The 144,179-nt window shown below is 34.6% G+C and overlaps 3 protein-coding genes, 2 long non-coding RNA genes and 2 other non-coding genes across 12 annotated transcripts in view; 4 read left to right on the top strand and 3 right to left on the bottom strand.

Moving 5' to 3' along the window:
• Window positions 1-33,442: 33,442 nt before the first annotated feature.
• usp46 (ubiquitin specific peptidase 46) lies at window positions 33,443-69,729 on the bottom strand. Of its 4 annotated transcripts, XM_073932103.1 has the most exons (12): window positions 69,390-69,729; window positions 58,697-58,777; window positions 52,364-52,577; window positions 48,978-49,219; window positions 46,588-46,664; window positions 46,390-46,473; window positions 43,725-43,922; window positions 43,371-43,449; window positions 41,330-41,903; window positions 35,944-36,029; window positions 35,128-35,701; window positions 33,710-34,259 (listed from the first exon to the last, which is right to left on the bottom strand). In XM_073932103.1, exons 1-9 carry the CDS (start codon window positions 69,423-69,425, stop codon window positions 41,802-41,804), a joined length of 1,113 nt encoding a protein of 370 aa, XP_073788204.1. In that variant the 5' UTR covers window positions 69,426-69,729; the 3' UTR covers window positions 33,710-34,259; window positions 35,128-35,701; window positions 35,944-36,029; window positions 41,330-41,801. The 4 variants fall into 4 exon arrangements, with proteins under 4 accessions (XP_073788201.1, XP_073788204.1, XP_073788203.1 ...); XM_073932100.1 differs by having other exon boundaries at window positions 33,443-35,701; XM_073932102.1 differs by lacking the exons at window positions 33,710-34,259; window positions 35,128-35,701 and having other exon boundaries at window positions 35,832-36,029.
• A 482-nt stretch (window positions 69,730-70,211) lies between these two features.
• On the top strand, window positions 70,212-72,186 carry LOC100536039 (uncharacterized). The gene is made up of 5 exons (NR_170091.1): window positions 70,212-70,319; window positions 70,671-70,736; window positions 71,227-71,287; window positions 71,530-71,566; window positions 71,959-72,186. It is a non-coding gene; the product is annotated as an uncharacterized lncRNA (long non-coding RNA).
• On the top strand, window positions 71,339-71,460 carry LOC137488760 (small nucleolar RNA SNORA26). The gene has a single exon (XR_011007942.1). It is a non-coding gene; the product is annotated as a small nucleolar RNA SNORA26 (small nucleolar RNA).
• On the top strand, window positions 71,748-71,869 carry LOC137488761 (small nucleolar RNA SNORA26). The gene has a single exon (XR_011007943.1). It is a non-coding gene; the product is annotated as a small nucleolar RNA SNORA26 (small nucleolar RNA).
• Window positions 72,187-122,479: 50,293 nt separating the features above from the next.
• Window positions 122,480-127,323, bottom strand: LOC108180337 (uncharacterized). Its single transcript, NR_170103.1, has 2 exons — window positions 127,131-127,323; window positions 122,480-122,972 (listed from the first exon to the last, which is right to left on the bottom strand). It is a non-coding gene; the product is annotated as an uncharacterized lncRNA (long non-coding RNA).
• A 154-nt stretch (window positions 127,324-127,477) lies between these two features.
• Window positions 127,478-130,716, top strand: rasl11b (RAS-like, family 11, member B). The gene is given in 4 exon segments (NM_200140.1): window positions 127,478-127,777; window positions 127,878-127,934; window positions 128,035-128,111; window positions 129,438-130,716. Coding segments are annotated over 4 exon segments (735 nt in total). The 5' UTR covers window positions 127,478-127,665; the 3' UTR covers window positions 129,927-130,716.
• Window positions 130,717-131,946: 1,230 nt separating this feature from the next.
• The window catches only part of scfd2 (sec1 family domain containing 2), a 271,851-nt gene continuing 259,618 nt past the window's right edge, over window positions 131,947-144,179 (bottom strand). For all 3 annotated transcript variants that reach the window (XR_012395694.1, XR_012395693.1, XM_073933239.1), the window contains exons 8-9: window positions 136,450-136,569; window positions 131,947-132,514 (exon numbers count right to left, since the gene is read on the bottom strand). Coding sequence is in view for 1 of the 3 variants with exons in the window: in XM_073933239.1 (XP_073789340.1) it covers window positions 132,422-132,514; window positions 136,450-136,569 (213 nt within the window). In the remaining 2 variants the exon portion in view is untranslated. The remainder of the gene's footprint in view (window positions 132,515-136,449; window positions 136,570-144,179) is intronic.

Here is a 144,179-nt window from a genome sequence, read left to right as displayed (position 1 = left end):
ATGCTTATTTGGTCCGCTTTTGGTGCGTACTTGAGTACGATTGCTGCATTCTCACCTGCCCAAACGAACCACACCAAAAGGGGAAACGAACTCCAGTGCGATTCAATCAAACTAAATAAGGCAGGTGTGAAAGCACCCTAAGACTAGGAGTAGATATAGTCCATGATTGGCCCTTATATGTAAGCCAGACTTGGTCCCGTCATGTACCGTAATTCACTGAGGCATGTGGGCCAGGCAAAAGCTGATTGTGTGGGCCAGATCTGGGCCAAAGAAATTTTGCTATGGTGGATCTTATCTATGTGTGTTCCTGCCATTTCCCTGGGGCCCACAGATATTTGGATGCATATTTGGGATTTACATGATGAAAACAGCAGCTCAAAGTATTACTCCAACATAGAGTTGGAGCGAGGTACTTTGACAGGAGTTGGATGGAAAAGCCTAGTGTGTTCAGGTCTAGATGGTCTTTTTGGTATCTAGCAGTATGTTTTTCCAGTTGTGCTGTGGTTTGAGAGGCAGGAGACTGAAACACAGAGACCTCCTGCTTGTTCGGAGGTGAGCTCTGCAGGGGCCTGTAACTCACTCTCCCTTCCCCAAACTGTGCTCAAGGAGGAGGGTAAAGCATAGCAGTGTGTTTAGAGATGTCCTCCTACTACCCTGCACTTATCAGTTCAAGCAGACATCCATCTACAGATCTCTTTTTATCCATGCTGTCCACCAAAGCCCTTCCTTAGAAATGAAAGCACTGGCCTTTAATCAAATGCGCAAAAACTAGCGGTTCTGTGATTCCAATACATTTTTAAATTAATCAGGCAATAGATTTTATATTGGCGAATGTTCAAAACACATCTGAAAAAAAGCCCATAGAGATGACAGTGAATCTGAAAATACTTGCTTAAATGACATTCATACATTAACTAAAGTAAAGTAAAGTAAAGAACATTAACTTGTACTATAAAACTATATTAGCTGGCTAGCAAGTTAAGTTGGTTTGCAACAATCCCGGTTTTTAGTTACCTTGAAGATAGCTCATCTTTACAGTAATCACTCTTTGTCACCGTTGTATCTTACGCAACATGGCCAACCTGCTCCATAAGAGATAGATCTAGCAGCAGACTTGCAGACTTACACACGTTTTAGCACACACAACCCAGGACACATGATTTATGCAGGGGCAAACCATATATGAGTAATGACGGTTCAGGAGCATTATCGCCACCTACTGTATTCGATAAATATGGCAATCAAAACCGTCTGTAATTAGTTTAAAGTTTCCCATTTCATTCATCAAGGCAATGCAGTGGCGCAGTAGGTAGTGCTGTCATTGGTTCAAGCCTTGGCTCAGTTAGCGTTTCTGTGTGGAGTTTGCATGTTCTCCCTGCGTTCGCGTGGGTTTCCTCTGGGTGCTCCGGTTTCCCCCACAGTCTAAAGACATGCGGTACAGGTGAATTGCCTAGGCTAAATTGTCCCGTGTGTATGAGTGTGTGTGAATGAGTGTAAGTGGAAGTTTCCTAGAGAAGGGTTGCGGCTGGAAGGGTATCCGCTGCGTAAAAACGTGCTGTTTAAGTTGCTGATAAGTTGGCGGTTCATTCCGCTGTGGCGACCTATGATAAATAAAAGGACTTAGCCAACGAGATATTGAATGGTGATCGGAAACAGCGTTCCCCATTTGCCCGTCTCAATCACCATATTTGTGAAATAGTATACACTATTGTCTTTTGTGACCACTATTTATTACAATATATATATATATATATATATATATATATATATATATATATATATATATATATAAGGGGTGTCTTGATTTTGATTTTTTATCGAAATAGATAGAAATTTATGCTCAATTTCGATTATCGAATCAAAAAATAGACTCGTCGATGCTGCCACGCCCCCATGTCACAACAGCTTGGCTTGCCAAGCGGGAAAAAAACAGGCTTGTTGAAGTGCTTGTTAAACTGCAAAAGCAGGAGACCCGTCGACAGAACTTAAACCCTCTCCTCTTTCAATGAAGTCGCCGGTGTGTAAGCATTTTGGATTTCCAGTGAGTTATGATGACAACGTTCGTGTTGTCGACAAAAAAGACACAGTTTTGTAAGCTCTGCTATGTACGTATTACGTATGGTTCGTCCGATAGACAAGACCGGCATCGCGATCCTCCGCCCGCCCCCGTTGCAAATCCGCTCGCGAAAAGTACACACTCAGGCCCTGTTTACACTGTCTTTGTTTTTAAATGGCATTTTAGAGCGACAAAGATTTGACATCCACAGGGGCGTGTAGCATTTCTGAGCAGCCCTCCTTCCTCACTACCTCTGAAAATGCACATGGGTAAAACAAAGACCATGCAGGTCAGGTAGTTTAAACGGTAGGCTACAAATAATTAGTTGGTCATTAATTAATGAATTATTCATAATCGAAAATCGAATCGAATTGTGCCTTAAGAATCAAAAATGTAATCGAATCAAGGATTTGGAGGATCGTGATACCCTTAATATATATATATATATATATATATATATATATATTGTGACGAGGTCAGAGAAGACATTATTAACATTAACGTCCGTCTTTTCAAAATGCAGCTGCTAGAGTGCTTTCTAGAACAAAGAAATAGGATCCATGGTTTCTGCTACATTCATTCATCCATGGCGGGGCTCCACACCAAAAAGCATCCTGCCACGTCTACATTGCAGCTACTTATTCAAAACATTCACTCGTTGTTGTTGTTTTTAATAGTGGATTATAATTGCACCAAAATGTAGTAAAAGGTAAGTGAATTATAACAGCGTAAACTTTTCTGTAACCGTAGTAGTGCTGTGCGTTATTTGTTTAACCCTTTTAGATTTGTGTAAAAGGTCTGCCGCCACAGCTGAATAAAATCCTAGAGGAAACACTGTGATCATATTACTTCAGTTCTTTCATCTTTAAATTGGCTGCCTATTAAATTTTGTATAAAATTGTACATTTTATTAACTACCTACAAAGCCCTGAACGACTTAGCTCCCCAGTATTTGAGGCAGCTTCTGGTGTATTATAGCCCATTAAGTCCTACACTTAATTAATTCTGGACAATAGATTATTCCCAGAATAACAAAACCAACTGTAGGCAGTAGATCTTTCTCATATCTGGCACCCAAACTCTGCAACAGCCTTCTTTGCAAAGTTTGGGAAGCAGGCACACACTGTCAGTTTAAACACAAATGCTGTTGAAATCCAAATCCAAAGGATCAAAAGACATTATAATTTAAAAGGCATCTGCGTTTATGTTAGTCTTTTTTTATTTTTTATTCCTGAGGTCTCCATTATCTTGGACCAGGACAGATTCTGAGCTAATACTGGGGGGGGGGGGGGGGGGGGGGGGGTCATGGAGAAGTGGAGAGCATGAGACTGATTGCTGTAAGACCCCAGTGACAGATGAGTCCTCGCATTGATCCTGAAGGGCCAGCTTGTACATCAGCCATAAACATTTGACCATAGGAAAATTGTCATGCCCAACTGAGCCAGGTTTCTCTCGAGGTTTTTTTTTTCCTTTACTTTTGTCAATTGGTGAAGTTTGTTCTTCACTGCTGTTGTCATTGGCTTGCATGATTTGGGACTTGTGAAACTGCGCTTCGATGGATTTGCTCTTCCATGTTTGAACTTTCAGCAGTGAAAATTAAACCACACTGAACTGAACTAAACTGAAATTCAACTCTGAAAACAGCACTGACACTGTTTCAATTTACTATAATATTTTACGTGAAGCTGCTTTGATACAATATACATTGTAAAAGCGCAATACAAATAAAGATGAATTGAATGAATTAACCATACATGGTTCGCCCCTGCCTAGATTGTGTGTGCTGGATTGTGTGTGCTGAAATGTGTGTTGGTCTGCGCGTCTGCAGCTGGATATTATTGGGTCCAGAACAGGTGACGTTTTGATTTAGTGATCACAAACTGAGATTCCAACCAAATCAACTGTGAACAAATTGACACATCTCTAATGGAATAAAGACACTACCTCAGGTTCTCTTGTGCAAATTAAAGCTATTTCAACTTAAGACCTGTTCCACCATTCACAGCATCTAAGCTTTAAAAAGGGACTAGTGTCAGCTCTTAAAAAGACAAGGTGCACTGTAAAAAATTAAGAACTTAAGTTATTCATTTTTACAACTTGAAGTGGATCGAACATAAAACAATTAAGTTATCCACCAAAAAACTCCACTTGTAAAGGCCACTTGTAAAACATTTTCTGCTTTTAGTGTGACCTCTTTACCTTTAGCTCTTTTTATACATCTCACATGCAAACTGTCTCTTAAATGAGGTTAGACAACATACTTTAGTTTTATGCACTGAACTTCTCTGACCAAATTGAAAATATAATATGGTATGATTAATACCCATGATGTGTAGATCTTCTCATCTTCTCACCCCCCAAAACATATTGCACATTGTCAAACTCTCCCCAATTTCTACTTTATCTCACACACTCTCAATCTTTGTGTGAAGGGGCATTAAATATGTCCTGGTTGTGCTTTGTGAGCTGTGTCGTGTGAGTTGTGTTCTGGCCATGAGCTTTTTTTCTCAGTCTGAAAACTGGACTGAACTACACAGTTAACACAGTCATATATCACTGTACACACAGACAGGGTTACAGGTGAACAAACTACACAACATAAATCACAAGCGGAATAAAATCATGAAGGGAAAGGGGGATTAGTTTAAATAATACATGAGAAAAAGAACAGAAAAAAACTGATAACCTGTTAAACAATTGTACATGCTTTTGTTGAGTATATCCATTCACTAATGTTCCTTCCTAAAACAGTAACTTTATGTGGTACTTAGTTACTTTTTAAGGAAAGTTACGTGTAATGATTTTCAGTTTGGGTCGGGCTTGCATGTTAGTAGTACTATATTATACATATTTTTAAATAATGTGAAGCCCTTTAACACCAAAAGTGAAATGAGAAGTAAATCTCAGGCTGAAGAAAATGTAAATGTCTTGTCTGTTTGAGGGTGCAGCTTTAATAAACATGCATGAAAAAAGTTAAACCCTTTAGCAATGATTATCCTGTTTTTGCAGTATTTATCAATTATAAGGGTACTTAACAGTACTGAACTTAAAGAATCATGCATACAGATTGTACACAGCACATGCGCACTTATTCTCACCACAGGGACAGAAGAGCTGTCAGTGAATAAATGGCAAAATAAAGTAACAGGTGTTACTTTTTTGAATAAAATAAATAAAAAATTAATTATATAGGCGACGCTGTGGCGCAGTAGGTAGTGCTGTCGCCTCACATCAATCAGGTCGCTGGTTTGAGCCTCAGCTGGAGCAGTTGGCATTTCTGTGTGGAGTTTGCATGTTCTCCCTGTGTTCGTGTGGGTGTCCTCCAGGTGCTCCGGTTTCCCACACAAATCCAAAGACATGCGGTACAGGTGAATTGGGTAAGCTAAATTGTCTATAGTGTATGTGTGTGAATGAGTGTGTATGGGTGTTTGCCAGTGATTGATTGCAGCTGGAAGGACATCGGCTGTGTAAAAAATATGCTGGATAAGTTGGGGTTTCTATCTGATGTGGTGACCCCTGATGAATAAAGGGACTAAACGGAAAATAAAATAAATGAATGAATATCTTTTTCTTAAATGGGTGTGTTCCACCCCTAATCCACCAACATACAATGACAGACAATTAAGTCTCCTGTTTCAAACTCATAAACAATCACAGATCATGTACAATGGACTTTGGCCCATGTAATAGTATAGCTTGAGATATTTATGTGAGTGTTACCTATATCTTGGCGTACTTTTCCTGACTGAGGTAATGTGTATCTAAATCATAAATACATATTCCCACAAAAACACTAAACAAAGTCCCTGAAGCTCCTTTGGCCTGTTAAATCCATCTGACGCAATTCTACCGAGTGACCACCGAACTACACTTTATGACTAGCAGGAGATTTGACTATCACGAGGTTATATCAAACATCAGCCAAGACATCTTAGCTTACATTATTAATGCAGGACAAGTTGTCCCAGTGAACAATTAGCCATGACATTACAACTATCCGGTCCAATAATGTCATGGGCTAAACCATCCACCGAGACATTAGCACATTATCTTATTTCCTCTAAAAATAAAGGTCAATGTCTTGTATAAAAAAAATTTTCAGTGAGACTGCGGTCCTCATTGTCAAATTTCCCCAGTCACATTTTGTAGTCATTTCACATCTGCTTGTGTTCACCGGCCTCATTTACTCACCTTTTTTTTGGGAAATGTCTGTCCATTTGCTCATAAGTGGAAAGCTTTGAGGCTGCAAGACGGTGTCTGTTAACTTGAAAAGGGTCTGTAAGAAAAAACAACAGAGATCTGCCACTGCGCTGTGACGTTTATAAGGCTTTTCTTCTTTTCATTTGTCACACCTCAAAGGCCCCATTTTCTCACTCAAAAGAAGTGGGTACGGTGGGATGCGATTAGCTTGGCTTCAACTGTGGGGAAAACTGCAAAAAGGAAAATAGGTAAAATGTTACTTTAGCATAGCTGGGGAAAACTTAAATAAACATTTTAAAAATTGGGATAAATTTTATGCCATGTAGTAAAGCAGGAGAAGGGGGCCATGTTTCTCAGAAGCCTGTTGTTTAACACATCGTTAAAGGGGTCAGAATAGTGAAATAGTAATGTTTCGTAACAGGCTAACCAAAATATGTCCTGTGCACCTTAAGAGGCCTCAGACAGAACAAGCTTCAATGAGAAAGCTACATGTGTAGTGCTTTAGATCAGAGGGTTTCAGCTCCCTTGGGCCCTGTCAGAAAGTCTAGGAGGCCCAGAGAACATTCATTCATTTTTTTCGGCTTAGTCCCTTTATTAATCTGGGGTCGCCACAGTGGAATGAAGCGCCAACTTATCCAGCATGTGTGTTACGCAGCGGATGCCATTCGGCTGCAACCCATCACTGGGAAACAGCCATACACTCTCTTTTACACACAATTTATGTCTTTGCACTGTGGGGGAAAATGGAGCACCCGGAGGAAACCCAGACGAACATAGGGAGAACATGCAAACTCCACACAGAGGCGCCAACTCAATCAATCAATCAATCAATCAATCAATCAATCAATCAATCAATCAATCAATCAATCAATCAATCAATCAATCAACTTTAATTTATATAGTACTTTACAACCACGGTTGACCAAAGTGCTTTACACCAGCAAAAGCAGATTATACAACACAACATAGAAAGAGACGATGCAAAACTACTACGCCATCGCGTCACCCAGCTTTACGTTTGCCACATGTAAAATAAAATAAAAGAAACAGACATATGGTGATTGTGGGTAGCTCTAAAAGGCCGCTGTCAGTTTTTTGGGACATATGAGTGGTGTACGTTGAGGTAGGTAACCCAACACAGAGCCACTGACCAAACACAAGTTGTTGCACATGATCGCAGTTAGCACTGGGCCCTCACCGCGGCCCTTATAAGAAACACATGGAGAGTTATGATGATGGGAAAAACAGTGGTGTGTTAGTGAGCCGTGCGGCACTGGGATCGTCCAGGTGTGAGTCTCTATACTTTACGGCGCTCAAGAGACTTTTTTACTGAACAGGCTGATTTGATCCTTGCACGGAAAGCTCTGTTAGTCCTCTCCAAATCCCTACCAATTACATTTCTGAAAAATACAGATCATGTGCTGAGGATGGTGACAAAATGAGAAGAGAAGGAGTTTTATGGGAACTGAATTTGGGTCCAAATGAAGGCTACAGATTTCACATTTGCATTCATAAGGCTTTAGTTGGAGCCTGTGACAGAGTTATAGCAACATGACTTTATAGGCCAGCTGCAGTAGCACTTCTTCAAAACTCAACATTTAAATACATTCAGCAATACACTTCGATATTTACAGGAAAATAAAAGCTGAGTTCAGAATAGAGCTGAACACTTATAATTTGGGTGACGCAGTGGCGCAGTAGGTAGTGCTGTCGCCTCACAGCAAGAAGGTCGCTGGCTCGCTGGTTCGAACCTCAGCTCAGTTGACGTTTCTGTGGCATGTTGGCATGTTCTCCCTACTGTATAAGTTAGCGGTTCATTCCGCTGTGGCGACCCCGGATTAATAAAGGGACTAAGCCGACAAGAAAATGAATGAATGACTTATAATTTGTACATTCTTCTCTAGCTATGAATCCTTCCAAAGACGTGAATTAAGCTTATTTAAAAAATAAAACTCCTGTTCCATCTGAGTCAAAGACATAACCATCACTTCCTGATAAATGGTGCCAAATATTAAATAGAAAAACAGAATTTAATGCAGAAGGAGAAGCCACTGTGGGACTTTTTTCCTTGTTTATTAATTTACTTGCACATCAAAAGACAGAGATGAAATACAACGAACGCGTGGTGGCTTTTGGAATCTCAAGACTAGTAATTATACAGAATAGAGGTTGGTAATAATACCGAATGGAAGAAATAATAGAGGTAATAATATTGAAGCACATTGATACCAGAATTTTGCAAAGTAACTTAAGAGTAACCAAACCATAATCACATGATTTTTAATGTGCATTTTAGAATAAGTTTTCATCACAGTTTGTGCATTTTTTCTTATGGAACAAAATAGTATATCCTACTCAGTTGTGTGTAGTTTTATGTGTTTTTAAAAAATTTATGCACATCTTGGCATTTCCATTAAGCAGTTTTTATTCTTTAATAATTTTATGTGAATACAGGTGAATAGAAACATAGCTACTGCACTGTAAAAAAAAATCCTGGTTGCCTTGGAGCTGAATCAAATTAACCTTGAGTCCATTGAACTTATAGACCATTTAAATGTGGTGATGTCATTGGCCCATGAACATTTCCTACTAGTTATCAAATTATTTCATAATTATAACGAGTCAATTCAATCATTACTTAACGTAAAACAGCTATCATAACATTATTTATCAACATTTATATTTTGGATTCCCGGAAGCTATGGAAATTAAAAATGTAAAACAGGAAATGCGTTGTGACTATTGTTTTTTTTTTACATCCCTCGAAATGTTCTCTATTATGTTGAACTTATACAGTTAAGTTAGAACATGATTAATTTAGTCAAAAAAAGTTACTATGAACTAAAAACATATGCTGTCATAACTAATTGATAATATGATTTTTACAGTGTGAGTAGTGCTAACAGTAGCAGTTTAAAAAAATCTTCATAAAATCATAACTGATCGTTCTTTTTTCTTGATTAGATCCAAGCACATCATGTTTTTTTTTTTCCAGATCATGTTCCCTCACAATATTTTTACAAAATAACTTTCTTAATATTTCTCATTATGGGTTTATTGACACAATAAAAAGAGTCAACCAACAGCAAACCACACTGATGTAATATCCTGTCATTTATAAAGGTTTGCAATGCTTTTTTTGCTGCCACATTTTTTTCGATTGTTTTCCAGTGTCTTGCTTTTTTGAGCACATGGTAAGATTGTAGCTAATCACTCTCTTTTTTTGTTTCCAAAAATATATTTGATAACCTTCAATGTTTGCATATTACAAAATGGATATTTAAACCTCTGGCTCCCTTTTCAAGACATATTTTTTATGTTTGAAATGATTTATTGTCTGAGCAAATTATATTTATGTTTCATTATGTTTGAATAATGAGGTGATTGTATCTTACAGATTTATTTTTCTCTGTACTATATACATCAATTTCAATTCAATACATCTTTATTTCTGTAGCGCTTTTATAATGTAGATTATGTCAAAGCAACTTAAAATAGAAGTTTTAGTAAATTGAAACAGTGTCAGTCCAGTTTTCAGAGTTGAAGTTTAGTTTAGTTCAGTTCAGTGGTTTAATTTTCACTGCTGAAAGGTCAAACACTGAAGAGCAAATCAAATAATGCACAGCTCCACAAGTCCCAAACCAAGTAAGCCAGTGGTGAGGAGCAAACGTCACCAATTGACGAAAGTGAACCTTGAAAGAAACCAGGTTCAGTTGGGCACGACCATTTCTCCTCTGGCCAAATGTCCAAATGCAGAGCTGCTGTCTAGGCGCCAGAGGCTGGAGAACTTACACAGCACATTGTTATAAGCAATTATTCAGTAGTTTAGCAAACTTTTTAAATTACAGATAGCTGAACAAAGTTTTTTAGCTAAAATATAAACAAAATGTAGTATTTTCTCAGTAAAGTACAGTGTTAACAACTAATATTTTTTTAGATACAAGTTAAAAACATGCTGCAGGAAAACACATGCATATAGAAAAACACTACCAAACTTAGAAAACAAATGCTTTTTCTGTATTTGCATGTGTTGTAAGGATTTTTTGTGTGCATGTGTTTTTAAATTGATTAAGATGTTTTCTCAGATTGTTAGTGTTTTTCTATTAGAATCTGTTTTCCTAACTGCAGTGCGTTTGAGTTCTCTTGGCCACCATGAAACAAAGAATAAAATCTAAAACTAAAATAACACTTAAGGCCAGAATGAATCATTCACCACTCAATAAATATTAAATAACTCTTGAGGATTTTATTAGAATTAAACACATTTTAACAACTTAACATTAACCAGTACACTGCAGAAAAAAACAGGATTTGCTAAAGTCATACAAAAAAAGACTGCTATTATAAAACAGCACAAATCAGTGACAGTTAATGAGTCTTTCGCAGTGTTTCTGTTTATTTCATGTTTTTCTGTTTTGCTTTGGTGATCCACATAAAAGGGTCAAAGGATTTTAATGGTAATGCTCTTTCAGCTAACCACACACACAACATGTATTACAGATGACAATTCTAAGCACTTAAAAGCTTTATGGCCTCACAATAAACAGCCCTATTAAATTTAGTGTGCTGAGGCTCCGTGTTGTGGTTGCTCATGCTAATTTTAGGGACAGTGGTTTGTATCAGTTTTTTTCCCAGCATTATATTCAGATCTTGTGAGAATGAATCAAATTGTTTTGGTTTTGCTTATTATAAAAGAGAGATTACGAGCTTTCATTTACACTGACCACAGCAAAGGACCAGAAGTAAGAGAAGAAAGAGAAAGAGAGAGAATATAAGTCACAGAGAGACAGCGACCATGTTTACATGCACATCATTTCCTCATTAGGGTCCATGATATAATGGTTAAACATTTATTGCATAAACATGAAGACGTTCAACGGGTACTGAAATGCTGGTAAAAAAAACTCAGTCTTGTTATTATTTATGAAATTTTTAAAATCATTTTGGATATTTAAACTGAATGTCAATCATAATTTACATGTTAATAAGTGAAAATATTGATTTATCTTTGATATAGTGATAAGGCTAATGCGTTTAATCTTAATAAGACATATGACCTACATAACCTTAGTATGATTAATAAGATTTTATATGAATTGTATTGTTTTTGGAAATGTAAAACTGTCAAGATCTCTATGTTTGACACCATTATAATAGCAACAATGTTTGTTCTTTTCACACATTGATATTTACAGACATATTATTAACAAAGTTGAGTCCAGTAAAGCTCAGTTATAAAAAAGAGATGAAAGCTAAAAAAAGGCAAGGTAAAACTATGGCTGCAGTGTTTTTTTTCTCCTTTTTGCCAACAAAATTGGTTGGTTTTTAAGGAAGGGTTTAGGTCAGTGGTTCACTAATCTAGGGAGTAGGGTCTGTCTGAAGACTACAAGACAGTGGCGTAACATGAAGGGGCGTATCTTGTAGTACATTAGTGGTGTAACTTGAAGTTATGGGGACCCACGTGTCAAAATTGTTGTCGGTAAGATGGAGCTGTACATAACTTATTAATGTCTACATCTACTCAACACCTAAACCCAACCATAACAGTTATTAACGTCTATACCTACCACTACCCTAAACCCAAACATCATCATTATTAACTTCTACACCTTCCCCAAACCTAAACCCAACCATCACAGTATTAATGTAAAGCTGCATGTTGTTGAGACTTTGAGGCCTACCTAATTGATTGACAGTAACGTAATGATCATATATACAAAGCAGGACTTGCAAAGTAAATGGAATTAAAAGATCTATTCCAACTCTCCGTGATCAGCTGCACCTCAAGAATAAGTTTACCAGTTCAAAAGGCTTTTAACTATTTGTAATAAACAGGCCTGGGTTAAGAATTCAGAGGCCCCTGGGCACATTGTCTTGTAGGCCCCCTACCTGGCCACACCCCTATTGTTGAATAAAATAAAAAAAAAGATTAAAATATATATTTTTTTAAATAAAATGAATCTATAATGTATTGGCCGCATTTTTAAAACATATGATATACAGTACATCAGTATATATAGTCTACAAAAGATTTAACTTATTTAAAAATCGTTTAAAGCATACTTAAAATTTTTTTTAATTATATATATATATATATATATATATATATATATATATATATATATATATATATATATATATATATATATATATATATATATATATATTAATACAACCAGTGAAAATTAATGGATTTTAATATACTTGTTCAAGTTCACTGAAGCAGTACTAAAATATGTATATTTAAGGGTATTTTTAATGTATAAATTCTACAAACTTATAATGCATATGATTTGAATATAACTCCAATCCAGTTCTATGAATCTAAGTCTTCTATAATACACACACTTATTAATGATTCCTACTTGTCTTCCTCATAATGAAGGGTAGGCAAAATTAGATATGTAATGGGTAAAAAAAAAGAAGAAGAATGTGTTCATCAGACGCTGGATTCGAACCGATTTCATGATTGATCGCATCAAAACTGCCCTGCGCTGTGTGAGCTACATCACTCACACTGCTGTTAGTTGCACTCTTTAATGTTGTAGTCTCTGTCAGTCAAATAGTGCTGGGCAGGAACCACTCAACTAGCTTATTCCAACGAGGTGTGCTTTTGCACTTAGCCTAAATAGTCAATCAAAAATCAGGAATTCCCCCCCCCCCCCCCCCCCTTCAAGTGCGGCCTGTGCCCACAATGCCCATTGGTTTATCCGGCCCCTTTAAAAAAGAAAAGACGCCGTAAGAAAAGTAAGAAAGAAAATATTTACAGAGCTGGAGGTTGCTTTAAACATACATCAAGCGTCCCGGCTTGTGGTTCCTACAGGAGCCCTTTAGGTAACATTTAAGATTTGCAAAAATGCAGACAGTGCCCTCTAGTAGATTTGTCATCTGAAACATGAAATGAAACGTAACCTATACCAGGAGCAACGTATTTTACCATTCACAAAAATATCTGCACGCATTTTTTTAACTTCAGTTCAGCCATTTTCAGTTACTGGTTTATGGCCCTCATCTGTGTCTTTGGTCAGTTGGCGATTGCGCCCTGGTTCCATACAAGAGATTCATGGCTCATTCTTCAAAACTCTTTCAGCTGCACTTATTCAATCAGACACAAACTCGTTCAGACAGTGAAAGCGAATCAAACTAAAGGCATTTCCTTACAGCAGGACTGGGAGCCCATCTGTGAGGTTATTTACATCCCTCAATGGAGAATGAGCAGGGCGTGCGGGGAAAATTAGAGGGACGTTGGAGAAATTTTTCCACTCTTTTGGTTTGTTGCCCACTATCATTCGAGTTTGTATATTGCACTGCAGCCCCAAATATCAACACTTGAGGGCAGTGCAACTCCATGAGAGTCTTCTTGCACGCACACGCAGAGCTTTATGGAAGCCTGCCCTGCATCTAATATCTCACCAGCAAAAGTGATTGACTTCTCTCCTGTGTTGTTTCTCTCTCTGTGGTCACTATTTCTCCTGACACTTCCTTTGGAGAACTCAGATATGAAGTATATTTGCTGGCTGGTAAACAGCTTCCCAGAAGGCAACCGGATCCACATCAGGTTTTACTATTCCCTGCAATCCATCTATTTAACTATTGATAAATAGGAAACGGAGGTATTAAACCACATCTAGCACATTTCCTATGTCATTTCCTGTCAAATACAATTACAGCTCCTGACTAAGCAGATCAAACTGAGTCACCAAAGACCTCAGAAACAGCAAGTGGAGGTTTTGTGGATTCACAGAGGGCATGCTTATTGTCAGCAGAATGTGCATAAAGTCTGTTTTTCAATGATGATTAGCAATGTTGACGGTTTGAATGATCTACAATGAGTGCAGCCATGGAAACAGTATGGATGGGGAAGAAAATTAGGTCAAAACGAATTTTCTTTGTCTAGATCTAACATCGTCTACGTTTGAAATTGATTTTCTAGGAAAAGATGGCATGTCTAAAATTGCTGACCTGACTATTTACTATGCAATGTAACAATTGTATACGCTGTACACCTTTAAGAAAGAGCACAGTGTAGTATTCTTTCAAAAAGATACGTTGCGACCCCAGATTAATAAAGGGACTAGCCAAAAAGAAAATTAATGTGTTATACAGTACATTTCATTGTTAGAGCACATAGTTGTTTCTGATGTGAACAATCAATTTTTGCAAGTTAATCCACACACATACATTAAAGTTTGTCTTGGTTATCTTTAACCCATACATACAGTACGAGACCATTAAGAGCATTTTAACAGTGTTTGATTAGGAAAACATCTTCTGTGCACAAAGATCTGATAAACATCATTAAACAAAAAAAAATGTAAAACCTATGTATATCATTATTACCTCAAAAAATAAATTTTTACTTTAACAAAAATTGCTGCTTGTTCAAACTATTTAAAATGAGCTGAAACGACACAATTCTCGAGTTTTTAGGGGGACAACTTAATTGTTTTATATTCAATCAACTTAAATTTGTACAATTTTTTTGTTAATTTAACTTTATTCCTTCATGTTGTCCCAATACAACTCAATTGTGTGGAACCCAGGAATTATACAATGTACAATTATCATTGTATGTTTAATTAGTCACAAGCTTATGGTAATCAAAAATATTCAAAAGTACTTATTTTGTGATGTGCAGTGTTGGAACCTCTAATCAACTCCATCTGTGTTCAAGGTAAAAAAAAAAAAAAAATTTAATAGATACAAATGAATAATTCGACTCACAGAATTTTGGTACCCTCAATTTAATAAAAAAGTTACAGGAGGTGTGCAACCCATTTCATTTCCCGACTTCAACTTATATAGGCAGCTGATATTAACATGTGGAGTTTAGTGAAATTCATCACTTGTCAATCATTCTCCAGTCCTCCATTGGCCGCACTCATACATACATCCTCCTTTTCTACTAATTCTCTGTACAACATTAAAAGCATGGGACTTTCTCAACTGCACATATTCTGTGTTCACTTTCAACACATTTCTTCTGACAGGAAGTTTAGCTGCAGAGCGCAGATTAAATTTAGACAATCGGGCCTTTGCATTTCTATCAGCTTCATCTACTTCTGCAAAAAATGCTTCATTTGTATGCAAGGCCTATTACACTCAACAGAAGAAGTTCATTTAATATATTACCATTAAGCAATACAAATACAATAGTTTAATGAAAAGAAACAGCAGGTAAATGTTTTTTTTTAAATATTCTTTTTTTCAGGTTTTGAAATACTGTACATTACAAAATGCATTCAGTATATATTTTTTCAAACCAAAAAAGCTATATTAGGGTATGATAATAATGTTTAAATTTTTACTGAATATTGTCTTTAAAACCTACCAGATACACAACGGAACAGTATTGAAGGTTTTCATGGCAAAAATCTTTTTGAAATTTAATCAAATCTCGGTTTGACTGTCAACTAGGGCTGCACGATATTGGAAAAATCTAGCATTGCGATGTGTTTTTATATTGCAATATATATTGCTATATGAATACAATTTCACCAAGTGACCTAATATCTCTATTTGGAAAGAATTTACAATGTTAGACTGGTTAGGATGATTCTGCAGTGGGAGTGCTTCATCATAAAATCTAGTAAACGATCTACAAATACAATTAAGAAAAAGATACAATTGAAATAAAGTGTTTTCTGAGTCTAACAGTATTTAAGTATAGTAATTGAATGATAAAAATAATTGAATGAAATGAATCCTATGAAAAAAATGAAATTCACAAATGGTACAATTTCTCATGCCTGAATGCTTTTAAATCATTATGCAATCACAGACATCAAAAGCACAAGCAAACGATAAATTCTAATACAAACTCAGCTACTGCAAATGATCACATTGCAATATTGATGCTGAAATGATACTTTGTGCAGCCTACTGTCAACCAATATAATTGCTGTATTTGAATCTAAATTTACTCATATGTGACATGGTAGCACATTAGGTTATATGTATTCAACAGTTGTAATGTTTATTCCTAAAGGATAATGCAATTATAATACTGTCATGCAAACCTCAGACAGCTGTCTTTCCATAAAAAATTCAATCTAAAATTGTCAAACTGTGCATGTATTTAAAAAAAACATAAAAACTGTCATCTTTACATCGTCAAACACTATCTAATATAACATATAATGGCCTACTATACAACATATGTCATCAGATTGTTATGATGTAAGGTACTGTGCTTGTGATATAAGCTAAGAAAAGTAAAATATTCTATTTCTTACACACAACATCTGCAGTTATACATAAAGAACATGCTTATAAATCCCCACTCTCCCCTGTGAAACAAGGACTGTTCTTTATTTGGCCCCTTCAAAACAATCTGATTGCTCAGTTATATCCCCTGTTAAACTTATTCCAGAAGTCCAATTATTACTGGCTGCCAAACCTGACGTGCTCTATAGCAAAACTCATTAACAAGTCTGTTTGAGGTCTGTTACAGCATATTTTAGGGTGAATTGCAGATATAAAATCAGTTTTCATTCTGGCCACATAAAGGAACATGATCCTAAATCAGAATCAGTACATATGTTTGGCCTCTGGCCTGAGCGCAGAACCAGATCACCGCCGTAAATATAGTCCATGGCGCTATATATCTACTAGAAGGTTAAATATATAACCTAAGATGAACACTTTGGAAACCGTGTGTTTGTAATGGAAGGCCGCTGTGACACCTTAATGAATATTTTGAGACGGTAAGTACAGTATTGAACGTCCTTGCAGCCTTAGCACGGGATTGTTTTTGGCACACATAGTTGAATAAAGCCACCGCCGCTTTGCTTTAAAGCTAGCCTTCAAACTAACAGCCCACAAGAGCTGTAGGACTGAGAATAGAAGCATTTGGAGGCTGTCAGATGAGGCAAAGATCTCTTGTAGGTTGGTTACGGTGTCCAGCACTCCCAGAGGAACAGGATGACTAATGTTTCTGTTGGCATGCCTTCCGCTGATGGTCTCCAGACTGGGAGATCACGGTCAGTGGTCATGGTCAATGCTCACTGCATTTGTCTATATCAATGAAGCCTTTGACAGGGAACCCGCTGCCATATTGGAGAACTGTTTTGGAGATCAGTATGGTTGCAGCTTTGTGAGTTTGTGGACTTAAGAAGATCATGATTGAGAGTGTTTGTTTGGTGCTTTATGAAGGCTGTTGCTATGTATATCAGGTTCTGACTATATGGCTAAGCCTGATTTTAGCATGTTTTTTTTTTTATTATTACATGTGCTCCTTTTATGCCTTTATGTGATAGGAATAAAGTGACAAAGGAAATTCAAGTCTCTTTGAATCTGTTTGAAATCTGTTTGATGTGGGTGTTATTGTGGTTCTTGCAAGAATGCAAGAATTATTTTTATTCTTCTTCTAAGACCCCATTTCTAAACGCATTTCCTCCTAAAACTTTCATGCTAGAACTAAAAAAACTCCCATCAAGCTATCTGGCTGATTTTTTATTTTATGCTACATCATTTCTAACAGATCAGACCTACAGATTTCCTGAAAATAATTTTGAAACATTGACAAATCTCATAGGATCACAATGAAGAGGTCAAAATGTTGAACCAGTAAATTCACAACCTTCGGACCTTTATCTGCTATCCTTCATTAGCAAAGAAGCTAAAGTATAACATGCTAGCAATATGCACATTTTTGTTAGAAACCTGTTACCAACATATAAATCTAAAATAGCTAGATTCTAGTTTGTTTTGTAGAAACATGGTAGAAACAAATCATGTTAGCAATTTGCTAACTCATGCATGAAACATGTAAACAACGTGCTTAATTGCGCTAAGATGCTAATGAATGGTAGATACATGCTAATTCATGTATGAAACATAAGCAACATGCCTATTTATGCTAAGATGCTAATTAATAGTAGATACATGCTAATTTATGTTGACATGCTACCAAGATGTTAAATAATTTTTGCAAGATGCTAACAACATGCTAATTAAGAATAGAATCATATTAATCCATGCTAGCAATGTTTGTGAAATTTATCAACAGGAGCAGAGAATCTGTGCAAACCCTTGAAAGAGGGAATGGAAAGAGAGATGATGAAATGTACAAAACACAGTCCTTCATAAGACATTATGTGTTTTTGCTGTGTTTTTATCTTTGCCTTCTCCATCACACATGTAAGTGATGATATTAGGGGTTGTGAAATTCAGCAATGAAAAATCACATAATCTAGTCTGAATTTGCCATAGAAACACTTTATTTGAAATATTTTTATTTTTATTATTTGTTAGGGTGTGCTTGTTTGTTCCTATGCAACTAGACAATTTTGTACTGGCTGAGTAATTCATTAAACCCTTCTGGTTAATAGACTGTAACAAAAAAAATAATAATAAAAACAATTGACAAATTGCATACACAGACTTAGACATGTTGCTGTTGTTTTCATAGCTGCAGAATCCATGTGTTTGCATGTCACCAAGATGAATGGGCTATTCAGAGCGTTCAAGTGTTCAGTACTGAGCTTGTACCTCTGCATGTGTGTTTCCATGTCTGCAAGATTAAATGTGTCTGTGATTGTTTTGAAGGTTTTGAAGGTTGTTGTGCAGCGCTGGGGAAATCAAATGCAGATTGAGAATTTCTTAAAATAGAGAAAATTAGGGAATGTTCTGTATGCCCTGCAAGTTTAAACAACAATTAAGTCTCATACTTTTACAAGTTTAATGCTAATGCACAAAATAATGTCATCTAAGTGCAATGTAATGCGTTGCACAAGACGAGACACTTAATGTTTAGCGATGACTTAATGCAACACTTAAAAATGGTCCTTGAACCATTTTCTGCATAATTAAAACAGCCAATAAAAACTGAATGGTTACTGAAAGGCTGTTTTTGTGTGCTTTATGAATGTCTTACAAAAGCTCACAGTCACAGTGAACTCTAAGGTCTTGAGGTTTTATGTAGCAAGTTTCATTCTCTTATACACAGTACATTCACTTGCACTTGTTTACATTCACATTTTCTATAGAGCACTGAAATTAGCTTACATTCTTAATGTAACAGTAAATTACTAGACTGAACAAAAACAGCAAGCCATCATTATGAAAGTTTACTTTGAAGGACATAATCTTTTTTATGTAATTAGCTTGTCATATAACCCATGAACTGCAAAAAAAAAAATAAAATAGAATAAATAAATAATAATAATAATAATATTTAAAAAAGGAACTAAGCCGAAAAGAAAATGAATGAACGAAAGAATGACAATAATACTCTGTAAGGGTCACATGCATATCCAAATATACATCCAATCAGCAAAGGTGTACCTAATAAAGTGACCAGTGAGTGAATGTGATGAATAGATGGATTATTGCATTCCAGACATCTGAACTCACTGTGTAAAAGGGGTCTTAAAGTTCATTGGACTGGATCTGATCCCAGATCAGACTGTGAGCCGGCAGGCCAGCAGCCTGTGCCTGAACACAAACACACTGATGGGCTAGAGTTCAGAACAGCACAAAACACCTGCAATCACGCAAAACCCAGTTTCTATGTCAACCCAACAGTCCAATTCTGGAGGTTATTATGAAGCCTTTCAAATGAATCCACGTGCAGTTTGCCTCTATTTTTACTACATCTCAAGTATCAGATAATGTAATTTCCTTGAAAGTGTTTACATTGGAGTCTTTGTTCATGTTAACACAGTTAACAGTGCCAGCAATGATTGCATTTCTTCCTTAATAACTCCAGGGTGTTTTATGGGTCTGTATTTCATAAACCTACTTTGTAAATCACATCAAGTCCCATTTTCTGTGACCATCATAAAATAGCGGATGATTCTACCAAAATACTGTTCACATCCCTGTCCTGGGACTATTTTTTTTACGCCACTAAAACTCTTTGATCTAAATCTGCTTTTCTGAAAATATCCATGCCAATGTCACTGTACTGTATGTTTAATTTCAAATGTAAAGGCAGCAAACGTTTTCCTAAAGCTGCCCTTGTGGGTTTCTGTTCCAGCTCAAAGGGATATTTAGATGCCCCAAAAAAGAAATCCTGTCATTATTTACTGACCATCATAATTTCCCGAACCCATTTTCCTCCCTGTGGAGCATGGGAAAACTCTTGAGGGTATGAGTAAATGATGACAAAATAAAGAAACTGGATTATTGTCATCCTGTTCTGTTCAGTCATGTTATGCACACTTTGACACCGTACAGATGGAGATGACAATGTGACTCTTCTCGGACCAAATGTGTTGTGTCATCAGCAGCAATACTAACCTAAAATCATCAGAGGGCGATGAAAAAAACAAAAACAAAATTAGTGTGTTGCATGTCACACTTTTTGATTACTGACGTTTGTGTTAATAATTAGTGCTGTATTCTTAAAACAAGTTTGTATAAAAAATGGTTAAAGTATTATCCTATATATACATATTGCCAGTGAGTATAGATAAGGTTACACAAGATGAACTTGGTTTTATTATTATTATTTTTAAAATCAATCTTGAAATGTTGATTTTGATCCTTGAATTTTGATAGTCTGTGATCATTGTTTTCAGTGAGGTGAAACCACAACATCCATGCTAATACTTACCGATATTGCTGTTGTTGTTGTCCTCTGAAATGATGTCACATCCTGGAGGATGATGTCATTAAGGATATTATTAATGACTAACATGGAAAACAAAATTAAGGGCACAGGAAATCCTTGACTGACTGTCACACGTTGCCAGTAACACAACTTTAAACTATTTGATCATACTGAAGAAAAAGAAGAGACCTGAAATATTTAAATTCAAGAGGCTATTGAAAAGACAATTTATAACGCATAAGGGTCATTAGCACTATAAGATGCCTTTGATGTCCCACAAGATTGAATCAGTCCTTTATGAACATATTGCGAAATAATGAAATTCTGATGTTTTAATATAGTTGGTTAAATCTTTACACACATGCAGGTAGAATTATGTGTTTTGAAATGTTGTCAATTTTGCCATATTTTTTTTTATTGAATGGATGTGATTTTGCCATGTTTAGTGAGTTTAAAAATTAAAAAAAGATTGTCTTTAACAATTTATTATATAAAATAAGTAATTTAGATAACTTTTATTTTGGTTTCATAATATTATTATTCATTTTGCATGTGTTCTTGAAATAGCTGTCCACCCTGTCATGAGGTAAATGCCATTTTAAGAAATCCTCTGATGTACTCATTAGAATCCTCCTGCCCATTTTGCCTTTCTTTCGAGATTAAAACATCTTCTGTGCACACAGTAATCTACACTTATGTTACATATTTTTCCTCATATTGTGTTTGAAACTAAAATGTTGTCAAGCTTAACACGCCCCCCTTACTCCCTGTCATAATAAAATATTAATTCATATAAAATAATTCAGAAATCAAAACTATAGCTTTTAAACTGTACAAACAGCTTGAACAGGGAAACACTTTGCCATGCAGCTGCAGGTGCAAAATGTGTTGAATAAATGCTATCTTTAGCCAAAAGTGTCATTGTCCACACATTGACAAATCCTTCCTTCACAGGGGGTACATATGCATTGTTATTGACACTTTAATTATATATTTATTTAATATCTTATTGTTAATTAGTTAATGTTTTAAGGTACAACACGTATACACACACACACACACTACACCAGTAGATACAATACATGAGTGGACACCACAAACCTTTTGGCAATACCCGTCTCTTTAAAAGTCCATATTATGGAGCTCATTGACTGTTTGAAATAAAAATGCATGCCAATGTCCACCCTGTCATCTTGTTTTCCACCGTCATGTTTAACTTGATGAAAATAAACAAATTATTATAATCATCAAAACATTGTGTGTGATTTCTTAATTAACCAATAAGGGCTAGGTAATATTGTTTAAAAGTTTGACAAACTATTTTAGATGCTGGTGTTTTTTTTTAAAGAATGTGCAATGATTGCATATTTTATTGGGAAATAAATGTTTTATCCGTAACGTATTTCATTATTATAAATAGACATTTCCATAATCTCTAAAGTTGGGTTGGTAAAGGGACACATTATCTTTCTGAAAATATTCATTTTATAATCACACTGCAATGAAAATATACTTATACTAGTTTGAATTTGTCCATGACAGGGTGGACGCAAGTTGAGGTTTGTTTACCGTTTGTCTGCTTGGAGTTTATTTATAAAGACGGCTGGAGCTTGACCAACAGGCTAAGGTCTAATAAATACAATGTGGTTAAATAAAAAATCCTACACTTTATTTATTTTTTATTTTTTGGAAAAAAATAAAATTTAATTGAATATACATTATCCTAAAGACTGTAGAGTGATAATGACTCATAAAGAAATTAAACATCAGTAGGCTACATATTTAGCAGTCAGTATAGCTAACATAAAAAACTCAGACCTAGCTGTTAGAGTAACAGAGAAGAATGATAGGCATATGTGATAATAATAAATTGACTCAAATTGAAATATATGATAATATCAATTTAGCTTATGTAACTCTTGGATTAATATAACTTCAAAATAGCTAATGTAAACAGCAACGACATAAACAATCATATAAATGCACAGTTTATCCTATAGAGGGCGCGCTTAATCCAATAAAAACACGCCAGCAGGTTCAGCTTTGGACAAACGGAAGTAATCGGCATGGAGTAACCCTTCCCAGTAGTTTGTGCTTATAGGACGTTCAGAGGAATTTCAAGCTGTCTGTGTAAGGCATTTATAGCCTTATTACTGTAAAGTCACAGGTTATGTTTGTGTATGTTTAAGCGGCACTAAAATAGGCATGAATCAGGACTGAAGCCTGTCTGATGGAGCTCGGAGCATTCCATGGGAAGTGCAGAGATAAGAAAAATGATACAGGGAGCTACAAATGATCACACAGCCTCAAAATAGTATGGTCGCTCATTAAGTGAAGAAGCCCTATTTGATTAGAACGTATACTGCAATGATTCACTGACATTACTTTGCATTCTTATAACGAATTTGGGTAACTTTTTAAGGTCTTTTCTAACAATACTTATGACCACATTTAGTAGAAATACAGAATTAGTCATAGCCATACCATTCATTAGGCTATATAGCTTTAGTACGCACATGAATAAATAAGCTTTGTAGACTAAATTATTATTCAGCAGGATCCAGAGTGACTCAGAATAGAGAGAAGCAAAAACATCGAAAGCTAAAACACAATAAATATACTTAATGTAAGTACCAGAGAAATGTCTTAAATATAAAAGGTTAGCTGTAATTTTATACACCAATGAGCCAAAACGTTATGAAGATGTGCTGAAGTGCCTAAGACAGTTTAATTCTGGTTCAGTACAGTTTTACCATCAATATTTTTTTTAATAATCGAAGTTTGTCGCATGCAAGTAAATGCATCTTATTAGTCAAAGTGCTCATACTGCTCATATCAGGTTGTGATGTCAGGTGACCAAAATTCAGTGCATAGCTAGGGTCTAAGGACATGATTATTTTGACATCCAATAACGACATCAAACGACGTTGATATAATTTGGTTGATTTTAGATTGTGGTGTAAAGTGACCTAAATCCAACATTAAGCCAACATCTTAAACCAGCGTCATATTGGCATCAAATACTGACATTTCTTCGTCAGGCATGGCAATCAAAATCCAACATCTGTTAGATGTCGTAGTGGTAACATCTACACAGCGTCAAGCTGTTACATTAGATGTTGATATTTGGTTGATTTTAGGTAGGACATTGGACAATGACGTCAGCCTGATGTTGGGTTCCGACATCAATCTGATTTTTATTTCCAAACAAAATGCAACGTCCCCACGACATTGGGTTACAACATCTTTGCAGCTAATTTTATATTAGTTTTTAATTTTTAATAAGAGTCAAGGCTTCAGTTGTTATTTTGTGATTTGAACCACTGTTCATCCACGTTCTTCCGAGGTTCAATTTGGCATGTCATCTGTCATTGCTGGAGATTTACCGATTATTTCTGAGAGGCATAAAAAACAAACACAGTTCGTTTTCATGCAGTGTTATGAAATAACATACATTGTAAGAAAGCCTTGTTCATTGGTCCATTGGGTTGGACTGCTTTCTCATCACCTCATTCAGGCAATTTCAGAGCAACTGTTTTGGCATAGATCCAAGAACAATGACCTTGTTCATATATGCATAAACAACCAGCCTGATGTGAAATCACCCTAATTTTCTGCAAGTTCTCCATGCACATGCCTGAACATTACAACCTGCTGAGACATGGATTCTACAAGACTCCGGATGCTGTCCCGTGTCATCCAACATCAAGGCCAACAGTCCTGTAGAGTTGGAGCCGTCTTAGATCAAACTTGTTGGCCCAGCATATTTTACAGATGCTCGCATGGATTGAGATTTGAGGTATGTGTAGGTCAGGGCAACACCTTGAAGACTTCATTACACGATCCTCAAACAATTCCGAAACAATGTGAGCATTGGATTATCCTGCTGAAAGAGGCCACTTCCGCCAGGGAAAACCATTGTCATGACCTTGTATGAAGTGAAGCGAGCCATGTCAAATATGGTTTTACCCATACTTGAAATTGGTCCTCTGCTTTGCACACACACATTTTTAATGAAGAGAACACACAGACAAACACATTTAGTGATTTAGCAATTAGGAGTTATGTGCCTTCTTAAGGGCACCACAGCTGGGTATCAAAGACGGAGAGAGTGTAGTACAATACACCAACTCACTTACCATTAAGCCTCAACTGCCCCCTAATACATACTTGGTCTGCAGCACTGTTTAAAGTAGGAAGTATGTGCAAGATTTGTATCAACATGAATGGCTGACCCCGGGTTTTCCAGAATGACATTGCACAGAGCATCACACTCACGCCACCAGTTTGTTTCATCCCAGGTGCAATCACTTCACCAGGTAAACTTCCAAATGTGCACTATTCCACTTGATGGAATAGAAAAATGGGCCTCACTGGAGCAGGGGACCATTTTGTACTACTTCAAAGTCTAGTTGAATGCTCACGTGGCCTTTTGAGAGTGGACAAGTGTCATCTATTTGGTTTGCACTCAAAACACTTTTCCTCCCAAAACCATCATTAAAATTTTGGTGAGACTTCTGTGACAATAGGGAGTCTCTGATGGTGATTTCTCATCACTCCTGACTGGTAGAAACTCACAAACCTTGGCATTTCATAGATTATCTTATCCAGTAACCCTACCATACCATTCTGGCCCACGTCAAAGTCAATCAAATCTTAAATCCCGTCTATTTCTTCTAGATCCAACATACTGATTGTAAGAACTGCTTTTTTCCTTACATTTGTCTACTGAGCTCTTAATATGTGGACTTGTTAGAAGATGATCAACAGTCTGTCAGCCTACAGCTTTACATACAGTACTGCTTTTTTCTTTTTCTGAATAATGATAAAAAAGCCTCCTGCTTGCCTTCATTTTCAGCAGATGACACTAAGTGTTGTTCATTAGATGGATAAACAGACTCATTAGTGCCAAGTACCTATATGCATGCACAGCTGACTGGGAATGTGAAAAATCTTTGAGGGGTTTCACTGAACAGCACAATAAAAACAAATACAGAGGACACCTAAACATTCCTATAAGAAGATGCTTTAGGATGGTTTGTGGTCGACCCATTATACTGTGAGGTCACACAAAGCCAGCCACTGATTTTGTAGCTTTGGACCAGTAAAGTTACCCTCCCCCCACCCACTGAAAAAATCCCCAAATTACTAAAACTGTTCATTTGGAGCTGTTTCAATGTAGATAAACAGTTCAAGTTATTATTCTGGGGTTGTTTTTTTTTTGCAAATGATTCAATAAATAGTATACATTAGAAAAAGCTGCAACTAAATTAAAGTTTAGCCTATTTAATCATTAGCTATTATAAAGAAATTGAATCAAGTAATCAAATCTCATCTTTTCTTCACTGTATAATTTCAACAATATGATTAAAGAGCAGCGAATAAATCTGTAATTTAGATTTTTAATTTGACAACATCAAATAACAGAGCTGCCACTTTGTAATGAAAACATTCATTTGCTTTTCTAACCTTTTATGCTTATTTAAGACCAAATTTGTTGTGTTTAAAAGAAAACCTGCACCAAGATTGATGTTATTATTGTTATTATTATGTGTTTATGTCTGTTCAAACATGCACCCAAAACCCAGTGTCCACTTTCGCTGCGGATCAAATCTGGTGTATGGGACCTATTCTCTATTTAATCACTATGGAGCGAGTTTGACAGTCACGCACTGCTACATAAACTGACTGTTTTGAGGATTGCATAGGAGGTACAAAGGCACCTGTAATGGAAAGGAAGGGAATCCTGCCATTTTTATTTTTATTTCTATTCCAAAGTGTTTTCATGTCTAAATACAATAAAAGCACACAACAGATTCACATTTAAGAGCTAGGGACGTCCCCTGATGGTTCGGCGGTATGGGTTGCGTATAAGGAGGATCGGCTCTTTAATGTCGTAGAAATGGGTTATTATGGGGTATTTTTTCGTTCTCTTGTTGCGCTTAACAAACAACCAAATGAACAGAGAAGGGTCTCATGGCCTTAAGGTTAACGTCACACCTTTCTTCAAATTTCAGGAGGTAAAAACACTGACCCTCAAGCGTGACCAAGGTTAACTTTCTCCAAATTTCAGGAGGTTGAATATTAAGTCTAGATAATCATGCTGACACTTAAAACCTCAAATTTATGCTTTGCAATCAGAAATAATGCGGACATAGTTGAGAGAGAAGGTGGGCCCTATCAACTCACTCTTCTCTTTTACCTAATAGGCCGACCTTTAACCAGCACCCAAATTTTGACTATAAAGGGGAGGATTTCTTGCTGAAACATAGGAAGCTCAGCCGAGGGATAATTTTATATCGCCCGGTATTCTTGGACACGTGTTGGTTTTTCAATGTGGCTGTATTTGTATTGTGTTTGAGGTTGTATATACCTATATCAAATTGCACTGGGTTTCATTATCTGTCTTTTATTCATGTAATACTTATTACTCATCTTTATTTCTGATTTTAAGCCGTTTATGCAATGTTGTTTTATTTTCATTAATGATGCTCATGAGGATGATTCATGGTGTAGGGTGTAGGGTTTTAACCAAAGCGGTTCGAACTGTAGTTCTGCCGGGTGACTAAAAAGTTATCAGCATGATGGTAAAAACCTGTACATTTCTAGTCAAATCATTCTTCTGCTATCTCATACCAAAAACGGAAATAAGGGCAGTATTAATTGCTATAAATGTGGGAGAGCGTTGATATTATGTGATTGAATTGTAATGCAATATGGAACAATTAAATGTTGATGTTAAATCAAAAGTAATTCACAAATACTTAAAAATAATATGATTTAATGACAATAACTTGCTATGGTTATAACTGAATTAATTACAAAATAACTGTATAAAATGATAAAATATGAAATGATAAAACATATGATATTAATTGTACCCAGCTTAAATGTAAAATTAAAGTTACCAGAGGTAGAAGGAGAGACAAAGGGGATGGGACAAAGGGGGAGGGAGAGAGAGACAAAGAGAGCAGGCCCAGAAGTTAGCCTGATTGTATTAGAGTCTGAAAAGATAGACTCCAGAGGAGGAGTGGAGCAGAGCAGGAAAGCGCAGAGACGGGAAAAGAGAGGGCAGGTAAAGACACAGCGCAGAGTTTTACATCAATTTTGTATCTTTCTTGACCATGTGACTAAAGCCCAAATACTGAGACATTCACACTGACCAATCAACATGTGTGACCACATCATCATAAAACCCCCCAAGTCCACATACCATGCCCTGATCTTATCAGTATCTCTCTGTGGAGTCAGTATGGGACTTCTTGAGTCAAAAAGACATGTTTATCATATAAACAAATGCAAATGATAATTTAGCCTCTTACAATGGATATTGAATATTATTGTGATAATTGATATCAGCTGTGTGTACCAGCAATAAACCATTATTGGTAGCGTATAGTCAATTAGCACCACACTTGTCTCACTTGCATAAACACAAACCATACTAAAACCTTTTTGTTATGCTGAAACATTTTACATACTAAAATGTAGGGCATACTAAAACAAATGTGAATTGCCACCCTTCAAAGAAAGATTTAAAATACAGGAGAAATACAGGACAATACCTTTACGGGATGATGGCAGGATAGAATTGTAAAATACGAGAGAATCCTGAGAAAAACTGGAGGATTGACAGGTATGATTTGAACAAATGTCTCTGAATACTTCCAAATTATATGTTAGTATAAAATACTGAATGAGGTTTTATACTTGAATGCTAATATAAACATTGATAAAAGTTGATTATTTATGAAATACAAGCATCGATCTGCACTGCAAAAATAAAATAAACCGTTTTAAAAAAGCACTACAAAACGTTACACAAGTTATACAAGTGTGGTCTGCATTTCACAATTAGTTTTTCTTTGAATGTCACTATTCAAGTAAACAAGTGTTAATGTGTTTCACAAGCCAAAAACCATTCTTATGCAATCAAACATCATCTTTAAAGCTCTAAACAGTTTTGCATTTGTGAAAGCTGTAGATGGTCTCAGGAGGTTTTCATAAGAGGGAAAAACTGGTAAACTAAAGCTTTTTACAATTCAGTTTCAGTACTCTGTTTCTCTTAATAGCCAGAGCCACTGTGGACTACAGTGTCCTCACAAAAATGCACTTTGTAAAGTATAAAAGCCAATTCTTTTCCCTTTTTTTGTGGATTTCTGGGAACTAGAACAACAAATGCCAAAAGCACATTACTGGAAAGTTCAGAGCTTCCTACATGACACATGGTTCAGGTCAGAACACTGATTGCTTATCAGAGCGGTGCTACTATAAAATTATAGTTCAAAGACTGCACGCATTAACATTTAATGATGAGCTTTTTAGCATCTGATGGAGAATGCAGACACAACAGCTCTCTGATCTTTATGCATGCGTGTGATGAGTTTGAATAATAGGATCTGTGTAATGCCTCATTAAATGGGATATATATGCCCCTTATAATATTATTATGAAATAAATCTTTGGTGTCCCCAGAATGTTTTAGCTCAAAATTACCCTCTGCTCAGATATTAAGAGAATGCACTGATACAATGTTAAATCGTTCTTTGGTATCTAAATAATAGGCATGAGGCTTAGGTAATTGCGAAAATTCTCCAGAAATGGTTTTATAGATCTATTTCCTAGGATGAGATGGTTGGCTTTGACCATATTTGGAATGGTCATGAATATTAATGAGCACTGCTCTAAAGCTTCTGGAGGTCCTGTCAGGGCCTGAAGCTCACACACAGTGTGATGTACTCTGCACAAAAAGTCATATTTTGTTTGAAAGACTCTTTGTTGAATGGCAATATTTTTAACTGAAATGGCAGAGAGGTTTATTTTAGCTAGAAGGAGTTAGCTACATAGTCAAAATGTCCAATAACCAGTAACGCATTAAAGCATTATGTATTCAAACCACATTCAGATGGAGACGAAATTACGAGGAAGAAGTTACAACTTCTAGACTGAACCAGGGACTCTTTGGTATGGTTAGTGGACACAAACAGCCACAATAGGGTATATGCCGAGCTAGTGTTGTTCCAATACCGATAAACTTCCGGTGACCTGTTACTGTGAACTTTTTTCCCATTTTTTTACGGTTCCTTTTACAGCGTCCATTATGTGATGTCATTAAAATACATTCAGTTAAATAAACTTTGGCATTCATTTGGTTGCTCAAGCGTAAAACGAGACAAAAAGGCGTTTGCTCGCACGCGCCGTCAGAATCGGCAGGCTAGCGCAGAAGCTCCATTGAATATACTGGAGTAAAATAAATGCTCAGATTATAAAGACATGGCGGGGGAAAATGTAATTTAATGCAGTGCTTCTTGTACAATCTGAGACCCAATTTATATTGGATATCACTCAGCTAGTCGAGATCGCTAATTTTTGAACAAAGCAGACCTTAAACGGGCCGGTTTTCGCATTGGCATACAGTTTGCCGGAAGCGCTTAATCCAGGTTACTGGCAAATTAAAAGTCCCATTAGCATGCTTCGGCATATACCCTATACTGCAAATCTGAGCTCATTTTTTTCCCACATGCATGCAACAGAGAAAGGCATAACAAAGTTACTGGGTTGAAAAAGTAATGCCTTTTTTTCATGTTTTCACCTCTCTTTTAATTTCATTCATTCAGCATTACAGCTCTCAGTCTGACAGTGCTCTCAGCCTTGAGACTGAAAAAAATCATTTATTGGTCTTTTATCCTCACCAGAGGAGAGGGGCGAAGAGGAGGATTTTTCCGGAAGATCATATATAGCCTGTATTTCTCTATTCATTTGACTTCAGTTTATCGTTTATTGTCATTAAAATACACTTCATCTGCATTCTCCTGCAATAAATATTGTGATATGAACAGTTTCAGAAGATGGTTTAAATAGCTCGCTTTGACAGTTTTCTGGGAGTCTAACAGTATTCAGGTACAAAAATTGAATAAATTTTTGTCTTTTGTTTTTTGTCTAACTATCAAAAAAATTCTTAGATCAAGTAAAAATATTGTTTAGTTTTCACCGTCAGAAGAAATCATTGAAAATCAAAAGTTTTTTTGCTAGTTTTAAGGAAATTATCTGCAAGTGTGGTAAGTGAAATAATCTGGTTTTCACGTTGACATGTAGATATTTGATCTATAAATGACAAAATTTCTAAGAAATGTTTTTTTTGCAAAAATCATATAAATTCTAGATAAATAGAGCGATTAAATACAATTGTGTAGCTCCTGCTCAACTATAATTCAGACTCAACATTGCATATCTTTATGACTATTGCGAATGTGCACATAGCGATACTAAAGTGAAGTTTTAAAAAACTAATTTTGAGCGGAGCGCTTGATATGATTGAGCACGACTGGCCACTCATCTGTAATCAGAAATAATCCAACCAGAGTGATCCAAGCTTACAATAAATAGATCGTTTTTCGATATATCGTTAAGCCCTACTTCATGTAGACATAGCAGTAGACTTAAAAGAATGGCAATTATACAATGCTAGTTTTGGGTGTGTGTGTCACATAAATATGTGAATGAAACCAAAAACAAGACCTGGTGTCACAAGATGGACCCATATTCCAATAAACCAATTCTAAGCATAAACATTATCCTTGCACACAACTAATAGATCTATAAACCCATGTTTTTTACAGTAAATGAAGATTATCACAGCATTAAAAGATGTTTATTTCAGAAGTAAGAAGTAATGATACGTTATTATTTAGAAGTTATTTCAGTTACGATCGCTTGTAAAAACTATTGCGTGTTTTACAACTGTTTTATAGACACGTATTATGGTAATACTTGGAAATCCATGAACTGATTTTTTTTTTTCAGTGAATTACCTTTGATTAGCTTATCCTTTTCTATAGAGAAACTACAGCTAATTATGCCCTATCAAAATAATTATAAACATTTACTGGACTCATCAAAGTCCTGAGTTGCTTGCACATCTGTCTGAAAACACTGGCCTATTATTTGGCATTTAGATCCTTATTACTTATCGTAGATTCTTTGCTTTATGACGCATACTATAAATATTGCTTTTAATTGATCCGATGATGAGTATGATTGCGGTGATGGGATTACTAGAAGAAAATGTAACTGCACCAAGTCATATTACTCACTGAATCATACATAAACAGAGAGACAGCTGCATCACAGATCAAAACACCTGCCTTTTCAGGCCAACATGACCTTTTGCTGAGAGGAAATCGTGTTTACTTACTGAGAAACTTGCTTAAATGATCAAAATATTTTTCAGCCTTTTCTCAATTAGCAAGTAAATGTATGAGGGGTGTCACTAGCTCAGTGCGGATAAATGAAGACACATTTCCGCTGTCAACAGCAAGATTCAATGGAACTGCAGTTGTGAATAACAAAACCCACAAGGCTACATTTCTTCAGGTTTCTTTAAACCACACACATTCATCTCTCTTACAAACACACACAAAGTGAGATAACTTAAGGGGAATCACATTAACCCACACTGGGACATCTGCATTGGTTTGAGTTTATGGAAAGAACCCTTAATAGATTCTGAATGAGACATGAATGAATTAAACAAGATCATCTGGGGACTGAACGAAATCATGAATGAACACAGAAACGGAATGGAGGGGAAAAAAGTTTTAATTGAAATTTTTAATGAAAATGTCTGTGGAATGTTAGCAGTCTGTACACATCGATTACAGTCATAGTTTAACTGAGTCAGATGCAATAGACATTTAAAAGGTCCAAACAACATTCTGAACATTCATGCAGTAACTGTAATAGCGTTGCTTGATCACTTTAAATAAAAAGCGTTTAATATAGGGCTGCATGATATTGGAAATATTTAACATTGCAATTTTTTTTATTCTGTACTATATATATATATATATATATATATATATATATATATATATATATATATATATATATATATATATATATATATATATATTTATGATAAGAATTTGACTACATGTGTTAATGACTATTTGGAAAGAATTTATAATTTTAGATTAATTGCGATGAATCTGTAAGCATTAAATATAAACAATCAACAAGCACAGATAAATTCAATGAGGAAAAAGATACTAATGAAATAACCAGTGTTTTGGTTTCCAATGAGTCAAACTGTATTCAAGTAGACAGTAATTGAAGAATCAAATGTAAAATAATACTGCATAGCCTTTTATAGTCTGCATAGTATTTTATAAATAATTCAATAAATTTAATCGTTATTAATTTGTCAAAGGTTAAAAATGAAGCAATTTCTTAGGCTTAATTGCTTTTAAAACAGTCATCGGCCTTTAAAAACACTTGTGAAATGATATATTATAATTCAGAATGATATATATTATTTATTAAACTAGGAGTGAACAATGTATCGTTTCAGCATTGTTATTGCAATGTTATCATTGGCAACAGTCACATCACGCTTATACACATTGTTGAGTCTGGATTATATAATTCTGTTTTAAAAGCATTCAGGCATAAGAAATAGCTCCATTTATAACTGACAAATTAATAACGAAAATTTTTATTGAATTTTTTTATAAAACAAAGACTATGCAGTATTATTTCACATTTGATTCTTCAATTACTGTATACTTGAATAAATACAGTTTGACTCATTGGAAAACATATGTCTGAACTGATGTTTTTGAGTTTTTTTTGACGGTTAATATACATCTCCATGAAGAATTCTGTATTAATTAGCAAATGTAAGTTTGTATTAGTCAATTTTAAGAAAAAAAAAAGCCAGAATTGCTAGACATAAGTTCATATTTTTTAATTGTAAATTATGAAAATTCTTAGTTTATTCAGTGACAGAAGGAAATGACAAGGATTCTGTAAGTTTCTAAGCATATTTAATGTACACTGTAAAAATATCTGTTAATTAAAATTTTCCGTATTTTGTTTTTTTTTTCTCTTTATTTATTGCTTTATGGGAGCTTGATCTCTGCTCTCTCGACTTTTGATGTTGAAAATTCAACTTCACAGTTTAACAAAGTGACTTGTATTGACATTTTAGTAGTTTTAAATAATATAATGTTTAAGAAATCATATATAAATAAATCTGTAAAGTAGCAGAAAATGTACTGGCAGCTTATTACAGGCTTTTTGTACTGTAATATACAACACCAATGCAGAAAACATATCACTGTAAACTTTTAAAATGTTAAAAGTCACTTTCTCCAACTTTTTAAGGTTAAAAGTTGTCAGAAGAATTTTCAAGGTCTTATAATGTGATTCAAAAGCATAAATAAATATGGAAAATAAAAAAATAGAAACATGAATCACAAAATACAGAAACCTGCTAATTTATGGACATTTTAACAGAGTAGAACCTAGAAGGTAATATATGGTTTCAGGCACATTGTTGGTGTTCAAAGGAGACCAGACATCTATATACTACTTATATACAATCTATATACATCTATATACAAAAGTCTTCTCGCCCATCCAAGTTCTAGGAACAACAAATAATAACTTGACTTCTAGTTGATCATTTGGTATCAGAAGTGGCTAACATAAAAGTCAAAGGCTTCTAGATTATATGATTATGCCTTGACTTTTAATTATGATAAAGGTCTGACTTCGCCTAGACAAAATTGTAGTCACTTAACAGAAAAAATGTACAGTATAAAATATAAAGTCATGGAGCAGTGGGAAAAGAATTGGTATAGTGTATGACTCCCACAAACTTGGAGGACTGCATCCATACAGCACATCTCTGCAATGACTCCAATAACTGATTAATAAAGTCATCTGGAATGGAAAAGAAAGTGCTCTTGCAGGACTTCCAGAGTTCATCAAGATTCTTTGGATTCATCTTCAGTGCCTCCTCCTTCTTCTTACCCCAGACATGCTCAATAATGTTCATATCTAGTGACTGAGCTGGCCATTTCTAGAGCGCCTTAACCTTCTTTGCTTTTAGGAACTTTAATGTGGAGGCTTAAGTATGAGCAGCACTATCCTGCTGAAGAATTTGCCCTCTCCTGTGGTTTGTAATGTAATGGGCAGCACAAATGTCTTGATACCTCAGGCGGTTGATGTTGCCATCCACTCTGCAGATCTCTCGCACGCCCCATACTGAATAAAACCCCAAACCATGATTCTTCCTTCATCAAACTTAACTGCTTTCTGTGAAAATCTTTGGTCCATGCAGGTTCCAATAGGTCTTCTGCAGTATTTGTGATGATTGGGATGCAGTTCAACTGAGCATTCATTTTTAAAAAATCTACCTTCGGCCACTTTTCTAAATGATCAACTAGAAATCAAGTTATTATTTGTTGCTTTTACAACTAGGATCAACGACAAAACTTTTGCCAAGAAGTGTTGATCTTTTTTTTAATACATTCCTACATCACACATGGTATGATGAAGCATCACTTAAACTACAGTAGGTTTTGTTTCACAAACAAGTGCAGAGAAGAGAAACAGTAGACAATATCTTGCACACACTTTCTTCAAGCTGATCGGTTTGTGACGCACATAGTGTGATGCATACATGTTCCCACAAATGTTAAGGTCTTACACACACACACACACACACACACACACACACACACACACACACACACACATACACACACACACATACACACACACACACACACACACACACACACACACACACATTGATTTTCTAGATAATCATGACTCTTGACTCATGTTGCAGGTGTTGCTTTTGTTTTACGTGCGTAAAGACGGCACACATGTACCTTGCTTTTACACACACAGCATATCAAACGTCTCCTTCAGGAAATCCCTAAAATGTTTGCTGGTGTTGATGCATCAAGCAAATAAAGAGCTTACTGTCATTTTAAATTCTTGTCATTTTGCTAGTTTGATGAGTCTATTCTTTTCCGTCACTCCTCCTCCCCAAGGCCTTCTTCTGTGTCTGTACAAAACTGCCATCTTGTTAATCACTGAAGGGGAAAACAAAAAGATTTGTGCCAGGCACTTGAAGCAGGGGAATAATTAAAACGAACACACAGAGAACAAACAAACAAACAAGCAATCGAAGGAATAAAAAAAGCACGGTTGAGTCACAGCTGGTAAAGTCGTGTTTCATTTATTGAGGAAAGGAAAACAAACCAAAAGAATCTCAGTCAGGATTCCAGTTCCCATGAGAAACCTTTTTGGTTCTGCTATGATAAAGTGCACTTACAGTTATCACACCTTCCAGTAGAGTTCGAGTCCTGGTGTTTCTCTCTCAGACACACAAACACACATTGTACATCTCTTTTTCTGGACCTAAAAAACACACGCATTAAAAGAGGACAAAACAGATAGGTGTGTTTTTTTTGCATAAAAGGTGTGTAACTGTAAAAAGTGACATAAACCCAGGTGTTCTTGTGTGAGGATTCGATCCACAGTATTAAGCAGTTACAGTACTTTTAGTTCAGGCTACGCTACAGAACAACAAAACCACCCAGGTCACCACAAGGGACCTGATCGAAATCATCTGTGACAAAACGCTTTCTTTATTTGCATCCGTGGCTTCCCCATGCAAATAACCAGGACAGAATCATCTAGTGTTTTACAAAATATAACTTAACGTGTCTACATAATATTTATGTACAGCTTCATGACACAAATATATCTCTTCTGTTTTCCAGTTCCAAGGAGTGTGAGATTCCCACAACAATTTTGGCACATTTCTGATCTCCAAAACAACAGCCATGGGAAGAGAAAACATTTGCTGCGTCCCAATTCGCATACTATCCATTCTAAATAGTATTCAAAAATAAAATTAGTATGTCCCAAATCATAGTAAAAGAGTATGCCAAAGGTTCTAAGATGGTTTACTAATTACGGAAAAAAAAAAAAAAAACGAAGTGTATAAGCGTCCATACTCTAACCACTAACATTGCACGTTGGACCTGGAGGTGGAACTACAAACACGGCTGAAAAGTGTAAACAAACTACAAACATGGCGGATGTGCGAGACCAAACGTCAAATAGAAAGGCTTCGGTAAAGTTGTTTGAATGACTGTTAATCAATATCTAGCCAACTGGAACATATTTAAATCGAGTTTTTCGTGTATATTTCATCTGCAACAACGTGAACTTATTTTAAGATATGTGTGGACATTAACGTCTGAACGCATAATTACCTGAAGACCTGAGGAGATTTATCTGCTTTTTAAGACTCGAGAGTGGCAGATTATCCTGTGTTGAGATGATTTACAGGGGATATTAACAGAGCCACATAACGATCTGTTAATGAGTAAGTAGTATGTTCCAAAACTTGCATACTCTTCTGTTACACACTCAAATGTGTATATTTTTCCTTTACAAACAAAATGCATACTTTTAGGCTATGTGAATTGGAACGCATCAATGGTTTTGGTACCAATAAAACAACCCCATACAGCAACATATGCTGCTCTTTTTGAGAACCAGACATTTGTGAAATGCAAATGAAAAATAAAAAAGCTACCATCCCCCAAAAAATAGTCAGCATCTGTCAAGCCTTGAGAAACAACAGGACGAACACTGCATAGTCAATCTCACATTGTGTTGTTACAGTGTTCATACATCGGTATTGCATGTAGTTTGGCTTTAACATATAATGATGTAGAGGAGTGTAAAAATACAGACCTACAATAGATACTAGAGCACATGTGGAGTAATGAACGAATCTAGAAAACACCTGTCCACCAGTTTCTTTTCTGCTTATCTACTCTAGTGTCATGATGAATGTGCAGAAAATGTAGAAAGAACTAAAATAAAAAAGTACTTCAGTCATGGGCTACTTCCACTCAGAGTACGGTTACTTATTTAACAGTATTTCAGAGAGAATAAATTAGTAAATGTTAACTAAATTACACATAAAAAGCTATACATTAAATAAGCAGAGTACTCATCATTAGTGTTTCTGTGAGAATAATTACAAATTAAATAAAAAATCTAAATGTGCTAAAAAGATTAAGCATGGAATGTTTATTTTATCCCTGTATTGCACATCATTTCCCTTCATCTTAAGTCAGCCTCTTCCATATACATATATACAAAATGAAATGTTCGTAATTTATGATCAGTACACTTCCCCGCACTGTCTTCGATAAAACTCCTAATTTATCCAAAGGCAGACGCTCTCCTAACAGTACAATGTATATTAAATATTAAAAGCCCTCTTGGATTAATGCCACAATAATTGTGTGCATGTTCTTAAGTGACGTCCTATATCAGATACTTTACATACCGCATTGCAGTAATCTCAAGGCTGTGGTTGCATTTCAAGTTTCTTCTAAAATGTCCTAGACCTTCCGTATTCTAACAAGTATTGATAAAATGAAATGCCACATCATCTTGTGTATACAATGTCTATTTAGTTGAAGAAAAGGTGGATTTTATCATGGACTCAAACAACTCAATTTCATGTAAAAAAAAAAAAAAAAAAAAGTTTACAAGCAGATTTTTGTGTGTGTGTCTGTATTATTTTGTTAGCTTAATCTTGAAAGGCTAGCAGAATTGAGGACAGAGAGAAAATGGTTAAGGGGAAAAGGGAAGGTGAGACTAGGGGTGTGCGATATTAACAATATTTTTGTTTTTCGATATTTATTGGATCCTTAAATTGGTTTCCAATCATTTCAATAATTTTGTGCTGGTAAAAATGTTCCACTCCAGCCTGGCTTGGAACCATTTTTATTAGCAAAACTATTGAGACTGTGAGTATGTTTACATGGACATCAGAAATCGAATTATTTGCCTTAATCCCATTAAGAAAATAATATGATTAATGTGTTTACATTAGTTGCTTTTTAAATATTCCTTTCATGATCCCGTTTTACATGTTATAGCACATAATTTGATAAATGTCATTGCATCACCTCGCTATCCACGTTTCCTCCGGAGTTTCATGTAATTTCGAATGTTTCATTTTTAATTATTCAACTTAAATTGCAGATCGGCAGTTTCACTTTTATTAATAAACATTTCATTTACGCTTCTGTGTCAAACTGAGGTATTGGATGAGAGTATGAAGAAAGGACTGTTGTTTTAATGGAATTTAATATCTCATGCTGAATGGAATTTTTTTTTTCTCGGTAGGTGCAGAGAATAATGTCAAACAGCCATATGTGTATGGAATATCCTGTCGTAAAACACAGCAAAAAGTACTACATGATGGTAATAGTTTTTATTTAAGGTGTTAACATGTCTGTACTGATCTTCAATAATGCCACTAAAATAGGAATACTCCACATCTTACTTCAATTTATTTTTATTTTTAGTTTGATTACGATTTTGTTCAGATTAAGGTTATTAAAAAATAAATAAACAAAAATCTCTGTTTACATATTAGACTCTTAATCAGTGTATTGTCTTAATCATATTAAAATCGGATTATTAGTGTCCATATAAACATACTCACTATTATATCTGAACTCATAACTCAATCATGAACTCAGTATTAACTTGTTTGTAGAACTTTTGAATAAAACGGTCTAGCAGTTGTACCCAAATGCTGATATTTCGGAAAGCAGCACTGTTGCTTGTATAATATTATTGAACTATATCAGGTCTTACAATGAATTCAAAAACACAAACCCAAACAATCTTTCTTTTCCTTCTATGACTAGTATTAAAGAGTCATTCAAACAGGATTCGAATGTGTTTTCTTTGTAAATTAATTGACATACTTGATAATGCCAGCGTATACTCATGGTCTACGGTTCTCTAAATCTTCATAGTACTTTATTTAATTGATACATCTAATGCTTTAAACAAATTCCAAATTATGTTTTATTGTATTGTTTCTATAATTATGGTTTAATGTAAATTTGTCTGTTTGGTTGTGGTATTGGTGTCTATTGTTATGATTTAGTGTGAATTTTCGTTTTGTTATTTGTTACTGTTGTTTTAATTTAATTGTATGGGTTTTGATGATGATTTGATGTAAATTTGTAATTTTATTTGTTGGTTACTATGTTTGTGGTGGCTTATAGGGATCTAAATAAACAAACACATAAATAAAACAACAATTATCGTATTGTATTGTAAATATCGCACACCCACAGCCGTAAGAACATAAGAAGCCAATCAGAAATTCATTACGAAAAAACGTGATTTAAAAAAAATAAAAAAAGGTAAGCTTGACTATACTAATCCAAACCCTAAGCACAACTATGACTGAGGCATATAAGAGTAACGTACAAATGAGATCATACTAATTAGCCACCACAATGCCAAATAGTTAATGAGAACTGCTTCATTCAACCCAGCTGGGGTAGAAACTAAAGGTTAGAGTGAAAATTAGTGGGATTATCTGTCGGGACAGGCAGATTTTGTTGAACTACGCACCAACAGCAAACCACAAGGTTGTTATCAGACACGTCTGTGTAAGGCCATTACCTATGGTGGTAGTTAGGTAACAACAATGCTAGATAAGGATACAATAGAGACAAAAGCAGTGATTCAGCGCTGCAATGCTGTACTTTTTCTTTGTTTTTCTTAACTATTTCTGAATGAAATTCAAAGTCATTTCAAAGCAGTTGTCTGCATTTACTGTCTAAATGCAGGCACAAACACATGCACGCACACACACTTGCTCATGTAACAGACCAACATACCAAAATCCCCAACAAATGGTCACACAGTGCAAACAGCCAATCAGATGACCAGGACTCAACAAGGATGTTTGGATTCACCAGCTACTATATAAGGGGCAATTCACACAGAACAAGTTTTTGTGGTTTAAATTCGGTATAAAAAAAGGCTAAGTATACTATGTTTTCAATGCAAATTTGTAACGAATCCATCCAATTTGTATATATATATATATATATATATATATATATATATATATATATATATATATATATATATATATATATATATATATATATATATATGTATATGTATATATATATATATATATATATATATATATATAAAATAATTTTATTATTAAATTATGTTATATTAATGTTACAAAGCAAAAAAAAAAAAAAAAAAAAAGTGATGCATTCAAGTTCATTCATTTATGTTCCTTCAGCTTAGTCCCTTATTTATCAAGGCCCAAGGCAGAATTAACTGCCAAGTATTCCAGCATATGTTTTATGCAGCGAGTATCCTTCTGGCCTCAACCCAGTACTAAGAAACACCCATACACTCTCACATTCAAATATGCACTCACACACTGTGGCTAATTTAGTTAATCCATTTCACCTATAGCGCAAGTCTTGTGGGACTGTGGGAGACCTCGGATCACCCGGAGGAAACCCACAAGAACACGGGAAGAACATGCAAACTCCACAAAGAAATACCAACTGGCCCAGCCGAGACTTCTTGCTGTGAGGCAACAGTGCTAACCACTGAGCCAGCCTGCCAACCAAGCATAAAAAGTTGAATTTCCTTTAACTTAAGAGCAAAACTTGAATGCAGCAGTTAAACATCTAGTTCATCGGGACAAAGAAAAACAATGCAAAAGCAGCTTGATGTAATGCAAAAACGAATTCTGTGTGAAAAGCCCCTAAGAGTTGAACGAAGACTGATGGGTGGGCATCACAGCTTAAAACATCTAAAGTGACGAGAAATGGGTGCCTGACCTTTAGCCAGGTTTCGAGAGAGAGAAACCCTCTTCCTTGTTTCAGATACCCAGGATGAGAGGCACTTTCCTGGGCAGAAAAGAATCAGTGACTCTTGCTAAAGTACCAGGACTCGTCGCTCCTTTTGTAGCTTTTTGATTCCTTCAAGTTTTCACAAGTATTGTTGTTGAATATTTCATTTTTTTTCCTTTTCATGTTGCTTTTGTGTTCTTTATTGTCGTTTTTTGTTTATAAAGTGCCTTTCAGATGCAGGTGACTGACTTAACGGTCAGATTTGAAGATCATATTGGCAAATGGGGTAACAGAGGGCTTTTGGCACTCAGTCTCAGCAGGAGACCCTGAGTATGAGATGAGGAAAAGGAGAGGGATGTGGAAGGGGAATCTAGCGGATGTCATCTTCACATATACTCTCTATTTTGATCTCTTCTCTCATTGTTCTTCCTCTGCTTTTCATTTGTTCCCCTTTGCTCCTTCATTCTCTGGACTGATAAAACAAAATGTATCCCGACTCAGAGTTCTTGGAAATGTCAGAGGTCAAACCGTAGAATTCCTCTATCGCCTGCGCATCTATTTTCTGTGGAGAAACGGAAGGATGGATAGGGAAAAAAGAGAGAGCAGTATAGTTTTTGTATAGTGCACGTGTATAAAAGTTTTTATTTTATGTACACTACCTGCCAAAAACATTTGGAACCACTAAGATTTTTTTTAATGTTTATAAAGAATCACATTAAGGCTGCATTTATTTGATCCAAAATATGGTAAAAACTATTAAATTGTGAAATATTATTACAATTTTAAAAACTGTTTTCAAATTTAATTTATTTCTGTGATTCAAAACTGAATTTTCATTATTATTACTTCAGTCTTTAGCTCCTATTACCGGCAATTTTCCGGAAAGGTCTGTATGTCTGAACAGGCCCTTTTTTTTCGTTCCGGCTATTTTCTGGAAAGAGAAGTTCAAAGAATAAGTTCAAAATAATAGCTTTTATTTGCAATCTTTTTAAAAAAATGTTTATACAATATTAATGTATACACTTTCATGCTTGAACAATCTATTGTGATGGATAGCAAAGTCTGATTTTGTCAAGTATGATGTAATCCTGGATTAACATCTATGTTGATCCTGAAACATCATTTTATACGAAAATGTAATCCATACCTATTCCCTACCCCTAACTGTAACCCCAACCATAACTGTTAATTACTCCAAAAATCAGATGGGAATATTAGTTGGCTAACAATCAAGTAGAAGTGTATAAACCTAACCGTATAAACCTAACCATAAGCCTAAACTTAACATAAACTGTAAACGTTTCCCTTAAATCTGATTGGAATGTTGTTCCAGAATCAATATAGATGCTTGTACCAGGAACATGTCTTCCTTGTAATCAGGTTCACGGTGACGGATAAAAGTAAATGTATTTTTAATGTTACTTTTTACTTTATTTTTTATCAAATAAATGCAACCTTTGTGTGCAGAATAAGCTTATTATAAAACATTCAAAAATCTTACGGATTCCAAACTTTGACTGGTGGTGTGTAAATGCAACCCTTCACAAGCACTGTATGGTGTGATTATGCTCCTTCATTTGCTTTGTAGAGAATTTTTTTTAATGTTTACCAAGTCTTATTTATTTAATAACTATAATACAATTTAACTATAATAACAAAACTAATATAATTTACATTTTATAATGAATATAGAATAATACAACTAATATAATTAGCATTTTATAATAAATCTATAATAATATAACTAATATAATTAAACATTTTTAATAAATCTCTAATAATATAACTAATATTATTTATATTATATAATAAATCTCTAATAATATAACTCATATAACTTACATTTTATAATAAATTTATAATAACAAAACTAATATATTTACATTTTATTATAAATATTTAATATTATAACTCATATAATTTACAATTTATAATAAATCTAAAATAATAATATAACTCATATAACTTACATTTTATAATAAATCTATAACAATAACTATAATTACATCATAAAAAAAAAGTTGCATACCTCCACAATGTCGTCATCAAACAGCAGCCAGAAGCCATGGCTCTTCACGATGGTGATGTAATGCCCTCTGTTTGGGCCACTAATACACACAATTACAGTGTTTATATTCAGTTTCTATTTAAAAAATGCAAACATTTTGTGAATAACACATCAGCATTACTCTTAAACAAAAAAAAAGACATATAATCTACTTTCCCACTACTGAAAATATATTGGCATCACGTAATGTTGAGACTCCAACTGCTCATATGATCAGCATTTAGAACACATGACTTAATGTACCAAACTGGCAGACAGCGTTAGCAGTGTCTGTGTTTATACGTTGCAGATGTGTGTGTTTGACAGTTCTCATACCTGCCACAGTGGACCACCACAGCGACGAGGTCGTACATGCGGTCGAGATTGACGGCGTCCCCGGAGGTGTTGAAGAGGCGTAGCTCCAGTGGAAAGACCACACGATAACTCAGTTTAGTGTACCGATGAAGCTGCTCCATGTACTTAAAGCGCTTCAGATGAAGAGCCAAGATCATAGGCAACTTCTTCACACGCATACTGCAACATACACACACACACAGATGGTTTGCACAGAGCAAGTCTAACAGTGTCTACTAATCTCCTTTATTGTGCTTTAAAATACAGCATTCAGTGTAAGAGGTCATCAAAATTACGGAGTCAAACTCTCATTATGAATCACTGAGACTACGCTTTGCATGCATATTTCTCCTTAGGTATTTTGGAGCTTACTAGCCTATCCACTTGTTAAGTGTGATGTCCTAAAAAAGCAGTTTCTGGTCCAAGCGCTTTATCAAACTGTACGGGAAGGCTCAACAAATGGAAATAAATGTTAACAAATTGTTTAAAAATCACAAACACAACACACAAACACAACACACACACAACACAGACACAACACACACACACACACACACACACACACACACACACACACACACACACACACACACACACACACATACACACACACATACACATACACTGAATCCATGCATAATATCAGACGACCAGAAACTGATCATTTTTTATGAATTGTTAAAAATTGGTGTCTGGCACAGCAAGTCCAGAGACTGTTGTGTACACCATGATTTTATATAAAACTCCCTTTAAAGTTTGGTATGACTAAAAAGTGGTCATAAATGAATATTTTCTCAATTCAAATGAGTAGCAGTTGGGACCCGGAAACCTTACAACTTAACAAGCAGATATATTTAAAAAACAATATACATGAGCAATTCCTAGCAAATGTCAACCTTGCCATGGAAATAAAAATGTTTTCACCAAAATAGCTAAACCATTTCTACATTTTTTTTTATTTTTTCCACATTTTTTCACCAAAGTCACACAAGTGACAATTTCACATCAGTCACACCCATAACTAAAAGTGTCACATCCATAACAAAGCTTTTCCCTCAAAAATGACAAAATAAAAAAAAAAAACAATAATTTTGTTCTATCAAGAGCCAACTCTTATCCTTTTGATGAACATTATTTATTTTGGGTTGTGCAGTTTAATTCACAGAATTTCTACAAAGTATGTTGTATACTGTAAACTCGCTGACTTTTTTCGTCACATCGATAACGCATATTTATTTTCCTAATTTAAAGTATAAAAAATGTTTACAGATTGAATTTTTATTTTATTTTATAACTCTGTGGTTAGTTGTTTTGGAACATATAAACATATGTTTCAATATGTTAACGTATACTTTTTTCTTTGAATTTATGTTTTGAATTTTCACTGCAAATGTCACGTCTATAACGCCAGAATCAGCCATATATAGTTTATTTCACAGTGACGTTAAAGCCAAATTTGTCTTCAGGCTTTTGTCGCAAAACCAACATAATAATGCATCTGACAACAGCTACTGTACATCACATACCTCAACAAAACATTTTATAATGATGGTTTTCTTTAAATAATTCAGTTCATATTATCAATATATAAATATTTTTATGTTTTTAAGGGAAGCTCAAGAAACTTTTAGTATTAGATGTGCTGTTACAAGGACAAAAGAAAAATAACACCTATTTAAAACACAGGACACAATACTTCTGTGATTTTAAGACTTAAAGTCCATGTGAACCGAAAGTTGCTAGGAGGCGCGCCTTTCTATTTGCAGATTATTCCCTAATAGCAAACTAACGGTAAGAGAGGTGTGGTTAAGAATATTGTGGATGAAACCGTCAAATTGACTTTTACAGAGAGAGACTGCCACTCCAAACATGAAAGAAAATGGTCAGACTTTGAATGAAGATTACCAAAACAAACGTTTTTTCAGTGAACTAACTTGAACAGATACAACTAAAGTGTTCAACTAAAGAAAAACAATGTGCACTGGCAAAATAATGATTGTAAATTTTGATTTCACACAGACTTGTGTACCTGATGGTAAGATTAAAATAGTATGAGATGACCTCATCACTCATTTTTAAAGCTTAACCCTTGATTTGGCTCGCCATACCATCTGAGAGGAGAAGGAAAATGATGGGGATGGTTTTGAGATTGTCCATTTAAATTTCATGCAAAATGTTTGTTTGATTTATTTTTAAAAGCTAACAGAAATTAATTGTTTCAATTAAATTGTGTAAATTAATCAGATTTAGTTTAAATGTACACACTGCCACCCGACAATGCAGACTTTGGTGAGCAAATCAAGTCCAAGGCAGATTCTGCTTGACTAGTGTATTCAGCATTGAACTCCACTGTGTTATAAATGTGATTGTTTTTGTTTTATTACAATAAGTTCTAATTTAAAAAAATATATACTGCATTTAGTTAATACAATTTAAAGTAATGTTTTCTATTTACTTTGAAAAATTATTAAATAAATTAGGAAATTACCCATGGCAATTTTTATGTAATACAGTTTGGTAAATTTACCTTTGGCACAGGGCTCATAATGATATTTGGTAGTTGGCCCTTCATACAAAAAAGTTTGGGCACTCTGGATCTAAGCAGTTAGCTATAGTTGTTAAAAGGCTGATTTGCAATATTACTCACCGTTTCTGTGCCTCTTGTTTGCTACAGCACATCTCACAGTAGTATTTATACTCGCTGCACAGGGTCTCTGTATTACTGAAGTCCCTGTAAACAACACCATTAGACAAAACACACATGAACGCCGGTGGAAATAAGCTAGTTATGCGCATCAGCATGTGTGATTAATGTTATGCGTTTTGTGTTTGTGCATATGTCTACCTGAGACAGTGTGTTATTGAAGTGTTCTGCTCAACATCTACAGACAAGTCCAAGAAGTCTTCATCCTTGCTACTGACCTGCAGAAACAGAGAGCATGTAAGTTCACAAAGAAGAGAAAACACATCTCTTCAGAAATCGTGATCTTCTTTCCCACAGAGACAATATTAGCCGTCTCTGAGTGTTAGTGGGAAAGTCATTTCTCCGAAAACCTTTTTCTATGGAGTGTTTCAGCAGAATGGGCTGAACTCTGATGACCTGATTGTCTCCTGTTGTTTTGCACTTATTGCAGAAAGATGCGAGCGAAGGTGTGATATGGTGTTAGCACTCCACTGTACTTGAGCAGTAGAGTGCTAATGCGGAAAAAAGTAGGTTAAATGAAGACTGGAAAGTGGGCCACACGGCAGAGAAACCAAAGTTAGTTTCATCAAATAGCAAAGTTCAAACGAATGACCACTCATAATGATTTAGCAAAAACCATTACACATGATCACATATGTTTGTCAGAATTATTTATAAATCCTTTAAGTTAAGTTCACTATTTTACTGAAGATGTTACATATCAGCATTTTCATTTGAATATGAGTGACTAGTTTTTATCATTAAATTAATTAATTGTTGTGATTTAATTTTAATTAGAATAGTAGTAATTTGTGGCTTTTTAAAACAATATAAAGCCCATATCATATGGACAAGTCCAAAATGGCTTGTTCCCAAGAGCCGACCCCGCAACCATACAGGACTAAGGCCAAAGAAAAAGAATATATATATATATATATATATATATATATATTTATAATAAAATATATTAAATTTATATATATATATATTTTTGAGGTTAAACTAAACAAAATTATTTGGCAAGTAAACTAAATAAAATCATATTTCCTGAAATCTGAAAAATTATTCAAATGCGCGTGTCTATATACATAACTAACAGAAAAAAAAACTCATTGCTTTAAAATATAAAATAGCAAACACACAACAATTAGGATAACAGAACCATAAAGCAACATAATTTTAAACTACCATTAAAAAATGCTTGATAAAATAATAATATTATCTGTAAAATCATTGCTTATCATATTCTTTTACACCCGGCGCAATGTGGCGCAAGGCACGACGCATGGAGCGACGCAATTGGTGTTTGCTAGTTTCAGCTTGGGTCAAGAGTCATTTTGACATTTTGCGCCACGCTGTTTAAATTGCAAATGCATTTGCGCTCATATGTGCGCCCATAGGCATTCTGGTCTAAAAATGAAGGCGTGTTGAGGTGCGTTGCTATTTTGAGAAATATAATAGATTTTTCAATAGACCAAAACAAAGCCAGTCTAAATTCCAGCGCAGAGCATGTTAGTTGTGCACCTAGCGTACACACTGCTTAATACACACAAGATTTAGAGCAATACGTAAATATATATATATATATATATATATATATATATATATATATATATATATATATATATATATATATATTGTTGAGGTGACTGCAGTGTTTGTATTGTCATGACAACTTTGGAGACTTTCGAAGATGGAGGAGAGACTTGTGGTTACTGTTTTGAGTTTTCCGGTGCTGTATGACTCACAAATCTTAAATCTCTCAATATTAGTAAATCAAAAATTTACAGATAATGATCTGTTTTGAAACTATTTTAGTCACGCAAAGCTGATGTAGATTGTGTTGTTTTATGAATGGGTTATATGTACAGAAGTGTTGTTCAGTCACTGAAATCTCTCGTTGAAAGATTGATGTGACTATTTCAAGTTTTATAAGAGACCCTTTACAGCATCAATAATGTAGATTTTTATTAAGTTTAACTACAAAACATAAGTAAAAAGCCCTATTCCACCAAGCTACTCTCAATATTCACTCTGAAGTAGCATGTATGTATGGCTTAGTAATGAGTGTAATTCCTGGATGCCGCCGACCAACCACTAACTACATTTCTTACTGGCGAATAACATGAGCTAGTGGGTTGTCTGCTGTCATGTCATGGTGCGTGGGTTCGTGACTTCAGGAGGCGTGGCATTAAATCAGTCCCTTCTCTGCAGTCCAAAGATAATATGCTAGCCGGTTAGCATTTTGGCAGATAACCTTCTGCACCTTTAATGTCAACAGCAACACTTGTGCACAATACACAGCTGATTCAGTCTTTGCCTAGCGACATAAAATGCACACCACAATTCTTTTTCTCTTGTCAACAAAAAAGGAAGTAAGGTTTGTCTCGCGTTTTTGGCACGTAGAAGTGCATTCGGTGTGATCGGCCCCTAAAATGATAAAAACCTTGCACAATCTGCCAGAATTTTAAATCAGCAGCAACTTCAAACAATCAATTCCTATATTAAACTAACTACTTTAGTAAACCCTCGATGTATCAGGACCCTCGTACCGTCTCACAGTTGAGACAGCGCGTCTCATTGGTCAGTGTGCCCTGGAAGATCTCATGAACCCAGGTTGGGTCGATTTTGTTCTGCTCCGGCTCTGTGTCTGTGGCGATGGCAGTGCCGTTGTTCTTCAGTCGTCCGTTCTGCTTCTCCTGTTTTCTCTCCTCCTGCAGGATATCAGCCACCGTGTTCAACAGGTAATTCAGGAACTCGTGCGCATCTTGCTGCATGTAGTTATCAAACAGGTCTAGGGGAGGAGCCAGAGAGCAAAAACGCAAAATTAGCTAGCATCTGTGGACAAAGCAACCATTTATGTAGCAAATGGAAAACCTTTTACTTGCTTTGGCCATTTATTTACACTGCATTAGCCTTTTGGAAGCCTCAAAATAAAATAAGCTTAAGCTATGGGAACAAGATTTAGTGAAAATGTTGATCCATATGCGCATTAGCATTGCAGTATGTGTTCAGGCTACAAGCATCTGCGAGCACTTGAAAACCAAAACAACAATGGTGGAAGGCCACTGTACACTAAAAACAATTATTAATTATTTTTTAGTTAAGTGGTTGCAAAGAATTGATATGAGCTTAATTTAAACCTAACACAAACAACAGATAACAGAACCATAAACTGACATAATTTTAAACTACCATTAAAAATGCATGATAAAATATGAATCTTATCTCTAAAATTATAACTTATCTTATTCTTTATGTTATTATAAACATCTTAAGGAGTTGATCACACCAAACGTGCCTTTTTTGAATAAATTACTAATGGCAGTGAGCGTTTTGGATGCTGCTTATATGCCCTTGTGCTCCTTGTGTTTTAACCGCCTGCTGCGCCTTGTGTTTATGACGTTATACGCCATGCACTCGTGGTTGAAAAAAAGTAAAGTCTCTGAGCTTAATTTTAAACCAACAAATTAAATTTAGTAACGTTCAATTTATTTCTTTTGTTTAGAGTCAGCACATATTAATTGTTTGCAACCACTTAACTTTAACTACCAAAATCTTGTAAATCCAATTAATCATTTCTTATAGTGTATGTGCAAAGATGCGAAGTGACGATGCCATCTACTGGCCTGGCATGCATTATGCAGCTCTTTTGTTTTTACTGATCTATGAAAACAGAGTATATTTTAATATATCAGTTATCAACTTTCAAGTATAAAGCGATATCGGTTATTAGTATTGCATATTATTTCTATATCACTGCATCACTCAGCTTGTGTGTGCTAGAGTAAATGACAAACTCTGTTTTAAAAAGTAATCAATTGCTAATGGAATGCAGGTCTATATAATAAGGAATAAGGCAGTATTTTGCACACAATGCAGTCATGTGAACCGAGAGGAACTAAAACTTGAGCATACTGCCGGTAAATGCCACAGCATGTGCAGTCACATACCTAATTCTGTGTGTGTGTGTGTGTAGCTAAAAAAGTGACGTCTTTCTGATAGAGGTCTGTATTGTTAATTCATAGCAAGGGCATTTTCTGGAATGAGACAGAAGAACAAATCCTCTTTTATACCACATATCATCCCTCCCTTCTCCCTCCAAACACACACACCTGATCCGTTACACCTGCTTCTCATTCAGCATTTTGCACAGAGGCTTACTGTTGTGTGCACAGATTTGATTTTTCACATTCTCCTGTCTAAACTCCAGCTACAACTCTAGTAGTTGCCTACCATCTTTACCATAAAACACATTGCACACACAAATATTTAATAATATATATTTAAATTTGTCAAATTTGATAATATGGACATATTTAGGTCAAAGATGAGATGTCTCATTTCAATGTCTGCATCAAATTAAAAGTGCAAAAGTTATTTTTATAGCGGTTGGACAATTTTATGCATTAATTATCTAGTTAAGCTGCATTTATAAAGCTAGAGACATGAGAAAGCAAAACTAATATGTTCATGAAGCTGACAGAAACAAACAAATATTGTTGTCATATACATGCATTTAGATAATTTTTCATTTAAAGAATTCTAAAACAGCAAATACAAACTTCAGTGCTATTTCACTTCCATCGTGTAGGCATTCAGAGATGGAATCTTTAATTCAAAAGTATGCATTTAAAAAAAATTATTGAATGATTAAGGTTATTTGTGTTCCAACATAGAAAACTCTACTTTCAATGCATGATTTATGTTTCCCCCCAATATTCTTTGATTAATGAAAATGTATTTATTATTACAAATATTTACTATAATTTTTCTAATGAATCCATACTGAATAAAAGAGCAAAAACAAAAAAGGATATACATATATTACATTATATAAATATATAAATATATGTAAAAAGACTATGCATTTTATGACATAACTTCATATTTTTGATTGGGAGAGACTGAAGCACTGTTTGACCTACTGAAGGATATTGTACACTGAGTTATTCTGTACTCATATTTGAAGTTTCAAGTTGGTATTCTAAAACAGTTCATCTAAATCAGGGGTGTCCAAACTCAGTCCTGGAGGGCCAGTGTCCTGCTGAGTTTAGGTCTAACTTCCTAAACCATTGCTTCATTTGTAAATTGCGAGGTCCCGGAACAAATCGGGGTAACGGATCCGGCATGTTACTCGAGGATAGAGAGGTGTTGCGCATGAAAGTGAAGAGCGGGGTGGGGAGTCACGGAAGAAAGTGAAAGTTACAGCGGATGGGGAGGAGGGCGGTTAAGGAGGGGAAATCGGTAAAAAGAAGATTTCAGAGGTGCCGTATCCAGCATGTTCCGGCACAAATTAAGCCCTGCCTATAACACACCTGCCAGGAGGTTTCTAGTATATCTAATAAAGCGGCGGTCACACTGCACTTTTCTCCCCATACACTTCCATTCGTATGCATAAGCATGCAAATGCAACAGACCGGAATTGCAAGCTCGTGCAACAAGTTTCGCAGTTCGCTGTGTTGGAAAGTTCAAGCTTGGTGAACTCGCATCACGTGGCTGTGTAAGACTAATCAAAGATCAAAACATGACCTCTCTGTGCAGAAATTTAAAATATTGTCAATCCATCGCTTTTTAAAATGTCTAATCATCTTGTTTAATCTTCCCTCTTTTTGCACAAAGTACTACAGAATTTCGCATGCTCAAACTCAAACTAGTGTGTTGATTAGGGTTGGAGCTAAACTCTCCAGGACACTGGCCCTCCAGGACCGAGTTTAGACACCCCTGATCCAAATCAAAGGTAAAAGTTCACCTCAGATTGCTGACCTGATCTCACTCTGAACGTGAGTTAGCCATGGCCATATTATTACATGTTGCGGTATGCAAAGAATAATAAAAAAAATCTATTGAGGATGGTTGACAGTTTATTCTATGTTAGCAAACAAGGCTTAACTAGGTCATGTTAACCAGCCACACCTTGACCCTTTGTCTCCCTCACCATTTTCCTTGCGCAGCCGTGAGATGAACTTCTTGGGAGGAATCACGCCCACCTTCTTCTTCTGCGTGGCGATGCTGTGGAAGAGGTCGGCCAGACAGGTGAGAAGATTCTCCTTCTTCTTCTGCTGGACTTTATACGCCAACACATTCTCCCTGAACGGCCGGCAGAAATACAGAGCCTGCAACACCGAGTTGCAATAGCATGTGTTTCCAAACTAGAAGAAAAACATATACACAGAAAGGGGAATTAATTTAGGTTGAGCTAATCAATTCTTAAGCGGGAAACAAACAAAGCACACTTGAGATGCAATTAAAACTGATCTATGAAAACGAGAGATACAATCTGGAACAGTGCATGCTGGAGGTGCGCCAGAAAAGCAGCAGGCACGGGTCAAAAACAGAGATGCTGACCAAATGTGGATCATCTACACAATAGATTGACAATAAAAACGGCAAAGAACAACCTCCCTGCTCACCGCTAAAAGCAAATCAAAGGGCTGGAAGACTAATTGTGAAATCAAAAGCCCTTTAAAATCATGTCCGGCACAGGCTAAAAGAGCAGCACTCGCTGTTACTCTGACAGCAGAGCATTGTTTCCTTTCCCGTAAAGGTCGTTCCTTTCTGCCCACACTGACAATGGAGTTGTTTTATATGCTTTTTGGTATTTTTATTGACAGTGTAAGCTGAGAGATGATACGTAATAACCACAGGAAAAGAGAGGAACCAGATCAGGATAAAGATCTCACGAGTATTCAAAAATGACTGCATTAAATGGATCACATAAACACCTTAAATTTACACCAAATGAAATGTAAACAACATATTTATGGAGCCAGATCAGTTTAAAAAATACTACACTTACAAAATAAAATTCATACATGCATAGAACAATTTACAGAATCCAATTTGTCCAGTTTTAAATTCACAAGTAAAGATCATAAATATTTTTAGCAGTAAGTAGTGCTGTTGCCTTACAGCAAGAAGGTCACTGGTTTGAGCCTGGGTCTGGCTGGGTCAGTTGGCGCTTCTTTGTGGAGTTAGCATGTTCTCCACGCGTTTGTGTGGGTTTCCACCGGGTGCTCTGGTTTCCCCCACAGTCAAAAGACATGCGGTACAGGTGAATTGGGTAGGCTAAATTGTCCGTAGTGTGTGAGTGTGAATGATTGTGTGTGGATGTTTCCCAGAGATGGGCTGCAGCTAGAAGGGCATCCACTGCGTAAAAACAAGCGCTGGATAAGTTGGCGGTTCATTCCGCTGTAGCGACCCCATTTAATAAAGGGACTAAGCCGAAAGAAAAATAAATGAATTTTTGATTTGTGTTTTGAATTTACGAACTGTATTTGTAGTTTTGAATTAGTCTTTTGAATTTATTAATTGGATTTGTGTTTATGAATCGTGTGTTTTGAATTCATGACTTGGATTTGTGTATTTTTGAATCTTGTTTTGAATTCACAAATTAGATTTGTGTTTATGAATCGTGTTTTGAATTGCATTTGTGTATTTTTGTATCGTGTTTTGAATTCACAAATTGGATATGTGTATTTTTTGTGTTTTGAACTTACAAATTGGACTTTGTAAATGTTAATTGTATTTTGGATGTATGAATTTTATTTTGTAAATGTACTATTTTTGAGACCAATCTGGCTCCACACTTATTGGTCACAAACTGAAGTTGAATGTCAGTAGGGCTGGGAGTCCATTCTAAAAAGAACTGACTCCATGGTGCTGAATCTATACAATGGTTGAAACTTGATTCACTCTGAGTATCGCCTCCTTAAACAAACTAATATTGTGGACAAGTTCTGCACCTAATAGGCTCAATACACACAATGACACACAAATGCGGCTTTGTACCATGTATCTAAAGTATATAAAAAATAATTAGGTTTAGTCAAATTCCATGAATAAGCATTACATGACGTGAAAGACTTTATCTCATTTTCATTTTAATTAAAATGCTGACCTACTTACCCGCTTTTTGAACATCTGAAAGAAATTGTGCTGAAAGCCTGCTGCATTAAACGAGCATTAATTAAGGTTTTTTTTTTTCATTTGTATTAATGTAATGGTGTGGAAAAAAATAAAACAAAAAAAGAATTGCAACAATGTTTGCAATTTACTTGGAAATGATTTGTCATTTAAAAGCCCTTTATTCCAGGTCTACTTTCAGAGCTTAATCCTGTTTTGTACAAACACAGTTCAATAATTTACAGGAACAAAATTGCATTCTAATTAACTCCTTAAAACTGCAGGCAGAGATAACCACATTTGCAGAAATAATACACTGTGTGTTCTAAACTGTACTGAAGAACTAGTTGTTCATGAAGTACTTGAAAAGCTATCAGATTTATCTTTTTATTCTGTATGCGTTGCGCAAGAAATCACAGGCAATGAGGCATGTCTTGACTCAGAGTTGCTAGATCTAAAAAAATTGCAAACAAGAACAAGTACATAATAAACCCAAAAAGAACAAATAATCTTCAAAATGGAAACTTGTACCATTCATGAACAGTTAACTCCATAAACTTGAAAATAAACACTTTAAATGTTCTCACAAAGACTACTAAAAGTCTATGTACACATAGGGCAACTCGACATTTATAACTGTTTAACTTGAATACAAATCTCGGAAGATTTTTTTTTTTTTTTTTTCAGGAACACCATAATAAAATATTACATTTAACTGTAATCACTTAAATTACAGGGTATGCAATGCAATTTTCTTAGGAAATAATATACTAAAATCATTGACTATCAGGCATGTGATCAGGCGAGGAGAAAAAAAGAAAGAAGACATGTGCATGTGTGTTTTTAAATAATAGAAATAATTCAATAAATAAATAAATAAATAAATAAATAAATAAATAAATAAATAAACAATAATATTCTATATATAAATATTTGATATTAGTTACACATTTTAAGTTAAAAATTTTGTTTTATCACTTTAAACGTTTAATAGTGACCCAAGTAATATTTAATAGGTTTATACTTTGTACTTTAATGTCGGGACAGATCCACACACTGCGGCTAGATGGCGCCACTAACTGGGTTAGTTCTCTTGTGTCCACAGAACATGACTTTTCCTGTAATTTAGTCGACTCTTAATCCAGCATAATAAATACACTACTAGTCAGTCAACAATCTGAACTGTAAATATAGTAAGTCCAGTTGAACTGAGTAGTCTCTTTAACATTCCATCCCGAAACAAAAATCACTTTCCATTTCCTTCAGCTTAGTTTGTTTTCAATAAATTATAAAATATATGTTTATACATTTGTAATATCATCTAAAGTTATGACACTTCCAGGTATTCAATTTGAGATGCTAGGGTGTACTGAATTAATAAAGACATAAGGACAAATGACTTGCAGAGAATAATAACAAATGTGCGTCCTGCGGTTTTATTTATAATAGAGAGCATGTGGTCGTGACATGCAAATGTGAGAACAGAAAAAGTGCACAGACGCTCACACATTCAAAGTGATTTCATAATCTTGCATATTGTCAGCGGCTTTGTCACATTATATATAGGACAAAACAATATCATTATGTTATACTCCCCTTCCTCAAAAAGACCCAAAAAAGCTTCAGATTTACGCAAATTACAGGGGACACCCCGTAGAGCTCGAAAAATATGGAAATCCAAATTTATAAAGAAGAATCACATCCCTGAACTCTGCAACAAAGTGCAGTGAAATAAAGAGTTTTTTTTAGTAGAGAAATGTGACAAAAGAAAACATTAGGAACACCGTATTTAAATGTTTCTTACAACTGTGATCAATTAACTTTCAGGAAACATATTGTCATTTTCTTAAGAATAAATATACTGAAATCATGCACCATGTAACTAAGCAACAGTAAATTAAAAATAATGTCATATTTTGGTACTGAAATATGACAAAAGAGAATATCGTGCAATGCTTCCTGTTTGTCATTTTGATTGATGATTTGTGCTTGCTGTGTTAAAACCTAGAATAAGTGTTTATATTTATGCTTATTTTAAATGAAAAATTAACTGCTGTGTAAAGCTAAAATTAAAAAACTGACCTAATTATTAGTATTTTGCAATATTACTTGTGGATTGATGTAGGTAGAAGCACGTTTTAATTAAAAACTGTCATCCTCTCTGACTCTCATCCCAAGATCGTAACAGAAGAATTTTCCTCATGAGCAGCATGTTCTCTTTAAAATGATCATTGCTTTGTTTTACTGTTACCTCAAAATGGCAGTAAAATCATAATTAAATCCCGTGACAATTTTTTATTACATTTCTCATTTGAACAATATATAACAATAACTGTGACCTAATTTTTGAGGATTCTTCCAATATTAATAAAAGACAGTAAGAAAATAATAACTGTGAACTGCTTTCAGCGGATCCCCTGTCGATTCAGTGGAAAGCTGAATAAATCGTTCTGCCAAAACTAGAGGCAGCTTGACCTGAAATACTTAACACTGAACAGTTCATTAATCATCCAAGCTGCACTAATGGAAACAGGAATGAATTGTATGTTGTCAAGCTGCCCTGTTTTGATGTGAATATCACGTGCAAATATATTTTGCAGAAGAACATAAATAAACCACTTACTTCTCTCCAAACAAATAAAGTGGACAGGCAAGATAGTGAATTCTGCTTTTATGTCAGTTTAGTGAAACATTTGAGTTGTTTTGTTTTGCTTTTATTGTTTTGTGTGTTCCTCAAATTTCCAAAAATTATGCTGTTATTCAGTGTAACACTGTATGATACCATGGGCATAAATGAGAAACCTAGACAACTCAATGTTTCACAACAAACCATTTTCATTATGCCATATTTAAAGGGATAGTTCACCCAAAATGACAATTTTCTCCCTACTTATTCACCTTCAAGTGGTTACAAACCTTTATAAGTGTCTTTATTCTGTTGAAAACAAAGCAGTTATTTTGAAGAAACCTGTAAATATGTTACTATTAACATCCATTGTAGAAAAAACTAGCCTGATTTAACTCTTTGTCAATTTAATGGCTACAAATTCATACAATTTTAGTGAAACAGTTTTATAAAGGAGACTTGACACTATACACCAATGGTCCTCAACCACCGGTACCGGTCTATGGATCAATTAGTATCGGGCCGCACAAGAAATCATAAATTATTTCTGTTTTATTTATTAAAGTCTGAACGATCTTTTTGAAAAATGACTGTATTCTCTCACTTACATATGCGTCACTTGAGTGCCCAAATTTAACCCACAAGCAGCAAAATGAGTAAGGAACAGACGTCTTTGTAAAGTTTCTTTGCAAAGGGGAAAAGGCCCAAGGACCCATGAACTGCCAAGGATTGGATCCACAACATATTAGTCAACAAATGAGGTGAATTCACCATGCCTCTGCAAGAAGAAAATCAACTGCTGAAGATTGCAAACAATGGCAGCCTTTTAGGGGACCATTCGCATATTGTGTCTTTTCTAGAGTTCGTGCAAGTTCGTTATAACTAGGCCCACACGGAATCTGCACGCGCAGAATTCCACAGATTTTCTGCAGAATTCCGCAGATTTCTGCAGATTTTTAGCCTATTATTAATTCTGTTTATTTACTTGAGTAAAAGTATATATCTGAATTCATTCAGTTTTTATTCAGTAGTTTATTACTTTTTAATTCATATATTAAGGTTTTAGTCATGATACTCCCAAAATAATTCCGCAGAAATCCACAGATTTTTACCAAAATTCTCTGCAATTCTAGCAAAAAACATCCGCAGATACCATCTGGCCCTGGTTAATACCAATGAAGGTGTGCGGCTTGTGCGCGCAAGCAGCCTGACGTGCTTGCGCCTTCCAGACACACCCAGATGAATGAATGCCGCAAACACACTGCGAGTCACGTAACAACAACTGACCGATCTGTTTCAGCTCGTATGGAATATACAAATTTCAATAAGACTAATTATCTCAGACAAACACAAAAAACCCAAACACCGCAGTGCTTTGTAATTTTATACATAAATAAAATTCCTATAAAGACGCCTCAAAATAAAACTCCTAAGCAATGACTGGTTCGCAGTGATAAAAAAAAAAAAGTTTGGGGACCACTGCCATGCACCACTGTTATTGGATGTACATCATAGTGAAATGTGTAAGATTGTACAAATTCATACGAACCAGATAGTAATGAATTGGCATGAGAGCACTGGAAAAACAAATACTATGTAAGTCAATGGTTACAGTATTCTTCAAATTATCTTCTTTTGTGTTCATCAAAAGAAAAACCTTTTGGAAAGGTGAAGGGTGAGCTAACGATGACAGAACTTTCAGTTTTGGGGGAATTTCAGAGTTAGAGTTTTAATACTTACGTTGACCAATCCAAAATAGTGTTCATTAATAGGGAACTGCTCTGGACCGATGTCTTTCTCCAGAGCAGAGGCATTGGTGCCCTGAAACGACAGAAATAAAGAGAAAAAGAATTAGTTAATTACAGCACTTCCATTTAAATGCAATATTCTCATACATTACATGAGCTTTTAAGACTAAGTGAGAACACTCAAAGCTATAATTAAATTTCCACCAAGTCATTTAGGTATATTTATAAAAAGCCTTTCTTTATAAACTCCATGCAGTGACACGTGTAATTTTCCTCACATTAAGCCACTTGTATGGAAATATTAGAACACAATGTACGTTTATATTATTGTGAGAAAAAAAGAGCTTGAGAAAGACTCGTCTTGCATAGCATGCTATAAGTGATACGATGAACAAAAAAAAAAAAAAAAAACACCATCTCAGTAGCAATGCATATATATTGATGGGAAAAAAGTTCTGCTTTACTATTCGAGAAAAATAATTTCAATAAAATATTTATCACAATTGAAATGGGCAGCATAAGAACATAATTATATACACAGTAGTCAACAACTGAAGTGGATCAAGAGCCTTCATCAAATTCGACAACTTTCACTCAAATTTCAAAATACTTACTCTTAAAGGTTTCTGACCCACTTCAAATGTTGACACACGCAGTAGTAATAACAATTAAATAACAATAAAATTCTAATATTATTGAGGAAGAAACCTTTTCAAATATATCCATCAATACATTTTCAGAATTATAGCATCTGGTCCTTCTAAATCATCGTTCTATTAAAATATGTTTTACACCCAAGAGATTCATACAGAAATCAGATTGCTTTTTGTCCATTAAAAAGAAAAATTGTGTATGACATTTTGTATTGTATGACAAATTCAGCATCATTTACACAACCAAATAATGTTTATTTTTAACATAATAATTTCCCTTGATTTCTTTAAACCAGCATAATATTATTAAATATCACTTAAGCATTATTTATGAAGTACAATACAGTTAGTTTTCATTTATTTTAATTTAACAATTACATGTTACAGAACAATTTTAGCAGTTTTAGTACTACAAATTCATTTCAGTTCTTAGTTGCATTTTAGTTTAATCTACCTTTTATTTTAGTTTAAAAAGCTAAAGTTAACATAACATTTAACTTACATTTACCTTTCATTTTAAGTTTCAGTGGTTTTAGGCATTTGATTTTGGAGTCAAATCCATTCAAACCGATACTCAAGGATCAAGTGTTGTAATGGCTAATTTTATCAGCAACTAAGTGACATGACATTGAAGTTGTAATGGAGCTACACAAAGCTTTAATAATGGAAAGAACAACTAACCAAGATGTGAAGCAGGATAAGAATCCATGACAGAATGTAACTGAATCATCGGGAGAAGCTCAGAGTTTCACTTTGGCCTCGGTACGATTGTGCAGTTTTCTCTTCAGTGTAAAGCAGTGACAGATTCACTGAACAGGCTAATTTAAAGTTTAACATCAGTAATAGTTCTGCACGATATTGGAAAAATCTGCCATTACGATATTTAGTTTTTCTGCGATATAAATTGCAATATGAATACAATTTCACCAGATGGGTTGAATAGCTCTGCTTGGAAAGAAAATTGTTAATTAGGATTGATTTGTGTGAATTCCTAAAGGTGTGTAATGGGTATCATGTATCAATTAAAACAAACATTGTGAGCAAAAGTAATTACAATAGAGCAATGAAAAAAAAATAAACAGTGCTTAATGGTTTTCCAAATTGTCAAACAGTATTCAGGTATAAAAATTGAATTATCAAATAAAGTAAAATAACACTGTGTTCATTGTATTAAATCAGTACAATAATTTCTCTTTAAATTTACAAATGTATTAGAAAATATACTCTTGAAATCCCTTTAAAACAGATGGAATAATAAAGTTTTACTCTTTTATGGTTATACTTTGCTGTGACTCCACAAATGTATTAACTCTTGTGCTGATTTATTATAACCCAACTCAACATTGCATATCCTGCAATGTGACTATTGTGGACACGCACATTGCGATATCAATGCTGAAACAATATATTGTGTGGGCCTAATCAGTAAGAATTCTTTTTTCTTTAACAGCCATGTCGTTTTCAAGACAATAATTTGATCTAAAGTGAAAGTGAAGACAATTATAATCTGTGTCCCAATTCAGACTCTGCGTCCTTTAAAGATGGCAGATTACAACTGATCTCTGAAGGATCCTGTTTAGCTTCACCATCAAAAAACATAACAACAAACAATGCCACTCTAAGGCACTTGAAAACGTAGTGAAGAGTTAAAAAGCTTTTATTTACATTAATTGAAGCAGGTTGCACATTTGCACTATAGACACTTTCTTAACACTCTATATCTCTTGGAAACAGGTGAGTGGGCTTAAAAACCACCTGTAGAAACACTCTTCTGCCGCACCTGACACTTTATTTAAACTGCATCTTACAAGGACTCAGTAAGGAAAACAAGTTTTACTATAAATGTATCACAATCATGTTGCACTGCTTGCTTCAACCTCAAACAATTCTTTCGCACAATAACCAACCGTAAATACCTATTTTGCACAACATTTACCTTTAATACTTGCACAAAACTCTGCGCAACAATGCAAGTTAAGTATCTTATAGTATATGTTAGTTATGTATTGATGATTCATTTATGTAGTTATGTAGACATTGTCCAGTGAGACACGACAATTCGTTACTCTGTATTTCCACACATGTAGCGTAACGACAATAAAGCTTGACTGGACTTGTCTAGTATATTAAAAACAGCACGCATGTTCGCCTACTGCAAACTTATCTATCATAAGGATGACATTGACAACAAATATATTTAAATATTCAATATTTGACAGGATAAGATAAACAAATACCAATATTAAGACTCAATCATCAGATTAAGGGGTAAGAAGAGAGATGGAGAAAAAGAATCATTATAATAAAGCATAATTCCAAAGTCAAACAGACAATGCAGAAAGGGAAAAAACAGTTACAATATCAACAACATGGAAGCAGTAAGACATGATGAAAACCTAATTCTCCATTTAAATGTGGAACCCGGCAGATCCAGAAAGACTCCTTATTTTAAAATGTTTAAATTTTCCGAGTGCCTTGGACTGTTAGCATATTTAAAAGAATCCTGTATCCAAAGAGCACCGGTGCACCTGAAGCTACTTTTGTTTGTTTTGGAGGTATTAAAACATTTTAATTTCTAGTATTTTTTCCCAATATTAGTGTTTTTGTAGTAGTGTTGTATTTTTAATAATCACTCTTAAATACACACCTTACTAACGCCAAACTGTATAAATGGCTGCCATTATTACAGCACACATCTTTAGAAGCGGAGTCTCTCTGAATGAGTAGATTGGGTATAATGACTAAACACCACAACTGATCCAAGGATCAAAGTCATGCACTGGTCAATTCAAGGCCATGAATGACAGCAGAAAGATGGGAAATAGCTGCTCTCTCTATCTGAGCATTGTCTGGTTTAGTGTTATTAACCCGACTGAGACAGCAAGCTTTTTATCTGAAGGAATTATAATTCCCAGAAGACCTTCATTTCCAGCACTAATAGATCTGCATTACCTATTGAAATATAAATAGAGCATTGTACAAAGACAGACTTAAGAGCCTGAGCATTTTTAGGCCATAATAATTAACAGGTGAATGAAGGGGGGTGCATTCACTTGTGGGGGCTATCGAATCTTCTGAGCTCATAGTCTTCAAAAAATGAAGTGACATTATATTGGCTAAAAAATGTGAAGTTTTTTTTCAACAAACATTTGTCTTAATAGAGGTCATTTGACTTGTCTACACAATTGTCAGATTAGTCATTTTCATTTCTGCTTTGACAACGTCCACAGCACATAAATATGGATGCATGAAAGGATAAAAATATATATATATATATCTATTGTGTTTTTATTTCCTCACAATTTTTAAATGATAATCTCATAAAAAACTTGAATTGGATAATTCAGACTTATTTGTAGTTTGTTTATAATTACTAACTTACTTTAAAAATCTGAATTACAAGAGTTTAAATGTTGTTTTCATTTCTCTATTTTTTTATCTCTCTATTTGTCACAAATGAATTTCTTTATAAAACCAATGTAGAAGTAATTTGACTAATCAAACTGAACTGTCCAAATGAATGTCAGAATAATGTACTCTTTTAATATATTAATGTGGACTGTCAAAATGTGAAAAACATGTTTTTTTCAGAGGTCAAGAAGTTTGAACTGTAACTTAAAGTTGTCAGAAAGATACACTCAAACACACGCACAATAAAAACATTTCTGGATCAAAGGTTACGTTAAAATATGTAACATTAAAAACCGGCCAATTTTTGTTAAATTAACACAGCATTTTTTAGATTCTAATGTATACCGTACTGTAGTTTGCAATCATGAAACATAAAGTCAAAGTTCTGATTAGAAAATCTGAATTTAAATGCATATTCACAATCCCAAGAGAATTATGAGATAATTTTCTTTAAAATCTTTTAAAAAATCAGTGGCAGAAAACTTATAGAGCAATGCCAGATTCATGCATACCCTGTTCAGGGTGTCTGCAAGGTCTTAAAAAGTATTAAAATTTGATAAGTCAATTTAGAGAAATTTAAGGACTTTAAAAAGTATATAAAAGTCTTATCTGTTATTTTATAAGGTATTAAATTTTTTATCAGAAAGCATGCCATGGTTTGCCTAAATTTAATCTGTGAATTTAGGGATGCTGCGTAGTTCATTCATTCATTCATTTTCTTTTGGCTTAGTCCCTTTATTAATCCGGGGTCGCCACAGCATAATGAACCGCCAACTTATCCAGCACGTTTTTACGCAGCAGATGCCCTTCCAGCTGCAACCCATTTCTGGGAAATATCCATTCACACACATACACTACGTACAATTTAGCCTACCCAATTGACCTGTACCGCATGTCCTTGGACTGTGGAGGAAACCGGAGCACCCTTCTTCTGATTCAGTCGCTTATGGGAGAAATGACTAGGAATAATATACCGCAGAAAACGGCCAAACCGCTTGCTCTACAAACAAGTGTTTTCATGATTATACAGAGAAAGCAGAATCATATAATAAGAAAATATCAGTTTGCAACATCAAACAGCAGAACAAGCTGTTTTTAACGTCTAAAAATTAATGGGAATGAGACTGGAAATCTTGAGTAGGCATGGATAATAACGGTTTTTAAGGTATACCGCGGTTTGGAAAAGTCAAGGTTTTAAAACCACCAAATTTTTATGTAATACCATTCCTAAGGTATGTGTAAGAATTTTTTTTCACACTTTTTTGCTTCTGTTTTTTAGGGAAACTGTATCTCCAGCAGAAAAGATATCCAAGGTTGCCATTTTAAATGGTAAAGATATCTGTGTTTTTGAAACTAATGAAGACAGCAGAAGTCAATGATTCATTTCAATTATTTAGCCTGACATGTTTGTTCCTCCAATATCTTAAAGATTTCAAAAAATAAAATATATTGTTTTCAAAAGGGAAAAAAGTTTTTTTTACCAGACATTTGAAAATAATATATTTTAAAGCAGTAATCATAATACCATGAAACCGTGATGTTGTCCAAGATTATCATCCCGTCAGAATCTTATACCGGCCCATGCCTAGTCTCGAGCCAAAGAGATTCAACAGGCAAAGAATAAGGCGAATAGCAAAGTAGAATACACAAGACATGTCACTCGTATTGTTTTGAATAGAGAAAAGTGTAACAGTCATTATGGCTATAAAGCCTGCCTTCTAGCACAGGAGCCCATTATTGATCGTTATAGACTGACAAAACTCCAGGGGAGGGGCTTAGACCAGACATGAGTTTCTGCAGATTTTGAGTGAATTGAGTTGTCTTAAAGGGACTTTGTCAATAGGTGCCACCTGCTGGATTAGCTTTTTTGTTCAGTATATGAATAACGTTTTAATTTAGGATTCGTTTCTTACAATCAGTATTTAATAAATATTTCTGTATATACCCTGTTTGTTGAATTTCCACTTGAAGCTGATGTTTTTGTAGAAACTGATTACAACAATTTGTTTACCAAGCAGACTAATTTATTTGATGGATTCTCATAACATTGTTTTCTTTAAATTTCTTTCAAAAACTTTTTGAAATTGCGACACTGTGTCAAAACATTATGTGATGAGAAGATTTTTTCTAAAGGTCAAGAATTGCAGATATGCACTCAGCGAGAGTTATATTACATATAAACTCACAATTTTAAGAAGAAAACATGAATTGTGATATGTAAATTCTTAAGAAAGTCACAAATGTGGGATGCATTTCTTTTAAACAATTGTTTCAACAACATTCCATATATAAAAGGTCACATACACAAATCAAACACATAAGCCACTATATTGCCTGACTAAAGCAGCTAAAGCTAGATTGTTTTCAATCGAAAGTACATGTAATAAAAGACACATGTTTTCAAACTGAAGGTCAGACATGTAGTTGTGCACACCAATCGCACAATAATGAGGTCATTTAACAGGACTGAACCTGGAAGACATAAAGGAGAACATTTCATTAGCTTGCCTTGTATCCATGGCCAATGAGCCACTACAAGATGTGGCCCCAAACACACACACCAATGAACAAATGAACCCTGTCCGGACATGGGTTACATAACTAGCACTAAACAGCAGTCAGACGTTAAGTCTAAGCCCCCTCATGCTGGCAATAATTCACTCTTCATGTTTCTAACCACATCTAGCCCAGGCTGACACAGCACCTGCAGATATCTAAGGATGAGCTGACTGTGGTTACAGGCTTCAGGCCAGTTTCAGGCACTGAAATATTCATGCAATGTCAGATATCCAGCAGAAACACCAGTATTACATAAAACAATGGGCTCTGCTCCCATAGAATGCATTAGCACAAATTCTCTTTTCAGCAACACTGATTGTGGAAACAATTTTTCCATAAAAAAAGAAAAACAAAAATGTCCTTTAAAAGCCAACCAAAGATGAATCCAACATTGCAAACTTTTGAAACAAAAATCAGGAAAATTACATTACTTAAATGGTCATGAAACACTAAACTCATTTTTTCTGAGCAAAATTTAATTGATTAATCATGGAATTTTAATACCGTGCAACTTTAAAATACAAAGTTCTATTTTGCAGAATCCTTGACAAGCTCTACCTTCTCTGCTCATCTCTCCCCAGCTACTATAAAAACAACAATTTTTTTCATGCAACTCTGTCCTTTTAGAAGATAATTAATTTAAATGAATATTACTTTGTACTTAAATACACAATTATGCTGTTGCAAAGACACCAAGGAAACTGTCTGAACTCTACACAAAGTTGAATTTGACATACGAAAACTAATAAAACAGAAAGTGAAATAATAAAATGCACAATTTAAAATTACAAAAGGATATAAAATCACTAAAAGACCAACTCAAACCAAAATGAAAACATGTCAATGAAAATGTTTTGAAAAAAATCAATGCTATTCAAACATGGTGTATTATACTATAATTAATTAATTTATATAATTAATATTAATACAATTAATTAATATAATGTGTAGTAAATTAATTACTAAATTCATTCATTCATTAATTTTCTTTTCTGCTCAGTCTCTTAATTAATCAGGGGTCGCCACAGCAAAATGAACCGCTAACTTATCCAGCATGAGTTTAATGCAGCGGATGCCCTTCTAGCTGCAACCCAGTACTGGGAAACATTCATACACACTCTTTCACACATACACTACGGCCAATTTAGCTTATTCATTCAATGCACATGTCCCGCATGACTTTGGACTGTGGGGGAAACAAGAGCAAACTGGAGGAATCCCACGCAAACACGGGGAGAACATGCAAACTCATAGAAGTGCCAACTGAGCCAGCTAGGGTTGTGAGGCGATTGTGCTACCCATTGTGCCACCGTACCGAACCAGACATATTCAGATGAATTGTGGTTTCTTTTACAGTATATTACGTGTTTGAGGGACCCAGTAACTGCTCATTTGACCAGTAGCACTTTTTTGACAATTCAAAATTAAGAACAATATACAAAAGCCAGGGGATGACGACAACGAAAGGAAAAAATATATAAAAACATGTAAATGTTTGCATTCATTAATACTTAACAGATTTTTTTGTTTGTCAGATAAACAGCTTAAAGTCTGATTTTAAAATAAGAAATAATGGCTTTTGTATACTGACTTTTACCAACAGAAGTGATAAATTGATCAATAAATATTCTTTGTATAGTGATCTATTGAATGTAAAAAAAAGTTTAAAAAAAACATTTTAAAATAAAGTTGAAAGCTGGACATAACGTTGATTCTAATAAAAAACAGAAATCCATCAAAAAGTAACTACATATGGCAAGCCATTTTGACATTTAATCAATAGCCTGTTCTAGTATTTATTTTTATGTTACTACTACTAGTACTTATTTTTTTAGATACTAGTATCTTTTCCATTAAATACTAGTGCTTATTTATAGGTATTAGTGCCTATTCTTTAGATACTAAGTGTTTTATTGCTTTTAAAAATATACTAGTGCTTAATTATTAGACACTTTTTTTTTTAATTAGATATTAGTACTCATTTATCATAGATATATATACACTAGATATCGCATACCCTGAGTATGCGTCAATAGCGCCGCCACATTTGTACAGTGCTCCCAGGACAGAAGTGGTCAAGACAGTGTGCCAATGTGAAGATGCTGGACTTTAGCGCTGTGTACGGGTGTAGTAACGAGCAAACAAAGAAAACAAAGCACTAAGGCAAAACATTTAATACGTAAGATTTAGTTTTTTACATTTTTATGTTATGAACTTTTGTGGTTAACAAATATTGATGATGATAATACTCTCTTATCTTATTATAGTCTCTTACTACATTCACCATAGGGCAAAGGAGCACCAACTCACACTAAATACTAGGCTTATGCTAGTTTTGTTGAATAAAATAAGCAAACAATGTTATGAAATATGACAACAAGTTGCTGCAGTGCCAGAAACTTGTATTATTGTCAGCCAAGGGAACGAGTCGTTCATAACGGAATCCCATAAACGAATTACTCCCTCCGTTAGAATGAGAAGTGAAAGCATGAGGGGGTGTGTTTCAGGACGCGGAATAGACCAAATTAAACAAGGAGAGAGAATAATACATTTCCATGCACACAAACATATACTCTTTGTCGGCAATGCCGAAAATGCAGTGGAAAAAAGATGTAAAATTAAATTTTTGTAATTAAAAAAAAAAATATTTGCATACTGACAACCGGAAAAACTCCCGATCAGAGATATACGTGTATATATCTCTGGCTTTGGATGGCCACAGTCCTTCACTGCATCTTGGTCCCGCATTCATTTCATTTCCTGTACTAAAATGGCGGCTCTGCTGATGCATTCCTTCTAATAGACAACAGCAGGGTAGGCAACATCTAATGTATATATCTATACTCTCATTCATTAGATACTAGGTACCTATTAAATAGATACTAATTCTTATTTATTAGATACTAATACTTATTTTAATAGTGACTAGTAACCATATATACTAGGTATAAGTATATATTACTTAAGTACTAGTAGATAATAAATAGATACTATTGTTTATTAATTGGGTACTAGTATTTAATTAATGAGTACTAGTACCTAATGATTACCTTCTAGTACATAAAAAAAATATATGTACTAGTCCCAGCTGGAATACACACTAGTCAAAACTGAATAGTCGATATCTCAATGACATATCCTATAGAAATCAATGGGAAAAAAAAGTTACTAGTAACAACAGAATAGTTACTAGTCACTATTAAAATAAGTACTAGTATCTAATTAATAAGTGTCTAATAAGAAAGAACTAGTATCTATTTAATAGGTATTAGTATCTAATGAATAAGTACTAGTATCTAATACATCCTATCTATTTAAGTACTAGGACCTAATGAATAAAAACTAGTATCTAATGAATAAGTACTAGTAAATTTACAAAAGACAATAGTAGCTAAAGAAAAAGTACTAGTATCTAAATAATAGGCACCACTAGTGTCCAACAAATAAGCACTAGTATAATGAATAAGCACTACTATTTAATGGAAAAGATCCTACTGTAGTATCTACAAAGTAAGTACTATTAACATAAAAATAAATACTAGTACGGGCTGTTGAATAAATGTCAAAACGGCTTGCTATAATGGGCAACTCCAAAACAAATGTTAAAATGTTTCTGTATGTAGACCAACCTGCAGCACTGTTTAATATTCGTATACATTCAAAATGACGTCAGAATCAAAAACGACTAGACAATGAATACGCTATTTACATGTTAGAAAATACGGAGTATATAGAAAGAGCTACTGCAACAAAAAAGTACAGATATTTTTCACTGAGATTGCTTGATTGTTTAAAATGACAAGATTCACACTACATATACTATCACAAAACAAAGCGGAATCACTGACTGTAAAACTCATTTTAGGCAGTTAAGCTTTCAGTCACAGTTTATTACATGAGCAAGCAAACACGTCTAGTTATGATAGCTGCATTTACTTGAGAAGTGATCCAAGCATGCATCAGCTCATAAATGAGGTCATGCACCTGATTTTGAGGAAAGCCATTCAACCATCATCATTACGTAAGAGCTAGCCAGCATGCTATCCAAACACTTCTACTTACCATATTACAAATGGAGGCGATGTTTCTGACAGTCATTTAGTTTATAAGGTGCCTCTCGTTGCCATCTTTATGAAATAAACATGATTGTAACAGCGGAACACTGACAGGCCAAGCTGCAATCCCAACGGAGGACAGCAATCAGTGACCACTCAATTCCCGCCGCTCATGCAAAGTGCAAACAAAGCGTGAGATAAACGTCGGCGGCTTTCATCTAGATGTTTTCTTCATGGCCACTGCAAATGAGAATAAAAATGCTGGATAAACTTATTGTAAACATCTTTGCCAGTTGCACGTCCTAAACGAAACATTCACATCCTGGATTAGCGGTCAAACCCCGCCCATTGAGTCCCGATTGGTGCGTTTGGGGAGTACGACACGAAACGCTGGTCAGTTGATGGACAGGTCAACTGACCAATGAATGGTGAGAACATCAGTTGATAAATTCGCTGTGGCCAGTAGAATTTGGATTTGATAGATAAAGGGGTTAAATCAAGTAACAACCATTTCCACTTACAAGCCCCTAAGAATGCACATATAATGCAGATATAAAGTAAATTTATTTTTACTTTTCTGACAAAATGTATGACAATAGGTCTGTTTTCACAAAATATTGATCTTAATTTTTATCTAGTTTAAACAACACTGCCTCGTGTGCTGTGCAGCCATGCAAAATAGCGTGTGTGATTCTACTGAGTCGATTCTTTTCTCAAAACCGGTCAGAACGTTTTGTTTGCTGATCAGTCTGAATCATCAGAGTGAATCAGATCAGATTGACTCCCCAAATCATCTGAAGAGGCGAAATGAATTTAGAGGCGGTCCCCTTAAAAGTCCCAGAATTCCTCGCACCGGTCACACGTGTTCTTTCTTTTCCGTTTGCACAATCCCTGAGAGCAGGCACAGAAAACATGAGCGGAGGCAAAATTACCTCTGGTGAGATTAAATACTCAGATTAATGCACATATGTATTGTATTTTTTAATTAGTTAAATAGACTCTATGTTTTATTTTACTCCTGTATTTGCAACTTGGACTATAAATGTTTTAATTATTTAACCTGAACAGTTATAGTGGGCTTTCTAGAAGTGTTTAAGGCTTGGTAAATATTTTTATAATAAATATCTTTTAAATAATGAAGCAATGCATTTATTAAGTCACGTTAAGGTTAGTATTAAACACTAGTAACTTTTTAATTATTAAAAGGCCACGTGTTCTCTACACAGCACGTGGTGAGTTAGCGGTCTACTTGCTAATGTTTAGCCTAATGTTAAACTTATTTTTACAGACTGGCCATCTGAGCCCCCTGACTGAAGAGGAAATCACCAATTACTACAATGTCTGAAATATAAAGGTAAGGAAGTGTTTTTTTATATATAAATATATATATTTAATATCTAAAAGGAAGAGTTTTAGCTCTGTGATGGTTCTAAGGTGTTTGTTCACCCTTGCACAAATCTAAAACAAAGCATGAAATCCACACATCTATAAAGTCAAAATTAATTACATTAAATGTTGCATGCTCTTCCCTGTTTGTTCTTCAAAGCGAGTTTGTGTTTTAGTCAAGATTAAATATTGATTTTATCTTTTAAAGCCAATTTATTAGACGCTAAATATTTAGTTATGGTCTTTAGTTTTCCTATTTTTAAAAGAATTGGCTCAAATTTTTGTAAATTAAATTTACAAATTGTATCTGTAGAGAACACGTTGTGATTTTGTTTGTAAATGACTTTCATTCATTGTTTTCTTTTTAACCAGACAAATCCTGGCGTCAGTTCTTGTTCAATGGAAAAAGCTTGCAAATAAAACCCAGAAATTAACATGATTGCTTTTTCCTTGCTTAGGCTTAAAGATGGTCTTGTTCCAGAGCCCACAGTTGTTGATGAATCCTTCCACAGTTACTTGGTGAGTGTGGTGCCTCTCAGCCCCTCAGCTCTGTTTTGTCAGCCCCTTTTATTGCACATTCAAGTCCTTCTATGGCTTGAGTGAATAACACAGGGGGGCAGAAGAATTCTCTCAAAAACCTGAAGTGCTGGCTTTGATATTCCATGCTTCGGATCCTGTCGGGAGAAACAACTTTTCAACAATTATATTCATTACTTCTGTTTAAAAAGATCAATATTTAGTCTGTTTTCTTTTGTTTGCAGGAGGTAAAGGCTAGGAAGAGAAATCTGCAATCATTCGGTGAGTAACTGTCATCCCATGATTCATTTATTTATTGCGTGAGCTAGTTTAACATTTTAGAACAAAAGGAGACAACAGATGATGCATAGAGCAGCACCTTAATCTGTTCAATGCATTTGGTTACATCTGTAAGTTCAAAAATGTTCAGACTGTTAACAAGTCCAGTGTTCCCTTCTACGCTTTGCCCACTGGAGGCTGTCTGTGTCTCTAGTGGCCATAACAGGGGGGTATATTGAGCTGCTCTTGTTAAAACCCAGGCCAGAGGTCATTCTCTGAGTCTGGATCCTGTCACAAGGCACATGTGAATATTAGATAGTTTGCCAAATGCAGTGCTTAATTTGGTAACTTGAATTTTAAGTTTTTTTTTTTTTTTTTTTTTTTTCCCTCAACAGGTCACAATGGCTGCGTTTCTGGGCCTTGTGTTCGGTGATCTGGTGGCTTACCTGTACCTGTGATGGAGAATGAATTTTTCTATTTGGAAAAGTTCAGGCAGAATCTGTCTCTAGGTGGAAGCTTAATGAATATTAATCACTCAATGAGTGCTTGACAATGTAGAATAAGTCAACTCTATACAGTTGTGTTGGTGGTTTGTCTAAATAAACAATATTTATCTATTATAAGTGAGCTTGTCTATTTTTTATTTTTTAACTTTTGAATAGTCAACATTAAGGTCACACTATTTGTCTACAAAAAATAAACAATTTAATGACATGACCTTTTGTGTTTTCATTCACCCATACGTATCTGCATTTTTGGGGGATAAATGACTAAGAAGATTGCAAGATGTGTAAATTGTTTATTTACTGTAAAAATTATTTTAATATAAAAGTACTAACAATTTGATGGATGAATTTGTAAATATGCTTTAGATTTACATCTTAAAGGTTTTAATTCTATAGCCTTTATGCGAGCAAAGAATAAGTTTACCCTCAGAGTTGCTTAATGTGATTGCTGCTGAAAATGATGCAGCTGGCCACAAATTCTTATTTAACAAAAATATATTATCAGGGCCTTAGCTGTTTCAAAACTTGCACTGTAACTGCAATTAATCAAATTCGATTTTTACTTCTAACGATTATGAAAAACAATTAAGAAAAAATTATTGCATTTATAATCCGCTCTTTCCGGTTGTACACTTGTTGCTTTGCAATGCTCAGTTTCATGTGAAAATGACAACGCATGTGCTGTAATGTAAGGTTTGCAGCATGGCATGTGCATCATTCATTGACATACATACGAATCAATGTTTTTAACAGCAAGACAGAGATCGCATGCAATTGTGTGTGCGTGCTCGGCCTCACGTGAGCAAAGCATATGCATCTAAAATCATCTTAATGCGAGCGATTTAATGGTCAAATAGGTTTCAGCGCGGTGTTTAGTGATTTCATATTAACCACCATTTGTGTAATGATGACGGTACATATTTTACTATAAATTGTTCAAAATACAAGCATTCAGATTAAAGTGCGATTCAAAGCCTCAATTAGGCAAGTCATTGTATAACAGTAGTTTCTTCTGCAGCAATCAGAAAATGTATAGCTTAGGGGGGCTAATAATAGGCTATTGACCTTGAATAGGTTAAAAAATATTTAAATCTGCTATTATTCTAATATATTGCTTTTCTCCAGAACAAAAAAAAAACTAAAGGAAATACTGTGGAAAAATTCCTTGCTTTGTTAAACATAATTTGGGATGTATATATATATATATATATATATATATATATATATATATATATATAAAATGTATTCACAGTAGGGCTAATGATTTTGACTTCAACTGATCGTTTTGAATAATTGTGATTACAATTATGATAAATAATAATAAAATAATTGTGATTGATTTTTTTTCCCCATAATTGAGCAGCCCTAACTGTAACCATGTACACATTTACTTGCATTTTTATTTCTAGGCTACATACAGCTATTTTCTCCTCCTGCCAGCAACCATCAAGACACACCTATGACTCTTATTTGCATCATGACCCAACGGTTGACAACCACTTCTAAAATAGAAAATGATGTAAGTTTGAATGCAGATATTAAAAATAACAGGATGCCTGAATTACAGCACCTGATAAGGGGACAGAACATTTATTATCTGAAGTAACTAAACAAGGCCCAGAGCTGCACAGCATAACCGCTAACATTTACCACACAAGGGAAGGCTCAGTCGGTCTGTTGTACAACACAGAGCTCAGACTTATGGCCATGTAGGTCTGTCCTCTATGTGCCCTCCGCTTGTTGATATTACCTTGTGCACAGAAAAGCAAGATAAATGGTGACTGCTAATATGCAAGGATAGCGCTGGATGATTAAACAAGACTGGATGTATGAACAACATACACAAACCATGTCCAACAGTGTACAGCATACATTGCATGAGCATTATGTCACCTTCGTAAATCTAAAAAAAAAAATTCATTTGTTCATCATTTTGTGGTTAAATTTAGTTTGAGGAGGCAGCACAACGGCTCAGTGGTGATCCAACCGGGACCTTCTTGCTGTGAGGCGACAGTGCTTACCTCTTAGAAACGGTGTCGCTTCTCTAACTTTTATTTTAAATCATTAAAATCTTTATTTGTTTGAGGAATAGTGGCAAAGTATAAATATTTAATATTACATTTAGATTGCATTTTGAGGCTGCACTGTAATAATCTGTTAAATAATCTTAAATATTTAATGTCATTAAATGATTCTTGTAAAATGACTGACAAGATTCAAGTTTTGCACTACATTTTAGTGGGTGTGTTCTTCAAATGACTGAACAACATGATAGTTAATACTGCAATCAAAAACAAATAAGTAATAATAATAAAGTTTTGTTTTTGACTCAATGTATTCTTGCACTAAAAAAGTGCTGGGTTTTTGTAACCAACAGTTGGGTTAAAAAGTATAATTTTCATTTAATAAAAAAAACAGTCAAAGTCAAAATTATAACTCAAAATTAAAAAAACTCAAAGTCAAAATTATTTGAACCGTATAGAAGTGTCTTAAAAAATATCTTGTCAAATATTATTCACTGTCATCATGGCAAAACTAAAATACATCCATTATTAGAAATGAGTTGTTAAAACGATTATGTTTAAAAATGTTGAAACAAATGTCTCGTTAAACAGAGATTGGGGGAAAAAAATAAATGCTGACTTTAACATAATTTGACTTGAAATGTGGAAAGAAAGTAAATAAGTTTCCCTTAACATAATAAAATACAAAAGTTTTCTATACCCTACAATGGTTCTTAATTTTTTTTCACTAAGTACCACCTTAAAAAAAAAAAGGTCTTTCCAAGAACCACCATAATGACCAGTACTGAAATACAGTAGTGTAATAGACCTTATTGAGCAGCTACAGCACTGCACAGATCAAAAACATGGCAGACTCTTATTATTATGAATATTAATTATTGGCAGCCAGTTTAAGAATTAAAACTAGTTTGAACAATAACACTGCACTGTGCTCACAGGTAAAAAAATAAATAAATAAAACATCAACGTTTAAATAAAAATGTGCTTTTAAAAGTTAATTAACAATGGCACTGTTCTTAAAGTAAAAGAAAACAGCTGTATTTAAATTTAAAGTATTATCAAAAGTAGCCTATTCATCAAAACCTTGGACCTCATAAATGTAAGCTATATGTCATCTTATTCATATATTAACTCTTTTTGATCAATTTTGAAATATATGTTGCATGTATTTATGACTTATTTGTATATCTTTGAAATCTAAACATTAACTTGTATTTTAGATATGTGAATTGGATTTACATACTTAAATTAGAAAATAAATCTGCTTGCAGGTTAGAGTAGGCTATGTGTGTTAGAGAAGCAAGTGAATAAACTATACCAGTCAACATTGGGATATAAAAATATGGGATACGCCCCCAACAATCATTACAAACATGGGGAGGAAATTAGCTTAAATACACACACACACACACACACACACACACACACACACACACACACACATATATATATATATATATATATATATATATATATATATATATAAATTTAAAATTAAATAAAGAGTTTATCCTATTAAAATCAAATTACTGATCGCATTGGTGTTATACGCGTTAAAGGGTTAAAATCGTGTTCATTTTTTACTTTACTTATTAAGGGATTCCTCCACGTACCACTAGAAGGAAGCCTGCATACCACTATGGTTCACGTACCACAGATTGAGATCCACTGCCCTAATAGGTTAGATTAAAATTGACTTCTTAAAGCACCTGAAGTACAAATAAACTCAATTAAAATCAAGTTAAGTTAGTCAAGTTAATCTTTCTGTTTATATAAGCAACACAATGTATCTACATGCTTCCGTCTGGGTTGATGTAGGTTTCTCATTTGGAGGTCTGACTGACGACACTATGAACGACATTAAGACAGAATGGCCTGATGTCTGCATAACTCAATGACACACCAGACTGGTTATCTAACATGCTGGGTTAAGTGCACATAACCGATTAATAGCTCCATTACATGGAATAGTTCCTTACAGTTTTTACGCATTATGAATTTCATTGTGATTGAAGGAACTGAGAGATGGAATAGGAAATCACAATTCAAGCATTATGATAATTGAGATATTAAACCATTTTCAAAATGAGAGAGACCGATGAGTTTTTTTTAGACTGAAACCACAGGATTTGCGTAAATCCATGAGCACAGCACCCAAACACTTCAGCATTCAGCATGTCTCATCAAGACACCTATTGTAAGGAAATGGTGTGTTAAATTTAAGAAAAAAATGTGTTGAATATCTTGCCACAGTGCTGGATGTTAGGGAATGTTCGAATTATCTATTTAAGTCTTTAGTGATTGGCTTGTGGCTTTGTTTGTGAAACACTTTTTATAGACGCATAAACAATTAAGATGTCTGGAAACACTGTGTCAGAGTACATGGTGTTTTCAACAGGCTGGATGGAGTAATGGACCATAATTATAAACCAATTTGGGTTTTGTTCGTCTGAATGTTGTGAATGCAGCTTATAGTAATTGCTAGCTCAACAGCGCTTCACTAACAGGATCCTGTTTGATGTTTTTATCTATAATAATTTTACAGAATAAATGGTAACATGATTACAATAAAGCCCCTTTAGATTTATAACTCATTAACTAACACTGACATTTGTTAGAGTATTTATTGATCTCTATTAAAATGAATAACAATTCAACATTTTATTGTTGATTTGTGTTTGATCTGGTCCATAAATAATTGTTTAATGTAATGTAAATGTAAAGTGTATTTATATAGCGCATTTATTGTCTGTGGCCATACACCCAAAGCGCTTCACAATCATGAGGGGGGTCTCTCCACACCACCATCAGTGTACAGCATCCAGTGTACAGCTATTGGTGGAGTGGAGAGACAATGATAGAGCCAATTCGGTGGATGGGGATGAGTAGGAGGCCATCATGGGTAAGGGCTCATGAAGGGAATTTGGCTAGGACACTGGGGTTACACCCCTAATCTTTACAAGAAGTGTCATGGGAATTTTATTCACCACAGAGAGTCAGGACCTTGGTTTAAAGTCTCATCTGAAAGCTGGCATTATGGTGTCCCCTTCATTATACTGGGGTATTAGGACTCACACAGACCGCAGGTTGAGTGCCCCCTGCTGGCCTCACCAACACTACTTCCAACAGCAACCTAGTTTTCCCATGTGTCCTGCCATCCAGATATTGAACAGGCTCAGCCCTGCTTAGCTTCAGTAAGTAACCGGTCAGGGGCTGCAGGGTAATATGGTCGTGGCCATAATGTTTTAACAATATGCATCAGAGACACTTCAATGGTCAATTGAGGCAAACTATAAATAATAATATTAAAAAAAATATTAAAAAAAATAAATCAACCAACTAACCAGTCAAACACATCAAGGCAAAATTTAAATAAACATTAGCCAAAAATACTCTTAATAAACAAAAAATAACAAAAATAGGTTTAATGACACTGAGGAAAAAATCTAATAAATAAAATAAATGTAGAAAAAACAATTTATCCCTGTTGCTAAAAGCTGAATTTTCATCATCATTACTCTTCAGAAACCTTTTCAGTCTTCAAGGTCACATAATACTTTTAATATACTTTGATATTATCGATCATTATTGGTATTTAACAATTGGTAATTATTCTAGTTTCGACTTATTCATTGCAATGTATTACGATTTTTACAACAGTTTTGTCTAGTTCTCGACTTTGATTGGCTGATAGCTGTGCGATATTCTGCAATATCAGAACTCATACAGCCTCCTCGTCCTTCTGTATTACCCCACTCACATGGAGTGACAGCAGACCAATAAACTCACTACAGTTTGACACAAATTGCAGCTGTTTGACAACATAATGTACTTTTGAGGCTTTTAAATGTGAGAATGTAGTTGTTTAGATTGCATAAGCAGTTTATTTAAAAGGATAGTGCCTATTTTAAATATTTGTAATTTCTGAGATACAGTGCGTCGACATACATCAGCCAGAGCAAAGACAGTTGATGTTGTCCATTCTCAAGATGGTGACTGAAACTGCATAATATATCCTTAGAGGAGAAAAGATTGGCATATTTTTAAACTACTGCTGTTCAAAACATAAAATTGGTGAGTAATATTCTAAGTCGATCTCTCTCTTTAGTATTTTGTAGTACTGTATTATACCACAGTAATTGTAGTGTATTAAGTGTGAGATGGGACTCGCATGTCAGGAATGTATGTATTTTGTGTTGGCTACTCTTTGTATAACCTTGAGTTACTTTTTGGTTGGCCATCTGTTTTTTTCCAATGAGTCTCCTGTTTTTGTTACTGCAAACTAGTTCAGTAAAAAGAAAAAAAAAGGAAATGCCCGCATGTGTTCAGTGGTTTGCCTTATCATAAACAAAATGTTTGCATTGCTTTGGCTTTTTCGGGATTAATTATTGTGTAATCCCGATTCCTCTAGAGAATCATACACAAGATTATGGCGTCAAACTGTTGCATACACAATATCACACCAGTAGCAGTGTGATATCGCTGCATATCATCACTGGTGGGACACTAACACACGCCTCCCACCAGTCCCGATATACAGCCATATCGCACTGCTCGTGTAATATTGCTCATATATAATACCTACAAATGCATCCCCATCTTTTTATTAAATAAATATAGAAGAAATGCATGTGTATCTGTAACTGTACTTAATTGTAATTGTCAGTAACGACACAGATGTGTTATTTATGTTCAATAGATTCATTTTAACAGACAAAGCATTACAGTGCTGAGTGCATTGAATAATTGCACAAAATTCACTCAGAGCATTTGAGCAGTTCATGCACATGAGAGGAAGAATTTGTGTGTTCTAATTCCATTTTATTTACTACCATCTCTCTCTGTCCCCTTAGCTTTGCACTCTGTCATTAACAAATAACCAATATGCTGTGAAATTGAAACCTAAACAAGAACATTGTGCTCTGCTTTTGTCTGTGTTATGGATCCGGAGATGCATAAGTGTTGGGCTTTGCTCACAGGACATTGAGCCTGTATCTGGAGAGAGTGCCAGTCGGCTGTCTTCCAGCTTCTTGTCTGCTGACTTTGATGTGACCCAGATGTGAAATATGGCTCAGGCTGGACAGGACAGGCCAGGCCACATTCAGACAGAGTGCTATTTTTTCCAGCTTTTACTGGGGAAAGATGTTTCAGTTTCCTTAATTATCTAAAAATCATGGTTCACCCAGTCATTTTTTGCTTCTAATTTATTCACTTTCAGGCTATCCAATGACTTAAGTCTAAACTCAGGCAGCACAATTTCTAGATCCAAATGCTCTATTAGCATTATAAGCGAACAACAAATGGTACTGATAAACACTGAATGTGTTGTCTTCCCTTTATAAATCATCAACATAATGTTTATAACATTTGGAAAGTATTTGGATGCAGAAAGTTCACAGACTGTAGTGTAGAAAGTGTTGTAAAAGATTGATTTTAATGTGAGATATGACTAAACAGTTGTCATTAAAGGCACAGTATGCAATTTCTGCCACAAGAGGGCAGGTATTTACAACAAACAAAGGTATAGTTTGATGAATCATAGAAGTTTTCATCTTCATTACATCCTATGGGTCTAAGAGCAATCAAGTTAATCAATAAGCGAAATAATTTTTAAACTGATTATAGTATGAAGCAAAAAAAGACAGCTGATGAGAGGCACAATGCGGCATGAAAGCAGTGGAGCTTTTATTATGTCTACCTCTTCCTGTTCTTCTGGCTTTGATTATATGGGAAAAAAACAGGGCTGCTTTTATCATATGTTGTCAAAAAGGAATTTATTTTTTATCACTTTGGTCTCTTTTACTTTTCATTAAACATTTGTATTTTGTATTTCTGAGTGATATTTTAACCACATTTCATTTCTTAGTGTGATACAGTTTGAATACTAATTAACATTTTTACAGGAGTTGATACAGCTTATTGGAAACATAGAGCGACATCAACATATAAAAATAACTTTTTTTTTTGTTTGTGTATAGCTTTCCTTTATAATGAGATGTGCTTAAAGAAGATGTTGCAGAGCATGCCCTTTTCTAAGAGTAATGTCAACATATGTACACAGAGCAGTTTGCAGAAAAGGGAAGTATGTTTGGGTGCAACCACCAGAGGACTGCAGAATGATCGACAAGTGACGAATTCCACCAAAACTTCAACTTTTAAATATCAGTTGTGTATAAATACTGGAGACAGGAAAATGCAGAGTTGTTGCAAACCTTCTGAATGCAATTCTTCTATAGCATTGCTGTAACGTAACCCATAGCTCTCTTATTGAATTATTCATTTGTATCTAATAAATTGCTAATATTTTTGACATTGAAGAAAATACTCGGCTGACCTTTTTATTGAACACACATGGAATTGGCTAGATATTCCAACCCGTACAAGTATGTCAGAAAATATATATTTAGCTGTTTTTGAACATTTTAATGAAAAAAATCTTACATAATAGCAAATAAAAGAAGCAGAGGCATGGCATTGGTATTTCATACTTAGGCGGATATGATTGAAGGTAATTATGTTTAGTTTCTTGCATGAATTGATTGTTTTTCTTTATAAGGCAAGTATCACCATGAGCCACTGATATTATTTTGTTTTTATTTGTATTTTACTGTTAAAATTTTAGTAACATTTTATAGTATTTTTTCCCCTATTAAAATAGCCATTTATTTAAATGTTATGAATTACCAAGGACTATGGATTGAGCTAAAATCTTCATTGTGATGAAACAAATAAAGCAAATCTGAAGAAAACATATAATCAACCATTGTTGGTCAGACGGTAAGGTTTTTGTTTGTTTGTTTATCTCTTTAACCTGTGTTAACCAATTTCATTTAAAACCTGGCCATTGTTAGGATCACTGGCACTCAATGCATTTTATAGCTGGCAAACAACATTGCTGCACCATGACCAAACCAGCACAGAGCAGCTTGGACCAGACTAGGCCATCACATAAATAAAGTCCCTCACTGTCTCCAACACTGAAACATGCTTCCTCCTTTCCCACCCGCCCTCCTTCTATCTGTCTCTTTGTGTTGCTCTCACTTGAATGATGATCGCTTTCATCCAGTGCAACCCACAGTTTTACATATTCTCTGTCAAACACACACACCCAAGCACTTTGAAGTCTGCTAGTAAATGGAGGAAAAAAAACTTTCTGACCTTCTCCAGGTCACAGATGGAACAAAGAGCTGAATTATGTAGGATCCCCTTGCATTGCTCAGAACAAAACAAAACAAAACTTCATCTCAGTGAGAGGATGCTGTCAGACATGTACGCATGCTTCACCTCCTCTTGCCCTAGCCAAGGTTGAGATGTGGGCAGACAGGATTTGTGTGTAGACAGACAATACCGTCTTATAACTGTCTTGTTTTACTCTGTCAGACCAGACAAATAGCAATGAGCTCGCATTTTTTATGCTCAAAAATATAATGTATAGCTCCACGAATGAAAATAATATTTTAAATAATGTCGCTCAATAAAAACAACAGCTGGGAAGATGGCTAAGTGAAGCTGCCTTTACTCTGCCATGTTGCCAGATACAGCATTGCTGAACATGCTTTAAAAGCTAATACTGACAGCGTTTATTCATTTTCCCTCAGCTTAATACCTTATTTATTAGGGATCACCACAGCATAATGAACCAACAGTGATGAGCAGTATTTATGATACATGTTTTTTTATGATAAATGTAGCATTTTGTAATTTCAGAACTGACATCAGAACAGAAAATGTATGCATTTTTAAGATGGTGGTCAATGCTTTGGAGTATGGAGGGAAATTATGCTTAAAGAAAGTAACAGACAAATGACGAGGGTATTTTCAGGAGCAAGCCAACAACCATTGAAAATAGTATACTGAGCAATACTAAGACCATAAATATATATATAATGGCTGTATAATCTAAATTCAGCATCTTTGCTTAAGAAATAGATGGAATAAAACCTCAATCATGCAGAACAAGATGAGGACCCTTTAGAACACAGGTGTCAAACTCAGTTCCAAAAGGGCCGCAGCTCTGCACAGTTTAGTTCCAACCCTAATTAAACACACCTGATCAAACTAATTGAGTCCTTCAGGCTTGTTTGAAACCTGCAGGTAAGTGTGTTGGAGCAGGGTTGGAACTAAACTGTGCAGGGCTTCGGCCCTCCAGGAATTGAGTTTGACACCCCTGCTTTAGAACATCATCAGTCTCAGTGCTGAAGGTGGAATTGCAGAGGAAATTTAGAAATGAATTTATTTTATTTTCGGCTTGGTCCCTTTATTAGTCTGGGGTCGCCACAGTGGAATGAACCACCAACTTATATGATTCATGCAGTGGATGCCCTTCCAGCCGCAACCCTTTACTGGAAAACACACACACTCTCACACACATACAAAACGGACAATTTAGCTTACCTAGTTCATCTATAGTGCATGTTTGTGGACTTGTGAGGGAAACCGGAGCACCCGGAGTGAACCCACATGAACATGGGGAGAACATGCAAAATCCACAGAGAAATGCCAACTGACCTAGCCGGGGCTCGAATTGTGAGGTGCTGTGAGGTGATTGTGCTACCCACTGCGCCACAGTGACACCAACTTAAGAATTATAAAACACCTAAATATGGCATACTGGTGTTTTTTTTAAGAGGGTAAGCCAGAACCTTACAGTTAAAGAAGAACTGAATGAATCTTGGGAGAATGAGTATACAGTACAAATAATGGATGGATTTTAATTTGTAGCTCAATTTGTAATTTGTAACGTTATTGGGTTACTATTGGGTTACAAGTTCATCTCACTAACCATTAGGCCACAACTTCCCAGAAAAGCTGTCGTTATTAACCATTGTTTACTTCACTAAGTCAGTTTAATAGTGAAGTGACTGATTGATGGAGGGTTTGTGAAGAAATTGCATGCTTCATTTTAAAAGTATTTTGTAGTATTAAAAAAATAAATAAAAATACCGTATTTTATTCAGATACATTTATGCTTGCTGTATTTAGTAGTTTGATAGTAGTTTTGTTTTAAAATATGTATTTTTTGATTGTATTTTCAATGTATTTTTGCCAATCCCTATAAATCGCCAAATATTCCAGCATGTTTTACACAGCAGATGCCCTTACAGTCACAACCCATTTCTAGGAAACATCCATACACTCTCATTCACACATACACTATGGCCAATTTAGTTTCTAATTCACCTATACAAAGTAATTCTGTTAGAAAGTAGGAAGTGGGAAGCTAGTAGGAAGAGGAAATTTTGGATTGGAATTTTTATATCCTATTTGCAAAATACAATATTTGAACTTATTTAGTACACCAGGGAATTCCTTTTGTTTGTTAAACAATTGCTCGTGGTGTCACAGTGGGTAGCATGATCGCCTCATAGCAAGGTTGCTGGTTCGAGTCTCGGCTGGGTCAGTTGGCATTTCTGTGTGGAGTTTGCATGTTCTCCCCGAGTTAGTGTGGGTTTCCTTCAGGTGCTCCGGTTTCCCCCACAGTCCAAAGACATGCGGTATAAGTGAATTGGGTAAGCAAAATTGGTCGTTGTGTATATGTGTAAATGAGTGTGTATAGGTGTTTCCCAGTGTTGGGTTGCAGCTGAAAGGGCATCCATTGCGTAAAACATGGATAAGTTGGCAGTTCATTCCGCTGTGGTGACCCCTGAATAACAAAGGCACTAGCCGAAAAGAAAATGAATGAATAAATGAATGAATGAACAATTGTTTGTAGCAATATCTGCTTCCAATGCACTTAAACTGACGTCAGAGGGGCCAAAGGATGACTTTTTAATTATTTAATTTAATTTCAACAAATAATGTGATGTAAAACCACACAAAGTCAAGCTAAATAATTTGATTTTATATGATGAGTCAAAAAGATTTATAAAACCCAGGAAAAATATATAAAAATCTGACATGTATTTAATGTGGAGGTGCACATTGTATGTATTTAAATAGTATGAGCTTTCTGAGCTGTTATGCATACCTTACATTAGGCCAACCAGAGTTCATATGATCAAGTCATGTAAAGCTAAAGTGAAATAAATTTGGAGAAGAAAGAAAAAAACAAGCTAAAAAATGAATTTCTTTAGAACATAAGAATGGAAAGTTAAGACTTATTTCCTTTCTAAAGTCTGGCTGAGAAAGAAAGAGTTGTTGCCAGAATGAAAAGTCCAAAATGCAGGACATTAGCAAGCTCCGTCAATCATCGGAAATGTTGACAGACTCTGTGTATGTTGGACATGTGGTTTTGATTTCATGTTCTGTACCTTCTCAGGGGCACTGATTGTTCAAAGGAGCAGAATGAAGGGAACACTTTTTTGACATTCAAACTCTCTGGATTACAAACAAGTACTCACGACTCAAATATCTTTAAAACCACAGATTATGATTTAATTTGTTCAATTTTTGTCAGTGAGAATGAGAGTTAATTCAGTCCCAGCTTGAATGTAACACAGATGTCTGCCAGCTTTTCAGAAAATTAATTACTTTATGTGTTTTTAACAGGCCAAGGCCAGTTACATGGGATTTTCCACGTGGTCTTCTGTAGTACAGGCACATGCTTTTCATGACATGATCCACATCTAAATGTAAATTTTGCATTTAAATGAATAAACTGAATGGCCTATATATGCATAAAGAATATAACATATTGATAATTTTACACATGTATTTACTTTTACTTATACAGTGAAGTAGATATTTACAAAATATGTCGACCAACTTGAAGTTATCCAAATGAGTAAATAAGCATTTTTGGTAAGTTTGTAAAAATAAATAAATAAATAAATAAATAAATAAATAAATAAAATTATGATATTCAAAAGAAACACTGATAAAAATTAGCAAAGAGTTTTAGATACCTCCAATTTTTTTATTTAACCATATATTATATTTTATATGGTACATGAAACAATTTTTTTTGGAGATCATTTTGTTGATTAAAAAATCATTTTCTCCCTTTCTTTTTGTATATTGGCATGTTTGCGTCTATTAGATAAACTGAAATTGTGAAATTATTAATAAACATCAAGAAAACTAAGCTAAGAAAAAGGAATTGAATACAAAAAATGGAAATCCCATCATTGGTTTGCCCTCTCTTCAATTTGAATTTGGGATATTATGGGATAATCACCAAACACAATCAGCACAAACATCATTGAAAAGTATAGCTCTTATTGCAAGAAATTCTGAATTTATGTAATTAAAAAAATACATAAACTAAAAAGTAATAAAACCTAATGAAACATTTTCTATACTTTCATGCACATACATTTTAATGTCACTTTAATAAAGCAAATAACCTTGCCTTTTTCTGCACTCCTTGTGTCCATGTGTCACAAAAATATGCCCCACCTTTAAATGGCAAACACAGGCTCATTGTGAAAACGTACCCCTGTATACATTTCTGGAAAGTGCAAATTATGTAGCCAGAGTTACATATGGCTGCATTTCACCTTTAAAACGAATGCTACAGCTGAACGCTTACCTCCGTGTGGATGGCTTTTCCGCTATTACCAGACTGCTCAGTAGCTCGCCATGTACGTCGGCGGAGTGGAGACACAGAGAGAATTTGACCGTGAAGATGTTGTTCGAGTCAGGCGAAGAACTGTTCCAGAAAGCAGGTAAAACAAAGACAAAAAATTAAATAAACAAGTAAATAATAGGGTGAGAATGTGGTAAATTCTGAAAACGTGGTAAAAATCAGACGAGGGCTTTTCTTTTTCTATATTGCATTTGAAAACACTGTCGTTTGGGTTTAGGGAAGTGGGTGATCAGGTCAATTGGGGCTTTTGAAAACACTGTCTGTTGGGCTTAGGGAAGGGGGTGGGGGATCGATCGGTCACTAAGTCAGTCAGTAAGTCGACAGCGGCTTCTGGTGGATTTATACTAGAACAGCAGGAGTGAATGGCACTCGTGAAAAACACAGCTGCCTCTGGGTGATTCACAAAAACAAAAAAAACAAAAACGTACCTCCTGGGACATATTTCATGATCTCCAGAAATGCAAGTAGGGGTACGTATCAATAATGAGCCCGGGTTGCAAATGGCACATGACATTGACAGTCACTTCCAATTGGACTATTCCTTTGATGTTTTTTGACAATTATAATTAGTTGCAATAATTTATGGGAACATGCATTGAAAGCAGGGCTTATAAAACTTTGTTGCCTGAGGACAATTCTGTGTTTTAGAGGGTTAATCTGACTCTTGGTGGTGATTTCCTGATTTATCTGACAAATCTAATTTAACTGACAGCCTAATTTTCCAATTTACACTTACTTTTCTTTGACGAAAAACATCTGAATTGACTGAAACCTTCTGACGTCAGGTTGACCAGATGAAGACCAAAGGAACCCTTCTCAAGTAAAGTTGATCATTCCAAATCTGTGATGTCTAGAATGTATATACTCTTTAGAAGAATATTGGATTGTCACAAACTCATCAAGTCCCCCAATAATGCATGCCATGACAGGATAATGCATAGATTCCAATTTATCTGAAATCTTTCTTGTCCTGCAGCTGTGATTCTCAAACGTGGATGACTGTATTTTCCACAAAATGAAACACCTTATTTGCTATAGCCACATCTAAAATAAAATTCAGGCATCTGATCTTCTTATTTGTACTATGTGTATTTACGATGCAGACTGAGCAGACTTAATAACTGCATATGAGCAGCACATTACTCAGACTAATAGGCTAAGGCTCTGATTAGCAATAATGATGAAATTAAAATCACTTCCAGTCCTTGTTTAGGCTCAAAAAGCAGAGAGGATTGAAGAGGTAATTTAGTGTCATGTTGTGTAAGTGTACAGCATTCAAAGGACTGGTATTCAATTTGGATGCTCAAATAAGGTTTATGGGACAATGCAGGTTGAGCTGTGCTATGAAAGCTAATGTGTTTCATTTTTTAAATGAATGAAATCAGAGCAAGGTACATTATGATTTATTAAAGAGGTTAATTTAGAGTCATTTGAGACTGGCCTGTTTTTGTTTTTTATGAACAATGCAGGTCCCCCAAAATCAGAGTACATTTGGAATGTTTAATGAATAAAAGGTAGATAAAGTATGCAACAACAAATCAATTAAACAAAGAAATAATTATTATAAAAATGAGTTGCAAATGGAGGCTTAAACACAAAGAGAGAAAGAGTTATGACGCATGTCTAAGTCAACAAAGCTCTGAGGTGTGGAAAAAGACAACATGTTCCCAAGATCTATCTGCAATCCATCTGTTAGAGTTTTTCATTATAAACCCAGTGTATTTGTGTCCATGCACTACAAAAACCAATGGATCAATCATACATCACACACCTGTGTATTAGATCAGCATCATCACTATCTGCTTTAAAATCTTTGTTAAAAACCTCGCTTTTTGATTTGATGATTGGAAAATATCAATCTGCAAACCTTTTTTTATACTTTAAATGAGGAAAATAAACATGCGTTATGGATGTTACAAAAAAAGTCTGTGAGTTAAACTGCACAACCCAAATGAAATAATGCTAATTAAAAGGATAAGAATTGGCTCACTATAGAAAAATAATGAAATGATTGTTTTTTATTTGACATTTTTGCATTTATGAGGAAAAAGTGTCGTTATGGATGTGACGTTTCTCTGTCATGGATTTGACCAATGTTAAATTGCCACTCGTGTGACTTTGTCAATGTTTTTAAACTATTATATTTGATTGACCAGAGACATTTTTGAGTATTTCTAAAGTACTGTAAAATACTTTACAAAAAACATAGAAACATTTTTTTCATGACAAGGTTGACATTTGCATGGAATTGCTCATTGTTTTTTTTTTTATTGTTTTTTTTAGGTTTATTAATTTAATGATGCTTAAAAACACTTTAGGAAAGGATAAATGCTAAATTCCCTTTTTGGTGAAATAAACCACATAAAAGTAATCAATTAAACGTTTTTTTTTTTTTTAGAGATTTCTTTCGTAATAAAAAAAGCAGGAATAATATAATTTATTTATGCACGTTGCTTTAGACTGAAGCAGTAACCTTTTATAGAGTTCCAAATCAGATATATATTTTTGTCACTGAATATCACCTGGAAAAATCACATTGCAGAACATGTGTCACAAGTAGCATTTCATTTTTAAGTGCTTGGATGAATTAAAATAAAAGGGAGAGAAAATCGTTTAAAGAATAGACAGGAGTGTGTGAGTCCTGTGGTGCACTTGAAATGTGACATTAAGATTCAGTCACCTGAAATCAGCACTTGCTACCATAGAAACAGCATTACAAAGGGTTCAGTCAGTGTGTGCCAAGGGCACAGGAGTTCACCATGACCATTTCACAAGGAGGAAGAGTGGCACTGCATGTGTCTGTGTGTATGCTGCTCATAGAGGAAGTGGAAATAAGCTGAATATATGAGTTTATGTCACAGCAATTTAAGTGATAAAAATAAAAGCTAGTGCTTCGCCCGAGAGCATAAAGGTCAGCATAATTCTAGGGTTGTATGTTAGAGTGCATGATGCAGTTTGATTTTTCATTTCACTGACCTAGAAAGGAAAGAGGGTCAGTCCTACTATCATTATGGTTATACAAACAAATGTTCTACAAGAGATTCAACCTGTGCTGCATTTGATGTATACTGGATGTGGATGCTGGAGACCCCAGCAGGCTTCTCAATGTTCTCATGTTATATATTCTCATATATTTTTGTATTTTTTATTCAAAAAGCTTACATTGTGTTATGTATCGTGTGGATGGAGACAACATAGAAAATACCAGTCTACAAGAAGAGTTTTCATTCTAAATTGCTTTAAAGTAAAAAAGCATTGGTGTAAATGGCAACTGAGAGTAAAGTATACAGTTGAAGTCAGAATTATTAGCCCCCCTTTGAATTTAAATAATTATTTAAATATTTCCCAAATGATGTTTAACAGAGCAAGGTAATTTTTACAGTATGTCTGATAATATTTTTTCCTCTGGAAAGTTTAATTTTGGCTAGAATGAAAGCAGTTTTTAATTATTTAAAAACCATTTTAAGGTCAAAATGATTAGCCCCTTTAAGCTTTATATTTTTTCAATAGTCTACAGAACAAGCCATCATTATACAATAACTTGCCTAATTACTCTAACCTGCCTAGTTAGCATAATTAACCTATAGTTAAACATTTAAATGTCACTTTAAGCTGTATTTTACCCGAAAATTCTAATCAATCCAATATAATTCTCTTGAAAAATATCTAGTGAAATATTATTTACTGTCATCATGGCAAAGATAAAATAAATCAGTTATTAGAAATGATTTATTGAAACTATTGTTTATAAATGTGTTGAGAAAATTTTCTCTCTGTTAAATAGAAGTTGGGGAAAAAAAATAAACGGGGGGCTAATAATTCAGGGGGCGTAATAATTCTGACTTTAATTATATATTAATATGCTATTGCATCTATAATGGCCATTCTCGAATGTAAAAGGTTTTATAAATCAAAGTAAATGACAAGTGAATCATCGTCTTAATCAATTCTGAACGTCTGAAATGAGTCATAAATTTTTAACTTCACTTGAACTTTTTTAGATCCATAAAAAATCTGCAATATGACAACATTTACTTTAACTGAATTTGGAACTGAAGTTGTGTCTGCGGTGGTTTGAGTTAATCAAAAATGATATGGCGAAACTGACACCATCACTGGCTTGACAGTAGCGCAGTGGGTAGCACAGTCACCTCACAGCAAAAAGGTTGCTGGTTGGAGTCCCGGCTGGGTCAATTAACACTTCTGTGTGGAGTTTGCATGTTCTCCCCATGTTCGTGTGAGTGTTCTCCGGGTGCTCCTGTTTCCCCCACAGTCCAAAGACATGCGGCACAGAGTGTATCTGAATGTGAATGGGTGTTTGGGTTGCAGCTGAAAGGGCATCCGCTGTGTAAAACATGCTGGACAGGCACGTGCACACATAGGGCTCAACCTGTGCAGTGCAGATGCCTTTTTTAGTATTGGATAGAAAGTGCCCTTCCAAAATGATCAAAAGTGCCTCCACGACATCCCCCTCTCCCCCCTACTGCCCTTCAGTAGGCGCGCGACAACACCGCTCTTGAGTACGCGCGCGACAACACCGCTCTTCAGTACACGCGTGACGACGACAACAACAAAAACCCCACCCCCTTCAAAAAATGTATACTGATGCTGGATAAGTAGATGACTCATTTAGCTGTGGCGATCCCTGATGAAAAATGGAACTAAGCCGATGGAAAATTAATGTATATATGACACCATCACTTCAGTCATACAGTGTGTACAATTGAGGCCAGGCTCATTGTTATTGTCATATCAGCCTATATTGTTAAAATAATTTGCTCAGAATACATTTCACTGTACGTTTCAGATGACAAATCGACTAGTAGGTGCTGTATACAGGTTTTTGAATCTAAAAAAAAAACACATGAACAATAAAACCACTTCATCTTCAGTTCAGTGTTTCCACAGAAATATAGTAATGTTTCATTTCTTTTTTGTTTAAAAATCACATGTTGATAGCTGGTCATAAAAGCTTAAGCTGCGCGAGCTGGTCCCGTGCTTCTCTCTCTCTCTCTCTCTCTTTTAGTCAGTACTTCACAGTGTAGATTATCACCTCATACATGCACCATTTATAACCCACTTACTAGCAATGACTTTGACCTCGATTCTCTCCAAATCGTCTGCTCTTGTTCTGTCACTCTCCTCGTCTCTGTCCAGCCCACTTTCTGCAAGCACACAAGCCAATTCCACTATCATTTATGACATTTGATTCACTCAAACTTAATTGAATGGACAGCTACAGTGTCAAGAGGTCTCTTAGTCTGTCCCACTTTCTACAGGTTTCTCATTCACCTAAGTGTTTGCTGCAATATGCTGATGGAATTAAAGCTGTGAATTCAAGCTTTTAGATATACAAACCTTAGCAATGTGTGAATAGCAAGCAGAACAGCATGCTATTTTGTGTTCTCCTCAGAAGTTTATGAGTGGCAGGAGGATACAAAACATCTTTAGTTTATTTAGCTGAAATGACAATGGAGAGTAATTCAGCGGACTTTGAGAATCACGTGCAGCGGCTCCGAGTGTGATGCAGAAGTGTGATGAGCATCTCTGTCATGTTCATTTCCTGTCCTCTCACTGCACTGATGTGGTTTAAGGGGTACACCATGTTTTACCAGAGACATCTGATTTCGTTAGTTACAAAACACTGTTGCCAAGGCGCTGTTCAGCCTTCGTATCATGTTTTATTTCATTGCCTTCCTTTGCTGTTTGCTTCTTTCCTTTCACTGAGTCATTATTTGACTCTGCAACGAAAAAGAAATTCTGAAACTTCAGTTTATTTTTAACTACTTTTCTATGCTTGAAAAAATCTGCTTAAATACAATTACATGTTTGTTTATTACTTTAAATACAATTTAAAATGTTCACAAAAATTGATCCAACATGTTACTTATGAGAGAACCAGAACATTGCTTTAATAAAGAGTTTAATTTAAATTCAGCAAAAAAAAATATATATATATTCTCTAGAATGAATCTCAATGTTCTTACTGTACCGATTAAGTGTAATATGATTTTTTTTACTAGAAATAATCACAATGTTTCTATGCTGCCTATAAATATGAGTTTAATTTGATTTGATTCATGAGACTGAATCCGTCAATCTCCAACTCATTTTTTGTTTCCACATTATGAACTGCTTCCCTCTGGTAGGAGTCCCCAAGTGTAGGTTAAACAGATATAAAAAAAAAAAACAGTTTGAGTGGGTTTATTTAACAAGAGTTTATCTTTAAACTCTTAATTAGCATTATAATTGGTGTGACTACTTTATTTTGTATTGTATTTATAGTTTGTTTTTATATATGTCTACAGCAATATGGTGATGCCCATTACAAATTTCCTGTCAAGGACAATACAGATTTACTACTTTTACTGCAGAATGTTATGGGTTTAAAGCGAATTGATTAATTAAAATGAGTAATTCAAAATACTATTGAGAGTTTATTAGGAATTGATTCACTAGAATGAACCACAATGTTCTTATGCTACAAATCTGAAAGTTTAATGTGAACTGATTTTCTAGAAAGCAAAACGTTTATATTTTGCAAATGGGAGAGTTTAATATGAGTTGACTCACTATAAGTATTTCAGAATGAAGATTCTTACATGACAAATTAGACTTTTTTAATTGAAACTGCATCACTAAAATGAATTAGAATGTTTCTACATGATCAGACAATGTAAATGAACAGATTCCTCAGAAAGAATCAATGTGAAAGAAAATTTATTGCAAACCTGTTTACTAGAATGAACCAAAACATTGCTCTGACATGAAAGATTTTCAATTGAACTGATTCAGTTTATGCAATATTACAAATGATAGTGATCAATAGAGTTTGACTGAGTTAAAAATCATCTAGATTAAATCACAATATTCCCACACTACCAGATATGAAGTTATTTTACTGGAAAGAATCTGAATGTTTGTATACAGTTGAAGTCAAAATTATAGCCCCCTTTTGAATTTGTTTTTCATTTTTAAATATTGCCCAAATGATGTTTAACAGAGCAAGGACATTTTTACAGTATGTCTGATTAATTTTTTTTTTTTTACAGGAGAAAGCCTTGTTTTATTTTGGCTAGAATAAAAGCAGTTTTTAATTTATTAAAAAAAGTTTTGAGGTCAAAATTATTAGCCCCTTTAAGCTATATTTTTCTTCGATGCTTTACAGAACAAACCATCGTTATACAATAAGTTGCCTAAACACCCTAACTTGCCTAACTAATTAACCTAGTTAGGTCTTTAAATGTCACTTTAAGCTGTAAGTGTTTTGAAAAATATCTAGTCAAATATTATTTACTGTCATCATGGCAAAGATAAAATAAATCAGTTATTAGAAATGGGTTGAAAAAAAAAATCTTTGTTCCGTTAAACAGAAACTGAAAGAAAAAAAAAACAAAAAAAAAAACAGGGGGCTAATAATTCAGGGGGGCTATAATAATTTTGACTTCAACTGTATGCACAAATATAAGTTTAAAGATTTATTAGTCTAAAAATAAAACAGAACGTACCTGTGCTAAAACTGGGAGCATTTAATTCAAACTAATTAAGTAGAGTAAATCAGAATATTTCTACTTTAAATATCTTTGTTCTATAAAAGAGTTTAAAATTAACATTTACTAGCAATAATCAAATTTTTTATGCTACAAATTACAAAATGTAATAAAAACTGATTTACTCCAATGAATCAGAATGATTCTGTGGTAAAAATTAGAGAGTTTAATAGGATGCCAAACATATTTTTATGCGACAAATTTGAATGTTTAATGTGAAATGAGTCTCTAGAAAGCAAAATGTGACACTGAACCACGAAACCAATCATAAGTGTCAATTAAAAAGAAAAAAAAAGCTTTCCATTGATCTGTGGTTTTGTTAGGATATGATATTTGATTGAACTATTTGAAAATCTAAAATCTGAGAAAAACTAATCTAAAATAATGAGAAAATCTTCTTAAAAATGATAAAGCAATGCACAATAATCAAAGCATAAAATTCATACAAAAAATGTATAAATATTTAATTGAAATTTATCCTTACTTAAAATTCTAATGATTTTGCACATAAAAGTAAAATCAATAATGTATTTACAAAACAACATACCTCTGCAACATTTTACTGGTTTTGTTCTACTGTCACAAATGTTCCTATTCTGCAAATGGTAGAGTTTATAACGAGTTGACTCACTTGAATGAATTGTCAAATGAGAATTCTCTTTAATGTGAACTGAGTCACTAGAGGGAATGAAACAGCTCCTGCATTATCAGACTGTTTGATATGAACAGATTCATCAGAAAAAATTACTGTGAAAGAGTATTCGTTCTTTCATTTTCTTTTCGGCATAGTCCCTTCATTAATCAGGGGTCACCACAACGGAATAAACCACCAACTTATCCAGCATATGTTTTACAAAGCAAATTCACCTAGTGCATGTCTTTGGACTTGTGGGGGAAACCGGAGCACCCGGAAGAAACCCAAGCAAGCAAACACAGGGAGAACATGCAAACTCCACAGAGAAATGCCAAATGACCCAGCCGAGGTTCGAACCAGCGAACTTCTTGCTGTGAGGTGGCAACGCTACCACTGCGCCACCCCAAAACAGTATTAAATATGAAGGCTTTACTGTATAAGATGATTCCAAATATCATTGTAGGGTGAGTTTAAAAAAGGACTTTGCAATACATGAGGAAGAGTCAGAGGAGCTCAAAAATAATCATCACATGCCAATAAACCACTCAGTCTTTAACAACTAGAGAAAACCAGTGTTCGTCTGATGACTTATATTTAAATGTAAATTGGCAAAACAGAATCCTGATTGCCTACAAGGTCATGAAAGAGGAAATTAATACGTAACCACACATAATTACATTTTGAATTGAAGGCTTCCCTCTGGAATGACTCCCTTGTCGGAAGTGGATATGATGATAAAGATGATGCTTTGGCCGTCAGATTAAGTCAAATGACGTTACTGCTGAGGCCCTGTGTTTGTTAGAGATTCACACGCTTCTCAGGCAGACACGGCTCTTCTGTTCACCTACGCACAGCTCTCTTCCGCTGACACACACGTGCAAACACTCATTCAGCTACTGACCTTGGCCATCCAGACAGACACAAACTCACACACACAGCAGATATCCCATCAACGTCATTGCCACCCTCTTGCTGAAAAGAAGAAAAGCGTTTGAGAATGCGAGACAGTTACATTCGACTGAATGATGCAGAAAGTGCTGCAGATGAAAATATGTTTCTCTGTGCTCGGTTTTGACATCTAATTGTAACCCAAAAAACGTGCATTTTACCAGAAGTGAAATGAATCAATATATGCATTTGATTCAGAGCTAGTGTTGTGTTGTTGCAAAGAAACAAGCAGTGGTGGAAAAAGTACTGAAAAAAGACAAAATAAAATAATAATAACAATAGTTTATTATTAAATAATGCCTTTAGAACTTAATTCTTAAAGCGCTTTACACATAAAAGATACAGATATAAAACAGTTTAGAATAACAGTAAAATTGAATCATTCATAACACATATTAAAGATAAAACATTCAAATATCAAGAAACATAAAACAAACCAAGAATGCACACCTCATGAATAGGTGAGTGTAAAGTAGTGAGTTTTCAAGGATGATTTAAACTATTTAAAAGGTTCAGCAAGTCTAATATCAAAGGGGAGAGAGTTCCAGAGCCTCAGAGCCAGGTATGCGAAAGCCCAGTCACCTATAGAGCGCAGATGAGTGGAGGGGACTGTTAAAAGACCAGAGTCAGAAGAACGGACGTTACGTGACTTTTACATGTTAAAAGTGCAGATAGATAATGGGGAGGCAAACCAAGCAGGGCCTTATATGTAAGCATGAGGATTTTAAAATCAATATGGAATCTGACTGGTAGCCAATGGAGAGATTTCAAACCGTAGTAACGTGTTCCCTGATTTTAGTCCCTCTCAGAATTCTGGCTGCTGAGTTTTAAACATATTGTAGTTTATTGATGTTATCTTTGGAAACACCAGCTAGTAAGGCATTCACAAAATCATACTAAAGTAAAAGTACTATTACTTGCCTAAAATACAGTGCAAGTAGAGTAAAAGTGTCTGTAGTAAGTATTTCTCAAAGTATGAGTAAAAAATAGACCTTTCAAAAGTACTCAAGAGAAGTGATTGGTGAGTATTATATTGTTAAAAGCTGATGCATTTACATGTAAATCGTGGATTTGTGTAAACCTAACATTCTGTAGTGCATTTAGTTATTACCCAGGAGGCACATAACGTCATAAGACGTTAATATTACGTTAGATTTAAGTTGTGATGTCAGGTGACCAAAATTCAATGACTAGCTAGCAAGGACAAGATTATTTTGGATGTCTAAATGATGATATGAAATGACGCTGATATTTGGTTGATTTTAGGTTGTGTTAGAAAGGGACCAAAATCCAACCTTGAGCCAACTTCTTTAACCAACATCATATTGGCATCAAATACTGACATTTATTTATCAGGTATGGCAACCAAAATCCAACTACTGATAGACACCACAGGGGTCCACATAATGTCATTAGATATTAAGGGTTGGACATTGACGTTGGTCAGGAAGTTAGTTCTGACATTAACCTGATTTTCATTTCCAAACAAAATACAATGTTAATCTGATGTCATGTTGACCTCTTGTGTCCGCTGGGTGCTTAAGGCTATTTCAGTCATCATACAGTAAACATCCGTCATCTTCTCATCTGTGACATGCATCTAAACAGTCTATGGGTCAATGTGTGTAAAGATTTTAGACATCTTTTTGGACACTTTTAATGCTTCCAAACAGTTTGCTTCAATTATAAATTGCTATGTCCTGAGGTACTTCATTATGAGGCGATTTACCTTCTGTGTGTGATTTGATTGGACAGGAATCACAGGACTGATTTTTCTAAACCCCATGGACAGGAAATAATAAAGTAATGATCGCAGGTTAAAGGAAATTAGTGGAGTAAAAGTAACAATACTGCACTAAAAATGTACTCAAGAGAAAGTAAAAATACATGTTTTTAAAACTACTCAATAAATTACAATTTCTGAAAAAAAACTACTCAATTACAGTAATTTAACTATTTGTAATTACTTTTTACTTTGTAGTTACTTTACACCAATGGAAAAAAAGTAATTGTAATGGATAACTTTTTATTTTTAAATAATTCTCTTACACAAAACATACTCACTTTAAATACTGCAAATCCATTTATCTATGTATCCATCCATCCATCCATCCATCCATGACTCAGGTAGTTAAATTCCTTAAGTAATTCAATTAACAAATTTAAATACAAACAACATTAATAATGTAATTTATAATCAGCACTTAATTAATATATTTGCAGTGAATTTCGCAGCACTGATAGTCAGCTTGTGTTCTGAGTGTTTTTATTACTTTGGCATGTCTGTCTGCAGCCGTCTATGTATGATCACGGTGTGCAAAAGGAGAGTTTACATTTCAGCATTTTTGTCTGTCTAGTCCCCATGTGTGAGTCCACAGTCTCAGACGTACAGTAAATGATATTGTCTGGTCTGAACGCTTACATAAACTAAACCTTGAGTCATAACCTATTTCTCCTGAAGGACACAGAGAGTTCAAATAATGGATTTCGCCCATTCAGAAAAATCACTTTATCAGTATTGTGTAAAAATCTATTAAACCTGAAAGGGGTGAGTGTGGTGGTGGACAGTTTCGTTCATGCTGAGCTGTTGTCGGGACTAGTGTTGTTTTTGCAGATTCTGAGAAGATCGATAGATCCTTTCAGTCTAGTACAATCTAGTGAACAATGCACTTGGTGGAAGAGTCTAACAGCAATTTCATAACACACTGTACAAAGTGAATAGAAGCAACAAGCTGACTTTACTTTAAAAAGCAAGTTAACAAATAACTTTTACATACATTTTTTAAATTAACATTTCATTCATGATATTTTTAAGGCAATGTGTTTTCTCAGTTTTGTAAGTCAACTATAATTGCTTTAAAAACAATGAGTTTACTCAGTAAAGTTAAGTAATTGCCTATTACAGTGTAAAATGTTTATTGAAAACATGCACAAAAATAACCTGATGCATGAGATTGGATTCTAGAAATTCTATTTTGCACTAAAATCTTTTAGAGCAATATTGTTTATACAGGCTTTTCAAAGCATCAAAACAATAAAAACATACTACAAATAATTTTTTTTTATTTTAAATAAGAGACATTTATTCAATTCTGAAAAAGTTCTGATAAATTCTCAATGATTTTCTACTTTAGTTTTTGTAGAATAATGAAAAGCTCGCCCTCCTTCATGTATAAATTCACTTTTGCTTAGTGTAATGGTCCTTTTAAATTCCCCTTTGAATAAATGGTGTTAAATACTTTCTACGTTATGTATTTTGTTTAAAATCTGAATTAAGTCATGCAAAGAAACACCACTCTTTGTATGGTTATAAATTGAGTCTCCACATGTGGCTGTCATTTTCTCTTTGTCAGTTATTATTTAAATTTCACCTCTGCATTCATAACTTTGCAGACACTGTCGTTTCACTGCATGACTTATCTGGTCAGACCACCAACATTTGTGGGCCAACCACCCACTGCACAGTCCCTCCTGTACTCTCCCTGGCATTACAATGTAAACCTTTTAGCTTCACATTCACCCACAGTGGCACTTTTCTTACCTTATGTTTCTGTATTTAAGGTACAATCCACATCCTCACTGCCACCCACATCGAAACTGCACTGTTGAAGAGAAAGAATTACGCACAATTCATTCCAGAGGCTTGACAAGTGCAAATGAGCTGAGCAACAGAGAGAAACACATTCACTGAGTATTTCATTTTCCTCAGAAGTTGAAGACAAACACAAAACAGCTGGCATGTGCACTCAAATCAGACAAAATGAAGAAAGAATTAAAATAATAATAAATTTTTTGTAAATAGCTCATTAAATTCTAAAATAAAATATTAAAATAAGAATATCTTTTAAGGATTGGTTTACATTTTAAAATTTAGGTAGTACTACACTGAAAAATGTTTGGTTGTATTAACTCAACTCTGGTTCAAATTAGGGCTGCACAACATATTGTTTCCGTATCGACATCCCAATGTAGTCATTCACAATAATCACATCGCCAGTATATGTAATGTTGAGTCTGGATTATAATTGATCACTTCCCAAGTGTCTTTTTGAGGCCTGTGACTGTATGAGGATTTTAAAAGCATAAAGACATAAGAAATTGTACTATTTGTAACTTAAAAAAATTAACAACGATTTGTTTTATTGAATTGTTTACACAATGAAGACTATGCAATTTTATTTTGCATTTAATTATTCAATGCTGAATACAGTTAGACTCATCTGAAAACAATAAAACAATGTTTATTTCATTTTATATCTTTTCCTTTAATGAGTTTATCTACACTTGTAGATTGTTTATGATATTTTCTACAAATGCACTTCCCTACAGAATCATCCCGACCAATCTTAAATTATTATTTTTTTTCCAAATAGTTTTTAAAGTCATCTAATGAAATTGTATTAATAATCTCAACATATAACCAAAGAATAAAAAATATCGCAATGTCAGATATTTCCAATACTGTGCAGCTCTAGTTCAAACATGAACAATGAAATTTGTTTTATTTTTATTTGGAAATAGTTTACTGGAAGGGAGTGTTTATAAGACTGTGATGAAGCCTTTATAATCATGGCATGACGTCATGAAAATGAATAAGATTTTATGCATGCTTGCGACATCTGTCAATAAGTGACATTAGCTCAGTTATGTTATTTTAAATGCAAAGGTGATTGTTTGATATGTCTTTGTTATGATAACTTGGAATAAAAAAATCATAACCTGTCTTTGTTATGACAACTGGACATTAAGACAACATAACTTGTCATAAATCTGTCATAAACATGATTGTCACGGGGCTATTGTAATTGTGACATGAATTGTATAACAGTTTCATTAATATTAAATAATAAGAAAATGAATAATTATTATTTTTCTTGATCTCAGCTGTAATGGTACAAATTGAAATTGTAATTAAAATGTTTTTAAATATTAATGACGCTGCTATAAATGATTGTACAGAGTACTGACACTTTAAACAACACACTTAATAAGAATTTCATTCTGTTTTACTGAAAAAAGTGATGAGAAAATTATTCATGACACAAAATTATAATGGCCTTATGATAAATATGTTTACAATGACAAATTATGTTGTTTTGATTAAAATTTACGTGACTGAATGAGAGTAAGACATCACGGTGGCACAGTGGGTAGCATGATCACCTCACAGCAAGAAGGTCACTGGTTTGAGTCCCAGCTGAGCCAGTTGGCATTTCTGTGTGAAGTTTGCATGTTCTCCCCGTGTTTGGCTTTCCTCCAGGTGCTCCACATGACATGTGATATAGGAGAATTGAATAAACAAAATCAGCCGTAGTGCATGTGTGTGAATGCAAGAGTGTATGGTGTTTCCCAGTGTCAGTAACGACACACAAATCTAATTTGTATTTTTTTTCATCTGTAAAAGTTCATTTTGTCCCCAACAAGAAGAAACGCACACCTCAAGAGAACAGGCAATGTTCCAGAGGCGACTCATTTCAATGCACTCTTTTAAAGTTCACATCTGCTTAACTAAAAGGACACACCGAAAGATGTCAATCCCCGGAAAGCCTCTGGAAGTCCATTTGTGATCAATGAATCATACAAATGCATGATCACGGCAGACATTTTAGCAAGCATTTCTTTTTGTGTGTGGTTTCAACATACTGTGCTGTGGCTGATTTGTGTCTGGCGGTGAGAAGAGGACTCCAGCGTCTTCGGCTTTCATGTGTCTGACAAACGGGCTTCATCTAGACACTCGCTCATGCAGACTGCAGACAGTAATGAGTATTATGATCATGGACTCCAACACACAGCCACACAAAACTCACGGACCTGAGTCAAAGGCAGTCATGAGGAAGCCTGGAAAAGCACTTTATGCACAGACATAACACACAAGAATAACATGTGATTAGTTACACCTAGTCTGGGCCACCAGTTCATATGCCGTGTGTTTCATTTATCAGAGCTACTTAGTGTATGAATGGAGACATTCAAAGTGGTTTTATTAGGGTTATATGTACATGTTACGTCAGAATTATTCGCCCCCCTTTGAATTTTGTTATCTTTTTTAATTATTTCCCAAATTATGTTGAACAGAGCAAAGAAATTTCCACAGTATGTCTGATAATATTTTGTCTTCTGGAGAAAGTCTTATTTGTTTTATTTCGACTAGAATAAAAGCAGTTTTAAATTTTTTAAACACCATTTTAAGGTCAAAATTATCAGCCCCTTTAAGCTATAATTTTTTCAATAGTTATACAATACAACCACTGTTATACAATAACTTGCCTAATTGCCATAACCTGCCTATTAACATAATTACCCTAGTTAAGCCTTTAAATGTCACTTTAAGCTGAATAGAAGTGTCTTGAAAAGTATCTAGTCAAATATTATTTACTGTCATCATGGCAAAGATAAAATAAATCAGTTATTAGAAATGAGTTACTAAAACTATAATGTTTAGAAATGTGCTGAAAAAAACCTCTCCATTAAACAAAAATTGAGGGAAAAAATAAACAGGTGGGCTAATAATTCTGACTTCAACTGTACACCTAACTATTAACACCCTTTATCCTAAAAACAAAAAAGTCAAACATTTTTGTTCAAAATCGGAAATTTAGGTTTACTTCTCGTGATATCAGGTTGGTTTGATGTCTATATACTGACTTTTGTAATGTAATGTGTATTTATATAGTGCATATAGCTGACTAATTATGCAGATGTGAAACCAATAATTTGTTTTACTGTTAAAAGACATCTAATAGACATCCAAATATAGACGCCTTGGCTAAAACAGGGCTAACCTTAGTAATAAAATAGACAGGAATGAATGACTACACATGTGAAGTTTGTCTAATCTGTTTATTCATTCATTTTCCTTCGTCTTAGTCCCTTTATTCATCAGGGCTCACCACAGTGAAATGAACTGCCAACTTATCCAGCATATGTTTTACACACCGGATGCTCTTCCAACTGAAACCCAGTACTGGGAAACATCCATACACATTAATTTACTACAGCCAATTTAGTTCATTCAGTTCAGCTATAGCGCATGTCTTTGGCCTGTGGGGGAAAGTGGAGCACACTCGAAACCCACATGAATACGGGGAGAACATGCAAAGTCCACACAAAAATTCCAATTGGCTCAGCCAGGACTCGAACCAGCGACCTACTTGCTGTGAGGTAACAGTGCTAACCACTGAGCCACCTGTCTAATCTGTCTACTTGATTATTATAGTCAATTTTTAAGCTATTGTTACACTCTCTTACTTTGTCACGGCATTGTGTGTGAAATCAGAAATAAAGGTACAAAATCTGTCACTGGGGCCGTACCTTTTCAAAAGGTACGTTTTTGCTCCTAACAGGTCCTTAAAAGTACATATTAATACCTAAAATGAACAAATGTGTACCTCATAGTACATTAAGGGTACACAATAGAACCCTAAAAGGTACAAAGTGAACCTTAAAAGTACTCATGTACACCTGTACAGTACAAAAGTGTACTTTTGGTACCACCCCAGTGACAGATTATGTACTTTTATTTTTAAATGTGTGTACAAGTTTATAAGATTTTAACTCACAGCCCAAATTTAGCCTTAATTTATCCAAGATATCTATGTTTTGATGTTAATTAGATGTCTTTTAAACCCATGTATACGCACATATTGGAGTTCAATCTTCCTCTTTTGACTTACTCTTCAATATATTGTGCATTCACTTTGTGTCACAGAAAGAGGCAGGCTTACTGGAGCCTGTGTAAATGTCACATTCTTCTGATTTTTCTGACAAAAAACAACAAAAATTTATCTTAAAGGCACTTTAAGTTGCAAAAAATCATTCAAAATCACTTTAAATATTATTTTACATCATTTTGTATACATCAGTATATAATTTATGATGATAAACAATACTCATAATAATATGAAACTGATTGCTTAACTAAAACACAAATGATCATTTATTATTATTATGATTTTTCACATGGATAGATTTAGATTTTTGTATTATTTATTTTGCAGTTTCAAATGACATTACTGGATCTTGATCTCTGCAGTGGCAACTCTTAATAGTGAAAATCTGTCAAAAAAGAACAAGTTGAGTAGCCTTGTAAGGGCAGCAGGCAACATAACATAATTATGTTTTAAAGTGAGCACAGGGTATCTTATGCACGGTATCAAACAGAATCAGAAACTCTTTTACAATGGTGGCCATTAGGTCATTAAATGAATCCAGCTGGGAGGCATATGCATAAAAAAATATGTATTGTATGTTATGTGGTAATATTTTGGTAATGTGTACATGGAACCTAAACAGGATAATAAATTTGAGTCTGTCCTAGTCTGAATAGTTGGTCCCACTTTAATATTAAGTGGCCTTAACTACTATGTACTTAAATCAAAATGTAAATACGGTGTACTTACTGTGTTCATAATGTATTGCAAAACACTTCTAGTGCTCTTGAATTGGTATATCTGTAGGGATAGGGACATTTTGATGCTATGGGTAGGTTTAAGGGTGGGTTAAGGTGTAAGGGATGGTCAAAAGTGTAGTTAAAGATGTAATTGCAGAAATTAATTACATGCACGTATGTAATCAATCATAAGTACAATGTAAAACATGTATTTATGCTATAAATACATTGTAAGAAATTATTAATTTCAATGTAAGTATATTAGTTAAAGACATTTAATATAAAGTGGGACTGAACAGTTTAACAAAGTGATTTTTTATTGGCAGTCTTAGTAGCTGGAAATGATATACTGTCTGGTTTGGTCAGGTAAATTATGGCACAGAAACCTGGTATTGAGCAGTGATTTTTTCATTCATGGACATATTTCTGACCCTCTCTCTATATATATGCGTGTGTATTTTTTTTCCAATGTATTGTTTCAAACTACTAACAATCCCAATAAAACTCAGTATGTTACATTTTCCACATCAAACGTTGATAGTGCAGTTTAAGTACTTGTAATGCAATTAAACAACATATATAAACCCCTGTGCATCACAAGTTATAGTGTTTATTAACAGCATTCACTTTTCCTCCTCCTCCTCTAAAATCAATGCATCCTTCAAAGCTCTGTCCCTCCTGTCGCTCTAGTTTATGACTTCCCTAATGCTGGTCTCCCTCTATCTCATCTGTAGCCCACAAATCTCCAAAATTACAGCTTCATCTATCGCTCTCTGTCTCTCTGCAGCCGGAGCAGTAAAAGCTGGCTAGACGATCAGCTCCTGAGGGCTGAAGAAAACATCTGACACTCGTTCGCTCAAATATCAGCCTCAGAAGGCCAGTTTTAGGTGAATCAACACGTGCAGCATTTTATCCACTTCTCCAATTTACAAAGAGAAGCAGATGGAAAATGAAGAAATATGAAAGCATAAAGTGTGCGCAGTGTGCATAAGATCATGTGTGAATGTTAAGCCCATTGGCGCAAGCTGCTGTCTCTGATCATATCTTAATGTGTGTCTGTAATACTGATAACCTTTGACTGATACTCTAAACACTAACATGAATCATCAAAATACAGCTCTCTTACTGAAACTGCTTGATGTGTATCATCATTTTAAGCACAGAATGCTTTAAAGGGAAACATAAATTATCATATTTACCCATTCTTGTCATTCCAGAGTATTGCTAGTTGTGAAAAACAGACATTTTAACCTTTGTATTTTCAATGTATCAGTTATCAAACTCACATAGGAAAATGATCGCTGAAATATCTTGCGCTTCATTCAGTTTCTAGCTCAGAAGACATACATACAGTTAAAGTCAGAATCATTAGCCCCCCTTTTAACTTTTTTTTTATTTAAATATTTCCCAAATGATGTTAAACAGAGCAAGGCAATATTCACAGTATGTCTGATAATATTTTTTCTTTTGGAGAAAGTCTCATTTGTTTGATTTCTGCTAGAATAAAAGCAGTTTTTAAATTTTTAAACACCATTTTAAGGACAATATTATTAGCCCCTGTAGGCTATTTTTTATTTTGATAGTCTACAGAACAAACCATTATTATACAATAACTTGCCTAATTACCCTAACTTGCCTAGTTAGCCTAATTAACCAAGCATTTAAATGTCACTTTAAGCTGTATACAAGTGTCTTGAAAAATACCTAATAAAATATTTTTTACTGTCATCATGGCAAAGATAAAATAAATCAGTTATTAGAAATGAGTTATTAAAACTATTATGTTTAGAAATGTGCTGAAAAAAAAAAAACTTCTCTCTGTTAAACAAAACTGGGGAAAAAATAAACAGGGGGCTAATAATTCAGGGGGGCTAATAATTCTGACTTCAACTGTATATTGTGTTAATTCTACTGAACTCTACATTAATTCTTTTTTTTAGATCTTGAAAGCATCAATACTTGTTCATTGTGTTCAGATGTAACATGATGGTAAATAAATGATGACAGTATTACCATTTTAGGTGAATGTGTATAAACGTGGTTAAAAACAAAACAGGAAAATTATGGTACTCTATGTTCTGTGTGACAAGTGTAATAAAGCATTCACTTTGTTTAAAAACGCATATTTTTCTCTCCATTCTGGCTTTCCGTCCACACTGAGACAACGTTTTAGACAATAAAAATGTATCTTTTATTTGAAAATGTGTATAAATTTAAAATGATACATCTGAAAATGCAATTTTCGAGCCACAGTGTGGACTGTGAAGATTGAGGCTTTTTAAAAAACAATGACACATTTTCACTAACAGAGCTGCTATATATATATAAACTTTTTTGACTGCAGTCACTGTGACTAGTTGTTTTCCAATGTTACTAGCCACTCGCCATTTTTACTAGCCACAATTGTGTTGTTGGGAAAATGTATTTTATAAAACAAATACATTTTGCAAAAATACATTTCTTTTTTTATTTTGTGTTATGTCCACATGCCCCCTCATTAATTTAACTTTTAATTTTAACCTCAACACCAAGAATTTACAATTTTTCTCTGACCACACCAAATAATTTCCTTGCCACAAATTTTAAATACTATCTGAAAACATGCTAAATATAGCAGTATACATAGACTTTTAATTCAACAAAAATGTTGTTAAAACAATTGACATTTAAAACAACTATTCTTAAATTATTCTTCTTATCATTAAAACAATGTTATTGTAAAGGATGATAACAAAACCTTATTAACAAAAATAACTGCAAGCTAAAGAAAGCAGGTGAAAAACATTCTGTGTGCGATAATGAAAGGATGATCATGTGCACACGGTTACTATAGGATACAGTAATTATCTGTTCAAAGAATGGTAAAAGTGAATGCGCCAACTGCTGCTGCTAACAAATAATTTAGAGATTTCTTGAAAGCAGCAGGATGGTGCCTGCATGAGCGCCACTTTTTTTCCCAATCTATTTGAAAGAAAAACAATTGCACCAGTTTCCAGGCATGTTTTTTTGTGCAAGAAACCCGGATCTTTTGAGCACTCACACGCTTTACATCAGCAGTGCTTCGCTCACAACATCAATGAGCAATGATTGCCTGTGTCTCATCCTGCGCCTGATTATCCTCTTAATCAGTATTCACCTGCTTTCTTTTGCTCATACAAACATTTATCAATCGTGCTGCTTTTCTATTCTAAGAGCACATTTGGATGCATATTGACAAACAGTCTTAAACTAAAATTCCAATCTTTAGGAATGAGGCAACACTAGCAATTTTAAAGGTAATTCAACCAGCCTAAGTGGCTAGTGGGTGGGTCTGTCTAACCCACTACAGCTGAAATCTATATATATATTTAAAATCTGAAATTTTCTGAAATCTGAAATGTTTTTGCTGCTTTTTTAGTCAAATAAATTCAACCATGGTGAGCACAATAATATTCTTTAAAAACCATGATAAAATAAATAAACCAAAACCAAACCATTTAATCGTTAATTACCCATATACTATTTTCAGGCATCTCGGTCAAGCAACTGTGAAAGGCTTGCAGCATCTGCTCTTTTGTCTTTGTGAATGTGTCTGATTGAGAAACTAATCATTACAAACGGCTCATCTCTTGATCTCCATGGTTAAGTGAGCTCATTTTGAAGGGTTTTGCAGCCATAAATAGCAAAAATATACTGCTCAAAAGGGAATTAGACAAGTTTGTAAACAAAAACTCTGGTGATCACAGGCAGATGCATTAGTTTACTGCTTGCTTATTCAGAATTAAAACTAACGCATAATTTCCAGTGAATTGTTCCACAGAAAATCTTTCAGAAATTCTGTCTAATTGCCAAATAGAAGTTTTTTTTTTTCATTCAAGGAATCTACGTCGGAGTAAACACTCTTAATGAAAGCAAACAGGATGTTAGTCTCTCCTTGCTACAACTCATGCTATTAGGCAACACATGATAGATTATTGACCTTATTCTGCAATGTAGAAATACACTTTTGTCTAACCTCCAATTCATTTATGGGGAAATTAATAATAAATGGGATCTAATGGCAAAACTACTTGCTCAACAAACAGTTGTGTTTATAGCGATGCATAAAAAATTAAATAAGTTTACAACATCAAGCAGCATAATGAGTGTTTTTTACGGCTAAAAATCAATGGAAGTGAATGAGACCGGAAGTCTTGTGCCAATAAGTTTCCAATGGCTGTGCCTGCTCATATGTGAAAAAATAAGGTCAATACGTGTTGTTCCTTTTAATATGTATATAACAAACAGGCACACATTTAAAGGATTAAAAATACCCAACCCTGAAAATGTGTTTATTCTTGCTCATGTTGTTCCAAACCTGTAAGACCTTCTCTCCTCTGTGGTCCACAAAAGATATTTTTAAGACTGTGCTGGTTGCTCCATGCAATTACAGTGACTGGAACATTCAAGCCCCATGGAGGACAAAAATCACTATACGAAGTGATAAAAATAGCCAACAAGGGGTTTTTAGATATTTTTATGGAACAGACCCCTGGATGTGATGATCCTTTTGGAAAGAACTTCTTAAAGAAAAGAGTTAACCATTATGATTTACTCACCCATGACTTGTCACAAGGCCTGTTGGAGTTTCTTTCTTCTGTTGAGCACAAATATATATCTTTAATGTTGTAAACCGGTAGCCATTGACATCTATAGGAAAAATTAAATACTATAGAAGTCAATGGCTACCGGTTTACAACATTTGTTTAACAGAAGAAAGGAAATCAAACAGGCTTGTGAAAAAATTCAAGACAACTCATCTCTTGATCTCCATGGTTAAGCAAGCTCATTTTGAAGGGCTGTGCAGCTATAAATAGCTAAATATACAGCTCAAGAGGGAATTAGACAAGTTTGAGAATCACTGGCAGATGAATTGCTTGTTTAGTTAGAATTAAAACTAACGCATAATTTCCTGTGAACAGTTCCACAGAAAATCTTTCAGAAATTCTCCAATGAGTCTTTTAAGTGTGTAATTCCCATGTAGAAGTATTTTTTTCATTTAGGGAATCTAAGTCATATGCCAATCTCTTTAGTCGGAGTAAAAGCTCATAGTGAAAAATTTAAGGTTTCAACATTGTTTAAAATATATTCTTTTGTGTTCAACAGAAAAAAAAAATAGATAGAAAAATATTTTATAAGAATATGGAACAACTTTATGGCAAGTGAATTATTTTGGTCAACTATCCTTTTAAAATACAGGTCGTAAAGTAAGTATCGGAAGAAGTAATCTATATCTATATCTGTTATGCTGAATAATGACTAATACATTTTTTATATATTTCACCAATAAACTGACATTAAATTTTCATAAAAAATTGCAGATTAAAGTAATTAACTTAACTAATTAACTGAGCAACATATCCAGCAATTATAAAGTCTTTAGTAAGTTGGAAGAACTTGCGACGTGGTGACAGTGGGTAGTGCAACCCTAATTAAAAAAAAAAAAAAAGCTAATTCATTTGAGCCACTTTGTGAATTCACCGGTGTGCTGGTCTAAAATAGAGTTGAGCTAAGGCACATTGTTGGAGCGTTGCTATATTAGAAATAGACCACACCACTGACCACCTATAAGCAGGTTTAAAGTCCAGCGCAGTGCGAGTTATGCCCATATGCACATTGCTTAATACATACAGGATGTACAGCAATACACAAATATCTTTACATATGAAAAAATATAAAGGATTAAAGTTTTACAAAAATTATTATTTACTAGATATAAAAACCACTGCTTCCATGCCTTCTTCATCTCGGGGGGCATTTATTTAGTTTATACATGATTATTCATTGAATTAGCATTTTCATTATAATATTATTATTATTCATTCATTTTCTTTTCGAATTAGTCCCTTTATTAATCTGGGGTCACCACAACGGAATTAACTGCTAACTTAACCAGCACGTTTTTATGCAGCGGATGCCCTTCCAGCCTCAACCCATCTCTGGGAAACATCCAGACACACTCATTCACACACACTCATACACTACGGACAATTTAGCCTACCCAATTCACCTGTACCGCATGTCTTTGGACTGTGGGGGAAACTGGAGCACCCGGAGGAAACCCACGCAAACGCAGGGAGAACATACAAACTCCACACAGAATTGTTATTAGCAGTATTGTTATTAATGTTATTGCTATTAGCAGTATTATTTATTATATAAATATTTAGATTTGTTTGAATATAAAAAAAAAGTTTAGATTTGTCCACCTGTTGGGTTTTGGAGATGTTTTAGCTGACTTTTTTGACCATTCTTCATTTATACATTTGCTGGAAATTAGCAACTAAATTTGGAAATAGTTTTGAAACAAAGAGTGTATTTTTCTGTATTTAAAATAGCAAAAGGTGATCCGGACATGCCTTACTTTGCACCTAGATAAAATAGAGCCCAAACAGTTTATGATCAGTTTTAGGTACTTAGCTTAAGCGCTCCAATCACCATTCATTGAAACTGCATGAAAAAAGACAGACCACCATTTTCTTTGCACTTCGCATTTTAAAACGTCATAAAGGTTTGTAAAAACAAAAGACAAAGAACAAATTGAAGAATTGTTAATATTTGAGTGTACTTTCTCTTTAAATCCTCTTTCACAAATACACAGGCATTTGTACCAAAGTAAAAAGTACACCAAACCACTGCTCACACATTATCTCTCAAAGCATGCCACACTTTCTGCTATGGTGCAGTGAATGCTATAAGATGGCTAGCGCTATTATCCCAATCTGTCTTCCGCTTCAGCTATGTTCAGGTATGTGAGTGCAGTACTGCCCTGCTGAGATCAGGACACTATACTGTACAAGCCTGAGGTGAATTCCTCATCCCTGTGTGTGTGTTTTGTGGCCCATTGTGATTCAGCCACCAACATGAGCTCCCCCACCCGGCCTGCTCTTCTCTCCTCAAATCCTCGGCCATGTTGACATGCAGACAAATGCAAATAGAGTAAACATGTTTGAGTGTTTACATCTCAATGAGAAAAAACAATCTCTCATCCTTTGTCAGAACAGAGGGGGGAAAGAAGCAGGCGAAAGAATTTCCAATAGCTGTTGAGATGCTAACGGTCCTGTGAGTGAGATAAACGGTGTGGAAGAATAAAGTTATCAGTGGATCTTAGCATTTACATAGGAAGTTTAGTGGGAAAAGCGGTTCAGTAGCACGACAAGATGTTTGTTCTGACAGTGATTCCTTATCAACAACAAAAACAACAGCATTTGCAGCTCTAAACACACTGTAGCTCTGATTAGCTTCATGCTAATTGTGCTATGCTAAAGCAGGCTACAACATGTGAAAAGCAGATAGTCTTTTCATGGGATTTTCATGGAAATTAAAGATAAAAGGAAAAAACAGAAAAAATAACAACTCAGTTTGAGTAAGCTCTGCAACACTGTTTAAAGAGACAGTTTACTTAAATATTTTTTTTTCCTGTTAATTTATCTACCTTCAGGCCATCCAAGATGAAGGAGATTTTTCAGTTTTTTTCAATAGAAAGCAAAAATATTCTGAAACTTGTCATTTATAAAATGCAAATCAACTTTTACCGGCACTTTGAGAGTGAAAAACATATACAGGCAAAACAATAGTAATACTGTAGCTATTACAACATTTTAATCCAAATAAATTGCTTTATTATTTATAGTATTATATATTAGCTAGTATATTTTCTTAATTATTATTATATATTTATTTTTTAACTTATACTTCACAACATTCCAAAACAAAGTACTGTACTTTTTACTCTATTTCATAAATTCATTCAGTTTATTCTCTTTATTCATTAGAGGTCGCTACAGCGGAATGAACCGCCAACTAATCCAGCATATGTTTTACACAGCGGATGCCCTTCCAGCTGCAACCCAGTACTGGGAAACATCCATACACACTCATTCACACACATACACTACAGTCAATTTAGTTTATTCAATTCCCCTATACCACATGTCTTTGGGGGACACCCGAAGGAACCCCATTCGAACAGGAGGAGAATATGCAAACTCCACACAGACTGACAACTGACTCAGTCGGGACACAAACCAGCAACCTTCTTGCTGTGAGCCGACAGTGCTAACCACTGAGCAACCGTGTTGCCCTATTTTATAAATGAAGCAGCGTCAAACATTATTTTGTAATGGTAACTTATGAGTTTAAGTACCAAATTTCACTTTTAACATAGCTTATTACCATCCTATTATTAAGATATTGGGATACTGTTTACTTGACTTATATATTCTCATTGATCTGATCTGCTGACATGACAGCGGTGTTTGATTCTTAAACGAGCTGATTCTTGTCAGTTAACCTGCTGAAATGGAATTCTTGAATTGGACAGAATAGATTGAAAAAAAGCAATGTTTTTATTTATTTATTTTATTTTATGTATATATTTCATTTTCCCAGCTACTTATGATACAATATAGCTTTTTCAGTAGGCCAGATAGCAACTTTTGCATTACTAGCTGCATTACATAGCTGCATGTTAAATGTTTTTTTTATTTAATAAAATGTATTCATTTATTTTATTATTAGTGTATTTATTGTTTATATTTTAAATAAAATAATTAAACACAAACCATTGCTCATGCATTTTCCCACTGCTGTAGCACATAATAAATATAAAATTAGTATGCTTTAATTGTTTACAAATGCTGTTGTGTTATAATTGGTAATGACTGATTTTGTGTTTAGTTGTCTGGATATTTGAATGAAGATTATGTATAATTATTGTTTAACAAACACAAAAAATAAAATAAAATAAAATATATAAATATTTATCAAAATTATTTTTACTTAATAAAAAAGTACATTTAAAAATTAACCACTACAGTATGTTAACTCTAAAAACTAAAAAGGAACACTTCATACTATTTACTTAAGTAATATTCATTATGGCATCTATAATTTGCCAACACTATAAAAGTGTTGCTATTATTGCAAGTAAATGCACAAGAAGTTTGGCCAGAGGAGAAATGGTTTTGCACAACAGAGCCAGGTTTCTCTCAAGGTTTTTTTCCTTCACTTTCGTTAATTGGTGAAGTTTGTTCCTCGCCACTGTCACCACTGACTTGGTTGTTTGGGACTTGTCGAGCTGCGCATCGTTGGATTTGCTCTTCAGTGTTTGGCCTTTCAGCAGTGAAAATGAAACTGAACTAAACTAAACTGAAAATCAACTCTAAAAACTGGACTGACACATTTTTTAGTTTACTAGAACTATAAGCTGCTTTGACACAATCTACATTGTAAAAAGTGCTATGGAAATAAAGATGAATTTAGTTAAATTGAATTATTGATTTGTGTACTTAATTCACCACTGATCCACAACCAGTTCTGAGTGCATACATGGCTTACATCCACAATAGTCCGTATCTATTGAATTGCATTTTATGAATCACAAATGACCACAGATTCAGCTAAAAATCTAAAAAGTCACAAGCATTTTGCATGGCCTGAGGGTGAGTATTTATTTTGGTGAACTATCCCTTTAAGTTCACTTTGTTTACATTTCAAAGTGCTGCAGGATGCTTTAAACAAGCAAGTTAAAATTAACCAACGTCACTAATGTACTTATAGTCTATTACCCAAAACTTGATTGTATCTTTTGTGAACAGATTGGACCCCCTGACGAGTGGAGTCTGTCAGACGGAGAGGAGCCTTAACTGTGGATCACAATGAAAAGCTCCGAGCTCCTGTGAGCATCTGCTATTGACAGGCCTCTGCTGGAGAGCAAACTCCGACACAGAAAGAAAGTGCTGTCTTCACATCCTCATCTAAAGGCCCTGCTTACAGTAAATCATCATTATCATGGGCTTTTAAGTCATTTAGGATGAAATGAATGAACTCATCTGAGAATTTCCTATTCACTTTTCTGTCATTTACGCTTCCTGATAAAGATAGCAGATGTTTTGCTCTAATGTCACATAATAAGGAGCAAAGGAAGCTTGTTAGAATTGATGATTCTTGTATATATATATTTTTATCCTTATTGACAGTGTTGGGGAGTAGCCACAGGTAACAAGTTTACTAGCTTAGCTACAATTTTCAGCAGCTTGACAGTAGCTTGCAGCTACTTATCCTTTTCACTGCCGCTCTACCAAATGGTTGACCATGTTTTGACTGTTTTAAATAATGAGTGTTAAAGTCATTTAAAGAATGATGGTTTTAAATAGTTTACACTACACAGCGTTGTTGGTTTTTACCAAAAAAAAAAAGCTAACAAACATAATCCTGTTGCACTACTACACTTGATTTTATATATTTTTTTTTACAATAAAACCAAAATCAAGAAAACATGTTAAATGAGTATCTGAAATATTTTACGGCACTTCATATTTTCTGATTTTTCAAATGTATTAATTCTGGTACTTTTACTATAAACCGACATATCAACCATTTGCTAGAGATTGATATTTTCGAAATTATGGCATGTGTTGAAAAGAAATGCATTGAGTGTTAACTAGTGAAATTAGGAGTTAAGAAATGCAAGAAAAAACTAAAGGGTTATAATGCAATGTAGCTTTTCTCAGTAGGCTATAGTTAGCTACTTTTTCCAGCAAGTAGCAACTTTACAACAGCTGTTTAACATTTAGTGAACCTCCATTACTGTTATTTTGTAAATAATATTTTTCAAGTAAAAACTGTTGAAATTCAATCTATAAATTATTGTAATAGTTTTAACCTATTTTTTTAACCTTTAGACAATTAACCTACAGTAAGAACATTGTGTGAGGTGTTCAATAAAAATTCTTACCAAAATGGAGCCATATGTCAACATGTCATATGTCAAAATATGCTATTTTGTTATTACAATGCTGCATTTGTTGCAGTTTTGCACCTTTATTATGCAAAATCAAAAAGACTACAATAAATAACAATATACAAAAATTTCAACTCTTGACAGTCATTATAGGTAATGAAACATTAAGCTTCGACATCATAATTGTATTGCACTTTATTTACCAAATATTTTGCTTAAAATTAATAAGTATTCACGTCAACCTTTATGAAGTAACATAATATACAAGGTTCATGCATATTTTTACTACTAATTTTGCATGAATTTTCCATGATTTTTCCAAGACTTTCAAGTAAATTTTCAAGACCCAATGTTTCATGCAATGTCTACATATACGTGGTAAAAGAAAAACAATGCTTGTTCAAATTTATTATAGCATATTGTAAAACATGCAGCAATCTATTTAGGTTCAATTTTTTTATGTAAAATTGATTTAGATAATGCTTACACCGCACTAATAATGTGAGTGTATGTGATTGGCCAAGGGCAGAATAAAAGTCAAGACAACTAAGCTATTCAAGAATACAGATATCTGTTTTCCATGACTTTTTCAAAACTTTGTGAGTTTTTCCAAAACTTTTCCAGGCTTGGAAAATGCCATGTCAAAATCCCATGACTTTTCCAGGTTTTTCATGACTGTATGAACCCTGAATGTAGCTAGTTGCTTTTTGAGAAGTGTAATTTGACAATAGCTGAGTAGCCTGTAGATTATCAAGATTCAGGATCAGTGTAGCTTCTCCAACGCTGCTTCTTAAAGAAAATGAGAGAAAATTTGGTCACAGAAGCCAGCATTCTTGATGAATGGGCTGAATTAGACTGCAAAAATGCTTTTCTTACTTAGATCTTTTGTCTTCTTTCTAGTCTAAATATCTAAAAATTCTTACATTAAGAAGCATTCTCTGGGCAAGCCAAGCATATTGTCTTGTTTTCACAAATAATATACCAATATGAGTGTGTACGGATGTTTCTCAGTGATGGGTTGCGGCTGGAAGGGCATCCGCTGTGTAAAACATGTTGTATAAGTTGGCAGTTCATTCCGCTGTGACGACCCCAAATTAATAAAGGGATTAAGCCGAAAAGAAAATTGACGAATGAATGAATGAATATTTCAATATTAAATGAGTTTTTCCTTACAAAGAAGCAAAATAATGTGCCAATGGGGTAAGCAAAATAATCTTGTTTTTCCTTTTGACATAAGATTATTTTGCTTACCCCATTGGCAAATTGTTTTCCTTGTTTTAGGGAAAAACTCCCTTAATTTTGACATATTATTTTCTGAAAACAGGACAACATGATTTGCTTGTATAGAAAAATCTTCTGATTTAAGAATTTTTAGATATTTGGACAAGAAACTAAGAAGATCTAAGTAAGAAAATCAGTTTTTGCAGTGTAGTCTTTTGCTTCATCTAAGCTGTTCTGTAAACATTAATTTTATAAATTCTGATTAGTTTCCTACATTTCTAACTCGAAAGCACAAAAGAACATAACTAAATTAAAGAGATCCTTGTAAATAAGCCTAATATTATGCTTTTGTTTTATCACACTAAACATATTACACGTTATGATTCATAAAATAAGGGTTTTAAAGGAATGCCACAGAAGAACCTTTTTCAATTCTCCACAGAACTTGTTAGTATAATTATTAAAAAGATTATTTTAAAAATCTTCACAAAAAAAGCTTGTGTAGTGAAAAAAAGTAGTGAAAACTTCTCTGGATGTTAAAGATTCTTTTTTTAAGCTGCAATTTCAGAGTCTTTAATCGATTGTACTACTAACTTTATATCTAAACAAATCCTGCATCTAAAGTTAGCAGCACAATCATTTAAAGACTCTGAATTAATGGTTTAATAAATAGTTGTAACTCTTCAATGAATATAGTTATGAAAAGAAGAGCAGTTATTTGAAATATATCATTTTAACTTTCTGTCAACTCTGTCAACACCTTGAACATTAATATATACAATTTGTTATTCATGGAATATACTGCATGTCACTTTAGTGGTCTGCCACTTTTACAGCATAGATGGTTTTACGCTGCATGATGCTTTAGACACCCGAATGGGACGTGGTTATGCATCTGGATTGATCCATTAAAAGCAGAAACACATCAAGTGTTGGTAATTGTGATAATGTGAAGTATAGAGCTGGCACACATCAGCAGCATTAGATACAAGCGGCACCATAATCTATTTAAATCAATCCATTTTACTGTCTGAAAACCTGAATCCTTAACCTACATACTGCTAAAGCTCTCCATTTCCATACAGTATTCATTCACTTCATATTCTGTGCTGTGTCTCTCTAATTCCTGTCCTGCCTCAATCATTGCCCCCCTATTGGGGAAGAGGTTTTTCCCTCAAACCTCTGTTGTTCCCCCTGTGAGAGCGACACCTCCCTGCTCATCTCTTGATGTGGATTCCCAGTGTCTGCTACTTTTTTTTCTTTTTAGATCAGTCTGTTACATCAGAATGACTGGGAGAGAAAGTCTGCAGAAATCTCCCAGAGAAGAATAATAGTACAAAACAATGATTCGGCCTTGACAATTTCACGTCTGATTTCAGCAGTGCATAAAAGGACATCCGGTGTCAAATAACAAGTTAAACGGAGGCATTTTAATGGTAAATCATTCCAACTAATTAAATAGAATACAAATGCTAATGTCATTCCTAGCTTGTGACCTTGTAGTGTGTTAAACTCAGTGCTAGAATGTTTAATTAATTAATTCATTTTTTATTTATGACATTATTAATTTTATTTAAAAATTGCATTTTAATATATATTAAAATACAAAACAATCACGTTAAATTCTAATAATATTTCAAAATAATACTGTTTTTACATGTATTTTTATAAATAATCTTATCTACCCCAAACATTTTCTGTTTACAAAAATTGCCAAGGTTCATATAAGCTAAGCAAATAGATAAATCTCATCTATGCCAAAACTAATGCTAACCCTAACTGTATAGATATGTATTAGTTAAAGTCAGAATTATTAGCCCCCTGTTTTTTTTTTTTTTTTTTTTTGAAGTATTTACCAAAAGATGTTTAACAGAGCGGAGTTAAACAACAATAACAGAGTTTTTAATTTTTTAAAACAATTTGAAGGACAAAATTATTAGCCCCTTTGAGCTAATTTGTTTTTTGATAGTCTACAGAACAAACCATCATTATACAATAACTTGCCTAATTACCCTAACCTGCCTAGTTAACCTAATTAACCTAGTTAAGCCTTCTTAAACACTTCTTAGCCTTCGTGTCTTGAAAAATATCTAGTCAAATATTATTTACTGTCATCATGGCAAAGACAATATTAAATCAGTAATTAGAAATGACTTATTATGTTGGCTTGAGAAAGCCAACATACTGTAATGCTACTTAAACTTATTCTTATTATTATTCTTATTATTATTCCGGCTTCTGACTTAAAAAAGCAATCGCTTCTCCTCCCAGGGCTTAGATGCTACAAGCCCCAAATTTGGTCAAAAGCTGCCTACTGCCCATGAGATGGTTGCTGTATGTCCTCATCCTGATAAGATTTGTAGTTTTTGAATTAAAAATTTTTTAATTAAAAAATTGTATCGAGTATTTGGGGCATATAAAAAAGTATACAATCCTCAAATTTGGCCAAAAGATGTGTTTGAAATTACAGATAATTATCATATTTATTTGGTGTAATTATAAATAACAGTTTTCCTATAAATATTTTTTTTATATTAAATTTGTAAAATTCAGACTCAAAGCGTGTCAGAGTGTCCACGAGATGGCGCCAGAAGACTATTTTTGAGCCCTTTGTAATTTAGTACTGGCCCTTTAAGAGGCGGGGATATCCGGACTGACTGTTTTGAATCTACAGAAATTCGGGCTCATTTCAGACGTGCTTGTTACAACATTTGAAGCTGAAATTGCGACCATTTTGGTCGCATATGCGCCTGAAAATTAATCTATGCGACCTCATAACATATTTGGGCGCATTAGTGCAACTGCTGATAATGGTTGTAGTGCGACCTGTTTTGATTTTTTGTAAAAACGTGCTGAATCGCTCTTCCCTGCCGCTATATTGGTTCATATTAGCTGTCAATCACTCAAGGTATTCCGCTGTCAGATGACAGGAAGGAGCTTTTATGACCACGGGAAATGCAAACGGCTGAAGAGTAAAAACTTAAAGCACACAGGTTTGCAAACCCCACCTAAAATTGAGGTGTAGATGAGAGAGATCGTGACACGTCAATGATCCACCAGCTGAGATCACTGAAACTGCGGCTCATAACAAAGACCAGTATTGCGCCGATGGTTAGCGCAAGAAACCTGCTCTGCCTGCTCATAAATTGGGTCGGCTGAATCGCCAGCTTTTCCACAAACACAGAAAAATGAAGATCATCTCAGACTGAACCTTTAAATTGACACAAACTGAAACCAAAACTTTTAAAGAGTGATAGAAGTGAGACTTTCTTTCTTTTGTCTATTCTTTTTTGAGGTGTATATTATTTTTTTATTTATTTACTGATGACTGCTTTGCAGCTTTCATCATTGAATTGAATTATTTATTATAATCTTTTGTTTGTTTTGTAGCAGAAATATTATTTATTAAATTGACATGCATATAAAAACAGCAGTACAAAATCAATATTTCTTACTGCAATGCTTCATTTTTGGTTGATGCAAACTATACAATTATTTTTCATAAAGTAACAGACATTTTATAGCAGATAACCTACATTCATGCACATTCAAGGCAGTATCATAATGAGAAATGGAATTCATTGTTACTATTATTGTCATTTTCATCATCACTAATATTCTATGGCCTAATTATTAGACATTCATTTTAGAATTATTGCACACAAATATCAATGTCTTCGCAGCATTAGTTAGATAGTTGTTTCTGGTTTTTGTCAGTCCTATTGATGTTGTTTTAAAATACAATAAATCCCTTAAAAAGCAATTTGCAGCGGTGCTCATTCATTTTTGGTGGGTGCTCCTAAATTTTTTCTGGTGCTCCTAAATTTATTTTGGTGCCCCTGAATATTTGAAGTTGGGAGCACCGGTGCTACCAAGTAAAAAAGTTAATTTCGAGCCCTGTATATATATATATTCATACAGTTGATGTCAGAATTATTAGCTCCCCTGTTTATTTTTTCCCCAATTTCTGTTTAATGGAGGGAAGATTGTTTCAGCACATTTCTAAGCATAATAGTTTTAAAAACCTATTTCTAATTACTGATTTATTTTATCTTTGCCATGATGACATTAAATAATGTTTGACTTGATATTTTTCAAGACACTTCTATACAGCTTAAAGTCACATTTAAAGGCTTAACTAGGTTAATAAGGGTAACTAGGCAGGTTAGGGTAATTAGGCAAGTTATTTTATAACGATGGTTTGTTCTGTAGATTATCAAAAAAAATATATCTTAAAGGGGATAATAATTGTGTCCCAAAAATGGTTTTTAAATAATTAATAACTGCTTTTATTCTAGCCGAAATAAAACAAATAAGACTTTCTCAAGAAGAAAAAATATTATCAGACATACTGTGAAAATTTCCTTGCTCTGTTAAACACCATTTGGGAAATATTTAAAAAAGGGGAAAAAAATCAACTGGGGGTTAATAATTCTGACTTCAACAGTATATATATATATATATATATATATATATATATATATATATATATATATATATATATATATATATATATATATATATATATATATATATGTGTGTGTGTGTGTGTGTGTGTGTATATGTATATATATATATATATATATATATATATATATATATATATATATATATATATATATATATATATATATATATATATACATACATACACACACACACACATTTATGGTTAGGGTTATAAGGATTATTTTTTATCCCCCTTTTATGTTGGCAAAAACATAAGTTTACTTCAGATATTTCTTTCAAAACAGAATATTCTGTACCGCAAAAAAGCCTTCTCCTCACTTGTGATAATGACAATGAAAGCCAAGCTTTTGGTCTATGCTGTACCAAAAAAAAATAAAATCACCCAGGTGATGACAATTAAATATTACGATTATAACATTGTGTTAGTGGCCAGTGGGGTGAAACAACGTCATTGGTCAGAATTAACCACGTGATGAAGACGGCCTAATATTGTATTTAATGCAATTTTCTTCCTGTAAACTGTATATAACTATATAACTATAACTATATATATATAACGCTGCAAATTACTGTAAATTGACTGTACTCTATATTAACTGCAAAACTGATAAGACTGATTAAATAAAAGACAAATTAACTAAATGCATGTGCTATTGTTTCATTAGTATTTTAATTTAATATTTTTCTTTATATGATATTTATTATAATGTAATTTTGTTCAGATTATAATATATACTATAAATACTAACTATACTATAGTGATCTGCATTAAACAACCTGAACAAATCAGTCCTCTCTTTCTTTCTCTCTCTCTCTCTCTCTCTCTCTCTCTCTCTCTCGATTTGATCAAAAATGTAAATGAGGCCTTCCGATTAACAGTCCAGTGGACCCTAGCAACAGCCTAGAAACCACTCAGAACACCCTAGCAACTACCTAGGAATGCCTTAGCAACATCTTAGCAACCGCCTAGCAACCACTTCTCAACCGCTGTGCTTCCTGCCAACTGCCTTTGAGTCCCCGGCGCAGTCACGTTGGCTTTCTCAAGCCAACATCAAAGTTCGTCAACGAACTTTAGGTTCTAGTTAAAACTATTATGTTTAGAAATGTGTTCAAAAAAATCTGCTCTCCGTTAAACAGAAATTAGGGGGGCTCCTCATCCGCCTCCAGTGTACAGCATCCACCTGGATGACATGACTGCTGTAATTGTTTTCCCGTTAGGAACATCATTTGCATTATTTCGTATTCCTTCGACTTTAAAATACATAATGATCTACAAGCAATCGTTGTGTTCTGACACTTTGCCTAAACAACACTTGTCATTCTATATATTTATTTTCGTTCAGATTAGTCTCTGTATTCATCCGGGGTCGCCACAGCGGAATGAACCGCCAACTTATCCAGCATATGTTTTACACAGCAAAAACCCTTCCAGCTGCAACCCAAGACTGGGTAACATCCATACAAACTCACACACACATATACAATACAGCCTTCATTCATTCATTTCCTTTTCGGCTTGGTCCCTTTATTAATCCGAGGTCGCCTCAGTAGAATGAACCGCCAACTTATGCATCATATGTTTTATGCAGCGGATGCTCTTCTAGCTGCAACCCAGTACTGGTAAACACCCATACATTCTTATTCACACACATACACTGCAAACAATTTAGCTTAGCCAATTGACCTGTACAAGATGTCCTTGGACTTGTAAAAGAACCTGGAGGCAACCCACTCAAACACAGGGAGAACATGCAAACTCCACACAGAAACGCCAACTGACCCAGCCGAAACTTGAACCAGCGACCTTCTTGCTGTGAGGCAAACATGCTACCCACTGCGCCACCATGCAGCCTACACAACAGCCTATTTAGTTTGTTATATACCACATATACCACGTCTTTGGACTGTGGTGGAAACCAGAGCACCCAGAGAAAACCCATGCCAACATAGGGAGAGAACATGCAAACTCCACACAAAAATGCAAATTGGCTCAGCCAGGACTTGAACCAGCAACAAACTTGTTGTAAGGTGACAGGGCTATTTACTGAGCCACTGTGTCACCTTTCATTGCATAGAATGCCTAGGAAAAGTGTGCAAAATCTTTACAAAAAATATATATTTCATACTTTGCCTAAAACCATCAGAGATTCTGTACATTTCCTAGGCATTTTATGCAATACTGGAATTGTACACATTGCAAGTAACATATGTTTATATATATCATTAATCAAAAAATAAATTAATTAGATAAAAGTACTCAAATAAAATAAATCAAACAATTACTAATATTTTTTATTATTACTTTTTAACTTGTTCTAAGAAAAAAAACACTACACTAAAAAAGTTTTTTTTTTTTTTTAACTCTTTTAAAAATACTAATTAAATATCATAATCGCCCTAACAAACACACACGGCCACACCACAGGCATTCATGCCCACCTCACACTACACTAACTAGCTGACAATTACATGAAGACTGAATTGGACGTGGCCACAACAACATGTTAAGTAAGTTTACATCACGCTCTTTCCTCACCTCTGACGAGCGCATTGACGCTTCCTGTTGTGCAGCACCTGGGCCTTTTGTTTTCAGGCAACATACTAACAGTTAACACAGGCTTATTAGTGTTGACAGTGGAGTGGAGAACTGCTGCTATAGCATTAGCATTATAGACAAGACCCTGTAAGTACACAGCGCTACAAGAGTAAGAACTTTTAAGAGGTTTACTGATTCTTCCTCTCACATCTGTGCAAAAGTAACATGTCAGGCTTGAACTTTGAGGGAAGAAAATCGAGAGGATGCAAACACTAAATGTAGGTTTAAAGAAACTCAAATTCAATTCAGCCCCACCCTGTCATACTAGAACGAATATTTATATCATTAGTGTATGAAAACTTGTGGAACATGTTTAATTAAATGAAAAAAGTTATATTATTAAGGTTACAGAGATTTTTGTCACATAATGCAAGTGAACAGGGCTCAACATACACCATTTTTGACAATCCAAAATATTCAAGCAGCTTGAAAGTAAGCTCCAGCCAACAAATAAGGGTCCTTTCTAGCAGAACAACACAAAAGAATTCAATCATTTCACAAAGAACACCACTAACGTTGTCATGTATAACCAAAAATTAATTCAACAGCCTACTGAACACATACCAAAGGCCTTAAGTAACATACACTTATTTAGGTGGCTCTGATGTGGTGAACAAAGGTGTGTATGTGAGTGTTTTACAGCCCGTAGCCTGCAAGGACCTGTCGAACGTTGACGAATCAGAAACATCAGTTTCATATTTCAGCAAAGGCCTCCTGTCATCGGTCCTCTTATCGTATATTCATAGCAGCTCATAATCACGCAGGGCCCACCGCCAGCATACCTGCACAAAATATGCAAAAATGTCAACGGATGAGGGCTTCCAGCAACTTATCAGATGCAAAACAAACCTTGAAAGATGTTAATTCTGTCATCATTTCCTTCACAACCCTGTACTGACTTTATTTCGTGCGAAACAATTGAGATATTTAGAGTAGATGATCAAGCTGTGAAAGTGAATGGAGACCAGATTTTTAGGACAAGATTAGAAAATAACAAGCAAAATTCCTTACTCAATATAGTATTCAGACGGCTTTGCAGAAAAGCAGTTGAACTGATTACATTTCTGAAGCTTTTATGGTGCTTTATTGCTGTTCTTACTGTCAACCTTGACACCACCCACCTTCCAGCATTAACATTCTCTTTAGAAAAAATAATTCCCCAAATGTATGGAACAATGAATTATTTCAGTAATATATTTTATAATGATATAGTATTCATCATGTTTAGCTTTCAGCTTTATTTTGTTTTGTGCTTTTGTTGTAACTTGTTTTGATATGATGCTTCAAATTACCACTTTTTTTGTTTAAGTTAATATTTTTGTATTATTTGATTATTATTGGCAAAAATAATATAAATATAAATGTTTATAATGTGCCTTTCCCATTATATATTTAATTTTAGCTTTAAATTACAGAATTGATGACTTTATTTGGTTTGTTTTGATAATTTAAATATATACAGTGGTGTGAAAAAGTGTTTCCCCTTAATTTTTTGAACATTTTTGAAGGTTTTTATTTTTAAGGGGAAAAAAAAAAAACGAGACTACACAACCCTGTGTGAAAAAGTGTACGCCCCTAAACCTAATTACTACTAAATCAAGCATTTTCGATAACTTGTAATGAATTTGTTACAAGTTTTGTAGAATAATTTGACATATGTTTTTTAAAATTCAGAATTGTAGTAATTCTGCCACAATGGACGGTTTTTGACCATGAAACACCTTTTTAAGGTTGTGCCATAGAATCTCAATTGGATTCAGGTCAGGACTTTGACTAGGCCACTCCACTCTTATTTCAATAAATAGCAAGGCAAGATTTGATTTTGATTTGCATTTTAGTTTTAGGTTTTCCATGCATTTAATATGAATAATTTTGTATTTTTAGCTTTTTGAAATAGCTTTATTTTATTTAAAATGAACAATAACAAGAGAGATTAGTGAACAGCCTGAGTAAATGATGACAGAATGTTATGCAATTGCTATTTTATTTTTTTTTTATTTATTTTATTTTTTTCAACCATCAGACAATGCATTTAGTAGATGCAAGACAAAAATAATCAATAAGAGATGCAGATGAATGCATGTTCAAAAACAAGTCGATACTTTGATCTTGAAAACATGATGAGACAAAACAAAAAAAAACCTCACAAAGAAACAGCTCAATGACATTAAACATAAGCGCTGCAAGATCAAACATTAGACTTCAGAGAGGAAAAACCTTATGCAACGTGTTAATTACTCTCATGCGGCCTGCCATTAACATTTCATGGGCACTGCACAAATACAAAGATGTGCACAAGCTAGTAATGATATAATTGTCTGTACTGTAAAAAAAGCAGTTTAAATGGTCAGTTGTACAGTCTGTTGAGTCAAATGATGATGTTTGTGAAGCATTTGAAATGTAAATATATGTTGTTTGCTAAACTATTTTGGAAATTACTTCTTTCTTAATGCAAGACATGTGTTGACTTATTTAAAGGTGTTTACACTGTTTACATCTAATAAACTAATAATTATTATTATTTCTTTGATTTTATCTTTGACAATCTCAAATCAATTTAATGCTAGATATTGTTTACAATGAGTACTATCATTTGTGTTTTATTTAGTAATTGTACTTACAAATTTGTACTACAATTATGTAGTTACTTATATATTTTTTTCTGATTTTAATCTTATGTTCTGAATACAGGTAACATTCAAAACATTTGCTGGTAATTTAATTAAACTGTTTTCACAAAGCAATTTGATTAAATGCTGTTTAATTTCTATAATAATGGTATGATAACAGTTTTTAACGGCATGATTTGTGTTTAATTGAATATACAGGCTTCAGTTTGTACAACGATTTTATTGCTACCTATTTTCTGGCATGCGTTTTAAGTCATATTTTTCTAAAATGTAGTCGTTTTCATTTTAAAACTTGTGTTTAAAAAACAAACACAGACTGACTCTGCTATACTTTACTGGGGGATCGGTCAATGGCTTTTTTGGGATCCCCCAACAACACACACTCCCCAGCCTACTACTGAGGGACTGGGACAAGTCAGAACATGCTGAAGACACTAAAGCACACCCACTTAAACAACTCATTGTGATGCTTAGGGACTTAAAACACATTTTCCAACAAAAAAGTGACGTATAGAGTTCCCACATTTACATATATTAAAGAAATAGTTCTGAAGAATGAAAAGTGACAGTGCTTTTTTTTCTTGTCCAGTTCAATTGGAAGTCAGTTGGATCCAGTGTTGTTTTGGACCCCATTGACTTTCATTGTGTGGGTAAACGTTCTTCAATATATCATCTATTGTGATACATAGAAGAAAACAAGTCAGGGTTTGGAACAGGTCAGTACACGATGACTGTTAACCTTTCCTTTAAAGTTTGGCAGGAATTGAACATGAAGCAATGGAAAAAAAATATTTTAATTTACAATATACATTTATGAGTAAACATTTTAATCTGCATACAACTGATCACAATTTTGGTCATTTAGAGCTTTTTAAACATAAAATAAATAAGGTGTTATGTTATCAGACAATATTCAAGTAGTCACAATAAATCACTTACTGAACAAGAAAAATTACTTAAGATGGTCTTGTCTTATTCAATGTATTTATTTGTATTGTATAAACTGTATAACGTATTCATTTGTACAATTTAGATTTTGCTAAAAAAGGCATAAACACATTACAATAAAAAAGTAATTTTGCTTATTAAATAAACGTGATGATTTATATATGTTTAGATTTTTGTACTGGACAAAATGACTAATCCTTTTTTAGCAGTGCAGAGGGAATCCCAGTCTCAAAGTCCCAGCAGTTTGCAGGAATGCAAACTGAGCTAATGGGTGACAGGTAAATGTCTGCTCCCTAGCTTTTGTGGTTCTGGATAAAGACACAAAACACTCCTCCGACTAAAGCAATTACAGATCCTTTGGCTGTACACTGAGTCCCATAACTGTGTGTCGAGTAAACAGTGGCAGAATATGTCAAACATAATGATCTATAGTGCTTAATGGCCAATGTACAGTGGGCTAGCACAATACGCTCTGATTCATCAAAGAAAAATGCTCTGGTGGAGGACACAGATTTAAGTAAATATTGATTGTGAGAGCAATTATAATATTCATTTGAACTAATATGCAACCAATGGAAATGACAACTCATTATCATAAGCATATGAACAGTTTAGATGCAAAACCCTTTAAATGATATTTTCGTCTAAAATTAGCTTTTTTCCAACTCTTGTGTAGACTCAGAAATGTTACTGTTATAACGACGAATAAGCTCTTTTCATTGCCTTTAACAGTGAAATAACTCAACATTAACGTGTTCAGATGGCATTTAGAAGTTTTTGTGTCTGACCTCTTCAAACAAAATGCTATATGTGCTAATTTTTTTTTGTTTTTTAGCAATGTAATACATTCATATTTATATTTCAGCTGCATAGACTAAAAGATCATCCCATGAAGAACTTTGATCAACATTTCCTTTAAGTCAAACAGCCCTTTCAGAATTAAAAAGAAAAAAAAGAAAGAGAATCAAAACAATGTGAGGCAAAATTAACACCTGAGGACTAATAAAAAAAATAAAAAAATCACACCAGAGGTGTCACTCCTCTCATCCAACATTTTCTTACTAAACCAATCACAAAAAAAACGTATACAGAATCATATCTTATCCATAGAGGGGGGAGAGAGAGAGAGAGAGAGAGAGAGAGAGAGAGGGGGAGAGAGAGAGAGAGAGAGAGAGAGAGAGAGAGAGAGAGAGAGATTATTTATTTATTTACAGGTCCTGAGGCAAATCTGTGGGGATGCTGATCAATGACTTAGCAAAAGAAGAAAAAACTCTGCAATGTGACACATTAAGCGCTTAGAGATCATTGGGACTAGATAACATTCTCATTACACGCGTTTGAAGTCGCTCATTTACAACTTACCGATATCTGCAATCACAGCACAAAGCCTCATTCAAAATCTCTCATTTAAATCTCAGCAGGCTCATTTATACAGGCTAGTCGGCTAACCTTGTAAAACACGACTCATTTTCATCCTCTGCAACTGTTAGTGCAGGTTTTGCTGAAACGACTGTCAGTTAATCAGGAGAAAGAAACACCTCAGCTGTCTGTTTTCTCTCCCTCTCTCTTTTATTTGGCTATAAACAGCGAGCGCGAACACGTGAAGCTGTGGGCGGAGCTATGGAGCGTGAACGTAGTCTTGAGTAGCCAATCAGAGCCGAGCGCTTCTCTGGCTGTATAAATACATCCAAGCTCCAGTCTCGGCTCTCAGAAAACCAAGTAGAAGTCTTGGTGAGATCTAGGAGAAGGAATTTGGAAACATTCATATACTTTATCATTTAGAGAAAAACAGTGTCTTCGATTCTGACATTGCTTTTACGGCGTCTGTGGATATTTTGACTTAAGCCTTTTTATTCGTAAGCTTTGGATAGCATCTTCCTATCGCTCTTTTGCCAAAATGCGTCTGATCCAGAACATGTCAACTATTGCGGAGTACCCGAGCGCCGATTGCCCGTCCAGCCGGGTCATTAAGATCGCAGTCATCGGTGGCAGTGGGGTTGGCAAAACCGGTAAGTTTGTGGACAAGCTATGAGCAATTTTACATTCTCACAATACATCCTGTAATGTTCTGTGTGCTTTATCGTTAAAATTCTGGTCTTTTTCTTGCAGCATTGGTGGTTCGTTTCCTCACTAAGCGGTTTATCGGCGACTACGAGAGAAACGTTGGTAAGTTTGTCATCTTTCTAACAAGACAACCGATTTAGGAATCATTAAACCCATTTCTGCTGTTGTCAAATATATTAAACTATGCGCTTTCGCTTTACAGGCAACCTGTACTCCAGAGAGGTGCAGATAGACGGAGAACAAGTGGCCATTCAAGTTCAAGACACTCCTGGAGTTCAAGTGAGTACATATGAGCCATGCAGGAATACACTTGTTTTTTATGAGACATGTAACCGTTATAAGCGCTCGTAGAGCATCTTTCATTCATTCCCACGCTGCTACTTCACGGGTGAGAAGTGTAGAAAGAGCGCATACCTTCACCTATTGTCTTTCAGCGCTTCTTTTGTGTTTATCCGGGTTTCTGCTTAACACTTGGGGTTAATTGGCCAGCGGGGAGCCTGCTGTTGCACTCCTATATGGGGGAAGCTCGTTCATGTACAGCAAAGTCTGCTTAATTCTGCGATTTGTATCAAAGAACTGGACACGAACGATTAAACTGAACTGATTGTATAGCGTCGCAAGATCTAAACAGTCCAAAATATGTTTGCTTGACGTTTTTCTATCAGAAAAGGACGATCATTGCAACTTTGCATCAAGCTAAGATTCGTCTCATCTAAGTGTAATTCACATTTACAAAACCAATGATAAAATGTTAAGATTGAATAAACGTGTAAGGATGGGAAATGCTTTTTTTTTGCATGCTTTTAAATGTGTAAATAAAAAAGGCAATTCACACCTAAGTAAGATTTCGATGTTAATTTTTTTACCTTCAGGCCATCTAAGATTGTCTGCTGATGAATAAAGTCACATAGAAGCTGAAACTGTGGTCCTTGGTGGTTCAAATAATACAAGTCAAACAGCTGCCACTTCACTCATGACCAGTGTCTGTTGACTTGCATTTTATGAATCCAGCATAATAGTTTCAGCTTCAAAATCTGTATATTTTATGACCTGGATTAATTTAAAATAAAATAAAGACTTTGGCGAATCCTAGTCTAACTCAAACAGAGTTCTTAACTGGTCACTTTGATTCATTAAAAAGATCCAACTCTGCAGAGCTGTGGACTATTTATTTGTAGCGGCGGTTGGGAGGTTCTGCTGCTTCAGCAGTGCTCAGCGTGTTTGGGCATATGAATAAGCACTTCAGAATGGTTGCAGTAGACCAGCCCGTCTAAATTATCCCTCCGCTTTCAAAATTAGAGAATGGCTTTTAATTCAATTACAGGGCAGTTCTTTCAAAACGTCTTTAGTCAGAGATTTTAGTGCCAAGTTTGGCATGCAAGGCTGAACCAGGCAGTCATCCAAAACCACAGAACGTCTTTTTTTTGGGACTAGGGTGAAAGATTCTGTAAGTCTAGCTGGATAAATCTCCTAGCGTTTGTAGCCAATAGCAAGTGATCCTTTTGCAGCTTTAAATAAGTGCATTGTTGTCTATTGGAGAAATTTTGAACTCTAACCAAATGTGTTGCATTACTGACAGTTGTCTTTTTTTCTCTTATTTTCCAGGTGAATGCTAATGGATTGAGCTGCACTGACCACGTGTCTCGCTCTATTCAATGGGCAGATGCTGTAGTTATGGTCTATTCAGTTACAGACCGCAAAAGCTTCGATCTCATTGGCCAGCTTCACCAGCTTGTAACCCGCACTCATTCTGATAGGTCCATACCGATCATCCTAGTAGCCAATAAAGCCGATCTCCTTCATGTGAGGCGTGTTGATGCTCAAGAAGGTCCCGTGCTGTCTTCAGCATTGAGCTGCTCCTTTTATGAAGTGTCTGCCAGCGAGGACTACAACCAGGTCCACAGTGCCTTCCACAGACTGTGCGTGGATCTGGCCAAACTGCAGCCTCAGACACCCATTAATGCAACTTCATCTGTAACAGAGAAGAAAAGATCTCCCCTCATCCCACGGCCAAAATCTCCCAACATGCAGGATCTGAAGAGGCGCTTCAAACAGGTGCTGTCTGCCAAAGTCCGCACCGTCACTTCAGTGTGAACCGGGTTCCAGTACTAGTTGGAAAAAGTGCAGGATTACGAGAGAAAAGAGGAGCAGATCTCCAGAGCAGAGATGCTGAATGTGTAGGTCTCGCTCCTTGGACCATCCTGAGAGCCGCTGATGATCAGTAGACTGGTTCCAAACAGAGGCCCCCGAAACCTGACCTCTGATTGTGTCATGTTTGCTGAAATAAACAAAAACAGTGTGGTGAGCTTATATTTTCACTGGAGCGGTGAACGCCTTTGTTGCTGTTGCTGCAGACACAACAGGATTCTGGGAGATGTGGTCGTAATGCCTTAAAATGGGACAGTGCAAAGACAGAATGACTGAATAGAGACGCTATCATTAACACTGTCTTACCTGTGAACTTTTAAGACGCGTTCTCTTGGTAACAGAGAGCTGGTGAAGGCCGCTAAACCGACTGTTTTAGAAATGGCTTTTCTGAAAGGCATGGGAGAGGTTTTTTTTTTGTTCCTTCTGGTGGGCAAGGCTTTTACGGTCTGAATGCAGGCATTGTTAAAGGACAAGGCACTCAAGCTAAGCATATAAAAGGAGACAGAGAGTATGTGTATCTCTTACAGTCCTACTCTTGTGTGCAATGCCAGAATGTTTCTACTGGTTTAGTGAAAAACATTGCTTTGTGCCACTTTTCAAAAGTGGAGAAGGAGTTTGTTATTATTATTATCATTTTTTTTTTATGTAAACGCACTTTAAAAAAGCCAAAGGGCTGAAGCTCAGTTATTTATTTGTTATTTGATTGTGATGGGAAATAAAAAAGTTGTTAAACCTATTTGCTGTTTTGACTTTTTTAAAATGCACTCCCATTTCATACAATTATACACTCTGATGCATGATACAAAGCCACATTTAGTTGAGATTATCAAATAAACATAAGGTCCTATTAACAGTGTATTGTATTACTGTTTATGAATGTATACACACTCGCACACCATCATTTATAATATTGGGTCAGAAAGATTTTGGGTGTGTCTTCCTAATTAAATTAATACTTAAGTATTGTAGGGATGGGATAATAAAGGCATTTATAAGGTTAACAAATATTTCCATTTCATATTTTTACTTTCTGTTTATCAAAGACTCCTTGGAAAATGTAGCACTTCATATAAGTAAACATACAGTTGAAATTATTGAATTATTAGCCCCCCCCCCCCCCCCTGTTTATTTTTCCACTAATTTCTGAATAAGAGAAAAGAATATTGAAACAAAAATTTCTAAACATAATAATTTTAGTAACTAATTTCTAATAACTGATTTATTTTATCTTTGCCATGCTGACAGTTAAGAATATTTTACTAGATATTTTTCAGGACACTTCTATACAGTGTAAAGTGACATTTTAAAGGCTTAATTAGGTTAACTAGGCAGGTTAGAGTAATTAGACAAGTTATTGTATAATGATGGTTTGCTCTGTAGACTATAGAAAAAAATAGCTTAAAGGGGCTAATAATTTTGACATATCCATAATATATATTTTCTGATATATATTATCAGACATACTGTCAAAATTTCCTTGCTCTGTTAAACATAATATGGGAAATATTTAAAAAAAGAAAAAAAAAAAAGTCAAAGGGGGTGAAAAATTCTGACTTCAACTGTGTATATAACATGATGTAATACAACTATTATAACACAATCTTAAAAAAGGAATTTAGAGGGACTAAACAAACATAATTAAGGTGTTTTGGCACCTTTGTTAGACACTTGCTAAAGTTATTTTGGAAAATATGAAAAAATTCTTTTAAGAAATATATATTTAGAAAGTAAGTGTGTGTGTGAGAAAGGGAAGGATGAATAGAGAGAGCTTCTCTGAAAGATGTGCCACCCTTTTCTGACCTCTGCCCTCTTCCCATCTGTCACTTCTTCAACAACACTGAAGTGAGTGAAGGATGAAGAGAGAAGCTCCTGGGAGAATTAACACATGACTGATTGTAAGAAAAACTCAAGCAAAATGTGACTGTAGAAATGTACACACTGCACTGACTATGAGAACAAGACAACATTTAAAACTTGAGTATATTCCCAAACTTTATTTGAGGGAAATAATTGAGTTTTTGGAGGTTATACAGTGTAATTTGTGGAGGCAATAGGCATAAAAAAATGAGAAGGTAATTGTGATTTTTTGCCTCAGTTCTAACAATTTAGCAATTTTTTTACAGATCTCACTGAAATCAATTTATATTGCAGTTCTGAAAAAAAAAATTATGCAAAACAAACCCATCTTATTTCATACTTTGATGTAAAAAGTTTCTACACATTGGTCATGCACAACAAAATGTGAAAATATTGGAATGGGATGCTGTGGTATTCCACAAAAAAAAAAAAAAAACAGAAGCAAATTCTTTACATTTTAACAGTGTGATTTTGTTGGATCAGATTGCTCAGACACAAAAGGTGAATTATGTCAAACAGAATCTGTTTAGCTAAAATATGAAATATTTATCTGTTTAGGAAAAATATGTGTTTGTCCAGTCTTTTCACACCCCAACGTCAGGTCTGAGTCTGTCAGTGTTGAAGAGTAAGCGAGGGACATCGGAAGGTCTCAGCAACCTAGTGGACATTACGATTACCTGAGAAAAGACAGAAGAAGATTAGACAGTTTGCACACATACACCATGCAATCTTAAAAATAGGCATATTAATACATCTGTACACACCAAACCAAAAATTTAAACAAAAACAAAACATACACCATACATGCAAAACAAGACAACTGAAATTGAAAAAAAAAAATTACATTGAAAAAATAAACAAAAATTAAATCTGTACAGACAGAACAAACAAACAAACAAACAAACAAACAAACAAACAAACAAACAAACAAACAAACAAACAAACAAACAAACAAAAAAAAACAAACAAAAAACAAACAAACAAAACCAAACTAACAAAAAAAAACAACAAAAAAACCCTGTACAGACAAAAACTAAAAATCAAAACCTGTAAAGGCAACAGACAGGATCAAAATGATTTGAAACGAAACAAAACAAAAATCTAAACAAAACAAAGCAAAGAACAAAACTAAAAACTAAACAAAACAAAACGTAAACCTGTGAAAGCAACAAAACAAAACAAACAAACAAACAAAAACAAAAAAGAAAAAACAATTGAAACAAAAAACAAAACCTACACCCCCCCCCCCCCAAAAAAAACAAGACAAAATAAAGCAAAACAAACAACCAAATATCGAAAAAAAACATATAGACAAAACAAAACAACAAACATACTAAATCAAAAATCAAAACCTGTAAAGGCAACTGATAGCAACAAAATGATATGAAACGATACAAAACAAAAATCAAAACAAAACTTGACAAAACAAAGCAAAACTAAAAACTAAACAAAATAAAACAAAAATCAAAAACTGTAAAGACAACTGACAGGAAAGAAATGTAATGAAACAAAACAAAAATTCAAAACAAAACTCATCAAAACAAAACTAATCAAAACAAATCAAAAACTGTAAAGGCATCTGACAGAAATGAAATTAAATGAAACAAACAAAAATAAAAAAACTCGACAAAACTAAACAAAACAAAAATAAAAAAATATATAGACAAAAGAAAGCTAAACTAAACAAAACAAAAAAAATCTAAAACTGTAAAGGCAACTGACTAAAACAAACTAAAACAAAATGGAACTAAACAAAAATCAAAATACAACTAGACAAAACAAAACAAAAAACTAAAAAAAATCTAAAACTTTAAAAGCAACTGGAATAAAAAACAGGAATAAAAAAGAAAAAAAGAAAAAAGAAACACAAAACCTGTACACACAAAACAAAGCTAGAAAAAATAAAGCAAAACAAACCAAAATCAAACCAAACATCTAAACAAAAAACAAAACAAAACAAAACAAAAACAAAACAAAGCCCATATAGACAAAAGAAAACAACAAACATACAAAATCAAAATTTGAAAAGTGTAAAGTCAACTGACACAAAGGCTAAAAATTAAACAGGTGGTTTTATAGATCTCTCAGCTGGTCTCTTATTGTCTACATGGACAAGTTTTGCTGTAATAACCTGCAAAGTGCACCAGACTAGAGAGGCAAAAGTCTGTCTGCAAGATTATTAGTTTGCATGTTATTAGCCCGGTCTCGAAGATGAATAGAGCAGTATATTACTGCACCTGTGACGCATGTGCTGAGGTAAGGACACGCTTTGTATTCTGCGCTGGAAATATGAAGATGACTTGGCTTGTCTGGAAACTTCATTGATTAAATCACTTCAAAAAGGGCTTACGGAACGTTCAATCTGTGTCACTCCCTTGGACGCCTTGTTAGGCAAGTTCATTTAGCTGGACACCCTAAATTCCCATCAATGTGTCTCTGTAACACTCACTAATGTAGCTACAAGTAGGCTTTCCATTCTATAAGGGGCCACTCAGTGCTTTCATTATGTCTGATTTATTCATGACGTGAAACTTTGATCAACAGAACTCCTTTCTTACTGATTTGACCCAGTTATATCTCTATTCATTTACACAGACACACACACACACTCCTATCATGCCTGATCCAGAAGAGAGAAGCACAGAAAGAAAGGCAGGGTCCATTAAATGTGTCCAGCCAATATAAGAAAGATGAGAAATTTACAAAGAGTACATGAAAACAAACACAAACATGATGATATAATTTACGGCCAGCGCTTTATATTCAAAGCCTCAGGTTTGAATATCTAGGTTGACATTAACATTCCTGATGTTTCATTTCATGTGGTCCAGTTTTTGATCCATATGAGTAATAAAACAAGAAAAAACAGAATAGGAAAGCAGAAAAACATAGCAAGTCAACATTTGTAAGGCAAAAGAGGTTAAAGGCACAATGAGTAAGATTTTGATTCTGTCGTTTACAATTTAGGGGTCAAGAAAGATTATTTAATGTTTCAAAGCATCTTATGTTCACCAATTGTCATTTTATTTGATCCAAAATACTACAAAAATAATAATTAAACAGAAAAAATATACATAGCTGCAAATTATTCATGGGATTCAAGCAATTTAGGGCCTTTGGGTACAGTAATAAAAGTATAGTATTCCTAATTAATGTAATATTCATTTAATAAGTAAGTAATATTCATTTAGTAAGCTTAACATTTAAAAATGTGATGAAATGACCATTGGCTTGTTTACCATAGAAATTATATAGTCGCATACAATCTTACGTTTTTTTTTTGTTTAAAAATAATAGATATTTGGGTAAATATGGCCAAGACCCTTTGATAGCTGTGCAAATGCAAAAGGTAAACTTTTTAGTGTTTCGAATATCAATACGGGGGTACACAGTGGCTCAGTGGTTAGCACTGTCACCTCACAGCAAGAAGGTCGCTGGTTCGAGTTCCGGCTGGACCAGGTGGCATTTCGGTTCACAAAAGTAACGTAAGTTTTTCATATAATCATTGAGATTAATTTATGGTTTGGTTGACAGCAGTGGCTCATCGAGAGAAGTTGTTTAGAAAGGAGGATTTGTACAGTTAAAGTCAGAATTATTAGCCCCCCTGTTTATTTCTGTTTTACTGAGAGAAGATTTCTTCAACACATTTCTAAACATAATAGCTTTAATAACTCATTTCTAATAACTAATTTATTTTATCTTTGTCATGATGACAGTAAATAATATTTGACTAGATATTTTTTAAGACACTTCTATTCAGCTTAAAGTGACATTTAAAGGCTTAACTAGGTTAATTAGGTCAACTATGCAGGTTAGGGTAATTAGGCAAGCTATTGTTTAATAGTGGTTCGTTCTGAAGACAGTCAGAAAAAAAAAATCGCTTAAAGGGGCTAATAATTTTGACAAATTAATAATAATTTTGAAAAATTAACTGCTTTTATTCTAGCCAAAATAAAACAAATAAGACTTTCTCAAGAAGAAAAAATATTATCAGACATACTGTGAAAATGTCCTTGCTCTGTTAAACATCATTTGGGAAATATTCAAAAAAAGAAGAAAAAAAAAAGAAAAAAATCAAAAGGGGGCTAATAATTCTGACTTCAACTGTACATATGGTATGAAAAAGCGTGTTAATTAAAATATAAAACCTTGCAGAACAATATCTTTCAAATTTCTCAGGGACCTCAGGACCACAAGTCAAACAGGGAACGAGAGTTTAGGTCAATCTGGTCTAATAGGAGCTCAGAGTTGATTAACATGTTGCTTGAAATACACAGGTATGACAGCTTGGGCCTGCATGCCAAATTTCAGCTAAAGGTCACATAGTTTCAGCTGATTTATCTAATCTATTTTACAGCACCAACATCTGGCCAAACTGTGCTATATTTTTACTGACCTCAGATTAAGTTTGGCAAAGGTAATCAATTCCATGCACTCTGAATGTTTTTTTTTTTTTGCATTCTGCCACAGATGCGAATTGAAATGTATTATTTTTTTCAATAACTTTTGATATTCAGAGAAATCCAGAGAAACTGGATTTTTTTAATGTTGACTTGGTGTGTGCCAGCCTTAATAGATAACAAATAAGACAAAAAGAGGTGAGAAGTCACACCTGAGTCCCTGACTTATGGGTGGAAACAACCTCACGAATGAGGCGGAGCTCTGATGGTGTGACTCCGCCTACCAGGAATAGAAACAAGAGTGGATGATCACTTGGGTGGGGTCGGCTGACCTGCAGAGAGAGAGAGAGAGAGAAAGAAACATAAAAGAGAAATAAATAGGATGACAGGAACTTATCAATAACTTAGTTTCACTTCAATTTTCACCTACAGATTTAGTAGATTAACAGCAAACACTGTCTGCTTGATCCTCAAAGTCATTGGGCAAAATTTTGATTGGATCATAGGAACTCAGGATATTAACTGGCAAACAAAGAGAATCAGCTAACTCCATTATACAGTTTTTTTTCTTTATTTTGCTAATAGAGCACATCATGACAATACCTACTGACCTCACATTATCACAGTTTTAAACAATATATTTTAGTGAATCTCGTCTTTTCTCAAATTACTTTTCCCTTTAATATTGTTGTCTGTGCTGCTTTAAAGAGGATTAATTTAGAAGTGAAACTTACGGTGGCCGAGAGAGCTTGACTTGCTACATTTTAGGAAACTAAAAAAAGGAAATTAGAAAAGATCTTCATCTGTTTGACAGCAGCCATTTAAAAAAACGTGCTGCATTCTCACACAATGCAAACAAATTATTAAAACGTGCTTCATTTTCCCACAACACAACACAAACAATTCACGAAAACAAGTTGCATTTTATCACAACACTTTCAAATAGCTCAGAACACAAAGGAAATGTTTCAAGGGGACCCTAAAATGTGACATACCCAGCTTTTTAGGTTTGGTTATTTAGGCTAATAAAATACAAAAGACAATGGAATCAGGATGTAAAAAAAAAACACCTTTCAAAGATCACCTACAAATGAGCAATAGCCACGGCACAGCAGCGTCCATCACATTTTTGGGTCCTCTTGAAACATTTCTGTTGTGTTCTGTTTTTGCTAGTGTTGTAATGAAATGCAGCACGTTTACTATTGTTTTTTTGTGTTGTGGAAAAATGCTGTCAAATAAATGAAGATCTTTTCTTAATTTGCAGGCGTTTTTTGTAATTGCATGTGTTTACTTAAATTGCAGCACATCATGCTCTCTCGGCCACTGCAGCGACTGCTCCAAAATTATTTTAGCTTAATGGTAGTGTGCTTTGCTTTTTTGTGAGGTTCAGTCAGTACAATAAAATTGTTCATATTCATCCCCATAAAGGCAGTGCACTTAAAATCATCAAAACACAGCTTTGGTAACAAATTCACAGCCTTTAACAACATAATTCAAGACAATTATGTTCAGACCTTCAGCAAACAGCCAACTGACAGCAATGTCCCATTTACTGAAGCAATAGATATGTGTATAAAATAAAAGTAACATTGAAAAAATATCTATATTCTACGAACAAACTTAAATGTGCAGCAGGTGATGCAATCTATAAGCATAATATCTTTTAAATACAGTCCCTCCAACGCACGCACCTTAAGGCTCCTACACACCGGGAAGCTTTTTGTTTGCGTATATCGTCAGTATTTTATGAGACCTTTTTCCGTATTTAAACCCAAGCGATTTTCACTGGCGTCAAGCAGAAGAGTATGCAAATTCACTCCTTGACATTAGATGGCGCTACCCAACTTCAAGCTTCTGACACCCGCTTATAAAACAGAAGATTAGGAAGAGAGGAAGTTCACACGCTTGTTGTTAAAGTTACTGGTGATTTGAACAAGCATGGATGGTTAAAGCAGCAGCTCCAGCTCTAGCGATGAAAAACTATTTTTGTTCACAGAGCAATAAGCAGCTTCACGTTCACATCGTCTCTGGGCATCTTCTTCAATGTGTGCTCGCATTGACAGTTTTGCGCTCCAAACATTGACAGTTTTGCCCTCCAGGTGCTGTTTACTGTAAATTCAGCAGCTCCATTCACGTGAACAAAAGTGCCAATCTGATTGGAGGAGCATGAGGCATTTTTTTATAAAACGGCGCTTTTACACCAGGCGTTTTGAGCGTTGGTGTGCACGATTACATTGACTCCCTTTATTTAGTCACTAGGCGTTAAACGTCGACAGAAAACACAAGCAAAAAACGTCTTTGTGTGCACGGGCCTTTAAAGATGACAGAGACCCACTAGGTCATGTCATTCGCTAGTTAAAAACTTTAAAGTACTTTATAATACTATAATTTAGAAATAAAAAATGTATTGTATCTAGCATGTTTTCAGTTGTGTAGCAAGCAATCTGCATTATTTCATGCATGCAGGGATCGCTTCTCTCTCTCTCTCACACGATATGTCCTAAAGTGTCTACTGTTTGCTTAGTGCTCGGCCGGCAGTGTCCAGGAATTACACTTATTACTAGCCATACTTCCTGAATGAATACTCAGAGTTGCATGGTAAACAATATTGACCTTATTCTAAAATGCGGAAGTGTGCCTGTTTTCGCGATTGTCTTAGAACTTCCATTTCAGTCGCCTATGGGAGAAATGACAAGAAATAATAAACGGCAAAAAGCGGTCAAACTACTTGCTCTACAAACAAATGTTTGCATGACTATACAGACCAAGTAGAATAATATAACAAGGAAATATCAGTTTGCAACATCAAACAGCGGAACGAGCAGTTTTTAATGTCTTAAAATGAATGGAAGTGAATGAGACCGGAAGTCTCGTGCCAAAAAGATTCAAATGGCAGCGCCCGCTCGTCTGCAGAGAATAAGGTCATTGTTAAAAAATGACCCATTGTGAAAATAATTCCAACTTCAGCTCAGTAAAGCAGGCTAGGCAGAATAGCGCTATTTACTTCTGTTTTGTTATTAAGTTAAATAAAAATCTACATTATTGATGCTATAAAAGACCCCTTTTGAAATAAAAACAGTCACATCAATGTTACGCCGAAAGATTTGAGAGGCTGCGCAACATTTCTGTGCATATACCCCTTTTTTTAACACAACACAATCTACATCAGCTTTGCTTGACTAAAATAGTTTTAAAGCATAACATTATCTGTCTAAAAAATACTTCAGCCATGGTGTTGTCCTTCCTTCAGCGTGCAAAAGTAGCTCCAATATTGATTCAGGATTTTCCAAAGTTTTGATTCAGCATTTGTTTTTACCGCTCACTCACTCATGTGCAGGTGAACAAATATGCACATGCAAACGATGTACAATTCTACATTTGCTGACAGACAGTTTGGGCTACTTATCAGAATTATGGGAATTATTGCCTGACAAATTTTAATTAAACAAACATTTTTTTGCTTTTTTTAGTCATTAAAAATCCTTCGAAAAAGAGTAGGGGTTTAATCACGGCACATTTGCCCACTGGCCTCTGTCCATGATGGCGTCTTATATATATATGATTTACATATATTCTTTGGCAAGAATAAAAGCAGTTTTTAATTTTTTTAACACCATTTTAAGGACAAAATTATTAGCCCCTTTAAGCTAATTAGTTTTTCAATAGTCTACAGAACAAACCATCGTTAAACAATAACTTGCCCAATTACCCTAACCTGCCTAGTTAACTTAATTAACCTAATTAAGCCTTTAAATGTCACTTTAAGCTGTATAGAAGTGTCTTGAAAAGTATCCAGTCAAATATTATGTACTGTCATCATGGCAAAGATAAAATAAATCAGTCATTAGAAATGAGTTAATCAAACTATTATGTTTAGAAATGTTCTTTCTGTTAAACAGAAACTGGGGAAAAAAATAAACAGGAGTGCTAATAATTCAGGTGGGCTAATAATTCTTCTGACTTCAACTGTATTCAATTACTAATTTATCTGCTGATATAATAAAACTGACTTGAGCTAACATTGACTAAAATAAACAGTTAACTGTGATTTTTTTCTTCTTCACATGATTAATCCATGCACATGTGTACATGATGGACATACGTGGCTGTTGCCTCATCTCTCATCATTGTTGCTTTTTTCAATGCTATTCCTTTTTAATGTCAGTTATAAATAGGGAAGACCTTGTGTTGTGGTCCATTCTATCACACACCGTCCAGCTGCTTCTCAACACACTCCTCATGTGAACGTCCCCTAAAAAACATGTGAAGGCACTAATCCACTGCGATTACATGAGGCTTCCCAAAGACTAGTCAGTTCGACAATTTGCACATCTCTAGGAGGCCCAGGTCAGCACTGGACACTTTCACAATCACAGCACGACACACACACACATACACACGCACAACACCTGGACACAAGCACGCTGTCGCACACATGCAGAGCGCGTTTGGTTGAGGCACATGGGGAGCTGCTGTTCCTGTCTGGAAGAGTGGACACAGCGCTGGCCTTCGATTGGGTGAAAGCAAAAGCGAACTGTGAATAAAAATCAGGCAATTAGGGATGCACATCCCAGAGGGCGGATTTCAGGAGTGGAGCTGTGCTGCCACGTGCAACTCCGGGCGCTAAACCGGCATGGGCAAACATGTGTAAGGTAGACATGAACAGCAGGATGAATATAAAAAATAAAATGCATTTTGTTAATATGGTCCTCTGGGAAAGTGAGCGTGATTGGACATGTGAATGTGGCAGAGAGTTCATTATAAACCTGTACAGAGAGATAGATAAAAGGAGAGACCTTGTTAATTCTTTGGATGACTTTTCAAGCTTTTGTATATTTAAGTTGTTTGTGATGTATTCACACACTTGAGATGCACGTGGAATGACACCAGTATGCAAGTGTATGTTGAGCCATGTGTACTGGAAATGAGTGCCTCATTAGGCGATATCATGCATGTTTGTGTTAACAGGTAATACATATTTGCAAAGTGAATAACAACAGCATGAAAACATGGCCTCATGCAAATAAACCAGGCACACAGCATGTCCATGTGCATCGGCTTTAAATGTGTTTGCACTTATTTTTGGAAAGAACAGGCAGAGCAAGAGGGAGATTTTCAAGGAGAAATATCTTTTTATTAGCTTATTATTAAAACATCCGAATGACCTTCTATCCAAATTAAGTTAAATGCATCTGAGTAAAATGTTCTAGGGCTGCACAACCTGTAGTTTTAGCATCGATATCACAATGTGTGAATCTGGAATAGTCATATTGCATCATGTGGAATGTTGAGTAGGGATTATAATCCATTTTTGTTTGCCTTTGAGTCCGAGTTGTTTGATTTTGAGTATCTGCCGATACCGAAACCTGATCCGATATTTCTATAATAAATGAAAACAATAAAGAATAGCGAAGAAACAGATCCAGGATGTTCCTTGTTTTTAATTGAATTCACCTTATTTTAACATTCAACAAATGTGTTAACAAACAGAGCACTTCTGTGAGATAGCTTGAACAATTAAGTAATAAATAACATCAATTCTTCACTTTTGGACTTTAGTTCAACAGTAAATATAAAGAAAATCTAATATAAAAGCAAATAGCACCTCAACTTAAAATATCCGGCAGGCAATCCCAAGGTTACATTTCTCACAGTTTGCAATGGCAATGTTGTCATCATCAACTATATAATAACTCCAGACTGCAGACATGCTCCCGCTTTCTGCTTCAAGCTGCTTCCTTGTTCTACTTTGATGGCATTTGACCAATAGTGTCTCTGCAACAAAGTGATGTCATGACCAGGCACGTGCACACATAGGGCTCAACCTGTGCAGTGCACATGCCCTTTTTAGTCTTGGATAGAAAGTGCCCTTCCAAAATGATCTAAAGTGCCCCCGCGACACCCCCCCCCATCCGACCACCCCCCATATATATATATATGTAATATATGAATATTTACACACATATATATTCGAGTCCTGATTGGGAGGTAACGTCCGATGGGGCTGACTTTCAATCGCGTGATCGGATCTAGACATCTCTAATTATAATTACCCAGGCATCACAAAACACATGCTTTGTGGAGTCACTGCAAGGTTTAGCTTTAATCCAATAGTGTGAAAATGTTTTATTTGGATGTGTTTTTAAGGCCTGTGACTAATGTAAAGCAAATTTAAACTATTTGGAGACAAGTAATTATAACATTAGCTTATTGGTTAACACTGTTGTCTCACAGCAAGAAGGTCGCTGGTTCCAATCCCGACTGGGCTAGTTGGCATTTATGTATGGAGTTTGCACGTTCTCCCTGTGTTTACGTAGCTTTACTCTGTGTGCTCTGGTTTCCCCCACAGTCCAAAGACATGCGCTATAGGTAAACTAAATTGGCTGGATAGTGTATGAGTTTGCGCGTGAATATAAGAGTGTATGTGTGTCTTCCAGTTTGGTTTGTGGCTGGAAGTAAATTAGCTGCATAAAACATATGCCAAAATAGTTGGCAGTTCATTCCACTGTGATGAGCCCTAATAAATAAAGGACTAAGCTGAAGGAAAATGAATGAATGAATGAGCTTGTTTGCTTTCAAACAAATATGAAATGTGCTTAATTATTTATACAATGAAAACTCTAGTGTTATTTTACATTTGATTATTGAATTTCTGTACCGCAATAGTTAGACTCCACTAAAAAACCATGAAGTGTTGTTTATTTAATTTCTGTCTTTGTTCTATTGTACTTTAATTTATTTTATTTGGTATATATTTGAATATTTGCATTCCCCTAAAACAATTGCCCCAATCATTGTAAAATTATGAATTCTTTCCAAACGGAGTCATCTTGTGAATTTATATTGATATCGCAATATATATCGCATATAAATAAAATGTCAGTTTTAAAAATGTTTTTTTCTAAAATAAGCTGTCAAGTTCAAGAATGTAGTTTGAAATTATTTGAGCCTTGACATCTGGCTTTAACAAGGCTTTTTCTCCCACTGAATATTTTCTTTTTATTTAGGACCATTCTCTGTATAACACTTTACTCAGAAATGCTTGAAAGTAAATCATTCAAGGTAACCATTGGCGTACTTTTCAAAAAATCTCAGAAAAATAACCATTCAAAAGTATCAAAGAAACGAAGTGAATTCTACCTCACAAAGAGCCATAGTTACTTATGTAATGCAACTTTCTGAAATATGACATTCTCAATGACGTTTGCAGCTGACAAGTGTGAGCTTCAGTGGATTCACTTATCAAAATGAGACATAGCTATTGTATAGTTACGGTATTTTGGGACTATATTAATGTTAATATTTTGATTATTTAATGTTCTGCATTCATAATATGCAAGTTTTATAATACATACTGTGCTAGACCAGCTAGTAAAAAGAAACACCAAAACCAAACTAACAAACATCAACAATGTCAATTTTATTTATATAGCACTATTAAATACTACCAAAGGTGACGCAATTAGAAAGATATAAAATTTTAGCTAAAACAAACAATTCTCTGATAAAATGCCAAATCAAAAAGTTAAGCTTTCAACCTAGATTTAAAAACAGCAGAGATGATATAGATCTAATACAGAGAGGGAGAGCATTCCACAATGTAGGACCTGCTACTGCGAATGCTAGGTCCCCCTATATTTCAGCCTCGACTTAGGAATGCATAATAGTCTCTGGTTTGATGACCGAAGAGACCGACCAGGCTGACGTTCAGTCAATAGATCTGACAGATAAGAAGGTGTCAAGCCATTTAGTGATTTTAAAACCAAAAGAAGAATTTTATAAGTGACACAAGGGTGCAACCAGTGCAAGGAGCATAAGACTGGGGTGATGCTGTCATGTTTTTTGGTACCAGTTAAAAGCCTTGCAGCAGCATTTTGAACTAACTGTAAATGGGATAGAGTTTTCTGACTAATCCCAAAACATAGTGAGTTACAGTAGTCCA

This window comes from Danio rerio, chromosome 20 (genome assembly GCF_049306965.1).
Source record: "Danio rerio strain Tuebingen ecotype United States chromosome 20, GRCz12tu, whole genome shotgun sequence".
In the NCBI taxonomy this organism is placed as follows: domain Eukaryota; kingdom Metazoa; phylum Chordata; class Actinopteri; order Cypriniformes; family Danionidae; genus Danio; species Danio rerio.
The sequence above is the reverse complement of the archived record's forward strand: the minus strand, read 5'-3'. Positions and strand labels throughout refer to the sequence as shown.

What these genes read in the sequence shown, in the direction of transcription:
- usp46 (XM_073932100.1), bottom strand. Translation starts at nt 69,425, where the DNA reads ATGACTGTCAGAAACATCGCCTCCATTTGTAATATG. An exon ending in ACGGCTGCGCAAGGAAAATG is followed by an intron (nt 49,220 to 52,363) that starts GTGAGGGAGACA and finishes CTCCTCCCCTAG; the next exon opens with ACCTGTTTGATAACTACATG. An exon ending in AAACAAGAGGCACAGAAACG is followed by an intron (nt 43,923 to 46,389) that starts GTGAGTAATATT and finishes TGTATGTTGCAG; the next exon opens with TATGCGTGTGAAGAAGTTGC.